This window comes from Arachis hypogaea, chromosome 14 (assembly GCF_003086295.3).
Source record: "Arachis hypogaea cultivar Tifrunner chromosome 14, arahy.Tifrunner.gnm2.J5K5, whole genome shotgun sequence".
Classification (NCBI taxonomy): Eukaryota; Viridiplantae; Streptophyta; class Magnoliopsida; order Fabales; family Fabaceae; genus Arachis; species Arachis hypogaea.
The window spans coordinates 1456156-1600334 of NC_092049.1; the positions used below are offsets into that span (position 1 = coordinate 1456156).

The 144179-nt window shown below is 33.4% G+C and overlaps 13 protein-coding genes and 1 pseudogene across 21 annotated transcripts in view; 10 read left to right on the top strand and 4 right to left on the bottom strand.

Moving 5' to 3' along the window:
* Window positions 1-1940, top strand: part of LOC112740868 (zinc transporter 5) — a 2956-nt gene extending 1016 nt beyond the window's left edge. Inside the window, exons 2-3 of the mRNA XM_025789551.3 lie at window positions 1-75; window positions 1516-1940. The exon at window positions 1-75 is cut by the window's left edge and continues 75 nt beyond it. Coding sequence (XP_025645336.1) covers window positions 1-75; window positions 1516-1821 — 381 coding nt within the window. The 3' untranslated portion in view covers window positions 1822-1940. The remainder of the gene's footprint in view (window positions 76-1515) is intronic.
* Window positions 1941-23488: 21548 nt separating this feature from the next.
* LOC112740869 (calcium permeable stress-gated cation channel 1) lies at window positions 23489-30999 on the top strand. Of its 4 annotated transcripts, none has more exons than XM_025789552.3 (12): window positions 23489-23658; window positions 24576-24923; window positions 25024-25173; window positions 25549-25684; window positions 26221-26322; window positions 27177-27293; window positions 27387-27467; window positions 28001-28341; window positions 28436-28681; window positions 29138-29462; window positions 29624-29857; window positions 30257-30999. In XM_025789552.3, exons 2-12 carry the CDS (start codon window positions 24610-24612, stop codon window positions 30533-30535), a joined length of 2325 nt encoding a protein of 774 aa, XP_025645337.1. In that variant the 5' UTR covers window positions 23489-23658; window positions 24576-24609; the 3' UTR covers window positions 30536-30999. The 4 variants fall into 4 exon arrangements, with proteins under 4 accessions (XP_025645337.1, XP_025645338.1, XP_025645339.1 ...); XM_025789553.2 differs by having other exon boundaries at window positions 23527-23778; XM_025789554.3 differs by lacking the exon at window positions 23489-23658 and adding an exon at window positions 23681-23930.
* Window positions 31000-36240: 5241 nt separating this feature from the next.
* LOC112740870 (probable serine/threonine-protein kinase WNK10) lies at window positions 36241-40223 on the bottom strand (annotated as a pseudogene).
* A 4765-nt stretch (window positions 40224-44988) lies between these two features.
* LOC112740871 (oligopeptide transporter 7) lies at window positions 44989-57672 on the top strand. Its single transcript, XM_025789558.3, has 7 exons — window positions 44989-45158; window positions 45239-45636; window positions 47619-47716; window positions 51933-52502; window positions 54263-54518; window positions 54895-55077; window positions 56889-57672. The coding sequence occupies exons 1-7, from the start codon at window positions 45122-45124 to the stop codon at window positions 57492-57494; spliced, it is 2148 nt and encodes a 715-aa protein (XP_025645343.1). The 5' UTR covers window positions 44989-45121; the 3' UTR covers window positions 57495-57672.
* An 8430-nt stretch (window positions 57673-66102) lies between these two features.
* On the top strand, window positions 66103-66987 carry LOC112740872 (uncharacterized). The gene has a single exon (XM_025789559.3). It carries the CDS (start codon window positions 66222-66224, stop codon window positions 66861-66863), a length of 642 nt encoding a protein of 213 aa, XP_025645344.1. The 5' UTR covers window positions 66103-66221; the 3' UTR covers window positions 66864-66987.
* A 660-nt stretch (window positions 66988-67647) lies between these two features.
* Window positions 67648-71066, top strand: LOC112740223 (methionine gamma-lyase-like). The gene is made up of 2 exons (XM_025789006.3): window positions 67648-68612; window positions 70255-71066. Exons 1-2 carry the CDS (start codon window positions 67910-67912, stop codon window positions 70830-70832), a joined length of 1281 nt encoding a protein of 426 aa, XP_025644791.1. The 5' UTR covers window positions 67648-67909; the 3' UTR covers window positions 70833-71066.
* A 3968-nt stretch (window positions 71067-75034) lies between these two features.
* On the bottom strand, window positions 75035-77975 carry LOC112740873 (uncharacterized). Of its 2 annotated transcripts, none has more exons than XM_072213543.1 (2): window positions 76580-77975; window positions 75035-75533 (listed from the first exon to the last, which is right to left on the bottom strand). In XM_072213543.1, the coding sequence occupies exons 1-2, from the start codon at window positions 77042-77044 to the stop codon at window positions 75204-75206; spliced, it is 795 nt and encodes a 264-aa protein (XP_072069644.1). In that variant the 5' UTR covers window positions 77045-77975; the 3' UTR covers window positions 75035-75203. The 2 variants fall into 2 exon arrangements, with proteins under 2 accessions (XP_072069644.1, XP_025645345.1); XM_025789560.3 differs by having other exon boundaries at window positions 75035-75578; window positions 76580-77115.
* Window positions 77976-83784: 5809 nt separating this feature from the next.
* On the top strand, window positions 83785-85631 carry LOC112740874 (protein CANDIDATE G-PROTEIN COUPLED RECEPTOR 7). The gene has a single exon (XM_025789561.3). It carries the CDS (start codon window positions 84011-84013, stop codon window positions 85334-85336), a length of 1326 nt encoding a protein of 441 aa, XP_025645346.1. The 5' UTR covers window positions 83785-84010; the 3' UTR covers window positions 85337-85631.
* A 3451-nt stretch (window positions 85632-89082) lies between these two features.
* On the top strand, window positions 89083-92882 carry LOC112740875 (choline-phosphate cytidylyltransferase 2). Its single transcript, XM_025789562.3, has 8 exons — window positions 89083-89347; window positions 89439-89552; window positions 89682-89777; window positions 89925-89967; window positions 90863-91018; window positions 91125-91193; window positions 92163-92273; window positions 92358-92882. Exons 1-8 carry the CDS (start codon window positions 89232-89234, stop codon window positions 92568-92570), a joined length of 918 nt encoding a protein of 305 aa, XP_025645347.1. The 5' UTR covers window positions 89083-89231; the 3' UTR covers window positions 92571-92882.
* Window positions 92883-95283: 2401 nt separating this feature from the next.
* LOC112740876 (membrane-associated progesterone-binding protein 4) lies at window positions 95284-103979 on the top strand. Its single transcript, XM_025789563.2, has 8 exons — window positions 95284-95801; window positions 95875-95951; window positions 96143-96214; window positions 96462-96499; window positions 98315-98358; window positions 100190-100236; window positions 102076-102250; window positions 103507-103979. The coding sequence occupies exons 1-8, from the start codon at window positions 95679-95681 to the stop codon at window positions 103672-103674; spliced, it is 744 nt and encodes a 247-aa protein (XP_025645348.1). The 5' UTR covers window positions 95284-95678; the 3' UTR covers window positions 103675-103979.
* A 2540-nt stretch (window positions 103980-106519) lies between these two features.
* On the top strand, window positions 106520-122339 carry LOC112740878 (uncharacterized). Its single transcript, XM_025789564.3, has 20 exons — window positions 106520-106775; window positions 107012-107096; window positions 107224-107380; window positions 108245-108317; window positions 108489-108532; window positions 115047-115089; window positions 115164-115382; window positions 115501-115617; window positions 115949-116020; window positions 117403-117447; window positions 117797-117876; window positions 117971-118035; window positions 118114-118180; window positions 118298-118411; window positions 119140-119213; window positions 120094-120191; window positions 120319-120378; window positions 120458-120526; window positions 120604-120657; window positions 122020-122339. The coding sequence occupies exons 3-20, from the start codon at window positions 107250-107252 to the stop codon at window positions 122083-122085; spliced, it is 1491 nt and encodes a 496-aa protein (XP_025645349.1). The 5' UTR covers window positions 106520-106775; window positions 107012-107096; window positions 107224-107249; the 3' UTR covers window positions 122086-122339.
* Window positions 122340-123477: 1138 nt separating this feature from the next.
* On the bottom strand, window positions 123478-129846 carry LOC112740879 (uncharacterized). 2 transcript variants are annotated; one of them, XM_025789566.3, is made up of 7 exons: window positions 129291-129846; window positions 128288-128477; window positions 127783-127872; window positions 126424-126673; window positions 126234-126330; window positions 124088-124153; window positions 123478-123861 (listed from the first exon to the last, which is right to left on the bottom strand). In XM_025789566.3, exons 2-7 carry the CDS (start codon window positions 128433-128435, stop codon window positions 123670-123672), a joined length of 843 nt encoding a protein of 280 aa, XP_025645351.1. In that variant the 5' UTR covers window positions 128436-128477; window positions 129291-129846; the 3' UTR covers window positions 123478-123669. The 2 variants fall into 2 exon arrangements, with proteins under 2 accessions (XP_025645351.1, XP_025645350.1); XM_025789565.3 differs by having other exon boundaries at window positions 126234-126333; window positions 129291-129815.
* A 3264-nt stretch (window positions 129847-133110) lies between these two features.
* LOC112740881 (OVARIAN TUMOR DOMAIN-containing deubiquitinating enzyme 11) lies at window positions 133111-137787 on the top strand. 4 transcript variants are annotated; one of them, XM_025789570.3, is made up of 10 exons: window positions 133111-133904; window positions 133984-134199; window positions 134358-134431; window positions 134719-134773; window positions 134875-134949; window positions 135509-135582; window positions 135688-135736; window positions 136671-136755; window positions 137365-137421; window positions 137502-137787. In XM_025789570.3, exons 2-10 carry the CDS (start codon window positions 134032-134034, stop codon window positions 137543-137545), a joined length of 681 nt encoding a protein of 226 aa, XP_025645355.1. In that variant the 5' UTR covers window positions 133111-133904; window positions 133984-134031; the 3' UTR covers window positions 137546-137787. The 4 variants fall into 4 exon arrangements, with proteins under 4 accessions (XP_025645355.1, XP_025645354.1, XP_029147756.1 ...); XM_025789569.3 differs by having other exon boundaries at window positions 133111-133513; XM_029291923.2 differs by having other exon boundaries at window positions 133111-133513; window positions 134358-134419.
* A 517-nt stretch (window positions 137788-138304) lies between these two features.
* Window positions 138305-144179, bottom strand: part of LOC112740880 (heat shock 70 kDa protein 17) — an 11001-nt gene continuing 5126 nt past the window's right edge. Inside the window, exons 5-14 of the mRNA XM_025789568.3 lie at window positions 143997-144133; window positions 143547-143880; window positions 143289-143444; window positions 142771-142845; window positions 142592-142692; window positions 142433-142502; window positions 139768-139824; window positions 139333-139394; window positions 139064-139136; window positions 138305-138973 (exon numbers count right to left, since the gene is read on the bottom strand). Coding sequence (XP_025645353.1) covers window positions 138743-138973; window positions 139064-139136; window positions 139333-139394; window positions 139768-139824; window positions 142433-142502; window positions 142592-142692; window positions 142771-142845; window positions 143289-143444; window positions 143547-143880; window positions 143997-144133 — 1296 coding nt within the window. The 3' untranslated portion in view covers window positions 138305-138742. The remainder of the gene's footprint in view (window positions 138974-139063; window positions 139137-139332; window positions 139395-139767; window positions 139825-142432; window positions 142503-142591; window positions 142693-142770; window positions 142846-143288; window positions 143445-143546; window positions 143881-143996; window positions 144134-144179) is intronic.

The following is a 144179-nucleotide window of genomic DNA, read 5'->3' on the forward strand; positions in this document are numbered from 1 at the left end:
ATAAGACCTCTTGTTGCTGCGTTGACTTTTCATCAGTTCTTTGAGGGCATGGGACTTGGAAGTTGCATCACTCAGGTACTATTCTAAAGATTTTATTATTATGAAAATATAATAAATTTTTAAAGAATGAAAATGTTCACTAAAATCTCATGCAATAAATATCAATATTATTAACTAGTTATAATTTAAATAGCATAATTTTTTTATATTCATTTATAAATCTCGAATTCGAGTCCTACTCCTAATTAAAAAAAAAAAAATGATATACGTGCTGAGTGACTTGAACGGCGCTACCTTAACAACTTTTAGGGTTAACTTATATATATATATATATATATATATATATATATTATATGTACATTGATTTAGGTTTACTAAAAAATTATTTTCAATAATAATTTATTTTGTCTTTAGCAAAAAAAATTGTCTTTTGAGATATTTATTAATAATGAGATATTAGTCGTCTTATTTTTTGTTTATTAAAATATTTTAATTACAATTATACCAATTATGATAAAGCCTTTTTTAATGATGGCCATAAAAATATTATAATTTGTCATGCATTTAAGTTAATATTAATTAATTTTTTGCTTTTTTACTAAAAATATTGATCTTTAATATTTTTCATTTATTATATGTGTCACATTCGAAAATAAGAAAAAATAGTTAGCCTAATTTGCATGTTATCCTTTTAAAATCTCAACCATTCTTCTAAAACATAATAAAATAAAGAGAGATAGATTATCTATTTAAAAAGAAGTATTTAAAGATGAGTTATATTTATCATTTTTATTCAAAACTATCCTTTTGATTTCAAATATTAAGGTAAAGGATATTCTATTATTTTTTATTTATTATTAATCTTTCGTAAATTTAAATTTTATTTAATAATTTATTGTTAGCTAATAGATTATTATATATACAAGATAGATTCGAATTCTAACACTTTTACTTAGGTGAACAAGTGTTCATCATTCACGATGGTTATTTTATTATTATAATATAAATGCTACAAATAATTAAGCATACAACATATATTAAATTTCGCCCAATAACTTAAATAGTATAGTCTCTCAATACTCATTTAAAGGTTACGGGTTTAAATTTCTCTATCTTTCATAAAAAAAAAAAAAAAACATTACTAAATTTCTTGCTAATTTAATTTAAAGAGTTATACATCAATAATAAATGCAATCTTTATTTCCTCTTTCATCTTTAATTTGATATAAGATTTTCTCTTTCATCTTTCAATTCATTTACTTTAGATTTAAAATATGTATTAAATCAATGAATTAGATTTGAAATTTAAGTAATTATAGAATATTTCCATTGCGAAAAAGAATGTCATAAATTATTTTTTAAAAAAATTGATTATAAAATTTTATACGTAAATTTTGTGGTTTATAACCATTAATTAGTCATTATTAGTATTTTTAATAAAAGTGTTGACCAAATTTTAATAATAATGTCACATGCTTTCTAACATTCGTACACTAACGACAAAAATTATTTCAGGCAAAATTTAGAAGGCTATCCGTTATAGTTATGGGATTATTCTTCTCTCTAACTACACCAGTGGGAATTGCAGTCGGCATAGGGATATCTAATGTTTATGATGATAACAGTCCAACTGCTCTTATTGTGGAAGGAATTTTTAACGCAGCTTCAGCTGGGATCCTAATCTATATGGCACTTGTAGATCTTCTTGCTGCTGATTTTATGAATCCAAAAATGCAGAAAAATAGTAAACTTCAAATAGGAGCAAATATTTCTCTTCTTTTAGGAGCTGGTTTTATGTCTCTTATTGCTAAGTGGGCATAAAACCAATTAAATTGCATTCTTTTCCATAAAAACTTTGTTTTAGGTTTTTCTTTTTTCCATTTACAAATTCTCGCATTTATACTGTTGGATTAATTAATTAATTTCTTTCTGTAGCACCATTTTTCGATTCATATAATGTGAGACTTATAAAAATGTTGGAAATCCTTTTTTTTTCTATTTTTTTAGAAAAATACCAGAAGACTAATAGAATTTATTAATTTTGACTAATAACTAGTTAATAATTGTTCATACCCTGACCCAATAATAAAGGTCCAGGATCCAAGCGAAAGGCCCGGCCCAAAGGGTTGGTCCTCACCCAGTACCAGCCTTCACCCCCAGAAGTCGGTACAGGGCACGACCTGCTCCAAGGAAGTCGGGAACGAGGGTTAGCTGGCAGATAAGCACTCACTTGAATGAGTAACTGTCCCTAGAATCTCTCTAACCCCTTCCACGAGCCATATCTTAACTTCCCTAAGATAAAGGGACGGTTAACACCCTAGAAAGGTGGCACTACTTCAGCGGTGGTTATTGGTTCACCACCATAAATACCCTGACATCCCTCAGGTATCACTAAGTCCAATACATTCTAAACTTGCTTACACCTTTGCTAACTTAGGCATCGGAGTGTCTTTGCAGGTACCACCCCCCATTCTTTTACACGTACAAGTCGGACGGAGGAACACCGAGTTTCAGGCAAACGCGATAGTCTCCTCCCTCACACGTTTGGGCCTACCAACGTCATCCGGCCCACCAATCTCTGGTTACCCACCGTAACATTGGCGCCGTTGCCGGGGAACCGAGAGATTAACCAGTGATGGCGGAAAGATCCCCTGAAGAAGGCCATGTGGAGACAGATTCTGATCAAGAGAATTTGAACATTGGAAACAATGAAGCAGATCAGAACCTCCACCAGGAAGCCAATGATCAAAATAAGGAAGGCACCTCCGGAATCAAAAATCCGAAGACGAACTCCTCGGAGGGGCGCGAATCAGAAAAGGAAGGACCCCCTCCCGCTAGCGAGCTTATGGGACTAATCCATAGCCGCCTCGAGCAGCTAGAACAGGAGCGGGAACGACAAAGGGAAGCGGAAAGGAGCCTAAAAGAGGAGATGGAGCGACGGAAAGAGTTAGAAAGAAAACTCTTGAAGTTAGAATCCTCCCTCAAAGGGCGGAATTCCCACGACGGTAGAGAAGATTCGCCCCTAGGAGAAAAAGATCCGTTTAGCGAGGACATAATGAGGGCAAAAGTTCCGAGAAACTTTAGAAGCCCCGATATGGACCTCTACGATGGAACCACCGATCCAAAGCATCATCTGAGCAACTTTAAAAGTCGGATGTATCTGACCGACGCATCTGACGCTACGCGATGCAAAGCTTTCCCGACAACCTTGTCAAAAGCTGCGATGAAGTGGTTCGACAGTCTCCCTCCGAGGTCAATTACCAGTTTTGAAGACCTCTCAAGAAAATTCCTGATGAGGTTCTCCATCCAGAAGGACAAAGTAAAACATGCACCAAGCCTCCTGGGAATAAAACAGGAGGTCGGGGAGTCCTTACGAGCCTATATGGAAAGATTCAACAAAGCATGTTTGGAGATTCAGGACCTGCCCACTGAGGCAGTCATCATGGGGCTAGTCAATGGCCTTCGAGAAGGACCTTTCTCACAGTCCATATCAAAAAGACACCCCGCCTCTTTAAATGATGTGCAGGAAAGAGCCGAAAAGTACATCAATATGGAAGAAAACGCTAGGCTAAGAGACCCGAGTTTGCGACTCGGGCACCATCCCTCAACAAAAGAGAGGGAGAGGGAAGCGAAGAAGAAGGAAGAACTCGGCCTTGATAGGCCAAGAAGATATCACTCTTATACTCCATTGAAAGTCCCTGTAGTGGATGTATACAGAGAAATTTGCAATACCGAAAGGCTGCCTCCCCCCAGACCCATTAAGAATAAAAAAGGGGGGAGCCGCGGGGATTACTGTGAGTACCATAAGATATATGGGCACTCTACAAACGACTGTTACGACCTTAAAAATGTGATAGAAAAGCTGGCCAGAGAAGGTCGGCTTGACAGATATCTCATAGAAAGGCCGGACAATCATGGAAAAAGAAAGCGAGATGATATGGACAAAAGAGACCCACCACCGCAAACTCCGGAAAGACATATCCATATGATCTCAGGAGGGTTTGCAGGAGGGGGACTCACGAAATCCTCTCGTAAGAGACACCTCAAGAGAGTGTACCAGGTTGAAGAGGGGTCCTCCGACCTCCCAACCATTTCATTCACAAAGGAAGATGGGCGAGGAATAATCCCTGGGCACGACGACCCAGTGGTAATCACCATGATCCTGGCAAATGCCCATCTACACAGAACACTAGTAGACCAAGGAAGCTCGGCGGACATCCTATTCAAGCCCGCCTTCGACAAGCTAGATTTAGATGAGAAAGAGTTGAGAGCCTACCCCGACACCTTGTACGGATTAGGTGACACGCCAATAAAGCCACTAGGATTCTTGCCCCTCCACACCACCTTTGGAAAGGGGGAGAAATCAAAGACTCTGAGTATAGACTTCATAGTCATCGACGTAGGGTCGGCCTATAACGCTTTAATCGGCAGGACTACCCTTAATCGACTCGGAGCGGTGGTATCGACACCCCACCTTTGCATGAAATTCCCGACCCCAGCAGGGATAGCAACGGTGAGGGGAGATCAGAAGCTGGCAAGAAAGTGCTACAATGAAAGCCTAAACCTGAGAGGAAAAGGCAAAGAAGTTCACACAATAGAGCTCGGTGGAGCAAGGATTAAAGAAGAACTGCGACCCCAGCCCGGAGGAAAAACCGAGGAGATTCAGGTCGGCGAAGAGGAAGGAAAAAATACTCACATAGGAGCCAACCTAAGGGAAACCCTAAGACAAGGGTTGACTAAGCTCCTAAGAGATAACTCCGATCTCTTCGCCTGGAAGGCCTCCGACATGCCTGGGATAGATCCCAAACTCATGTCTCACAAGCTCTCGGTCTACTCGGGGTCCCGACCTGTGCAACAAAGAAGACGCAAGCTCGGCCCAGAACGAGCCCTAGTAATAGAAGAGCAAGTGCAGGCGCTCCTAGAAGCCGGCTTCATCAGAGAAGTTAAATACCCAACATGGATAGCCAATGTAGTGCTAGTCAAAAAACAAAATGGAAAATGGAGAATGTGCGTCGACTATACCGACTTAAATAAGGCATGTCCCAAAGACCCTTATCCACTACCAAGCATTGATGCCCTAGTAGACTCTAGCTCGGGTTATCAATACTTGTCGTTTATGGACGCCTACTCGGGATATAACCAAATCCCGATGTATGAACCAGACCAGGAAAAAACATCATTCATCACGCCCAGAGCTAACTTTTGCTACGTGGTCATGCCATTTGGATTGAAAAATGCAGGGGCCACATATCAGAGGCTGATGAACAAGGTGTTTTCCCCTCACTTAGGAAACTTAATGGAAGTATACGTCGACGATATGTTGGTAAAAACCAAGAAGGAAGTCGACCTCTTGTCCGACCTCTCACAAGTCTTTGACACCATAAGATTGCACGGGATGAGACTAAATCCTGCAAAGTGCGCCTTCGCAGTGGAGGCAGGAAAATTTCTAGGATTCATGCTAACACAAAGAGGGATTGAAGCCAATCCCGACAAGTGTAGAGCTATCCTAGAGATGAAAAGCCCGACTTGTTTGAGAGAGGTCCAACAGCTGAATGGCCGACTAGCAGCCCTCTCCAGATTTTTGGCAGGATCAGCACTAAGATCCCTTCCGCTGTTCTCCCTACTGAGAAAGGGACATCAGTTTGAGTGGACTCCCGAATGCGAGGAGGCGTTCCAGGAGTTCAAGAAGTTTTTGAGCCAGCCTCCAATCTTGACCCGACCTATAGCCGGAAAAGACCTCATCCTATACCTCTCCGTGGCAGACAGGGCTGTCTCAGCAGCCTTGATAAGAGAAGAGGAGGTCAGGCAACACCCAATCTACTTCACCAGTAAAGTTCTACAGGGCCCTGAGCTAAGGTACCACAAATTAGAAAAGTTCGCCTACTCCTTAGTAATAGCCTCTCGAAGGCTACGACCTTACTTTCAGGCTCACACAATAAGAGTCCGCACGAACCAACCCATGAAGCAGATCCTCCAAAAAACAGATATTGCAGGAAGAATGGTACAATGGGCAATAGAGCTCTCCGAGTTCGACTTAAAGTATGAAACTCGGACGGCGATTAAAGCCCAGTGCCTCGCCGACTTCGTTGCTGAATATGCAGGGGATCAAGAGGACAAACCGACTACCTGGGAACTCTATGTGGATGGATCCTCCAATAAAGCAGGAAGCGGCGCAGGCATAATATTGGTAGACGAAAGGGGAACCCAGATAGAAGTTTCCCTCAAGTTCGAATTCCCAGCTTCAAATAATCAGGCCGAATACGAAGCCTTGATCGCAGGATTGAAGCTGGCTGAAGAAGTCGGTGCTACGAAAGTGATGGTATACAGCGACTCCCAAGTGGTGACCTCTCAAATAAGTGGGGAGTACCAGGCAAAAGACCCAACTATGAAAAGGTACTTGGAGAAAGCCTTGGAGCTCTTGGGGCGCTTTGCAGAAACCGAGGTGAAGCACATAACTCGGGATCTAAACAGCAGAGCAGACGCCCTATCCAAGCTAGCAAGTACCAAGCCAGGTAGAAATAACAAAAGCCTGATTCAAGAGACTCTCCAGGAACCTTCAGTGGTAAAAATGGAAGACACACTAGAAGTCCTTGAAGTGGTCGGATTGAACCTCGGATGGATGAACCCCTTAGTCGAATACCTAAAATTCGACATCCTCCCTAAGGAGGAAAAAGAAGCCCAAAAAATCCGAAGGGAAGCACAACACTATACCTTGGTGAAAAATGTTCTCTATAGAAGGGGGATATCAACACCATTGATAAAGTGTGTGCCGACCTCAAAAACCACCGAGGTGTTGGAAGAGGTACATAGTGGAATCTGCGGGAATCATCTCGGAGCCAGGTCATTGGCCAGGAAAGTGATCCGAGCAGGATTTTACTGGTCAACCTTACAGAAAGATGCCACAGAATTTGCGAAAAAGTGCCAGCCATGTCAAATGCATGCAAATTTCCACGTGGCTCCCCCAGAAGAGCTCATTAGTATCACTTCTCCATGGCCCTTTGCAAAATGGGGAATGGATTTGTTAGGTCCTTTTCCCCAGGCGCCAGGACAAGTCAAATACCTAATAATGGGAATAGATTACTTCACAAAGTGGATAGAAGCAGAACCACTGGCCACCATCACTGCACAAAGAAGTCGGAGGTTCCTCTACAAAAATATCATCACAAGGTATGGGATACCTTACTCCATCACTACAGATAATGGGACCCAGTTCACGGACTCCACCTTTAGAAGCCTGGTAGCCAGCATGAAAATAAAACACCAGTTCACCTCGGTGGAACACCCACAAGCCAATGGGCAAGCTGAAGCAGCCAACAAAGTCATACTGGCCGGACTGAAGAAAAGATTACAAGATGCGAAAGGAGCTTGGGCTGAAGAGCTCCAGCAAGTACTATGGGCTTACAGAACAACCCCCCAATCCGCCACTGGAGAAACACCCTTCCGACTAGTCTATGGCGTAGAAGCCATGATCCCAATAGAGGTCAATGAGCAAAGCCCGAGAGTGATTTTCCACGATGAGATCAGGAATATACAGGGGCACAAAGAAGAACTCGACTTGCTCCCTGAAGTCCGAGAAGAAGCTCAGATAAGAGAAGCAGCGTTGAAACAAAGGATGACTACAAGGTACAACAAAAAAGTCATTCGAAGGAGTTTCACCCCTGACAACTTAGTCTTAATCAGAAACGACATTGGAATCAACAAATCGGGGGAGGGAAAACTCGCTGCTAATTGGAAAGGACCATACAAAGTCAAGGAGGTCTTAGGAAAAGGCTATTATAAGGTGACCGACTTAGGCGGAACCGAGTTACCAAGGTCATGGCATGCTTGTAATATGAAAAGGTACTACAGCTAAAAGCGAACTCTACTCCCTGATGTACTCTTTTCCCAGCTTCATGATTTTTTCCCAGAATCAAAGGGTTTTTTCTGGAGAAGGGTTTTTAACGAGGCATCATAGTAGGGGCTAAGGGAAATAAATTATCAAAAGCCCTTAGTAGCAATAAGGTACCCCCTCAATTAATAAAGATCTTTTTCATTTTAAATATCTCTTTTAAATTCCCCTTTTATTTTCCTTCTACGAAACGCACCGATTTCGACAAAACGTGAAAGTCCCATGAACCGACCTAGATGGTCGTCAGGATAAAACGACGAGGTACAAGTCGGTGTAAAGAGGCTATAGAAGTCGATCATGATAAACTCGGAAGCAATCCGACTCATAAGTCGGAAAACGAAGCCGAGTAAAGTTAAAATGAATCGCAAAAGTAGCCTAAGTCACGAAAAACTCAATAAAACAAAATTGAGTACTAGGAATAACAAAAAGAGATAAGGAAAAACTACGAAAAAATAGTAAGGCTGCCTTGAGAATCAAGGAAATTCAGAAAAGCAGGCAAGCCCCTAAGAAAAGGTTTTTCCTAGAAAAGATCAAAGAGTCAAAAGAACCGCGAACAGAAAAAGCATGCGCACATAAGGTAACTCAAAACCCTTATCCAAAAAGGGTACTTATTTTTTAACCTACAAAACCCTTATTAAAGGGTATTATAAAGTGTTTCGTTTACGGCCCTAAAAGGCCAAAAAATTGTTCAAAACACCAAACAAATAAATAAAGAGTTTAAAAAAGAGGGGCCCACAGGCCGGGCCCCAATAGCCAAAATCACTTTTCAAAGAGGATCACCACCAACAGAGTCAGGGGGAACGCCAGGAGCAGGAGTTGAAGAGGAAGTCGGGAGGATGGTAGAGGAACTCGGAGCGTCCTTAGAGCGAGGAGGGGACTCTACGATCCTCTGCCCCCGAGTCTTTAAATCAGACTCAGACTCCACTATGGGGACAGGATGATCCACGATGGCACCATCAACAACAATCTTATCAGGGTCCAAAGGAGAAAGGTCCAAGTCAGGAGCAATAACTCCGACCTGTTCCTTGAAGATCCTCCAGGCCTCATCAGCACCATCCGCAATAGAGTCCTCCAACTCGGTGTAGGCCTTCCGAGCATTCAGCAAGTCGTTCTTTACAGACACAAGATCAGCAAACAAACTGTTGTAGCTGGCTTGCGCTGCCTTCCTCAAATCCATCTCCATGTTGCATCGGGCCTGCAATTCCTTCCCTTTCTCTCTGAGACTGTCACTTTCCTCCGTCAGTTTGGCGACTTTCCCCTCCAACTCCCTCTCATGCTCCTGATATATACGAAGCCTACCCTCCAGCTCCTCGACCCTCGAGGTCGTCCCTAAAGAGCTGATGGGAGTCTTCTCAAATATATCCAAGAGTTTGCCACAAACCCCTGCCGTCTTGAGACTCTCCTCAACCACAGTAGTGAGGTAATGCCGAACAGAAACATCATCCATACTCATGCGAGCATGAGGATAGATGTTCTTTCGGACGAACGCAAGAGCGTCCGCCTCACCAGAAGCGCCAGACTCTAAGGTCTTGCGCTTCTTTGGCTCTGGTTCAGGAGTAGGTCGGACGGGAGGGGCGGCAGAGAGGAAGCAGAGGAAGAAATTACAATAGGTTGAGAGGAAGTCCCGACGTTCCGAGGAGGAGGAGGGGGAGAGACAACCGTCCTAACACCTCCAGACCTGGCTCGAGACTTTGCCTTGGCTTCCTGAACCCTCTGGTAAGACTCTTGAGCATTTTTCTTTGCCATCTCTGCAAAAAACAAATAATAGCTAAAATCAGACAAAGTCGGTAAAGGAAATCGCAAGTCGGAAATAAGCAAGAAGTGCAAAAAGCTACCTAATTGTGGCTGGACAAAGGCCGGCGACCCCTGGAGAAATTTTTTAGTATCCAAGTATGGGGCCCTCCCCCACACTTCTCGGAGGAACCCCACAATGGCTGCCTCGACCTCATTTAGGTCATCTAGACCATATTTCTCGCAGGGGGAGGCCTCCAGCCAATATAAAGGAAATCGGGGAGAGGAATGTTCATCCAGGAAAAAGGGGTGGTGACCCTCTACAGCTTGCACTTTGAAAAAGTAGTTCTTGAAGTCGTGAAAGGATTCGTCAAAAAGGGTAAAAAGCCTCCGACCTTGAATGGCTCGAAAGGACACCCACTGTTGCTTATTATTTAGCCCACTGAAGGGTTTGGTCATATGGAAAAGGTAAAAGAAAATCCTTAGAGAAGTCGGAAACTCTAGAGCCTGGCTGATAAATTGATAAATTTTTAGAAAACCCCAAGAGTTGGGGTGAAGCTGGGTGGGAGCCACCCGGCAGTGACGCAATACAGACATTTCAAACTCTGAAAAAGGGAGGAAAACGCCCAAACGAGTGACCATACTCTCATACATAAAAAAGAAATGAGGGGCCGTCTCGTCAGCCCTCCCGAAACAAACCCGGTCTTCTGGACCCGGGACTACCAACTCGTACTTGGGCTCATCTTCTTCCGAAGTACAAATTCTATAGTGAGTACGAAGGTGGGTGATAAATTCAGTGTCAACGGAGGGCTCCTCCCCTAGAACCGTAACGTCTACCCACTGGGAGAGAGCATCTACGGAAGCCATTTTCTTTTCTTAAAAAAGGGGGTGACAAGAAACCTACAAAAGAAAAGAAAAATCAACACACGGTCTCTAAGGGAAGGGGCACGGAACTAAGGCCTACAAACCAAATCTACCTACAAGATAAAGGCACGCAAATAGAAGACACGTCACAGAAGGGAAAAACTAACCTTTGAGTCTGAAATCAAGACAGGAGGAAGTAAGAACCTTCGAAATGCAACAATACAGCACGAACAAATGCAAGGGAAATTTGAAAGATTGCAGAAACGAAACAACGAAAGAGAGGGAAAGTATTTATAAAGACGTTAGGGGCATAATGGTAAAACTGAGGTAACTTTTAGTAAAAGTGCACCGTTACCAAGGCCATTAAATCCCTACGCATACCCAACGGACACGACGATTGATTAGACGTAACCGTCAGAACCGAAAGGTCTAAGAAAAATCACGTCGGTTCTTAACCATCACGTCGGTCCTCTTACAAATCGGCTACGACCCCGAGTTGAATACTCGAACCCAAATCCTAAAAAGAAATTGGGCTCGAGTAGGGGCACTGTTCATACCCTGGCCCAATAATAAAGGTCCAGGATCCAAGCGAAAGGCCCGGCCCAAAGGGTTGGTCCTCACCCAGTACCAGCCTTCACCCCCAGAAGTCGGTACAGGGCACGACCTGCTCCAAGGAAGTCGGGAACGAGGGTTAGCTGGCAGATAAGCACTCACTTGAATGAGTAACTGTCCCTAGAATCTCTCTAACCCCTTCCACGAGCCATATCTTAACTTCCCTAAGATAAAGGGACGGTTAACACCCTAGAAAGGTGGCACTACTTCAGCGGTGGTTATTGGTTCACCACCATAAATACCCTGACATCCCTCAGGTATCACTAAGTCCAATACATTCTAAACTTGCTTACACCCTTGCTAACTTAGGCATCGGAGTGTCTTTGCAGGTACCACCCCCCATTCTTTTACACGTACAAGTCGGACGGAGGAACACCGAGTTTCAGGCAAACGCGATAGTCTCCTCCCTCACACGTTTGGGCCTACCAACGTCATCCGGCCCACCAATCTCTGGTTACCCACCGTAACAATAATATTTAAAAATATAGATTAAAATTATATTATTAAATTACTTAACTAAAAAAATTTGATTGATGACTAAAAATAATGACTAAAATAATAAATTTTGTTAATTTGTAAATTTTTTTCTTTGTTTTATTCATTAGAAAAAACATGAAATGTACAACTTTTTTGCTGGTTCAAGGTGGTATGTAGGAGAGAGAATAATTTCTTCCTCATATGATTTAGTTTGACCAACATGCAGGGCGGGATGTATTAGGAGTGAAAACAGGTTCGGTCAGGTTTTATTTTTAACAGGTCTGGCTTATTTATAAAAAATTTTAATCTTTTAAAGTATTTAAAATATACAAAAATATTTATAATAAAATATAATAAATTTAAAATATTTCATAATTTTGTTAATAATAAAAAATTATTTATATATTTAATTATATTTTAACAGATTTAGGCAGACCTGACAAGTAAATAAGACTAATTAGTGAATCTGGATTAACATATTAAGGCTTTTAAAAGAGCGTGAGCCTGTACCTCTTTTATAAGGTCAGGCCAAACACAAGTCAGACTATAAGTCCTTGACAGGTCGTCTGACCTTTTTCCACCTCTAGATATATTTGTTAGGTTATGGGGATAAGTGTCTAAACTTCAATTTAAATTTTTGAATAATAATAATAATAATAATTTATTCTCATTAAATTATTAAATTTGAGTCTATTAGAAATTTTTTTCTATTTTAATATATATAAGAATACATTTGATTATGTTGATACTTAAAAAATTATTTATTTTTTTTAAATATAAAACTCAGAATAATAAAATTTTAAAATATACGTTAATATTTAAATTATTAAAGTATAAAAGGTATTTTCGCAATTGAGACATTTTTTTGTAGGTCTGATATCTTTTAAGTTTGCATTTATGACTTTAGAAAAAATATATGTAATATTTAAAAAATATTTGAGCAATTATATTTTTTTTTATTATTAATCATCAAAATTTAATTTGTGATATATAGCCTACCAATTTACTCTCCTTGGGAGGTTGGTAAATGTTGACCAATTGTAGCTTGGAGAGGAAGAGGGAAATTAAAGAAGCTGCGTTGTTTGACTCTTGATTAACATCCTAGCTAGTTGCATATATAGGAGGCTATTTCCCAAATGAGGTACCAACCAACTCACATAAGCCAGGGAGTAGTTTGGAAATAACTTAGAATCATATTGATGAAGTCGAAAACACTGTACAAATTTTAAATTATAATTCGGCTAAATAGACAATTTTCGTGAATAATGAATTATATTTTTAATTTACAGAAGGTAAAAAAAAAAGTCAATTATAAATTACTTTTTTAAAATTATACTTTTATCTTTTACATTTTATTATTCACCTTCTAACATTTTTATCGTCGCATATCTATTTTCAAATCCTCACTGCACCGTCGGTCCCTCTTTCACCAGCCAATCTAAGTGTCGTGGAGCCTTTTCTCCATCAAGCCGTTGGTTTAAAATGAAAATAATCATTCACATACCTAGTAAAATGAGTATTCGTCAAATTTCATTGTATCTACTTAAATTCAATCTAAACTAAATAAATATCCACTTTAAAATGAAAAATAACCTCCACATACCTAATAAAATAAACATCCAACAAATTTCATTATACCTAATTAAATCCAATCCGAATTAAATAAACATTCACTTTAGAATGAAAAATAATCATCTGCATACCTAGTGAAATGAACAACAATTCAAAGAGAAAAGAGGACGTGAACAACAATTATCTATCACCGTGAATATCACCAGTGACAGATAGATTCAGAAATTTTGACAGTGGGAACAAAATATATATAAAATAATTATTATTATTTGAGTTTCGCTAACATGTGTTTTAAGGACACATGACAAGTTTACCATTAATTGAAAGTTTTAAAATTTTTCATTTAATAACTGCAAAATAAATATATTAAAAACTTAAATTTTTTGTATTTTCAATAAAAATATTCTCAATTTATAATTTTAATATGTGTCTTTAGGACACAAAATAGAAAAACTCTAATAATTTTTTGAATAAAAATATTATATATGCATAAAAATCAGCTATCAAATTATTCATTAATCATTATGTATTTATGTATAAATATATTTATTGTTTAATTCATTTTCAATGTGTATTTTGTATTTCAATATATATTCTATATGGATAATTACTTTTTATGTACATATAACATAATTATTGTTATAATTATATTTTGTTATTCTAAAATATGATTAGTCTTTAAAATATATAATTTATAAATTAAAACACTAAAATAGTAATTTAAATAATAATATATAATTTAAAATTTTATTTTTTAGGTTTTATATTTTTGAAAAAATTGAGTAATCTTTTTTTTAACAATACAATCAAAATGTCTCTCTTTCTATATATATATATCACTAAATAATTATTTAAAAATCAAAAGCCAACTCTCAGCGATATTTATAGTTAAAAAAATTCTTTCAATTAATGTAGATATTACAAAAAAACTAAAACTAATTTTAAAAAAAGATAGATAGTCTATTGAAAAAGATAAATAGGCTAACAAATTTGTTAGTTAAGTGTTGGCCAAATTTTAATAAAAATGCTAATCCCTAAATTTTAATAAATGGTTTATTGAAAAAAAGTCACATGTTGTTTTCTAACATTAGTGCACTAATGACAAAAATTATTTCAGGCAAAATTTAGAAGATTATCTATTATTGTTATGGGATTGTTCTTCTCTCTAACTACACCAGTGGAAATTGCAATCCGCATAAGGATCTCTAATGTTTATGATGATAATAGTCCAACTGCTCTTGTTGTGGAAGGAATTTTTAACGCAGCTTCAATTGGGATCCTAATCTATATAGCACTTGTAGATCTTCTTGTTGCTGATTTTATGAATCAAGAATGCAGAAAAATAGTAGACTTCAAATAGGGGCAAATGTTTCTCTTCTTTTAGGAGCTGGTTTTATGTCTCTTATTGCTAAGTGGGCATAAAGCACTATAAGAAAAAGCGTTTTTTTCGATGCCAAAAATTGACGGTTATTTCTGCCGTTGATATTTTTCGACACTTTACTGTCGATATTATTAAAAAAATAATTAAAATCAAATATTAAAATCGACAGCAAGTCATCGATTTTTTTTATCATACATTGACATTTCTCCTATTATCGTCACATTGTCGACGAACAAGTAGTTGAAAATACTTTTACTTTAAAATCGACGAACCTGGTGTCGATTTTGTTATTTAAAATTTCGACAACTGCTACCGTCGATAAATTTAAACAGTCTAGATCACTTACTCAAAGTAAATGAACGGTGTATATTTAAAATATAAAATAGACCCTTAAGGTGTTGCTTTTTTTAAAATTAAAATCGACAAATATGCCGTCGATTTTTAACACTAAAAACTTAAATACCTGCACCACTTTCCGCGTCCAAATTTCAGACACCCAATTTCTCCAAATTTCCCATTTCATCCCCATATTCCCCAATCACCAGAAACACAATTCCCCTAGTTCTACCCTAAATTCACGGTTGCGCCACCGTCATTCTCTGCTCCATTGTCACTCCGTCACGGTTGCGCCACCGTCGCGTTCTGTTCCTGCCATGCCTCTGTCGCTCCTCTTGCTCGCGCCGCCGTCGCTCCGCTGATGCCGTGCTGCCGTCGCTCCTTTTTTCTGTTGTCGCCGTTGCTCCTCCTACTTTGGTCCTTCTCTATTCTCTCCTACGCATCTTCTCTTTCTCAATCAAGCTCACAAAAATTAGGTATCTTTTTCTCTTAGTGTTAGTGAACTCAATGGAGCTCAATATAGCAGTGTTAATTGATCTATAATAGTTCCTAGTAAAAGATTAGGGGGATTAATTTCTAATGGAGGAGTTACTTTATATGTTCATACAGTTTTGAGAATCCACTTTGTTTTAATTTTATAAGAAAGGTCTGTATTATCATATGATTACCATTGTGTTCTTAATTTCTTATGGTGGAAAGTTAGAGCATTTGTTTTTGTGCAAATTTGATTCATTCTTTGAGCTATCAAGTGTTTTTTCTTTAGTCTGACAATTTAGCCAATTTACATATTGTGCTTAGGTACAAATTAAAGAAGAGTTTCAGTCATAAATTATATGGTGAAGTATGGTTAACTTTTCATTGAAATTGTAATGAAGGGATTAATGCTGCAGAAATAAGCATCAATGACAATAATAGAAATGATAGCTCAAACACCAATGATTGCCATGATGCTTCCACTAACTATACTCTGTACATTTTAAATGGTGGTAACTTTAAGCAAAAAGTCACTGGTTTTGATGGTTTGAATGCATTAAGATTTCTTTAATTGTCAATATACTCATAGGAAGCTGGTAGTGGTTGGTGGTCCTCAGTATTCCTATTTTATATAATTTATTATTTTCAAGTATTTTCCATGATCAGTACTTTTTCTTGAGTGATCAAATAAAGACAAATTAAGGTACCACTTCAATCCTTAATAGCCGAATCTAATAGAGTAATATTTTATATAATTTATTATTTTTAAGTATTTAATTGTTTACTATTTTTCAAATAAAAAAGTAATTAAAAAATAGAAATATTAAAATCGACGATAGCGTTGTCGCTTTTTAAATTTAAAATAGACAAAAAAAAAAAAAACAAAATACAGACAAAGAATTTGTCGATATCTAAATAATTAAATCGACGGCTTTTTTGTCGATTTTATTGAATCAAATATCGACAAAACTGTTGTCGATTTTATATAATAATATCGACGGTAAGATTGTCGATTTTATTAAGTAGGCAAAATTTTTTAACTCATATTATAGACGAAAAGACTGTCGATTTTAATAGATTATTATCGACAGCTTGGCAAGCCGTCGATTTTATTGAACTTTTGAAAAATTGACAAGTTTAATAACGACCATTTCTGCCGTCGATTTTCCGTCGATTTTTAATATTATCGACAACTTGGCCGTCGATATTAACGATGTTTCTTGTAGTGAAGCTAATTAAATTGCATTCTTCTCCATAAAAACTTTGGCTTTTTATGGTTTTAGGTTTTTCTTTCTTCCATTCATAAATTCTCGCATTTATAACGTTGGATTAATTAATTAATTAGTTTTTGTAGCACAACTTCTCGATTCATATAGTGTGAGAGACTTATAAAAATGTTGGAAATCCTTTTTTTTTATAGAAAAATATTAGAAGACCAATAAAATTTATTATTTTTGACTATTAATTAATTAATAATATTTAAAAATATAAACTAAAAATATATTATTAAATTATTTAACTAAAAAAGTTTGACTCCTGCAAACTTTTTTCTTTGTTAAAAAAACATGAAATGCACAACTTTTTTGTTGGTTCAAGGTGGTATGTAGGAGAGAGAATAATTTCTTTATCATGATTTAACCAACATGCAGGGAGGGATGTATTTGTTAGGTTATGGGGATAAGTGTCTAAATTTCAATTTAAATTTTTGAATAATAATAATAATAATTTAGAATCATATTGATGAAGTCGAAAACACTGTACAAATTTTAAATCACAACTCTATTAGGTAGACAACAGAAATCTGAATAACGTGAATCATAGCTACATTTTTTAGTTTTTACTCACAAAAAGTAAAAAACAGTCAATCATAAATTACTTTTTTAAAAATTCTACGTTTACTTTTTACACTTTAATATTGACCTTCTAATTTTTTTATTGCCGCATACCTATCTTCAAATTCTCATTGGCTGTTGGTCGCTCCTTCACCAGCCAGCCTCAGTGCCGCCGAATTTTTTCTCCATCAAGCCGTTAATTTAGAATGAAAAATAACTATCCACATATCTAATAAAATGAACATCCATAAAATTTTATTATATCTACTTAAATTCAATCCAAACTAAATAAATATCCACTTTAGAATGAATATTGGATTTTTAATCAATTCTTTGTTTTTTTACTAAATATATTGATCTTTAATATTTTCCATTTATTATATGTATCCCATTTGAAAATAAGAAAAAATAGTAGCCCAATTTGCATGTTATCCTTTTAAAATCTCAACCATTCTTCTAAAACATAATATAAAATGGAGAGATAAGTTATCTATTTAAAAAGAAGTATTTAAAGATGAGTTATATTTATCATGGTTATTCAAAACTTTCCTTTTGATTTCAAATATTAACGTAAAGGATATTCTGTTATTTGTTATTTATTAATCTTCTGCGAATTTAAACTTTATTTAATGATTTGTCGTTAACCAATAAAATAGCATATACAAAATAGATACAAATTTTAACACTTTTTACTTAAGCGTAAAAGTATTGATCACCCACGTTGGTTATTTTATTATTATAATATAAATGCTACAAATTATTAAGCGTACAACATATACTAAATCTCTGCTAATTTAATTTAAAGAGTTATACATCAATAATAAATGCAATCTTTATTTCCTCTTTTATCTTTAATTTGATATAAGATTTTCTCTTTTATCTTTCAATTCATTTACTTTAAATTTAAAATATGTATTAAATCAATGAATTAGAATATGTATTAAATCAATGAATTAGATTTGAAATTTAAGTAATTATAGAATATTTTCATTGCAAAAAAAAACCATAAATTATTTAAAAAAAATCTGATTACAGAATTTTGAACGTCTAAAGCGAAAAGTAAAAAGAAATAAATGCTTTATTGAAAAAGAGTCACATATTATTTTCTAAAATTCGTGCGCTAATAATAAAAATTATTTCAGACAAAATTTAAAAGGCTATTTATCATAATTATGAGATTGTTCTTCTCTCTGACTATACCAGTAAAAATTACAATCGGTAGAAAGATCTCTAATATTTATGATGATAACAATCTAATTGCCCTTACTCGTAGACCTTCTTGATTTTATGAATCCAAGAATACAGAAAAATAGTAGACTTTAAATTAGAATAATTATTTGATATTAATTTATAATTTGACAAATAAAAATTTTATTGGATTAATTTAGTCCTAAATTACTATTTTAATCCCATATTTTAATATAATAAATTAATTTAAAAATATGTATAAAAGTAATAATAACAAATTACAAATAAAATGGAGAAAAGAAATTGAAAGTGTATGTTGTTATTGTTAGCACTATAGGTTTAATAGAGAACGCAAATTTGAAGAAGGTAGAAATAGGAAGGAACGAAAATTTGCTGAATAAATGATCATTTGTATCCATAAAAGATGAAAACACTGATATATGTACCCATAAACTAAATTTGTACCTATGCAAGATGTTTTCCATGTGACAAAAGTACCCTACGTAGCACTCCAACATTCCAAAGATAAGATACTTTTGTCACACGGAAAACATCTTGTATGGTACAAATTTAGTTTCGTGAGTACATATGTCAGCATTTTTATCTTTCATGGGTACAAATGGTCATTTATTCAAAATTTGCTCCTCTCTGTCCGCGTCTGAATTGCAATGTCGTCATTAACTTTCTGGGCTTATCACTACTCTGTTCTTACTCCATTCGTCTCGAACTCGCAAGCATCTGTTCCATCACTCTCTCTGTTTCAGGGTTCTCTATTTCAAGGCTCTGTTCTCTGGGTGCTGCATCCATGCCGCATTCTATTATCCAATGTCAGTAGCTTTCTTAGCCTCTCGGCCTTGCACTGCCATCGTACCGAACCTCTATTGCACCAAATTTCCGTCGCACCCGTTCTTGACTTTTTTTCATGTGTTGTTCGTGTGGCTCCCTTCCGAACTCTAATATGCGTTTCTCATTCATAGAAAGCACAATTGCTTGCTTAGAAGAAACATTATATATATTAGTTGTTGCATTTCTTTTTTCGTTCTCATTAATGTCGTGTAGGTAACCATAATTTCCTTTCTCTCCTTTTCATTGACTTTGATCGCTGTTTTTTTATTCTAATTTCTATGTTCTATTTTCTTTCATTCACTTCCATGGCTAATTCTAAATAAGACATAGCGATTAGTTTCTATTTCGATTTACTTGTTCTATTTTTTATTTTCTGTTGTTCTTTCGTGGCTTTAGTGTGCTTCTCAAATTAATTACATTGGCTTAACTCTGAAACTTCCTTTACCATTTGACAATTATTGAGAATGAGGTTGAGGCTTTACTTGATTTGTACAAAAACCTAAGTAGTGCAGTTATTTATATATAATCCTTGTTTTATAAACCTAAATATTTCAACAGCTTCTATACCTAAACGCATCTGATTGTCCATATAAAAGTTCAGTTAACTTTCTTATCAATTTTTTTTTTATGAAACTTTGAATGGTATTTGAAATATGAATTTTAACACTAAAATCAATTTACCAAGTGTCATAATATATTTTAACAAAATTAAATTTAAAACATACTGAAAGAATAAGATCATAAATGTTAGTATCTTTCTTCTCAAGTCAAGCCTTAAACTTTGGACACTCTTTTTTTATGTGTCTTTTTTTTTTTTGCAAAAAAAATATCGTACACTTTCTTTCTTCATAAGATGGGATGTAATACCCTTTCTTTTCTTCTTATGAGCTTACTTCTTACCGCCCTCATTTTTTGTTAAGAGGGCACTTTCACCAAGTTTTTAAACTAGTCTTCTTTCTTCTTGCACACATATCACCAGTAATTCATTAATGGACCATTTTTTTTGTGTGTTATAAGAAATCTTAAATCGTTCGTATTGAATAGGAAGGGAATTTAAAATAAGATGCATCAGAAAATGAGTTAGAGATCTCAATCTCTAAAGCTTTCAATTATGCTACTATGTCTCTCAATTTCATAATGTGTTCACGCATATCCCTTACACCAATAAACTTCATAGATGACAATTATGCAATTAGGGTACTTGCAAGTGCCTTATTAAAAGACTCAATCTATACATCAATAGTCTTCATGTGATCCTTGACATTTTTGCAATTAGGAATCGAATCACAGATATTAATTGAAATACGAGAATTAATAAACATTATATTTAAACGGTTGGATTTCTTCCACTGTTCGTATAATACTATCTTGGCCCGAGTACTGGCATCAGTGGGTGTCGAATATTTCTATTTACAAAGTTTATAGTCAAGGTCTACACACCTTAAGTGAAAGAGAATCTTATCTTTTCATTTCTTATAGTTTTACACATGTATCTAATTACATAATTTATATTAACAAAATAGTCCAGCTACACATCCAAGTGTTTTTGGTAATCAAATCCAACCAAGTTGGCCCAAACTCAACAAAAACCACTTTTATCACACCAGCATGTATCACACGTGTGTTTTAATAACGCAACTTCTTCGTTCTTCGTCTTCTCCTTCTATTTCTCCATTTCTTTCTCCTCCTCCTCCTCCTTCTTTCAAATTCGTGCACGTAGGTTCTTCTTCTCTTTCGTTATCGTAATGACCAACAACACTAATATTTTGCTAACCAAAACTAACATTTTGACTTAAATTTGAATTTATATAATGGACAATTTCGGTTCATTTAGTATTATACAGTGGTTTTGCTTTGATAATATTTTCAGTTCGTTCTAGACGCAGGTGTTTCTGAATTCGAATTTATATAATGGACAAATGTTTGGTTCATTTGGTATTATACAATGGTTTCACTATGATAATATTTTCGGTTCATTCTAGACGTAGGTATTTCTGAATTCGAATTTATATAATGGACAAATGTTCGATTCATTTGGTATTATACAGTGGTTTCGCTTTAATAATATTTTCGATTCATTTGCAGTTTAGGTGTATTGTTGATGAATAATTTGTCCGAGTGGTTGGAATGGCTTTCAAGAAAAATTGAATTGAATGGAATGAAATCTAATACAATTGAATAAAGTGATAATAAATAATTTTATTTTTTTGTTAAAAAAAGACTCAATTATTAACAAAAACACATCGAATTCATTTCTAGATCCAAATGATTCTCAATTAAACTAAAAAATAAACCGAAATTATTTAAGGAATAAAAAATTTGGTCAACACTTATCACCAGCATCAAGTGAACCTCAGTTAACACACAAATGAACCAAAATAAATTTTTTTTGAAAGTAGAGCTTAACACATGAAGTGGAGCATAGTCAAAACTGAAAAATAAAGACCGAACCAAAATAAATTAAGAAATGAACTTAAATTATTTAATAATGGCAGCAAAGAAAATCAGAACTAATACAGATGTTTGCAAAATGTTTGTATTATTGGTGATGACGATAACGAAAAAAGAGGAAAAGAAGAAGAAGGAGGAGGAGAAGAAGAAGAACCTGCGCGAATTTGGAAGAAGAAAAAGAAGAAAGACAAAGAGGTGGATAAGGAGAAGGAGAAGGAAATGGAGAAAGAAACAGAGAAGGAAAAGGAGCCCGTGATTTGAAAAGTTATTATAACAACTTGATTAGACTTGGTTAAGTATTTTGCTTTAATATAGAGCTTTATTCTTAGCAAAAATAATTACTTTTTATATTGATTACGTGAATAGTTAGTCATTCAAAAAAATAGATATAATTAAATAATTATATAAAATATTTTACACTATCAATACATCAACATTAAATTATACGTTTCTATGTGTGTGTGTTTGTGTAAAACACAAAAAATAATCAATATTTTTGGTATTCATACATCTATTCGACTATTCCCATTAACATTTAGCCTCGAAACCATGGTTTATTCAAAATAAATATTTATTGGTGAAAATTCAAGTGCAGTCGACTTCACGTGAAGTTGATATCTGAGAACCGTTAGATAATTTGACTGATTTGACTAAATTTTCATCTAACAATTCTCGAGCATAAACTTCACGTGAAGTCGACTACACCTGAGTCATTTACATATCTACAGGCTTACAAGTTTTCTTATCCAAACTGCCAACCGTTCGTTCTTTGATTAAAAAATAAAAAAGAATAAAAAAAAAAGTGCGAGCGTCCTGCGCAGCCAACGCATTATCCACACGGATACGCGGTACGGGTTTACTTGCTCTACGTCTCGCCACCTCATCTTTTAATATTTTTCTATTTATTTATTTAATTAATTAATTCCACCGAATTCACCGTCGCATTACATCTGGTTTAAATGTTTTAATTTAATACTTACATTCTTTTGATATGTGGCTCCATGGTACTTGCCTTGTCTGATACCTCCAGATATTTTATTTAATTTTAGAAGGGGTTTGAATCTTTGAACAATATATAATATTGTAATTGAAATTTTGATTTTAAAATATTTTATTTAATTTTAATAATTATATTACATTAGATATATTTCTATAATGTTTTATCTAAATATACAATAATATCTTAAGTCAGTTGTAAAAAAACTTTTAGTTAAAAATTTTAATTTTTAACAAAAATTTTAATTTTAAAATTAATTTTTTATTTTTTATTTTATTAAATATATTAAGTTTTATGCAAATTTTTTCAAAAAATTTAGACAAATCAATTATTATTATTTAATAAAACATATAATAATCCTTAAAATTTTTAAAAAATTTTATATTAATTTTTTTATATCGACAAATATAATGATATGAAAATTATTTTATCTAACGAAATAAAATTTTAAAAAATCATTTAATAATTAAAATTTATTAAAAAATTAAAAACAAAAATTCAAGTACAATTAACTTCGTGAAGTTAATAATTAAAAGTTAATAGATAAAAATTTAATTAAATTAGTCAAATTATTTAACAGTTCTTAACTATTAACTGTACGTAAAATTAATTGCAGATGAATTTTTACTAAAATTAAAATATCTTACTAAAATTTTTTGTTAACTTAAAAGTATCCAACAGACGACAAGGATAATGTTAGAGAGACAAAAAAAAATAGTCAAAATTTATCTTATTTAATATTTATTAATTATCACAATAATTAATAAATATTAAATAAAATAAATTATGACTGTTTTTTATTGATTTTCTTTACTTACCAACGTTACCGATCCGACAGCAACGCTATCATATCAAAAACTCAATCTAAATTGACTTTATTTCCCAAAATAAAAAAAGACTATATCATGACTTTGAATAATTGAGAAAGGTCTACACACAAAAAACACCAACACCACTCGCTCACTCATTCTCTGTGCTCTTCAACTAACTGTAATCGCATTAGCACAAGGTAAGAACCAACAGCCGCAACTGCCTCTTCCAGAAACCACGAGGACCTTCTTCTTCTTCTCTCAATTAAATCTCTAGTTCTAGCCTCGTCATTTTTTGAACTCAGTAGTGGCGTGTGTGAGTAAGTTTCGCTGCAAAACAAATAAAAAATAATAATAATAAAAATAATTGTTGCTTTGTTTGGTTTTAAAGCCATCCGAACTCAAATCACATCCTTTCATTGTTCTCTGCATCTTAATTTCTCTGCTCTTCTCGGAACTGGCCGTTGTGTTTGTACTCCTTCATTCTTATTATTTTCTGGAATCTTCGAATTGAAACTCTTCGAATTGGTTTTTTCTTTTTTTGTAAATTTGTTAGTACTAGTACTATGAAATGCTTGAGTACGATTGAAACTCTATGTTTATTATTCGAGTGGAATGTTTGTGACCTAGATGGATTGAATTGATGAAGTTTCTTTGTTTTGCTTTTGGTATTATAATTGAATCCAGTCGTAATTGTTTGTTATGAATTGGTGCAAACTCTCAATCTATGTTGCAGTCCAAAAAGTTATGTCTGAAGGTTTTAGAATTATAAATTTGACCCTCAGAATTTGAGAAAAAGGCGACAGAATAGTTCTTCTGCACAAATTCTGTTCATGTACATATGAAGGAGGACTAATATGCCATTCTTTTTGATGAATTTTTCATTTTTAAATGCTTGCTCTTAAAGGTATTGTCAATGTGAAAAACTTTTATTCAAGTTTTACTTGATGTCATGGCGATGAATGCTTAAGTTTCGAAATTTTAACATTGTATATAATCTTATTGGATAGTGGAAGTCAGGACCTTCTGCTAGTTTACCATGAATTTGGACTAGATTTGTGTTTTGTATGAATCTAACCCTTCTTATCAAATATTCATTTTCTTACTTTCATCTCAGGAAGGCATGCATTCGTTCTGCTAAAAGAAATAAAATGACTACACTTGGAGATATTGGGGTTGCAGCTGCCATAAACATTGGCAGTGCATTTCTTTTCTTTTTGGCTTTTGCTATTTTGAGGCTTCAACCTTTCAATGACCGTGTATACTTCCCAAAATGGTATCTGAAGGGTTTGAGAACAGACCCTGTACATGGAGGGGTATTTGTGCGCAAGTTTGTCAACCTTGATTGGAGAGCATATCTTGGATTTTTGAATTGGATGCCAGAAGCACTTAGAATGCCAGAACCTGAGCTTATTGACCATGCTGGATTGGACTCCGTTGTTTACTTGCGAATATACCTGTTAGGGTAATGCACAATTCTGTATTTCTGTGAATATATATACTACTTCAGCAAAGCATATTATATTTATGATATTTTCTGTTTTTATGTTTTTTTTTTTTTTCAGGCTTAAGATATTTGTTCCCATAGCATTCCTGGCTTGGATTGTTCTGGTTCCTGTCAATTGGACAAGTACTGGTCTAGAAGGAGCTAAGAACATAACTTCCAGTGACATTGATAAACTCTCTGTTTCAAATGTCCACAGTCGATCCGAAAGGTTTCGTATCAACCATTCAGTATTATTACATTTCTGCTAGTCCTTCTTGATGTTGTTAAGTAAATTGTATTAAACCATCCCTGAGGTTTAATATTCAACTAGTGCAACCTTATGTTCAATGCATACCTCAATTTCTTTGAATCTCTTATGTGGAGATATCAAAATTACCCTTTCTTCCATCGTAATCCCTATATTTAATCCTGAGGTAGCATCACTTAGTCCTCGAATCTCCATTCAAATTATTGCTAATTCTGTTTTTTGTGCACAATCTTAATTGTTGAAGTTGCGGAGTAACTTTGTGCATACCTAAATTATAATCATTCCTGATATGATGCCATGTTTGGTGCTCTATTAAAATGTTGTACATTGACTCAGGTTTTGGGGACACATAGTAATGGCTTATGCGTTTACCTTTTGGGTCTGCTATATATTGCTAAAGGAATATGAGAAAGTTGCATCAATGAGGCTGGAATTCCTCGCAACAGAGAAACGTCGTCCTGATCAATTCACAGTAAATAAATTTTACTTTAATTTATGTATATTTTCTGAGCAATTGTTTTATGTGTTACTACTTGATCATCTTTGGATATGAAGCAATGGAATTCTGATTTTAGATTCCATGTGTTCTAGGTGGTACTATAATTGTTAGATCTCAACCCAAGAGACCAGATTTGGTTTTGCTGCATTTGGTGGTCTTAGGTTTTTTTTTGGTTTTGATTACTGGTGCAAGTTAATTATTTTCATCTATAATGTCAGTAGCTTAATGTTCAATTAATAAGCAAAGTCAATGGTGATCCTTTTCTCTTTTTTGGCCTTTATTGATGGGAAAGGAATACAAGAAAGAAGTAATTAAAAGGAGTAGAGAGCAATAAAAATAAATTGCTTAAAATACAACATGACAGGTACAAAACAAGGTTTTAATGAAACAGATTTCTGCAGCTCTTAGGCATGTTGATACTTAAAGTTCAAGAAATTACAGCTGTAGTCTAAATTGTCATACACGATCTTTCATGTGTATTTTGCTTACATAAAATATATTATTGTCAGGTTCTTGTTAGAAATATTCCACCAGATCCTGATGAATCTGTAAGTGAGCTTGTCGAGCACTTTTTTATGGTGAATCATCCGGGTCACTATCTTACACACCAGGTTGGTTTTCCAGGGTACTTCAAGAATGATAATTTTTATTGTTGTTTTAAATATGCTGTTAGCCCTTTGGCTACCGTTTCAATCTTCATGTTTTTACCAGTACCACTACTTATCGTCAACAATAACTTCCTATTTAGTGATGAGGTAACGAATAGAATTCCTCATCAACATTGCAATGTGTGTGTATCTTTAACTGCCACATTATCACTCAAAATAGTAAGTTAAGATCGTGTACCAAATGTGGAGCTGTTAAAAAAAATAATAATAAGGGACCAAATTTGAGTTTTCAAGGGATCAAAGCTAAAGGTTGCTATAATTTTTGGGACCAAAAGAATTTGATGATATTTGTTCATTTATCTCGTTCTTTTTTATAGATGTGCATTAGGCGGGTTTCTTTTGGTTGGAATTCAACCTTTACTACAATCAATGTCTGGACTTCCAACTGCCATAAGATGGCCTCTTACAGTGTTTGACAATTTGAATTGAATTGAATTTTCTTTTTTAAATTAACTGTGACTACATTATTAGGGAGCATCTCAGATACACCCATAAAATTCAAGGGTACAGATACTCTTTTTATTTGTGGTTCAGGATTTGCCATATGTCTAATAAACTCAAGTTACTAATATTTTAAGATATCTTAAACTTCTGAATTGATCTTAACCCGTGATTATAAAAGTGGTACCAAACTACCAATACCTTCATAAATAAGGGTACCCAAGTGTTGTTCTATCGGTGGATCAGATTTCTTATGGGATAGAAAAATCAGTTAAATGTTTAATTACATGACATCATTTCACTCAATTTATGATAGAAATGATATGAATGTGGCAATTTGTCTGTTATGTATTCAGGTTATATATGATGCAAACACACTTGCAAAGTTGGTCAAGAAGAAGAAGAAACTGCAGAACTGGCTTGTCTACTATCGAAATAAACTTGAAAGAACTTCTAAAAGACCTGAAATGAAGGTATTTGGTTGTAAATTGATATGCTCTAAACTTTGGATCAAAACTCTCTTGGGAATTTCTTATATTTAGCTTTCTCTTCTATCATTGTACCAGACTGGTTTCCTTGGTCTTTGGGGGAAGAAAGTGGATGCCATTGATTATCATACCACTGAAATTGACAAGTTGTCAGAAGAAGTATGTGTTTCTCTTTCTACTTTGTTTTACTTTTGTCGAAATTTAGTAACGTCAATAGTTTGTTGATATACAAATTCTTCATGCTTATAAAATGAGAATCTGATTTTAGTTTTTCCTAGTTCGTATAATAAGCTACAGCATATTCTGTACTAGTATAATGACAACATAAATTATTGTATGTTTTCCTTGTAATATATACATCTGCTTCATTCTGCTTTTAAGCTGTTTTGGTTGTAGCTTTTATTTGTGCAGCTTTTCTCTCTTTTGTATAGTTTGGTACCTTTCTGATTGTTAACTTGAATTTGCGCAAATTAACTCTGAAAGAATTGAACTAAGGACCTTGTGCAACTCAATTTCACTTGAACTTGTTAGAGGTATAACCATTCATGTTACCCCTTCTTATTAGGTATCATGACAAAACCGATATATAAAGAAATTATGGTCATTTCTAAATGTGATTTTATTGGTTAGTTTTTCTTTCTCAAAGTATTGAGTTTGTGGTTAGTGTAATTTTAGTTGATCACTCCTTGCAGATAGCTTCAGAGAGGAAAAAAGTCACAGATGATCCAAAGTCTGTCATGCCTGCGGCATTTGTTTCATTTAAAACACGATGGGGTGCCGCTGTATGTGCTCAAACTCAACAAACTAGAAACCCAACACTCTGGTTGACTGAATGGGCTCCAGAGCCACGAGATGTATATTGGCGAAACCTGCCAATTCCATACTTTTCCCTCTCTGTCAGGAGGTTAATCATGGCTGTTGCTTTCTTCTTCCTCACTTTCTTTTTCATGATCCCAATAGCATTTGTTCAAACACTTGCAAGTATTGAGGGAATCGAAAGGACCGCACCATGGTTGAATCCACTTGTTACTGTGTGAGTCTAATCTCATATTTGGACCTCTGAAAACATGATCTCTCACATCACTATTCTATGGAATTTACTTATACAAACTTACATTTTTGTGCAGCCCTTTCATTAAGTCATTCATTCAAGGTTTTCTACCTGGGATCGTGTTGAAGCTTTTCTTAATCTTTCTTCCCACAATACTGATGATCATGTCCAAATTTGAAGGCTTTGGATCTATATCATCTCTTGAAAGGAGATCAGCTTCTAGATATTATCTGTTCAATTTTGTGAATATATTTCTTGGGAACGTACTCACTGGATCCGCATTTCAACAGCTGAACTCTTTCGTTCACCAACCAGCCAATCAGTAAGACATTCATAATAAAAGTTTTTCTTTGCAAGTTAATTTTTATATTGCAAGTAAGATAAACATGTCTTTGGTCAATATATTAGATTACTTCTCATTATATGAAATAGGCGTTTCTTGCTTCTGTAAACACACCTGCTATTTGAGAATCGTTGTTTTGTGTTGTTTTGTTCACCATGAAATAATCTGTTAGAAATCAGGATATAACCATGTCATATCAAAGAGTCTCAAATATAAATAGATGCTAATATTCCTCTCATGTAAGATACATCACATAAGAGTAATATACTCTCCCTCATCAGCTAAGTTACTGTTTACTCTATTATTTCATGATTACTCGTGGATTTTAATAGTCTTGGTCAATAATTTCCCTTACCTAATTGTTAAAGCTCGTATACTTATATTGCATTAGCATATGTCGGTAACATTAAACACTTGCTGCATTTTTTCTGGCAGATATCCTATAACAATTGGCACTGCGATTCCTTTAAAAGCAACTTTCTTTATAACTTATATCATGGTTGATGGATGGGCTAGTATAGCTGCAGAGGTTTTGATGTTGAAGCCACTTATTTTTTATCACCTGAAGAACTTCTTCTTGGTTAAAACCGAGAAGGACAGGGAAGAGGCCATGGATCCTGGAAGTATCGGTTTCAACACGGGAGAGCCCCGAATACAATTGTACTTTCTGTTGGGGCTAGTATATGCTGCAGTTACACCTGCTGTACTTCCCTTCATAATCATTTTCTTTGGACTTGCCTATGTAGTTTTCCGTCATCAGGTATCGAATCGTTGATAACCGAAGTTTTATAGATCTGTTCATGATTTCTGTGATATTAATAGTTAATTAAGACTGCAAACAAATTAACATGAAATTTTATATTGTAATATATACACTATCTTTCTGATATATTAAGACAAAGATATCTCTTCCAATTGTAGATCATCAATGTTTATAATCAGGAGTATGAGAGTGGTGCACAATTCTGGCCTGATGTCCATGGCCGTATTGTGATCGCATTGACGGTGTCACAGATAGTTCTGATGGGACTCCTCACAACAAAAAAGGCTGCTTCGTCGACGCCTTTTCTCATTGTGCTTCCAATACTGACCATATGGTTTTATCGGTACTGCAAAGGCCGATTCGAACCTGCATTTGTTAAGTTTCCATTACAGGTAATGTTTATTTGTTCCTTTTACTTGTTAGTATTTGTTTCCAGTGTATCACTGATGGTGAAGTCATTGTTTCTATTATTGACTGATCATTTATTAGAACTCCATAAAATCATTGGGGCGTAATTGTTTTTAATATGTTGTGATCAATGTCTAAGCAATGATATAATGTAAAACAATTTTATATTGTCAACTAATAAAATTTGAGGAAAACTATATATCATGATAGATGGTTATATATCACCATAGATCAAACTTAATGACATCCAAACAAGTACTTAATGTAACTACAGAACTGATTCGAACTCATCAAATATTCTAGTTAGTGAATTGAGATCTACAAGTTTGCCATTTGATGAAATGCTGATTTTCCTTCTTGTGTGTGCAATAATTTTTCAATAGGAAGCAATGATGAAAGATACATTAGAAAAAGCAACAGAACCTCACCTGAACCTGAAAGGCTATCTACATAATGCTTACATACACCCAGTTTTTAAGGACAGCATGGACGACGAGGATGACGATGACGATACGTTTAGCAACAACTGGGACACTGAGAGTATGACAGTGCGCACAAAGCGGCACTCACAAAGGCACACGCCGTTGCCGAGTAGAATCAGCGGCACATCGTCTCCGCCTCAATCTCCGTTTGCCGGTGATGGCCTCCAAAATGAACCCTGAATCAGTGAATGGTCCAAGGAATCAGAAATGTCATCATCAATTGTACATTAGGCGTTTTGTTGAGTAAGATGGTAATCTCTTGTAGAAAAAGTAGGTCGAAATGTAATGTATTTCTAGTTTGGTGAAAATTCAGATAACTTCACATGAAGTTGATAACTGAGAGTTGTTAAATAATTTGATTGATTTAACTAAATTTTCATTTAACGGCTCTCAATTATCAACTTCACGTGAAGTTGACTGCACTTGAGTTTCCACTTTCAGGTTTTGTCGCGTAAATAACAAATTTGCTTGCTTTATAGAACAAAAAAGCACCGCAATTGTAGAAGTTGGAAAAACCTATATAGTATCCAAACTTCAGAATTTCTTGTCATTAAGTTGTTTAGCACTTTCTTAATACCTTTGTATTCTTTAGCGAATGTTAAATAATAATTAATAAAATTATTAATTATATTTGTACTTATTAATCATAGAAAGTACTGCAAAATTATCACAGTCTCTACTATCTGAATAAGTATTTGCAAAATATTCATTCTTCCAACCTTATCAAACTAAGAATTAAGAACGACTCGTATCACAACTGATCTAAAAATTTAGATCTTATTACCTCAAATACTCTTCAGAGGTATGAAGAATGTATAAAAATGAAGGAAATAAAAGATGTATAGAAATGAGAGAAATAAAGAACTTAAGAAAAATAATTAAAAGCAAATGAGCAGCAATTCGGTAAATTTGGTACAGAGATCATCCAACTAAAAAAAATATAAAGATCTAATTATACTAAAAAAAATATAAAGATCTAATTATAAATTTGATAAAATTATAGGATCTAATATAATAAAATTTTTATTTATTTAATTTATTCTTCTCTTTTCTTACTATTATGTATCTTCCTATTGTTCATCGTTGTTCATTTTTCCACTCTTATCTTATTATTATTATTATTATTATTATTATTATTATTATTATTATTATTATTATTTTCTAAAAAAATGATTTAAATAAAAAAATCCATTGAACAATAGTATTGACTTTTTTGGGTAAAAAAAAATTCAATAGTCAATACCAAAAATAAACATACAGAATATCTTCTTTGTATTTGTCCTTTTAATTATTAATGAGGTAATGACCAAATTAGTACCCGAAAGATTCAAACGCTGATATTTTGGTACCTGACTTTTGTTATTGACAAAATAGTCTCTAAAAAATTTTAAAATTTAACAAGCGTGTCTCCGAACTCGCCGGAACAAATCTCCGGCAAACACAATGCTGACATGGCCACCGTATTTTGGTGACATGGCAAACCACCGCCCAAACCCTAAGCTCTCCCTCCCCAACGCAAACTCCCCCTCCATCTCCCTCCCCATCGCAACCCTCCCCTACCCAACGTAGCCCCCCTCCCCTCCCCCTCCATCCCCATCCCCATCGCAGCCTCCCAACACACTCTTCCCTTCCCTTTCTCTCCCCATTGCAGCCCCCTTTCCTTTTCCTCTTCATCGCTGCTCCCTTTCCTCTCCCTCCCATCGCAGATCATATAAAGGCACAGATAGAAGCATGCACAACAGAACATAATATCACAATTCAAATTACAATCTACCAATACTATTTGTGTTTCTTTCCAAATGTATTACACTATTCCATCAATTACATTTAAAAAAAGAAGAAAAAGAAAAAATCCACCTACAAACCCCCAAATTTCTTACCAAGATGATCATGTAAAGCACTCTTATCAATCCCTTGGTGATGGTAACTCTTGCAAACAGTAAAAATACGTTCTGCACTAACAATCCCACCAAATTCACAATGACCAACACACCCACAATAACCGTGAAAAACTGCATAAACGAGTTCTGTGTATCAATTGCTATAATAAGCAAAACCAAGAAAATCATGAAGACAAAGTTACAGATGAACATCAAAAGCGTGACCCAGAGGTAAGTGATGAACAAACGCTTGAAGATTTTGGGGATTGCAGAGATGGTAGAGGAAAAGGAGACAGCTTTGTTAGTGTAGAGGAAAGTGACGGTAAAGATGGCGGCGACGGTGGAGAGGAGAGAGAAGGCGAAGAAGAAGAAAAGGTAACAGATTTATGAGATATTCAGGAATTGTAGCTTCTTCAGATTCTCGTTCTATTCTTCTCTGATCTAAGAGAGAGAATCGAAAATTTTGGTTTGTAGTTGCTTTGAAAGGATGGAATTTTGAGATATTAGATTGTTGTTCTTTTTTATTGCAGAAATGAGATGAGATGAGATGAGATGTATGAGAGGGAGGGAGAGGGAAGGGGGCTGCGATGGAGAGGGAAAGGGAAAGGGAAAGGGGGCTACGATGAGGGAGGGGGAGAGATTTGTTAGGATTTGGTTGAATTAGTCCCACATTGCTTAGGATAGCAAATGGAGTGGGTGGCCTAGGCTATAAATATGAGGCTAAGTTCTCCATTTGTTTTTGCACCAGTCAGAAACACTTTAAGCTTGTATCTGATTTTTCTTTTCCTCTGTACTCTTTGATTAGAGAGTGTTGTGAGGTGTAGTTAGATATTTGCTTTGAAAGAGTGTGGGTGTACTGGGGTGCCGGTGAGAGAAAGAAGTCTATGTGTTGTAACAATTTTCACATAGTGATATTCTCTGGTTGTCATTTGACAACGGCCGTGGTTTTTTCTCCGGTAATTGGAGTTTCCACGTTAAATTCTTGTGTTGTGATTGTGTCTATTTTATTTCTCTGTCAAAGGTGTTTTCTCAAGGGGGAATTGTGTCTTATTCCCAACAAGTGGTATCAGAGCTTCGGTTCGGTGGGATTTATTCTTAGTATGCTCTGTGGTTGCAGCCTAGTCTGATCTTCCACATCAAAAAAAGAATTTTGTCCTGTAGCTTGAGGTTGATCTTTGGTTGCTGTTGTTGTTGCTGGAAGGCAGTGTGACTCTGTGAGAGTGCAGTTTGGAAAAGGTTCTGGCTAAGGAAAGACTTGGTATTTAAGTGTGTCCATTGTGACCCACCTCTCTTTCCTGGGGACCCTTCCTAGTGCACGGTCTACAGTTGAGTTATACTATTCCAGTATACGGTTGCAACAATGTCAGGATATTCAAGTGCTGTGAAGCTTGAAATAGAGAAATTTGATGGAAGAATCAATTTTGGCTTGTGGCAAGTACAAGTCAAGGATGTGTTGATACAATCAGGTTTGCACAAGGCGTTGAAGGAGAAGATCTCTGGTTGCTCTCTCTATGAGAGAAGATGATGTTCTCTAGAAGACAAGAAGTATCCTCATGGTATTACCGCACTGCCATGGATAAGGATGAGTTGTGGCAATCAGGTCCACAATTGCACACGGGCATTGGTTGGCGTTGAGATGCAAGGTGTGTGGCGGAGTTAGGTCGATGGCTGAAGAACTTCCAGGAAAAGCCAATTTGGAAGTTGCACCATGAATTTTCAGCAAGGTTTCGATCTGTACCAAGGCGAAATTCTTGGAGTGGTCTAATTCCAAGTGAGTATACTTTCATGGTGGAGTATGATAGTTCTCTGAACTATGATTGTCGGTATAGACAATGGCAGCAAAGAATTGTCGGTGTTGACAATGGAAGCTGAAGATGTGTGACTATTTCAATCAAGGTGGAGATTGTTAGGATTTGGTTGAATTAGTCCCACATTGCTTAGGATAGCAAATGGAGTGGGTGGCCTAGGCTATAAATATGAGGCTAAGTTCTCCATTTGTTTTTGCACCAGTCAGAAACACTTTAAGCTTGTATCTGATTTTTCTTTTCCTCTGTACTCTTTGATTAGAGAGTGTTGTGAGGTGTAGTTAGATATTTGCTTTGAAAGAGTGTGGGTGTACTGGGGTGCCGGTGAGAGAAAGAAGTCTATGTGTTGTAACAATTTTCACATAGTGATATTCTCTGGTTGTCATTTGACAACGGCCGTGGTTTTTTCTCCGGTAATTGGAGTTTCCACGTTAAATTCTTGTGTTGTGATTGTGTCTATTTTATTTCTCTGTCAAAGGTGTTTTCTCAAGGGGGAATTGTGTCTTATTCCCAACAAGATTAGGGTTTGGAATAATATTTTTAATTATAAATTCCAACTCAAAATAAATTTCTCTTGTCAGCAAAAACCGGTGAACACCTAGGCATCTTACTCGCCGGAGCCATGGTCCGGTAAGCACCAGGACATGCTTGACAAATTTTTAAAACATTCAGGTACTATTTTGTCAATAACAATAGTTAGATACTAAAATGTCAGCGTTTGAATCTTTCGGCAACTAATTTGGTCATTACCTCATTATTAATTTTTTCAACTATAAGATTTGACAATAAATTTTTTTTTGAAGAGAAAAATGATACGTACTTTAAATATTTGTGATATGAAGAGTTCAAGTATTATTTGGTAGTTATTAGTTTATATTTTTAAATAATAAAATTTTTAATTTAATTTCATATATTTTGATTTTATTTATTTAGTTATTAGATTGAATTTTATGTTAATGGATTTAGATTTTTTTTATTTTAAACTAATAGAGATTATAAATACCTCTTAAACTATTATAGGCATCATAGAGTGATTACAGGTGTGAAAATTTTTCTTTTTAGTTTCGTGATGAAACTATAGTGTGGACAAATGAGGTTGAATGAGTTTCTCTCCTATTGCATTAGGGAATTGGGTAGAAGATTGAGTGATTCCTTCGATTCAATTCTCAAACTATGGTATGGATGAGTTAGGTTGAGTGAGTCCTTTTTTGCCGCATTAAGAAATTTGATAAAAAGTAAAAGAGGTAGATACCAAATCGGTACTCGAAAAATTCTGACGCCGATAAAATGGTACTTGACTTTTGTTTTTGACAAAATAGTCCTTAAATGATTTTAAAATTTGACAAGCGTGTTCTTAAGCTCGCTGGACCATATTTTAGACGAAAAGAATGTTGAGGTAACCATCGAAAAATTTAAGGTAGAATTTTTAATTAATTATCCAGTCCAAGCTGAAAAATCCAAAATCCTCCTTATAAACCCTAATCTCCTTCCCTTTCCCCTCCGAACCTCAATCCCCCTTCCCCAACGCACTCCTTCACACTCTCAATGTATTCTTCCCAAAACAACAGTGGAACTCAACCTTCTCAGTCTTACAGAGCCGCTGTCGCCAATACCGCACGGTTGCCATCTCGTCACCGAGTCTTCTGCGTCCGCTAGTTCCTTTGTCGTCTCCTCAGTGTCATCTCGTCGGTCTGTGCTTCGCAGTGGCTCGCTTTCCTCTTTGTGGTCAAGCATAAGAACAGATGCACATAGCAGCAACATCTCACTCATTGGCCTCGTCTCTGTCACCTTTGTTTGCTGCTCACCACCAGTCACCGCTCGTATCTGCTCGCTTCTCGCTGCCAGCAAAGTGACAATTAGATCCTCGATTATTTCAATCTTGGATTAATTAACCCTAGAAGAAAAAAAAATATCAAGTAGGTCTTACACGATGGTAAATAACAGACATATATATCCTTCTGTCAATGGATAGTACAAAACGAAACAAAATTATCCATGTATTTCATTATCTACGGTAGTGTGTGTCCCATTGCTGTCGCATGAACATAGAAACAATATAATTTTAGACAGCAATGTATTTATTATTTTTTAAATTTTCATATAACATTTATTAATTGTTCTCTATTTATTAAAAATCCTACCAAAACAGGTAAAATTTCGCTCCAAAAGTTATTATCTACATAACCACCTTTCATAAATAGACACATTAAAGTTGTTAACCATATATATAAGCACCACCATTAAATTTTACGTGATGAATTGATGGAAGAACATTACGTATCCACTGTTTGCTATCGTAAAAGACTAAATTGGTACTTTTTTTTATCAGAGACTAATTAGTTCGAAGTCGAAATCTTCAGGACCTAACTATCACTATACTTTTAAAAAATACAGGGTAAAAAAGAACTCGGGGAAAAAATCATCTTAGTGCATCATATAACTGATATTTTCTTCCTTGTAATCCACCTCCGTTTGGCGTTTTCTATGGCGTCCTCCCTCATCTTCACGAGCTCACGAAAACATTGGTGATACTGCGTTTCAATTGCATCAAGCTCCAGCTGTAGCTCGTTTGAATTATCTATGCCGGCTAGAGTAACAGAACATATGCTTGACACGTCAAAGTTTTCGAATGCACTGCATTGTGAATTGATAACGCCTGCTGATTTCTCTGATTGGTCAACTTCATTCTTTTGTTCATTATCATCTTGAGCACAGAACCCGGCATCTGAATTGGTATTGAAGCCATTGGAACATTTGCAGCATCCGTCCATACTAAAGCTATCATGCTCTTCACTCTTCGAATATAAAGCAAATGTAGTTCCATACTCTGATGAAATCTCTGACATAACAGATTCTTGTATATAATGATTTTCTCCATCATGATGTAAGCGAACAGAATCATCTTGGATTGCTTTTGTATCAAAAACACTTGATAGTGATGGCCACTGGCAACTTGATGTTCCACAGCTCCGAAGTTCTTCCAAAGGCTTGTACAAGTGATCTTTTTCAGATGACAAGTTGAGAGAGGAATGAGAGGAAGGTTTCCAGTTGGGCATGAGCTTCAGAATCATGTTTTGTATTAGCTCAGCAATCACAGTTACATCCTCCTTCGCAAGTTCCAGGTGCTCAACCATCTCCACAGCAATTGAGTTGGCCGTGTCAGAATGGGTATAAAACGGAAAATGGATATTCCTTGCTCGACCTACAAAAACACATAGTATAGGGCATGAATTCAGGGTTATGGTGATTTTCTTCATGATTAGATTAGCACAAGAAGTTCTCAATATCAGTTACCGCATGCATCCGCAATTCGCAGGGTAAGTGAAATTGTACTGTTGGCAGTTTTCTCCCCTCTTAACCGGAATTCGTTTTTCTGAGTCACCTGCAGAAGATCGAACACTGAAACTAAGGAAGTTTCTTCAATACTACTCACAGAGGAACCATGTGAAGTATGCCTGGAGCTTGAGTCTGTCTCCATAGGACAAGGCTCAGATATTGGCGGATTAGTCAGCTGCAGTAGTGTATCATGATTGATCTCCTTCGGGCTTTCAGCAACAAGGAATGGGTCTTTCAACAGTTCAGACGCCGGCAGTCGCATAGCTGCTGGAACTAGACACTTCTCAATAAATTCTCTCAATTTCAAATCATGTACTTTAGCCAGAGCGGCAGGCTTTATACCCTGAAAGTAATCAATGTGAGATAAATTTATAGAAAGATAAATCATTAGATACATATGTAACATTAAAACCATAAATGCAGACTTACAGAAGTAACTTTCTTATATATCTGTGCCGGATTTCTACATTCACTATATGGGTATTCACAGGTGACCATTTCCAACACACACATGCCAAAAGAATATATGTCAATAAGTTCATTATATTGTTCTTCATAAAGTTCCGGTGCCATAAATTCCGGCGTGCCTGCACAAAGTTAACAACTTGAGCCCGGTTTGGTAAAATTTTTTGGACAGGCTTTTGTGTTTGGTAAATTAAAAAGATCGTGTACTTGAGGTTTTAGATTTCAACAGCTAAAGGTGTTTTAGAAAAAAGTCTAATATAACCTTATATAATAATGAATATCTAGATCTATTCTTACTCTTTATCATATTTATGTCTATTAAATTGATTTTAAATGTTAAATTTTTGTAACTTGTAATTTTTGAAAGTAATTTTTATTTTGAAAAGTTAAAGTTTTACTTTTACCAAACCTGGTCTTTAGTCATCATCATGTTGATAGCTAATTCCGATTTAATCCAAGCAACCCCAACAAGGACAAACATTATTACCTATAACACTCTGAGCAAGAGGCTGCTGCATCACAACTGCCAATCCAAGATCTCCAATCTTAACACGTCCTGTATTACCGTTGACGAAGATGTTATCACATTTCAGATCCCTATGAATTATCGGCGGATTATGGCCATGCAGATAGCATAATCCTCGAAGAATCTGCCTCAACCAATTCTTCATGGCTTTCATATCAATGTTCTTGTGTTTCTTTCTGTATCTAAACATCAAGAAAGAGCATATCTTAAACAATTACGAAATCGAGTGCCGAAAAAAAGGATAACTGTAGATCAATAGGATCACTTAAAACTCACTGCCTCAAACTGCCAGAGGTAAACAACTCGGTGATGATGTTGATAGTCCGGGACTTTTCATTGACCCAAGAATTGTAGAATTTGATGATATTCTCGTGTTTCAATGACTTGAGGAAATGAACCTCAGAGTACAATCTTTCCAATTGTTGCGGTGATTGCAAAACATCCTCCACGTTGACTTGGTTCCACGCCACTTCTATTCCATCTACTTCATCAAACGCCTTATATCTACACAACAAGGCAAAACCAATATAACGGACAAATTCATCAAAAACATAAAATTTAAACTAAAATTAAAAAAAAAAAAAAAAAAAAAAGTAAAGTATCGTTTTTGTCCCCAACGTTTGTGGGTAAGTCTTATTTGTATCCCTAACGTTTAAATCGTCCTATTTGTATTTTTAACGTTTATAAAAGTGATTTAATGTTATTCTACTATCAATTATACTAACAAATCAAATTATATTTTTCAATTATTCTCACTTGGATGTATTCATTCTCAATTAGGTCTCACTTGGATGTGTTCGATTTTAATATTATACCCACTATTTGTGTTTAGATTCAATTATGTCCCTGAATTATGTAAATGTTATAGGAATTAGTTTCAACTTTTGATGAGCTATTTTTCAGAGTAGATCATCGATTCTATCCCAGACATTTGTATTCTAACTTTAAAAAAAATTTTAAAACTCAAACTAAAGCGCTTATGATATGTAACGACAGGTACAATTAAATCACTTTTACAAACGTTAGAGATACAAATAGGACGATTTAAACGTTAGGAACACAAATAGGATTTACCCCAAATGTTAGGGACAAAAACGATACTTTACTCCAAAAAAACAATTATTAGCATAACGAGAGAAAGTGAGAGGGGAATTCATACACAGTCTTGAACGCTCCTTTCCCCAACAATTCATCATACTGAAAGTGATTTAAACCAGTAAAAATGACAGATTGAATACAATATACCAAGAAATTAAGTCCAATAGAGCAAACAGAAAAAGACAGAAAACAATGAAGAAACGTACCCGTACATATCGCGCAGTTGGATCTTTCTCCACAACGCCAGCCTCGGAATCCATTTTGGAAAAGGAAAACGAAAAATAAAAACAGCAACAATTGATTTTCTGCTTTTTACGATTACTAATTTTCCGGTGCGGCGAACCCTAGGGCTAAAATTAAAGGGTCACAAGGCACAGAATTGGGATGAGAGGGAAGAAATCCGTTCAGAGAAAGCCTCGGAAGCGATGGAGTAGGAATCGAACTCCGATCGGAAGTGGAATGGGTAACGGAGGAGGGAGATGGCGATGGCATTTGGGAACGGGGATTGGGATCGAAATTGCATGGCAGAATGGCAGGAACTGGGGTTGTGATGAGTGGAGAGCGGCATGGTGGTGATCATACTGAACCGGAATTGAGCCATGGATGGACCTTCTGCATCTTCAGAACAAACCGCTGCAAACTCACACACGATAGTGGCAAACGCTATCTGGTTATTTTGACTTCAAACTGCGACCTGGTTTCCCGAAGACTGAAGCTGACTTCAATAACACTCTATGCTTATTTTTACTTTTAAACTTAAAAAGTTTCCAGCAAGGTTCTGTAAAGGGGTGACGATGCGGGGTATGGTCGGTTTTTGTCCTATTCAATTTTGTCTTATAGTAAAAATTTGTAGTTTACTATCCGCAAAAAACAAATAATACTGGGAGTAAAAATTTTTAACTCGTATTTGTGGGTATCTGATCCACTCTTATTCACTCTTATAAAAATTAAATAATATTTTAATTTTTATATATTTATATATAAATTAAAGCACAAATTTAAAATTTATAGATAAATTAAAATATAAACATAAAATTCATATAATATCAGTAATTTAAATAATTTGAAATTAAAAAAAAATTAGTGTTACATTACTATAAATTTAATACTATAATAAAAAAATTACAATAATAAATATAAAAGAGTCTTCAATCTTTATTTTTATCACTTTTTACGTTTTTATCATTAAAAATTTGTAAATCAAGATTTAAAATTAAAAATTAAAATAGATAATAATTAATAAATTAATTGGTACTATGTAAAAAATTAATATAAATGAAGATTAAATAATATATTATTTTTATTCTCTAAAAGTGACTACAATCAACTTCGGTCACACATCAAAATTTCAATTATGTCTTATTTAAACTTTTTGCGATGAGGAAAAATTACACGACTACTTGTATTAAAAGCAGATTCAGAAACAACAGTAGATACCGGAATAACATATATATCCTTAACTATTTTTGCAAGACTTTAAATTTCATCTGATTGTTCTTCCACAATTTCAAAATATTAAAGTTATGATCATTTGGAGGATGAATTTTCTCCTCAAAATAATGATCAAATTCAACATTCACGTATGAATCCCTTATCATTTTTTTTCTTTTAAGATACACCGTATAATCATCACCCCCAAATAGATTTATATTTCTACTTTAATCAACTTCTTTTGTACCAATACCAACACCTTCATGTGACATATTAGAACTCATTTTTTTGAGTGTATTTATTAGCCAACTCATTATACAACTGATAAATTTTATCAATTTCTTTAAAACATTCTGTTGGATCTAAATATATTTTCTCAAATTAAAACTCAACTCCAATTATCTTGTACTTATTAAGGTCTAAAACAGCAACAATACCCATAATATTATGAATTTTATTTCAATATTTTTTAAATTTTTTTTTCATGTTAGATGTAATATTAGCAATTAACTGATTAGTAATAATTTTTCATTCACCCAATAACTTTTATTTTATAAATTAGAGTAAAATAAAGATTAGTAGTCAAAAATTTAAATTTTAGAAATCCAGAAATTTAAAAAATTTTCATTCATCCAAGTGATCAAATCATTGTTTATGTTAGACCAATTGAAAAAAAAAAAAAGTATAAGATCAAATGCTTAAATCAGTCAACTTTAAACAATTTTATTTAATAATTATTAATTTTAAATTTTGTTAAGAGTTAAAATTTGAATAATTAGTAATAAAGGAATTTTGAATAATAAGAATTAGTAAAGTAACTGTCCCTAATCGTGTATATACCTCTTTTGTATCGCATCAATGTTCTCGTTCATGTAAACTTCTACGATCGCGTCCCAACTTTCCTCAAGCTATTGTCATTGTTTACCTCCACCCAAAAAAAATCCAAAAAATGAGGAAATAAACATTCACTTTTGAATAGAAAAGACAAATAATATAACTAAAAGAAACATCCAATCTCGAATAAAAGAAAAATCTAATCTCTAATAAAAGAAATATCTAATCTCATATGGAGCTTTATATCTAGTTTCAGAACCCGAAACAAGAAAGAAACATCCACAAAATAAAATAAATATCTATTAATTTTTGGAGGAGTTAAACCCCAAAGTAGTCTTTGAGATTCACGATTTACACCAATTTAGTCGCTGACTTACCAATTGCACCATTTATGTCCCTGACTTTGTAAAAATTGCACCAAGATCGTTCTTAGCCACATCTTCGGACAAATGAATGAACGCCGGCAGTGACTTGGCACTGAGAAGCCACGCCCGCCCGCCCAACCTTCTTTCTTTCTTCTCTTCTTCTCTGAAACCCAGCCCAGCCCGCAGACTTCCACACCAACCTTCCGTCCGTCCGTCCGTCCGTCCCTACCGCCGGCGACCACCGTCGCTAACCTCCCTCCTCCCTTCTTCCTTTTCTTTCTTTCCTATTTCTCCATTTCTTTTCTCCTGTACGCAACACTCCTGTTCGTGGCGCCATCTCTGTCTGCACCTTCCAGTTCTGGTGAAAACTACCAGCGGCGGCGAAACTCTCTGCCGCTACGACACTACCTCCGCTCCTTACGCTATCTTCTTTTTTCACTCCTCAACGCAGGTTCCATTCCATCCTCTGTGTCTGTTTCTTTTTTTTTTTCTAATTATTTTTTTATTTCAGTGCCTCTTGATTCTGCTTTTACTGATCTTGTTAGACTTAGGATAGTTGATTATTTGTGTTTCTGGACTGAATGTGTATTGGCTGGTTGAAATTTTTGGGTTGATTGATGCTTACATTAAACTGAAATTGCTGTTTATGAATTCTGCATACAACCTGTTCGATAAATTGACTGAAAGTTAAATCTTATGTCTGATCATCATAGGCTTCAAATTTTATTTTCATTAGGCATTGTAACTCATATTGTGCAGTTTTCTATAAGTTTTTATGATGATTGAGATTGAATTTTGGTTATGCACTTGGTGAATGTTCTTGCTTAACACCAAATTGAACTGAAATTTTAGAATTCATTTCTTGTTTGGTGTTATATGTTAAGTGCATACAGAGTTAGCAAGTGAATTGATGATATTGCGTATCCATGTAGTTGTTGAACATAAATGATCATATACACAATCACATGAAGGTGACGATGCCATGCTAGAAATTGGGATTAAAACTAGGTATAGGGACCACATTGGGTCAAACAGTTTCAATTGCCACCTCAGCTTGTCGTTATCTACGCCAGCGTGGCTTCTCAGTGCCAGGTCACTGCCGGCGTTCATTAATTTGCTCGTAGATGTGGCTAGGGACGACCTTGGTGCAATTTTTACGAAGTCGGGGACATAAATGGTACAATTGGTAAATCAGGGACTAAATTGGTGCAAACCGTGAATTTTAGGGATCACTTTGGGGTTTAACTCATCTTTGGAGTGGTGCAGTTTGAAGGCGCGACAAAATTGAAAAAGGAGGCACTAGGCAGTAGAGGTAAAGGGAACGGTGTTGACACGATGACAGGCGTGTTCAGGCACGACGATAAAGATAGACGACGAACGGCGCGACACAATAGCGACACTTGACAAGAAGAACATGGCACAACAGCAGTGACACGACAAGGAAAAAAAAAGGCGGTGACACTGAAGTGCGTTGATGACGATAAGGATGACGGTGTGATGGAAAATGAAGAGTAAAACGATTGTGGTAAAAGAAAGAAAAAATAAAAGGTGAAAAGTGAAATTAGAATTGTGATGGATAAATAAAGTGAAAATTTTTTTTTATTTTAGTGAGCCTGGAACCAAGAAAATATTAGACCATTTTAAGGGAGCTTAATAAACTTTCTTATTCAATCCAATAGAATTATAATCAATATGTGTCCACTTGGCCAACTTAGTCGGACCACGAATTTTATGACCTGCAATTGATCCGACCTGTGTGGCAAACAATGATTTGTCATCCCACTACTTCTAATATAAAGATATCTATAAACTTAATAACTACTTTTACGTAAGATAACTCTCTAAATATTAGGAGAATACCAATTCATTATTACAAGAAAAAAATTTTTACCATAATGATTAAATCATTACTTTTTATATAAATATTTCATTAACTTTAGGTATTTTTTAATCCTAATTTCCTTTTAATCGATTAAAATTCTTATTAATATAGACATCAAAATCCGTCATAAATATTTCTTATTATCCTTTGAAGTTGACACGAAACTACATTCAAGTCACCTTATTTTTTTAAAAGAACTACCTTGAATTTGGGGAGTTGTTCCTTATTACATCCTCAAGATATTTTAAGACAATTAACATATATATTCGGGAGTTTAAATTGAATTAGTTGGAAATTAAACGAACAAGTTGATTCCTATTTAGATTAGTGAAATTAAAGAAAATAATAAACAAAATATCTAAGCTTGATCACGTGTGCAAATAAACACCACAGTTTACTATATTTTTACAATAAATATAAAAAGGAAAAGTTTAGGGGACCAGCAACTTTATCAAATTTTAACTAGTATGTAACCAGTAAAAAAAGTGAACCATTGGATGAAATTTCACACCAATCTCATACCATTAAAATCATCATTAATAATTATTTAATGGCTATAAATCACAAAAATTACTAACTCCTTAACATTCTTCATATAAAAATATATTCCTATTTGGTGTGTTTCTCATTCCCTCCCCTATGCAACTAAATCACTGATAACTCTCTCATGACCCATCATGTAAAAAGTAATATATATATATATATATATATATATAAAGGCAAAACACCTCAATAAACTAAATGCACATTAATATTATTTAAATGTCGTAAATTAGAAAATATAATGTCAAAGTCTCAAAGCACATTTCTATATAAATTAAATTGATTAAATTCAATTTAATAAAATACGTAGTAAATCAAATGAAGTAGATTTGAACTAAGTGTATGATTAAAATCCTAATAAATTAATTTACTGCGTGTTTCATTAAATCGACTTTAATCAATTCAATTTATATAGAAATGTGCTTTGAGACTTTGACTTTACATTTTTTGATTTAGGACATTCAAGTAATATTAATATGCATTTGATTTATTGAGGTATTTTGCCCTCTATATAACTATTTCATTTCTCTCTTGTTCATAGTTTGTATGTAGTAGAACCCTCAAATTGAGCAGAAAATCGAGCTATTATTGCAGCGAACGCATGGAGCAACCCTCCAACGAGATCACATCCCCTCTCCGTAAGCATATGAAATATCATTGTCATTATATTCTCATTTTCCGAATTTAGATTAATTTGTTTGTCTTGTATGTGATATAGTGAGCGGGGAAGAAGAAGAGACTTTTCATGAAAAGTCAGCAATAGAACAAGTGGCGCTAACGGTGCCAACCAGCGACGACCCTTCCCTCCCGGTTCTCACGTTCCGAATGTGGGTCCTTGGAAGCCTCTCCTGCGTGCTGCTATCGTTCCTGAACCAATTCTTTTGGTACCGAACGGAACCCCTCAGCATCACGGCTATCTCGGCGCAGATAGCCGTGGTGCCGTTGGGGCAGCTCATGGCTTCCAAGATCACGAAGCGCGTCTTCTTTAAAGGGAAGCGCTGGGAATTCAGCTTCAACCCTGGGCCCTTCAACGTGAAGGAGCACGTTCTCATCACTATCTTTTACCGCAAGCACATGTCCTTCTTTGTTGCCTTCCTTGTCATCATTACCACCCAGGTAGGTCAATTATTTCAAAAAAAAAAGTCCAACTCTATCTAATTTTTGTTTCACAGTTTATACGTACACATAATTAAGCTCATAAATACATTATTAGGGGTGTGTTTGGATTTGCGTTGGAGAAGAGAGAAGCTTGTTTGAGTTTCTTAAACCCTTCATCTTTATGTTTGGCAATGTATTTATTTTGTAAACGTAGAAATGATTTTTGTCTCCCACCTATATTTATCAAAAGCTAAAAATTCTAACTTTTTCATTCAGTTTTTTACTTTAGATTAAACTTTATATTCTATGTACGAATTATGTCCTTTAATATTCATATGTTTATTGTTTTTTTATAATATTTTTTTAATATTTTTTTATGCATATTATTATTTTTTATAAAATTTTTATTTTTTATATGAATTATTTTATTGTTATTGTTATTTTTTTTATATGAAATATTTTTTTATTTTATATTATGATTATATTAATCTTATTAGAATATTAAAGAATATTAAAAATATTAAAAAAATATTAAAATTTATTTAAATATTTAAAATAAAATTATAAAATAAAATAAAATAATCATTTAAATTTATATTTTTTTCTGTAATTTTTTATTTAAAAGTAATTTTAAATAATATAATCTAAATAATATTTAATTTATTATAATTTATTTAAATAAAAATTATCAAATCAAAACACACACTAAGTTATTAATATTTCGAAAAATGTGTAGAATCAGTATTGTGCTTTAAAAATCATGGCCAACTCAACATCAGTCATCGGTTAATTACATCCACTTTCACATCATAATCTATATAAAATTATAAATGCACATAGCTTCATGACTTGTAGTTGGTTTCGAATTCGTCTCTTTTGTTGTGACTTGTAGCTGTAACACCTGCATCTCACTTATCACCTAACCTTTTAAAAATTCTTTTCGTCTGGAAAGACATAGCTCAAAAGTTTGTTGTTTATTATATAACTGCTGACCCAACTCTGACGACCGTATAGGTAAAATAATTCGAGATTAGTATCTGAAACCCAATTTAATCTTTTTAAATAAAAAATAGGTTTAGCTAACATATATTCTAAAAACATATGATAAGTTTATTATTAGTAAAAAATTTTAAATGTTCTTATTTAATAAAGGAAAAGTATAGAAGGATAATAAAAATGTTAAACAATGTAAACAATAAATATATCGAATGTTCATTTTACTAGGTGTGCAGATGGTTATTCTAATATTAAAATTTAGGTGATTAATTTAGAAGTGTAGTGTATTTTTATTTGATTGATAGTTGTTTATATTGTTCAAAAAAATCATTAGTTACCTAACATAACCCATAAATAAATACAAAACAAATGCATTGAAAACTTAATATACTTGGGTTCACCTTGAATCCTAAGCATAGCATGAATTTATCTATTGTAAATTTTTTTAAATAAGAGTTAATTATTAATTTAATATTCAAAAAATTCTGATGTTGACAAAATAAACCTTAAACCATATTGACAAAATTTTTTTTGAATAATTTAAAAAATGAACATGCATGTCCATCACTTCATCGAAGCTTATTTTTGATAAACATCATGTTGAGATGGTTACTAAAACTGGATTATCTAACTAATTCTAAAGGTAAATTATTGATCTAGTTATCTAAAATACCAGACCAGTAATTACTTTTAAAGTTAGTCAAATTTTTTAATTTTAGTGGCCACCGCCTTAGCATTATGTTTATTGGATATGAATTTCAGTAAATAATGGATATGTTTGTCCAACTTTAAATTATTCAAAAAAAAAATTTATCAATAATATCTTTTAAAATTGGTTTGTCTATGTCCCAATCTCTTAAATACTAAATTAGTAATTAATTATTTTTATAGGCATGGATATATAAAAATATTACAAAAGGCAATGAATGGGATAAGGGTCAAACTATGTGTAGAATTTATCGTGAGTACAAACCAGTATTAACGTAACTCTTAATGAACGGCAGGTATTAGGATTCGGATGGGCTGGCATATATAGGAGGTACCTTGTGGAGCCAGCAGCCATGTGGTGGCCAGCGAATTTAGTACAAGTTTCACTCTTCAGGTAATAACTACCATAACAGTAACATATACCAATTTATATTTTGTGGAACAGAAATGATAGAAAAACAAAAAGAACAATCGAAATTTATTTATTTAATATTATAATTAATATTTGACCCTTTTTTATTAATATTTTTTTGTTATTAAACATTTTCCTATCGAAAAAAAAAAAAACCGGAGGCCTACCTATTTTAATTCGATTACTAACTGTTCTAACTAAGTGACGTGCATATTGAGCATCTCTTGGATAATATATGGTAGGGAACGCATCAATTGATGGAAGCGTTTTGCCTCTTTTAGAGTTTGAAAGGCTACTCTTCTGTCATATGACCAGTTGATATCGAATGAGTTTAAGCTTTTGAGCTAGTCAAAATATGGGGAGCCTTTAATTTCTGTGTTCCAAATCTCAGTAATAAAAATTTGGACAGAATTCTCCTCACATCATCGAGTCTGAAATTTAAATCTTTTTTTTTGAACGTTCAGTTTGTGGATTAATGTAAAAAAGGAGAGGAGCGTGGTCTGAACCTGTCTCGGACAATCTAAGAACTGATGGATTAGGGAACAGTTGCAGCCATGTTTCTCCCACTAAAATTCTATCCAATCGTTCTTGAATCCATTTTTCTACTTTCTGCCTATTATTCTAAGTGAAAGGTCTACCAATCATTTTTAAGTCAAGTAAAGCATTATTACCAATAAAATAATTAAAATATGCTATAAAAGACTATGATTTAAGACTACCTCCACTTTTTTCACTTTGATCAACAATGGTATTAAAGTCTCCCAAAATACATGAGTTACCTTATTGCTGCTGTAAGATTGCTGACACCTCTTGAAATTGTGTTGAACGGATTTGTTCATGGCTGCTGAAATGAACACCAACGAGGTTTTATTCCATATTAACGGATGTGTCTTTCACCAAAGCCACAATAAAAAAAAAATCTGAACTATCAATTATTTGCATTACCACATTGTCCCTCCAAGCTAATGCCAAGCCTCTCGTGCTACCCATTGGATCAATAATCTTTCAATTTGTAAAACCACATGACCTCAACTTCATTTTCATTTGTCGAGATTGGTTTTTAGTTTCGCATAGAAAAACCATCTCGGGGGAGTGGGACTGTGAAATTCCTTTGAGATTGTGGATCGTCAGGGGTCTCTCCACATCCCGACAATTCCACGTAATGAGCTTCATATCTCTTCGGGTGCCATTGAACGGCTGGCACCATCTACCCTCGTTTCAGCAATCATATTATCAACCAAACAGATCTTCTTAGCCTCATTTTCATTTTCCTTCCCTGGATTTCTTCTTTTTATTCCTCCAAACAGCTTACTTGAATCAGTCCCTTGTCTAGCAAGTTGTTTCCACTTAGAACTCCTACTGGTCATTTCTTCATTAGGTAAGTTTTGTAGGGTAGATTTATTAGTGTTCATAGTACTAGTAATATTTTACAGGACTAATGCCTCACTAATCTTCTCAATTGACTGCCAAACCACTTTCGAAAAATTATCATCTTCCTTATTACCTCGAGATGTCTCCATAGAGTTATTTTTTGTCCCTTTGACATTCAAGCTAGCAAAATTATCTATCAACCAGTTTCGGGTTGGCTTTTTTCTCAATTGGGGAGTGCTTGAGTTTGAGTTATTGAAGCTGGAGTTATCACCGGTTCCTCCACATTCGATCCTCTTGCCTACTTGATCTGCTTAGACCCACTCGCCAATACGATCCTGTTTAATAGCGCCCACTGATGAATTTTCCATAATTTAGAACAGTGTTTGGAATCATGTTCTAAATGAGCACAATAAGTACAGAAAATTCCAATCCTCTCGTATCGCAATCCAATTTCCAGCACCTTACCATTCAATTCAGCCATACGAATGCTGTCTTTCATCCTTTTATCACCATCCAGCCAGACTTTGGTCTTGAGAATTCGAGATTCTCTTCCACGAACAGAAAAAAAATCAATGTCTATCACCTTTCCAATTTTCTCCCCAAGTCTTTTTTCAACCTGAATAGTTTTGAACTGCTCAAATAGACCCTAGAATTGGATCCAGATTGGAAAACAAGTAATGCTTTTCTGGTCTTGTTCATCCGATTCAACCCATCTTCTCACATGCAAGATATAATCCTTAAAGAGTCAAGGAGATCCTTTTTCAATTCTGAGAACATCAAGAGCATTCTCAAAGAAAATTTGGAATTGATTAGGACCTCTTTCAATCGATTGGAACTCCTCCGATTTATCCCATATCACCCTTAGGGCATTATCTATTGTGCCAATTGAAAACACCTTATCTGCAAAGAGTCTCCCAGAGAGACTCTTAATACAAGCTTCTAACTCCTGAGAATAATCTTCCATCTCCAATACTATAGTATCTTCCTCATCCTCCTCACTACCTGGATCAATTTTAGAGTTCCTCTCTTCACCGAAATTCATATTGGATTGAGAGTGCTAATTGAGGAGAAGTTGATTATAAGGTAACGAGATAGAATTAAGAGTACAAATTGTTGTGATCGAAGAAGAAGATAGAAATAGAAAAGGAGAAAAGAGGTGGAAAGATCAAAACTCTAAACAGAACACTGATAAAATTCTAGTAGAGCACTGGTAAAACTCTAGCAGAGCACTTTTTATTTTTCACAATTATTAGTTAAAAATTTACAATAATATACTATTTTTATTATATTAGTTAAAAATAATATATTTTGATATTATTTTTTAAGGTTACTAACATTAAATTTTGATAATTTGAACAAAAAAAATTAATATTTTATGTCTTAATTTTTTTAATTAAATAATAAAATTACTTAACATACACGTCAAGAAAAAACTATTATTTTTATACATCTAGATATTCAAAAGATACAAAAATAAATTCTCTTAATAACACTTTAACAACTCATAAAAATTAACAGAACGAATGTTTATAGATCAAAGTGATAGATAAGATATAAAATTGTTATAATGGTACTTGATGATAATTAAAGAGAAGGTGGGAGGAGAAAAAAATGAAAAAGAAAAACAAGACAATATAATAATTGCGGTGAGACAATGACAGACATCTGTATAGAAAATAATAGTAAAAGTAAATAATAGTGAATGATACAATAAAAAATATAATAAAAATATAAATTAATAATTTAAAAAAGTAATAAAATTATAGATAATTTAGTAAATTGATTATAAAATTTAAAGTTATGCATGAACTTTAAATATAATATTTTATCTTTGCTTCAAATTAAAGACTGTTGAAAAAATAAATGAATAAACTTATAACATATTTATAAATAACTACTTTATATGTTTATCTTAATTTTATTACACATAATAATATAATAAATTTTTTAATATCTTATTTAATTTAAATTTATAAATTTTATACCTTATAAAATTCAAATACCTTATAAAATTTTTATATTTATTTTTAAATATTTTTTATTCTTAATTTTTAAATTATTTTATGAAATTTATAATTTTAAAAATAAAAATATAAAAATTAATCTTTTAAAAATAATAGAAAAGTGGTTGAAAAGTGCCTGTAAAGCTGCTAGTAGATATAAGGTGAGAGAAATTGGTAGAAATTTTTTTAAACCTAAATAACTGAAGTTAAGTGGAGAAGTTAATTAAAAAAAGTAATATTGAAAAGAAATTTTGGACACTAAACTTATGTATTATCATTATATATTGTTATACATAGATGCCACTCTAATTTCAATCCAAAAAAACAAATAAATGTTACTCCCATTTTTAATATATATTTAATAGAGTTTAATTTTAATGCATTGTTAATGTAAAATAATTTTATATGTGTATTTAATTACATAATGTTACATTAATAAAATTAACTATATTTCACATTAATTATATGATAGTCATCCAAACTAATGAATGTAATTATAAGATTACGTAACCAACAAAGATTCTACAAATTTCTACCCACTCTTATTTACGGCGGTGTTTAATAAAAGTGTCTTTGTGGATGTGTCTAATAGAAATGTCTTTTTATAACTGTGTTTAATAGAAATATCTTTGTAGATATATCTCTTTATACATATTAATGCTAATTATAATTAAAATATAATAATTAATTATTGTTGACAATAAATTAACAGATAATATATTATTGTCGTATACTTTTCCATAAACTTAAACTTTATTTGCTAACCAATAAGTTTTGACTTCTGAGTTTTGACTCAACTATTTACTTTGATATCTTTCCCACAGGGCACTGCATGAGAAGGAGCAACGAACCAAGGGAGGGTTAACACGATCGCAATTCTTCATCATAGCTTTTCTTTGTAGCTTCTCCTACTATGTTTTCCCAGGCTACATATTCCAAATGTTAACCTCTCTCTCTTGGGTATGCTGGCTATTTCCCAACAACGTGTTGGCCCAACAGCTTGGGTCAGGCCTTTACGGGCTCGGCATTGGTGCCATTGGATTTGACTGGTCTACTATTTCGGCCTACTTGGGAAGCCCACTTGCAAGCCCATGGTTTGCCACTGCCAATGTTGCCGCGGGATTCGTGTTTGTGATGTACATTCTGACTCCATTGTGTTATTGGCTCAATGCCTATAATGCCAAGACGTACCCAATTTTCTCCGACGAACTGTTCACAGCAAATGGATCAATTTACAACATCACAGCCATAATTGATTCCAATTTTCACTTGGACATAGCTGCTTACGAGCGACAAGGACGACTCCACCTCAGCACTTTCTTTGCCATGACTTATGGTGTGGGCTTTGCTGCACTAACTGCTACCATTGTGCATGTTGCTCTCTTCCACGGAAGGTACAGTAAAAACTGCTTTGCGAAGCACGGACACTTTGTTGAGTTATCGTGTCCGCGTGTCGAACACATTTCGGACACGACACTCACTAACACTCGTTCGACACGCTGTGTGTCGCTGTGTGTCTGTGTCCAACCGTGTCTTAATAAAAAATGAAAAATTCTTCTTCGGACACGTCTGAACACACCTAAATACCATCACGTGTCCACGTATCCAGTCTTATTCTTAACATATATTCTTAAAATAAATTTAGATATAGTATATATTATTATTTATTAAAACAAAAACTATTTTAAATATTTGATATAATTAAAATAAGACATTAAAAATAATTAAAAATTTTAATTTATATTTTAATATCAATAAAATATCAAAATATCATTACAATTTATCTAAAAAATACTTTATATTTTATATATATACGCGTCCCTGTGTCTAAGATTTTAAAATTCGCGTGTCGGCGTGTCCCGTGTTGTGTCGTGTCCCGTGTCCGTGTCAGTGTCCGTGTATCATAAGGTGCAATTAATTTTAAGTTAATTTTATATGAAATTAATAATTAAGAGTTATTAAATAATAATTTAGTTAAATTTATTAAATTATTTAACAATTTTTTATTATTAATTTTATTTGAAGTTAACTCCAAGTAAATTTTATATTTTTCTATGCATCTATTATAGATTATGATATTCACTTGGTTTTAATTTTATTTTATTTTTTTTTTAATTTTATACCTAACATTTAAATAAATAATAGAATATTTTAAAAAATGATAACATTTCTATCCCAATTTTCTTTACTTTGTTGATTATTTTTAACATTTTTACTAATTGTATAATATGCACTACTAGATATACTTTTTCAACTATGAAATTTTTTTCTTTCTCTGCAATGGCATAGTTTACATATATATTATTGTAAATACTATTATTTAAAATACAATAAATAAATGTGGATAACTAAATATGATGCTATTAATGATCCAAAATGAAATCATATATATTCAAGAGTAAATTATGAAAAATGTCCTTAGACTATTAATTTGCTGACAAAAATTCCTTCAAAATATTTTAAAAAGCAAACTTTAAATATATATAAGTATGACTAGAAAAAAAACATCTTTTATCTTTAAAATTTAGTAATTTTACACTATATAATTTTTTTTTTACGATTTTTTTTAGTGGCCAAAAATATTTTTTAAAAAATAAAAAATTCTAGATATCAATTTTTTGTATGAACTTTTTAAATAGTTATAAAAAAATTATTACAAAAATTTTAAATTAAATACACAAATAATTTGTCAAATAAAATTCGTTTAATACTTATACAAAATAATCTTTTAAAACACTTTTATCATTAACAAATAGAATATTTTTAGGATATTTTAGTAGTTTAATTATATTAAAATCTTGGTTGACTTAATGCTGAAATTTTATTATCGTCAGTGCACCTCTAAAGTTAAATATTTTCTTCTCCATCATATTATTTCACCTGTACATGAAAAAATATTTGTATCGGTAAATAAGAGCTAAGTGGCGTTCAAGTACGCAATAAGTTATTGATAAAGTATACAGTAAAGAAAGATTTTTAAGTGTATCGATATACCGGTGTATCAGTAATTTTTAACCGTTGATCTTAATTATATATATTATATATATTTTTTATAATTAAGATCAACGGTTAAAAATCACTTAAACACCGGTACGACGACATACTTAAAAATTTTCCTATAGTAGATTTGAGATATATGGAATTGAAAATGCAGAGAACTTTGGGAACAAAGCAAATCAAGTTTTAAGGAAAAGAAAACGGACATACACACCAAGCTTATGCGGAGGTACAAGCAGGTTCCAGAGTGGTGGTTTGTGTCCATACTCATTGTGACAATTGCTGCCACCGTCTTTGCTTGCGAGTACTACAATGAACAGCTACAACTGCCTTGGTGGGGTGTTTTGCTCGCATGTGCCATTGCAATCTTTTTCACTCTTCCAATTGGGATTATTACAGCAATCACAAATCAGGTTATTTGGTTAAAAAAAAATGCTCTCTAGCCAGTAAATATTATTATTTTTGGCCAACACTTAACTAACAATAATTTAAACTTATATTTTTCAAAATTTTGCATACAAAATATAATTTATACTTATATTTATTGAATTTTTACGCACATAAATTAATATAATTTATAATTATATTTTTCAAAATTTTTATACATAAATTAATAAAATTTATTTGTTAAAAATAATTTAATATTTATTCTAGTTAAATAATAGCCAAAAATACTAAAAAAATTATTAGTCTCAAGAAATTTTCTTTTGTAATTACATTATATTTTAAATTTTAATCCTTTCATTCTTAGGTTGGTTCTCTCTAAGCTTTATTTGCTTATTATTACAGACGCCGGGGCTGAATATAATTACGGAGTACATCATAGGATATATCTACCCGGGATACCCAGTGGCTAACATGTGCTTCAAGGTTTATGGTTACATCAGCATGACACAAGCCATCACTTTCTTGCAAGACTTTAAGCTCGGTCACTACATGAAGATTCCTCCCAGAATCATGTTCATGGCACAGGTACATATTATTGGAAGAATTTTAAGTTTATTGGGAAGACGGGTGTTCTAGTTATTTTAATCGTTAATCTGAATTATAAAATATATATATAATATATATTAATTGAAATCAACGGTTAAAAAATAACTGAAATATCGGTGTTTTTTGATATACTTAAAATTTTTCCCATATTATTATGCCTTGATTTCTAGACATTTACATGGATATATGTAACTATTTAAATATTGCACCTTTCGTTAAAAGAACGAAATGTCAATAATTTATAAATTCAAACTAAATTTAGTTAAAATTAACGTCTACTTAAATTCATTGAAGGTTCATAAAGAGGTTAAATCAAGGAATTTTTTTTGGTGTTTAATAAAACTGATTGTGCAGTATAGAATAGAAAAGAAATAAAAATTGCAGAAATAAATGATATAGAAGAGTAACACCATGATACATCCTCCTCGTTCGATCACAAAATATAATATGATTTATGTCCTGCTTTCACCATAATAATAATAATAAAATTTTCACTATAATCAAGATTGTTTACAAACACTAATTTTAAGAGACTCATTCTTGTAACATACCTAAATTAATCCAGATTTAGTAATTTCTAACTGCTAACTCAATTTAGATAAAGGAAACTAAGTGTACTCTAATTTCAATACACATTTAAAATCAAACACTCAAATAAAAGAATAAATGTCTTTTGTGTGATCAACTCTCTTTGTATTTTATATCTCTCAATATAAACTTAATTTTAAATAATAAACAAAGTAAAACCACACTCAAAACAAGAAAACCTGGGTTGTGTATATAATCTGAATTTCGCTTAAATTGGTTGTCTTCTTTCTTAGATGAATCATCATATATAGAATTTGATATCTCTTTTTCAATGTTGGAAGTTTCTCTTTTTTTATCAAGCTAGCCGTTGCACCATTCATTGTTGTAGTGGTTGATATTGAAAAGAGAATCCTTTCTTCTTTAGTTTTTGATAGCAATATGCAGTAGCTACTGTTTTGCTTGAAGGAGACCACTTCGATAAAAATAATAAAAATGTTTTTTTTAAGACGTTTATGTGTCATGATATTATTGGACATTTTTATTAAACCGGTTAATCATTTATTTTTTAATAAATCAGAACAAAATCGGTTTATTATAGCAACAATAATAAATCCAATTGTCCGCATTATAATTATTATATCTGATTTGATTCGATCGATTTACACAATCTAAACCGAATCATGTTTAAATTTTTTGATAAAAAGATAAATATATCCCTAATTTTTGTTTTAAAAAAAATCACGATCCAATGTGTTATATAAATTAGTCGGTTCGATCGGATCTGATTTGTTATTGTTATAAAAAATCGGTTTTATTCTAGTTTGTTAAAAAATTCAAAAATAACCTATTCATTAATACGTCCAATAATAATGCGACACATAAGTATTTTTACAAAAAGAAATTTTCCGCATCTTTATTAAGTGTCCTCCTTACTTGAATTGTGGATTTCTAATTGTGATTTTTTTTTTTTCCACATTTAACTATAATGGTCATAGAGAAATAAGTTATAATAGAAAATTATCAACTATGTTTGTCATTTTAAGATAAATATTCAATTCTTGACTCAACAATCATGAATCTTGATGTGAATGCCCAATAGATAGAGCCGTGGAGAGGTTACATGTAAGCATTATATGTTAGGTATAGCTGTTATGATTCGGTAGTTTTATTGGATTTAGATCTTTAGGTCTAGAGTTTTTCAATATTCGAAAAATAAAGAGACACATGGTTACTAATGGCTTGAATGTGATGAATTTGATTAGGTGGTGGGAACGATAATCGCAGCTCTTGTGTATTTGACTACTGCATGGTGGTTAATGGAAACAATCCCAGACATATGTCAAGACACGTCCTCTGTTTGGACTTGTCCAAGCGACACAGTATTTTACGATGCTTCAGTGATTTGGGGTTTGATTGGTCCAAGAAGAATCTTTGGAGACGAAGGAATTTATTCTCAAATAAATTGGTTCTTTTTGGGTGGAGCCATTGCTCCTTTACTCGTATGGTTCGCTGTAAGGGCGTTCCCACAACAGGAGTGGATTAGCCTCATCAACATGCCTGTGTTGATAGGTGCCACGGGGATGATGCCGCCGGCAACGGCGGTGAACTACACAAGTTGGATCGTTGTTGGATTTTTCTCTGGATTTGTTGTGTACAGGTACAAGCCAGAATGGTGGCAACGCCACAATTATGTGCTCTCTGGAGCTTTGGATGCAGGCCTTGCATTTATGGGAGTGCTTTTGTATCTTTGCTTAGGATTAGAGGACATTAGTATTAATTGGTGGGGCAACCACCTTGACGGTTGTCCGTTAGCTGGCTGCCCCACTGCAAAAGGTGTTTACGTTCCTGGTTGTCCGATCCCTTTTTAAAGTCTGATCTCTTTTTAGAGAGAAATGAAAATTTATGTCGCAAATTAATTTTACGGTTCCGCTACGTTACCAACAGCATTTCTGCCAACTTCTGCCAACTCTTATGTATAATTGTGTTTAATGGAAGTGTCTTCATAGATGTGTCTAATAAAAATGTCTTTTTTATGGTTGTATTTAATAGAAGTGTCTTTATAGATATATTTTTTGGATGTGTCTCTTTATATATGTGTTTAAAATATAATAATTAATTATTATTGGCAATAAGTTGGCAGATAATATGTTGGTACCCTATACTTTTCCTTAATTTTATTATGGAGGCATCGTTAGTGTAGGACGTAGATATGTAGAGGAGGGGAGCTTTACTGGGTTGTGGTGTCAAGAACACAGTAACCGGACCCTGCAAGTTGTTGATGGGAACTCGGACTCTCCGATTTCCTGTACATTAAAAAAAATTCCTCTCAAGCAGAAATTGGACCCAGCGACTAGTATAACGAAATAAAAATAAAAAAAACCAACAAAGAAAACGGACCTTCCGTTTTGATGAAGACATATCGCACAGTCTGATTTCTCCCATGTAAATTTTGTATACAAGCAAAACGGACCCTCCGATTTGCTTACAAAATTTTTAAAACAAAAAATTCGGAAGGTCCGATTTCTTCCTTCCCACAATTCGGTATAGCACCCCCACATTTCATAACCCGGCACAACACCTGCCCCTCTTCTATAACAAAAAAAATTAGCCAATTTATGTGCAGTTAATTTTATTTAAAAATTATTAAATAATAATTTAATTAAATTTTTATCTGTTAATTTCACATAAAATTATTTACGGTTGAGTTTTTATTTAAAAAAAATTTGGACCAATACTTTTTAGTATTTTTTATTATTATTTAATTAATACTTATTAATTTATGCTTATTATATATATTAGGTGCGTGTTCCTAGATCAATAATCATTGAGATTAACTCTTATTGAAGCATAAGTGCATAACTCGTCTTGAGCTTGACCACTTCCTTTAAGACCAGGTATATATACTTTGTAAATATTGAAAATACAAATAAAGTGTAAATACCTACAAAAAAATGCTGACGTTCAAGTCAATATAAATAAAATTTTTAATAATTTTCTTATGTTATATGTGGACAATATATATATTAATTATAATCATAAATTATATTATTTTAAATTGAATAATTTATTTAAAGGTGTATTATTTATTGTTATAAATGTTAAATTGAATAAGTTATAATTATTTTTTATTTAAAATTAAATGAGAATAAAACCGAATATTATTTTTGTTCTTTAGATAATTAACTTTTAGATTTTAGATATATTATCTTTTGGATTTTAGATACTATTTTATTTGGACTTTAGGGTTTAATAGGTGTCATGCTCAAATATAAATAGTACCTTCAGTATTTCGATTCTCAATATACCAAAGCAACTCTTTCCCATTAGAGAAGTTGCAATTCAGCCGCCTAAGAATACAGAAGGCTTTGGTTGAGAAAGATCGAAAGAACCACAAAATTCAAACTCTTCCCATCATGATTCATGTTTATGAATTCAGATATGTTTCCGTATTCAAGTATTTTCTTTTTTAATAATTTAACATGGATAATTTTTGGGGTCAAAAAATTTTAAAAAAATTTCAACAAATGGTATTAGAGCCATCATAATTTAATCATAAAAAATATTAATTTTTTTAATTCTTTTGATCGATATATATGTGTATGTGCATGTCATATATGACTGATACTGATGCACGAACATAAGGATTAATTTTTTTTTTAATGCAAATGCCCTGGATTATAATTCTTTATACACATATGTATATTATGGGTGTGCTACTGTGCATATATGTATGACTTTATTATGGCTTTGGTATGGCATTAATATTATTGTGTGTATATATATATATTACTGTATCCAATTTTTTTAATTTGATATAATAATTGATTTATTCTTAAACATTAGTATATAGTATTACTATGATTGTTTTAGATTTAATTATATGTGCCATTAATTTGGTGTAAAATTAATTAATAATTTTTTTTGGAATATAAAGATTATTGTGTATGTAATTTATACGAATATTAATCGATTCAAGAGAAGATTTATATTTGGCCAAGTTATGTATACACATTAATAATATGTGAGTGATAGAATTATAATGATTGATTTTAATTTTAAGTGATCACAAATTTTCTGACACATGAATTTATTTCACAGTTATAATCATATTTTTTTTAAGGTCTGAAAAGATACCATTAAGATTTAATTCCTTGTGCGGTTTAAGGAATTTTTTTTATTGTTACATAAGAAAACTAGTAACAATTTAGATTATTATACCCACCCATTTTATAAAGATTTGGTTTTGGAATGAATTGATTGAATATTATGCTGCCAAAGTATCCTCTTTTGTGAAAATTGATTTATTTAAAACCTAAGGAATATGGTGATATATAATTCATGCAAATATTGGTTAGACCAAAGAAATGTCTATATTTGGCCGAATTATATACACATATTGATGGTAAATACATGTTTAGGTAACTAATTAAGAATAAAGTAATGCTTATTATTTATGCGGACAATAATTGGCCCAAAGAAAGTTTATTGTTTGGCCAAATAATAAGCATTGCACACTTTTTTTATTTTCTATTAATTATACGGTTAATAATCGGCCCAAAGGAAGGTTATTGTTTGGCCAATTAATAGAAAATATATGCGGTAATAAATAGGTTGCGAAGTTTGAGTTTCCATGTGCGCATTAAGTCGGTCCAAAGAAAGACTTAATGTGTGACAGGAATTTTGACAATATTTGATTACTGCAATGAGAGTATCACTTACAATTAATTTGCTGTCTAAAGATTGAAAATTAATGTTATTCTAAATATTTTAATATGACATTTTTTCCATTATTTAACTAGTGTTTAATGTATGTTCCTTTTGTTCTAATCCAGAAATTATGGCTTCAGCTACCAATTTTTCTGCACAAATTAGCAGTATTCCTATCATGAATGGTTCAAATGTTAAAGTTTGGAAGGATACCGTGGAGATTGTCCTCGGTTGTATGGATCTGGATATAACTCTTCGAGAGAAGAAACCCGCTTTCACTCCAGAAAATCTCAATGAGGTTAAAATAGAGAAGTGGGAGAGATCCAATCGAATGAGCATTATGATCATGAAACGCTCAATTTCTGAGGCATTTCGGGGCTCAATTACTGAGGATAAAGATGCCAAACAGTTCTTGAAAGATGTTGAAAAATTCTTTGCTAAAAATGAAAAGGCGGAGGCAAGTAGCCTTTTGAGCAAGCTTGTCTCCATGAGTTATAAAGGTAAAGGGAACATAAAGGAGTACATTATGGAAATGTCTCTTCTTACTTTAAAGTTGAAAGCACTAAAGTTAGAGTTGTCTAAAGATTTACTCGTGAATTTCATTTTGATCTCCCTTCCTGCACACTTTGGGCAATTCAAAGTGAGTTATAATACTTTGAAGGATACTTGGTCCTTAAATGAGCTTATATCTCATTGTGTGTAAGAAGAAGAGAGGCTACAGTAAGATAAGATTGAAAGTGCTCACATAGCTTTATCTTCTTAGTATGAAAGAAAGCGTAATACTACTACGGATGTGCCTTCTCAGTAGAAAAATGCTAAGAAATAGGATCAAGTTTCAACATGTTTTTTCTGCAAGAAGGTGGCACACATGAAGAAGGATTGTACTAAATATGTCACCTGGCGTGTAAAGAAAGGTATAATTCTTACTTTTGTTTGTTCTGAGGCTAGTTTAAATTATCCACCTGTTGATACTTGGTGGGTAGATTCTGCTGCTACTACTCATGTAAGTGCTACTATGCAGGGTTGCCTGTGGAGCCGACCGCCAAGTGATGCTGAAAGATACATCTATGTGGCAGACGGCAATATAGTTGCAGCAGAAGCTATAGGAACCTCTAGATTATGTTCCACGAGTGGATTTTACTTGGATTTATTAGAGACATTTTATGTACCATCATTTAGATGGAATTTAGTTTCTGTTTCTCGTTTGAATAAATAAGGTTATTTTTTGTTCGTTCAAAAATAATAAAGTCAGTCTCTTTTATAATTCGAATAATATTTGCTCTAGTCATTTGGTGGATAATCTATATAGGCTTGATTTGAATTCCTATAATAATGAAATACTGCAAACAGGTACAAAACGAAAACTAAATGAGAATTCGACATCATTATGGCACAAACGCCTAGGTCACATCTCTAAATAGAGAATTTAGAGGCGCGTGTCGGATGGAATTCATAAACCCCTAAATTTGGCAGACTTTGAAGTCTGCATTGGGTGCATAAAGAGGAAAAGGACAAACGAAAGGAAATTAGGTGCCGAGAGAGCTAAAGATATTTTAGAACTTATACATATCGATATATGTGGCACATTCCCTACTGTCTCTTGGAATGGACAACGGTACTTTATTATGTTCATAGATTATTACTCTTGTTACGGGTATCTATATTTAATTCATGAAAAGTCTCAAGTCTTGGATATTTTCAAGTCTTTCCAAGTTGAAGTTGAATTTCAACTTGAGAAGAAAATTAAATCTGTCAAATCTGATTGTGGTGGTGAATACTACGGAAGATATGACGGTTCAGGTGAGCAATATCCTGGGCCTTTTGCTCTTTTCCTAGAGGAGTGTGGTATTATTCCGCAATACACCATGCCAAGCAAACCTAGCATGAATGGTGTTGCAGAGCGAAGGAACCAAACTCTTAAAGACATGGTGAGAAGTATGATTAGTCATCCTTCCTTGCCTGAATCACTCTGGAGATAAGTCTTAAAGACCGCAGTGTACATCCTTAATAGGGTGCTAAGCAAAGCAGTTAATAAAACCCCTTATGAAATTTGGACTGGAAAAAGGCCGAATATAAAGCATTTGCATATTTTGGGAAGTTCATATAGGTCGCGTAAAAAAAAATTGGACTCAAGAATAATTAGTTGCTACTTTGTTGGTTACGCCGAGCATTCACGGGGGTACAAGTTTTACAATCCTGCATTAAGATTTATTTTTGAAACGGAAAATACGATATTTTTTGAGGATGTTGAGTTTGGGGGGAAGAAAATATTAGGAATGTTGCTTTTGATGAAAATTCTATAACTGATAATGATCTGGTCTTTGTACCTATTATTGTTCAAGACACAGTTATAGTACAAGAGTACAATGAAAATCCTACTGTAGATCCAGTTACAGTATAAGAGAACAATGAGAATATCGTTGTTGCTCAAGATACTACTACAACACAGGAAAATAATGAGAATCCTCCTCAATTCCAATCCATACAGCAAACTCAACAACCTCAAGAAGTGTCATGAAGGAGATCCAACAGAGAAAGAAGAAAATTCATCTATGGTCTCAAACAAGCTTCCCGTCAATGGTATCACAAGTTTAAACAAGTCATTACCTCATATAGTTTTGAGGTAAATATCATAGATAAATGTGTATACCACAAGTTTAGTGGGAGTAAATACATATTTTTTGTCTTATATGTTGATGACATTCTACTTGCCAGTAACGATATAGGATTGTCGCATGAAACTAAGAAATTTCTATCGAACAAATTCGAAATGAAAGATTTTGGTGATGCCTCTTTTGTATTAGGAATCGAGATACTAAGAGATCGTTCTCAATGTATTCTTGGATTATCACAAAAGAACTATATAAAAAAGATTTTAAGTAGATATGTCATAGAAAGTTGTAGACCAATAGACACACCCGTAGTTAAAGGAGACAAGTTTAGTCTCAAGCAATGCCCAAATGATCTTGAGAAGACAACAATGCATGATAAACCTTATGCATCAGCACTAGAAAATTTAATGTATGCTCAAGTCTGCACACATCTTGATATATCATTTATAGTGAGAATGTTGGGTAGATTCTTGAGCAATCCTGGCATATATCATTGGATAGCTGTTAAACGCGTAATGCGTTATTTAAAGAGAAAAAAAGATTACATGCTTACTTATCGGAAATCAGAAAAATTTGGAGATCATTGGGTACTCTAATTTCAATTTCATGGCATATGGTTGCGAAAATTTATCATTGAGCTTCGTATAGTAGATGACATTGAAAGGTCACTAAAGATATTTTGTGACAATAAGTCAGCAGTACTATACTCCAACAACAATAAGAGCTTGACAAAATCGAAGTATACAGACATCAAGTTCTTAGTTGTAAAGGAGAAAGTTTAAGAAAAACAGACTTCCATAGAACATATAGGAACAGAGTATATGCTAGCAGACCCATTACCAAGGGATTGATCCCTAAAGTCTTTCATGAGTACACTGCTCGAATGAGTGTCAATATTTGTGATGCCTTGGTTTAGTGGGAGTTTATTTTATGTTATATGTCCTATGACAGATATTGAATTGTTTTTCTGCAGAATTAAGTTGATGGTTTATTTCATATTATGTGAAATGTTCATTTTGTAATATTTGTTTTGTGTTTAATCTCCATAAAATTTTAAAGTTGGACCAGTTGGAAATAAACATACATGAGATCATTTGGCATGTAATTTCCATATTACTCATTCAAATTTGATCTATGTCGTTAAGTATATTAGGATGGTGATTGTCGTGGTTGAGTCACGATATTAATGTGATAAAAGTTGCGGTAGTTCCATATCTAATATATGAGACGGACCTGATTGTTAAAGTAATAAGGGAAATAGCATTCAGATGCATGCATAAAGTTTATAAGATGTGATTATCTCAAGAAAGAATATATGTATAGCCCAAGTAGGAGATTGTTAAGAAATTTTTTAATTTTCTAATTTATTTGTGGCAATACATATATTAATTATAATCACAAATTATACTATTTCAAATTAAATGACTTATATAAAGGAGATCTCATTTATTGCTATAAATGTTAAATTGAATAAGTCATAATTACTTTTGGTTTGGAATTAAATGAGAATAAAACCGGATATTATCTTTTGTTCTTTAGATAATTATCTTTTGGATTTTAGATATATTATCTTTTGGACTTTAGATACTATTTTATTTGGATTGTAGGGTTTAATGGGTGCCATACTCAAATATAAATAGTGCCTTGAGGGTTTCGGTTTCCAATATACCAAAGCTGTCTCAGCAACTCTTTTCTCATTAGAGAAGTTGCAATTTAGCCGCTTAGAAATACAGAAGACTTTGATTGAGAAAGATCGAAAGAATCACAAGATTCAAATTCTTTCGATTATGATTCATATTTATGAATTCAAAAATACGCTTTTGCATTCAAGTATTTTTTTTTTAGCGATTTAAAATGGATAATCTCATAAAAATTTCAACATCTTAATCTAAAAAACATAGCTCTACTAGTGTGAGTAGTTCTTTAGATAAGTAGAATATAATGTAAAACTATTGATCCTTAGTCGTCGGTCATGAGTAATTATTGATTCATAATAATGAGAATGATTACTAGATTTGTAACGAATCTATAATATTCAGAGAATCGTTTAGAATCCAAACTTAAAATGATATCCAAATTATAACAGATAAATTATAGTCCTCAATCTCGATCTAATGAATCATTTTCATAGTAAATGAGTTATATCTCAAATGACATAATCTCTTCATATTCAATTAAGAAGTTGCGAGTTCGAGTCTCCTATCTTTGGTAAAAAAAAAAACGAACCACTTTCATAGGATAAAATAATTTTTTAGGATATTAAGTAACTAAATAGATAATATAATATAAATAAACTACTAAAACGGTATTTAAAAGTTTAAATTATTGATAAAAATAATTTCAAAAAATATTAACGAGAAATAAATTTCAAAAATTTAAAAACACGATAAAAAGAGTTATATATTAAAAATATATTTTTTAAAAAATTAGAAATCATATTTTAATATAATTTTTTATAAACATCATTAAAAAAAAGACCTTTCATTTTTAAAATCTAGTAATTTTATGTCAAACAAATTTTTAAAAAAAATAAATGTAAATGATCAATTTTTTTTAAAATAAAAAAAGAATCAAAGACCAAATTTTGTTTTAATTTTGTTATATGTTTTAATTAATTATTCAAATATTATCAAAAAAATTATATTAAATAGATAAACTTTTAAAAAAAAATTTATCTACTACTAAATCTTTCATATATTAAATTAGTAGTTATCTCTAAATTATTAATTAATAATATGTTATCAAGTCTATAAAAAAATAATAATATATCACCAATTGAAAATTGAAAAATCCGTGTGCTTGGCGAGTTTCCACTTTGCTGGAAAACTGAGCAGAATCAACTCTTCCAGACAAAACAAACAAAACCATGGACTGACCCCCAAAGCCCTATGGGCGATGGGTCTTAAAAACATGGTGCTCATAGCCGACACCACAGTAAACCAACAACCAAACCCAAAAAGGCAAAAACAAATAGATATCAATCTCGCTACATTAACAACAGTATTTTTGTCAATTTCTACCAACTTTTATTTATAATTATATTTAATAAAAATATCTTTATAAATGTGTTTAATAAAAATATCTTTTTTATAATTGTATTTAATAAAAATATCTTTATAAATCTATTTTCTAAACATATCTCTTTATATATATATTTAAAATATAATAATTAATTATTATTTATATCGGTACCTTATTCTTTTCCAATATATAAACACCACCCCCGCCATCTCTTACTCTTCTAACTTCAAACTCATCCAGCAATCTTTCATCACTATGTGTAGGTCACCGGATTACCCACCAGTTTCAAAGGATCCGCAACATTCAGATCCATTCACAATCACAGCTTTCTATGTTCGCGTTCACCCTTCACTGTTCGAATTCCAAGACCATGAACCCGATTTCCTCACTCTCCTCCTCAATCCTCACCCCGCCTTTTCTCTCCGTAGGATACGGCTTCCCAATCACGAATTTGTATACGCAAGCAAGCAGAATGTGCGAGCCACGACCAACGTTATGAGGTTTCAACTCTTCGATGGGAAAACCAAGCTGTTGAAAGGGGCTATAAGGATAGGAGAGGACAAGTGCGAGGTGATCCCTTCAATTTTAGGGGCGGAGATTTGGGTTTCTTTGGACAATAAGGTTGCTATTGCAACAAAATCTGCTAAGACGGTTTGTAACAACAAAAATATGATCAAGAAGAAGTCAAAGTTAGAGGACATTCCAGAGGAGGCAGAGCTTCGTGCTGATGATGGAGCTAATCCAGAAATAGAAGAAGCCGCCATACACTTGGAAATGGATTTGGAAGTACTGAGGAAAGCCATGGACATGGGGATTTGGGCACTCTGCCTGGGTTTCGGTTTCATGGTTTCCAAAAGCTTCCATCACAGCTTCCGTGCCCGCCCAACATTCTTTTAATATATAATTGTCGCCATCTTCTTGGAAAATTTTTGGTTTCTTTTTTTTTTTTTTTTACATGTCTAATTTGAACAACTTGTGTATATTCGAAAGAAATATAAATGGTTAGTAGGTGTTGTGAAAATATTTTTTGTTTTTATTTTTAAAAAATGATCCGCCTGGTAAATTCTCTTCTCTAAATCCGCCGCAAACTTTTGACATTAAATTCGAGGGTAATTCAAAAACATTTTTTGTGATTTATGTTCTAAGAATAGTATACAAATTTATAAATCCGACACAATATGCGCGTCCTTCTTACATACTAGGCCTGTACGAACGACGGCATTAATCGGAAGAGTGAGAGTGTCGGCGCTAAATCCGACGCCGACCGGTAAACTTAATTTGATTTCATAACATGAATCATGATTTGATTCAATTTTTAAATTGAAAACTACTCAAAATTAATTAATTGTCTCTAATTTAATTAGGTAATTCTAATTTAATTCTATAATTGACGGGAGGAAGGTAATCCTAATTTAATTTCATAACAGGAATCATGATTTGATTTAAATTTTAAATTGAAAACTATTTAAAATTAATTAATTGTCTCTAATTTAATTAGATAATTCTAATTTAATTTTATAACCGACGAAAATCATGATTTGATTCAAATTTTAATTTAATTCAAATTTTAATTTAACCTTATTGTATACATTCTAATTTCAATTAAAACCCATCATATACATTATATAAAATATATACTGGTTTCTCATACTTTTCCATGTTCAAATAAACGGAAGATTTGGAGGATATAAATGTTCAGATTTCAAATACATTCCATGCATGGGACGAGACAAATATTACATCCATATTCACCCATTTCCTAACGAATTAACATCCCATATTTTTTAGGCAAATTAAACACCCCAAATTACGAATCAACAATTGAGATCTCCATAACGAACAAGACGAAGAAGAAGATAAATAGCGGTGGTTTGATCCTGTTTCCTCCCTCACCAATTTCTCTCTCGTTTCAATTTCCAGCTAAATATTTTTCTACCCTAAACATGGCTGACGCTGCAGCTCACACGTGCACAAAGAAAGCATCCATGTTCACCGACCCAGCCGCAGCATTGGCAAGCACGCGTCACGAATTCGGAGAACACGGCGGTGTAAACATGTCCATTGAGGCATCAGCGACATTTACGGTGATGGAGCCTGAGACAATGAAACGCATGTTCGCCGGCGAGCTAGGTCCCGACCGCGACTTCTTCATCTACAGCCGTCACTTCAACCCCACGGTGCTAAATCTAGGCCGTCAGATGGCCGCCCTAGAAGGCACGGAGGCCGCTTACTGCACATCCAGCGGGATGTCCGCCATATCGTCGGTGCTCCTCCAGCTGTGTGGGACCGGGGGACACGTGGTGGCCTCCACAGCACTCTATGGTGGGACCCATGCACTCCTTGCGAACTTCTTTCCCAAGGCGTGTAATATAACGTCCACGTTCGTAGACATCGATGATATGGAGGCTGTGGAGAGTGCCATCGTTGAAGGGAAAACGAAAGTGTTGTATTTTGAATCGGTTGCCAACCCTACCCTTAAGGTCGCTAACACCCCAGAACTAAGTGCATTGGGACATAGACACGGTTTGACTGTTGTGGTTGATAACACCTTCTCTCCCATGGTTCTCTCCCCCGCTCGTCTCGGAGCTGACGTCGTCGTTCACAGTATCACAAAGTTTATCAGCGGTGCTGCTGACATAATTGCAGGTTTGTTTATTGATAACCTTTTTTTTGTTATTTTTTGTGAGAAACTCTTGGGAATAATAATTTTTAGAGATAAAGGTGTCAAAAATGTTTTTTTTTTTTTAAAGATGTTTTTTAATAATTAAAATTTAATACATATAACCGATTAAATTATATTATTTTTATTAAAATTAAACAGAATAAATCAGTTTTGTTAAAAAATTAATAAATTAATTTTAAATCAGTATAAATTAATATTTTTTTATAAAAAATAACAACAATATCCCTATTATAAAAAATAAATAAAATATTTCTATTATATATATATAAATATAAATTTTAAAAACTCTAAATCTTAATCCACAGCAGAAAAAAAAGATTAGTTTAAGATTCTCAAAATTAATATATATATAATAGAAGTATTTTAGTTATTTTTTATAATAGGAGTATTGTAGTCATTTTTTATTAAAAAATAATATTAATTTAGTCTAATTTAAAATTTGATTTACCATTTTTTTGGTCAAATTAATGTGTTTGGTCTAATTTTGACAAAAATTAATACGATTTAATTGATTAAACGTATTAGATTTTAATTATTAAAAACATATTTAGAAAAAAAAAAAACGATTTTAAAATCTTCATCTGAGTGACTCCCTAATTTTTATTATTTTTTGTTATTGTTTATCTAATAAAAATACTAAATTATTTTTAATAAATATGTACATAAATTTTAAAATATAAGTGTGAATTATATTAATTTATGTATATAAATAAATATAAATTATTGTTAACTAAATATTTATACTTGAGTCAACACTTTTTTATAAAAATAAATTAATAAATACCTGTATAAATATTTTATTCTTCCAATATATATGTATATTATTTTATTTTATATTTTCTTCTAATTCAATGTTTGAAGTAAAAGAAAAATAAATACTTCATATGCAATAAAAAAATTTATCATGCTTTTGAAAATATTAAAATCAGAGGCATGTACAATTTTTTTAAATTCAAGCATTATACTATAATTTTACTGATAATCGACACCGTTTATCTGTTTGAGGTAAGTTCCTATCTCTATAGTTTTATTAAATTTCTGTTTTCAATGGGGTGGAAAGTAGAAAAATAATTGTCAATGGATAATAGCTCAAATGACATAATATCTCTATATTCAATTAAGAGGTTACGGGTTCGAGTCTCATATATTTGGTAAAAAAAAAAAAAAAGTAAAAAAATGATTAGAAATTTTCATTCATTTTCTTAATTATTTTTTATTTTTATCGTGTTGTCTTTATATATGCTCGCCAGAATTTAACAAAGTTGCTGGCCTCCTAAACTTTTCCTTTTTAATTAATTCATCTTACATCATCTTCCTCGTATTTTATGGTGAAAATTTTAAAACTACTCTATCTTATTGTTTACAATATTTTTAGGTAAAAATTCATATACAGTTTACTTTATGTAAAGTTGATAATTGAAAACTATTAAATAATTTGATTGATTTTAACTGCCATCAATTATAAACTTCATATGAAGTTAACTGTATCTGAATTTCTACTATATTCTTAATTTTTTTTATTAATAATTCCTTGAAGATAAAAAGCAAAGAAAACAATTTCATACCCTATCTTATCCAATTTTGATTCTGACTACGGAAATACAGGTGCTGTATGTGGATCCGAAAGCCTATTGAATAAAATGATGGATCTGCATGACGGGCCCCTAATGTTGCTAGGCCCAACCATGAATGCAAAGGTGGCCTTTGAAATCTCAGAGAGACTACCACACTTGAGCCTTAGGATGAAAGAACACTGCAATCGTGCATTGGTGTACGCCACAAGGCTCAAGAATCTTGGAATCAAGGTGATCTACCCTGGCCTTGAGGACCACCCTCACCACCAACTGTTGAAATCCATAGCCAACAAGGACTATGGTTTTGGTGGGCTTCTCTGCATAGACATGGAGACAGAGGATAGGGCCAACAAGTTAATGCACTACTTGCAGAATTCCGCTCAGTTTGGTCTCATGGCTGTTAGCTTGGGATATTATGAGACCCTCATGTCCTGCTCTGGCAGTAGCACAAGCAGTGAAATGGATGAGGAGGCGCGGCGACGCGCCGGCATCTCACCGGGTCTTATAAGGTTTTCTGTTGGTTTCGTTGGGACACTAGAGCAAAAGTGGACTCAGTTTGAGAAGGCACTCTCTAAATTTCACGAGTCTGAGTTACCAAACAAAAGTTGAAACAAAACTTAGAGAAGAATGATAGAGAACTATCAGAATTTAATTTTTTATCATTAGTTAGTTATCAATATTTAAAAGTATGGGATAAAGTATATTGTCAAATTATTAGACTAAAAAAATTAGACTAAACAAATTGAATTAATGATAGCCAAGTGATAGTTCTTTATGTTTTTAAAACTTGTATATGTAACTTCTTTAAACTTTAGCGTTATTTCTACGGTGATTCATTTGAATGATTAAGAGGCTTAGTTGAAACTTGAAAGCACTTCATTGTGCAATCAATCATTAAGATTTTCACCAAATACATACATGGTATTGTAAATCGAAAAATGCCATTGCTCCTATTACAATTTTTAGAAAGATAATATTATGAAAATGTTTTTTAAAATATACTAGTTATTATGGGATATACGTGGAGTAGGCTATGAGCTTATATTATATGCGGATTTTTGGCGAGACGAGATGGAATAGTACAAACTTCTCCGTTTGTCACTCCTACTTAAAGATCACATATGGACCGGTCTAATAAGAGAAAAGGGTGGCTAAGTAAGAACTAAGAAGTGACTTTTGACATGCTGGAGAAGGTTGTGCCATCTACAGAACTAACTATTTGTGACTATCATTATCGCATTTTGATCGGATGCAAAAACAAATAAAGTAACAAATGTCTTAGAGTGTAGATTATATGTCCTACAGAATTTAGGAACTTGAGAGGAGAACGTGGAATTCAGGAAGCAGATTAAAATGATAGAAGACATGGATGATTAATAATGGATGGTAAATGTTCCGGTTGGCTCTAGAAGGTATACAGTGTTTAGGTGTTGGATTATATATATTAGTTATTCTTTTACTTATTTTTTGGCCGATTTTGATAGGCGGTGTCGAAACGAGCTTGTATTAATTAAGATTTCAAGTATCGGAAAGCAGATACGACTCTTCAGAAAAATAGTGAATTTGATCTAAAAATTACTTAATTATGGTATCAAAGTAATTTATGTCGAAATTACTAGTGGCAGACTTATAAAAAAATATATATAAATAAATAAATAAATAAAATAATAAAATATAAAAATATTGATCAAAGCAAAATAACAATAAAATTCAAATAAAATAAAAAAAATAAATTAAATAAACAAAAGCAAGCAAATTAAAAGCTAACTTCTAATACTTACATACATTTACATTCTATTTTTTCGCTGCGTCACTGAAACTGAAAATTTTATGAATTTACGTGGTAATCTAGTTTTATTAGTTGAAATTTCAGATCATCATTTTATTTTGACTATAAAAAATTTTGACCCCCAATTTTAACATCTACATCTTTTTTGGACTTTCAATCCCACATTTTTTTAGCTTGTTCTTTAAATTTCACATCTATGTCCTCTAGTTAATTTTAATGGTCAATCAACAAATCTTTAATGTGCAAGAAAAGACACCAAATTACCTTTTGACTTCCACGTTTTTCTTTTGATTTTAGTTTGCCAGAATTTTCGCTTGTTGTTATAGTCAAAATTATTGGCAGTTAAAAAGTTCTTATATAAAAAAAATCCATTTTTTATACAAATAATTATATTTTGTTATAGGGTTGTGATGCTAATTAGGAAGGTATTTGTAGTGTTGGGCGGTCGCAGGTGGCAAAATAGAAGTAGACTACTTAAAAGAAGTGTAATGTTGAGAATATTTTGAGTGGATATGATGTAAATGCAAAAATATTTGGTAACTAAAGAAAATTAGTCAAAAATAGTCATAATAGTCATAATATTTAGCATTCATTAATTGACTATTTTTTTTTGTCTCTCTAACATTATTCATGTAAATGTATGAGTTTATAAACCCTGTAATTAACCATGTGAGTGCCTTATTTTGCTTTCTATAATTAATCAACAAAATATGTCCGTTATTTTGCTTTCGTAATTTTACCTTTAATAATCCTATAAAATAGAGTTGACAATGAGGATATTACAAATTGCTAGAAGTGTCAATATGGTTGGTCCTACAGGGTTTTGGCCCTATTTTATAGGGCCAGAAGAATAAAAAGCCCTATAGTTAATAGGGTCAAATTTTTAAAAAGTCCTTAGGGCCAAAAGTTCTCATAGGCTAAAAGTTCTAGGGCTAATCCACGGGCCACCTAATTTTTTTTTTTTTTACATTCTCTATTTCAACAACACACATAAAACTTATTAAAAATTATTTAGTTTGTTTTATCCTTTTGTTATTTTTATGTGTAAAAAATAAAAAAAATTAAAAAATAAATGTTAATAATGTACATTAATCATATTAAAAGAAACGAAAACTGTACAAGATAAACTATAATGGCTGGCAAATCTTTCTTTTATTACTTTTATCAAACTTATAATCCTCGTTCTAAATATATAGATCCATGATTTGAAAGAATGGAAACTGTACAACAATAATGTAGAGCACATTTTATATTATATTTTTAATATTTTTAATATTAGTCCATTATATATTATCGTTTTGCATAGATCCAGTGAAATGATTGCTTGGCTGCTTGCTATTCACATAAATGATATATAGCGACAAAAGAAAAATTGGTGATTCATTTTTTCATTGAACGCAATATATAGCGACAAACATTTAACATTAAGATATGTTTTCATCCAATATTATCATTTTGCAATATTAAAAGAAAGAAAAAAAACAAAAACTAAAGGAAAGTAATTAGTATAGCACGGAGTAATGTGGATTGTAGAGATAATTCTTTGAACAATTTGTATTAGGAACGAAGAATAGGCAAAATTAAAGTCGAATTTCCCATAATTTGGGGTTTTTAGGGCTTGTAGAGCCAGCCCTGTTTTAATTTTTATTGGGAGGACTTAAATAGGGCCAGGACTTACAAAATATGATTTTGTAATTTTGGAGCTGTAGACTAGAATTATTTTGGAGGGCTTAGGACCAGCCCTAAGATTTTGGGCTCAATTGACACTATTACAAATTGCATATATGTGCTCTAGTTGTGCTTATAAAATAGATTATTGAATAATTGAATCAATTGCACCTTGATCTGCTCATCGTTATCCTTTTCTTTTTACATTTATTCACTCGTTAGAACAACTTCAGAAAAAAAATGACCTTATCTTGTAAAAAGGTTTATACGAGACTATATATATTAATAAGTCCACTAAGTAGTTATTTATAGCAGGAGTCTGATCTTTGAGTCATGTGATATCCGAATCGGTGAGAAGAGAATTACTTATCATCATCTAGACATAAACTTATATTAAAAGAATATTATTATATGTCTAAGTTTTTTTTTAATAAGTCTAATAAAATTAAATAATAAATTTAGTATAATACTAATCATAATTAATTTTGTTATATTAAATTAATTTAATTAAAAAATTTTAAATATATAATATTATTCATATTAAAAAGGGTGTTATACCTTATTTCTTCACCAAATGAGATATACTTAAGTTTGTAAGAATACAAAAGCGCGTATACCTATAAAACATACTATTACTACTATAACTTTTTTTAATTGACTTTAACTTTTTTTTGATAAATTATATATAATGAATTAATGATATCTAGTTATAATAACTATTACAGTTATATAATTTTAGTAATATTTAAAAGATATTATTAAAATTAAAATAATATTTTTTATTATTTAATAATATCTTTTAAAATAAAATATTATTTTAATTTTTAACATATAAACTAAATTTTAATTTAGTCTCTCATATTTTAAATATTTTATTTTTGTCTTAAAAAGTTTTAAACGATTTTAATATTATTCTATTATTAAATTTACATAAATAATTAATAAAATAAACTATATAAATATTAATAATGTTATTATTATGTCATATATTTTTTTTATATTAGAGAAATAATACTTTAATTTTAGAAATAGATCTTCTCAAATATTTTTTAATTAAAAAAATAAAATATAATTTCTGATCTTTTAATATTTTTTTTATCTTACTTATAAAAATAATAATAAAAAAATTACATTTTATATTCTCAAGTAAAAGAAAAATTGAGCAGATTCATTTTTCTTCTTTTGCTCAATCTATTTCTCATAAATTTTTTTTAAATATTATTAATTAATCATCAGTTATGAAATTAAAAAAAAATACTTTTAAATTAATAATTATTAGTAAATTAATTTTATTTATGTATTGAAATTAAATATTATTGACTCTTGAATATATAATTGATTTTAAATTTAACAATGAGATAATGTTAAATTCATTTAAAAATTTGTAAGAATTGAAATAGTATGTTTAATACTTTTTATTTTAAGACTAAAATAAAACTACTGGAACTTTAGAAACTGCATTAGGAGCCGGGCATAGACACCATGAGCCTTCTAAGTCCTAACAATACTTTCAAGTTTCAATACTAGCTCCCGGAAGTTGAGCTCTTGAAGCTGTTAACGGAAGCTAGCGCGGCGTCTCTAAACAACGTGACATCCGTAGATCCACAAACCAAATGGTACCCACGCTTCTTGAGCTCAACACTACCCTCTTGCAGATTCCGATAGCTAGGAAACCCCGCTAGATGCGGGCCTTTCCCAGGCCCACGGGAAGCCTTCAACTCCAAAACGGCATCTTCCGCCGTCCTCAGCTTATCTGGGCTCAGACCCGGACCCAACGGGCCTAACATGACGCAGTCAACTCCATCAACTGCAGCTATATCTTTCACGCTCTCCAAACCAACCTCCGAATCAATCTGGCAGCAGAGGATCAATATGAATGTATGAGTATGATGCTGAATCTGCAATTCTAATGAACGATATTAAAAAATAAAGAATATTAAATCACTCTTACACTTTAACTTATGATAATAATAAAAACGTTTTACTGTTTATAAATTCAGTCTAACAGAATATATATAATGTATATTTTATTCAATTATGTATTCTGTTGGATTGAATTTGTAGGTCGCAAAATATCTTTATTGTTATCCTGGACCAGTGGTGGAGCTTAGTTCAGACAAGAGGGGGCCATGGCCCCCAAACTTTTTATAAAAAATTTAGTAGTACTTTTTCAAAAGATAAAAAATAGTTTAATTGACTTAAATACTTTACTATGACTTAAAGTATCTAATAAGTTCAATAAACAATATTCTCTTTATCTTTAAGTTCAAATATAAAAAGTTAGATATTTTTATTTATTTAATTTAATATTATTTTATATTTTACTATTTATTTAATTTAATTTTTTATATGGTAAAAAATAATAGAACATTCAATAAGTATTAATATTATTGTATTTGTATAAATTGATAAAAAAATTCAATAAATATTATAAATTTTAATATTTGTCCTTCTAACTTCTTCTTTACATATTTTACAGGATATATATTCAAATTTTTATATAAAATAATAATGAAAATCAAAGAATTGATACATTTTTTAAGAGGAAGGCTAATATTTAAGAAGGAGAACATATAACTTTTACAATATCAACACCTGTAGATAGTTCTTCTACTTTAATGAATCACGAAGAAAGTGAGATATAACCTTCAAAAGTTCAAAAAGTTACATCTGATGACTTTAACCTTAACTTTTTGGAACGAGATCTTGAAAAACGGTATTAAATTTAACAATATTACCCAAATCAGAGAGATGATATTAGATGAGCTTATCTTAAATGAGTTCCATATCAAAAATATTTTGACAATTATTTTCTATCTGCCCCCCTAAAATTTTGTTTCAAGTTCCGCCACTGTCCTGGACTAAGATGAAAAAATAGTTTAATAAAAAAAAAAAAAACCTGGCAGATGATTAACAAGTCATGCTCGCATTTCGAGAGGTAGTTTTGGTCCAAGCCATAGTTGGACGCTCTTACAGCGGGGTGAGCAGCTCCGCGGACCCCTTTCGGCGGGTATGCACAGTATGACACAGCATCGCGGGCCGACTTTGGGCTGTTTATGCCAGGAAAGATGAGGCCCGCTGGGCCTATATCGAGGGCCTTCTTGGCCCATACTGCGGAACTTTCTGGAAGCCTGATGAGGGATGGGGTGTGAGCTGCGGAGAGGGCGTGAAGACAGGGAAGGACGTTGGGGATGTCGCCGTAGCCGTACAGCATGTCGATGACCGCAAAGTCATAGCCGGAATGGGCAGCTATTTCCGCCATCGTTGGCGAGAAAGTGGCCAAGAAGAGACCGTACAGGGGTTCTTGCTCCCTGTTGCCGACACTGATTAGACATGCTTTTAGAGATTTCGATTCCGCGGCCATTGTTTCTCTTCTTCGCCTCCCACTTTGCTTATAAGGACAAGGATTCAAATAAAAAATAAAAATAAAAAACAGGATAAATAAATAAATAAATATATATATATCCTTCAATTATTAAGTTGTTGAATAAAAATATTCTTTAAATTTGTTAACTTAAAAAATATGCTCTAAATATTTTAAAAATACGACCAGCGTATCTATTTGTTAAATATATATTATAAAAAAAATTTAAAAATTAAATTTTAATGTAATTATTTACAAATATAATTTAAAAATATTTTTAAAATTTAACGATTTTAAATTAAAGTGATTTTTTTCCAATGAATAAATTTTTTCAAAAAGTTAAAAAAAAAATCGAATTTTAATCCAATCTTTAGTGTGAAGTTTTTAAATAATTATTTCTATTATTTATCATAATTTTTTAATTATTTTCCATATGTTCGTTATCATTCTAGTTCATTCACATTTTTCTCAACATTTTTAACCATTATAATTTCATCTCTTTATTTTTTTTTCCCATGTGATTCAGTCATATTTCAGCCTTTTTTGGTAAATAATTAAATTTTTAAAATTCTAATAATTATATATGTTCAATCTAAAATAATTATGGAAGTAATTTTATAAAGGAAATATTCAAAGAACTTAACAGTAGGGTGGATATCGCTGCTACCACCTCGAACTCCAGTGCGGCGGTAACATGGGATACCTGCTTGGGATAGGTGCAGCAGCGGAGAGTTAGAAGACAACAGGAGGCTTCTGGTTCCTTCTCTTCCAGCAGATAAACAAGTCAGCAACAATGCCATTGAAGTATTCAACTTGGAACAGAGTATTAGCATCCTCCGATGAAGCAAGTGCAGAGTTGTTATTTGTGTTGTGCTCTTATGTTTTAGTTATTTTTGGAGTGTGACTAAATTGGTGCTAAAGTGTTTGAATTGTTTATAAATATAAAGAATCTTTTTACTTATGAGTAAATACACCATAATCATCTAGACTATATTATAAACACTTGAAGTCAGGACGGATCCAAAAATATTATTGTGAAGGGCCAATAACATATATAATATTAAAAATTAATAAAAAAAATTATATAATATAAAATGTATTACAAAAATATATCGATAGAGAATATATTTTAAAGTATAAAAAACATGTATGTACTTTTTATTAACGAAGTGGCCGGTCGATTATTCGTATCATAAAGCTTATCGATAATAGAATCTGTATCAAATTTTTTAGCAATTTTTTTTCAATATAATTAAAAGATAATTAGCAAAAAATTAACCTTTTATTTTGTTTATGAGTTATTCTTCACAATATTTATCGCTGAAAAAGATCTCTCAGTAGTAATAGTTGAAACAGAGAGAATTAATACCTAGAGTCATTTATTAAAAAATAGAATGATCTAATTTTTCTAAATATACTTAAAAGAATTTCAAAATTTAATATCTAGAGTCATTTATTACTTTAGAATATATTTTTCATATTCTACCAATTTTGTCAAATTAATATGACTTTTTAAAACTTATTTGTCAATTTTAAATTTTTTCACTTTTTATTATTTTAGTCGACAGCTAATTCCTTTGGGTACATTTTTTTTACGAATTTACCCGGAAAAAAGTTAATTATCTGTTTTGTTGTCTAAAAACTAAAAAGTAAAAAGTGCCAACGAAATAAGGGTTAAAAAAAATCATTCTGTATGTCAAGTTGTCAACCATGATCCTTTTGGTTCTTGTAGAATAGTAGTAGCCGACGTTGTGCACGATAAGATTTATCAGCATTATTTATTGGCATTGGATGGAACTTTTGGCTTTTACTTTGCAGCCATGGGCCATGGCTTCGTGGCACCATTTGTCGTTTTTCTAAAGAATAAATTATTGTTTTTATTTTTATGATTTAAAATAAAAATTATTTTTAATATTTAAATTATTTTATTTAAATTTTTAATATTTTAAAATTATTTTTTAATATTATCTTATTATTAATGATATGTTAATAAAATTAAGAGTAAAATAATATTATGATAATTTTAAATATTAGAAACTTATAAATAAAAATATAACGATGCATTAATTTTAAACAATAATTAAATTAAGTAAAATAATAGTGAATTTTAATAGAATGCATTGCATTAAGAATTTAAGAATTTTACTTATGTTTAGGGGTATAAATGTGCTAGACTACTCAATGGAGACTCGTGACTTCGTTCGTTTTAGGTTAAGCTAATTTTATTAAATAGGCTAAGACTTTGATTTTTTATGAATATTAAAGAAATTTGATATATTAGAGAAAATATATAATTTATATTTTTATTGTATATATATCGTGTTCTTTTTTTATTCTATTTTAGACATTTATCTACTAATAATTTTACAAGCATTTTATGATGAGTAAAAAGTTTTTTATAAATAAACTTTAAAAAATTACATAAAATAAAAATAATGGGATTAAGAATAATTTATTTAGATGTGATTAAAAATAGTTGAATAATTTAAGAATAATTTACTTAGATGTAATTAAGAATAATTTACTCTTATTTTATTTGATTTCGTAATTCTTTAAAAAAAATATATCGTTTTTGTCTCTAACGCTTTTATTATATTTAAGTCCCTAACATTTTAAAAATTGTCTCAATGTTATCCTATCTTCACCTCTATTAATATATTACTAACAACATGATAACATTAAGATAATTTTAAAATATTAAATACTTAAATAAAAAAATAAATGTTAGAGATAACATTAGAAACAAATTTTTTTAAAATATACATAATATTCTCTTATTTTGTTAAGTTTTTAATTTTTTAAAGTGTTTTTATTGTTTTAATTTAAAAATATATTTTCGACTTGGTTTAATTTTTATTTCATTATCATGGCACATCAATCTCTTTTTACGAAAAAAAATAAATAGATTCCTAATTTTTTTAATTTAAAGACACATAAGTTTTTAATTAATTTAAAATACAAAATTATTCCTAACCTTTTAAAATATAAGACATTTAAGTTATTTCATTCGAAATATCTAAAGACAAATCGATTCTTCAGAGGGACTTAGATGTTTCGCATTTTAAAAAGTAATGGACGTTTTTATATTTTTAATTAGTCAATAACTTATTTATTTTCGAGATAAAAAATCAGGGATGTATTTATCATTTACTCTTAATTATTTATTTGAGTAAAGTAACAATTAGATCTTCGAAGATGTTGACTTTGGACTAATTAGACATTGAAAAAAAAAAGTACTAATTATATCCTCTAAGATAGTAAACGGTGGATATGTATGTCCTTCTATCAATGAATAGTCCTAAATAAAATAGAATTATCCATATATTTTATTATTTACAATGGTGCATGTCTCGTTCCTGTCACATGAATAGGAAAACGATGTAGTTTTGAATAGTGAAACATTTATTATCTTTTGAGTTTTTATATATCATTTATCAACTGTTCTTTATTTATCACAAATCCTATTAAAATAAGTGAAGTTTCACTCCAAATATTGTTATTTACATGATTATCTTTTTATAGATAGACACGTCAAAGTAATTAACGGTACATATAAGGATTACCGTTAAATTTTAGTTGATAAATTGATAGAAGGACATCATGTATCTACTGTTTATTATCTTAAAAGATCAAATTAATACTTTTTTTAAGAATTAATTAGTGCGAGTCAAAATATTCAAGAAGCTAATTGTCACTTTATTTTATTTATTTTGTTTGAGGTTTGATACGAATTGTTCCGGACATGTCCCTTGCCCCTTGGGTCCAATTCCGATGGTTGACCGGCCTGATCCAATATGATCACCTAATTCATGAAATGTAAAAGTGTATGACAAAAAAGATTGAATCATATCGACCAAAAAAAAAGATTGAATCATACTTGATTTATTTTTGTTTGAAACGAAAACTTAAAGAACATTTTAAGACTTTCGTCTTGTATTCAGTGGATGTTAACTTTTGGAAGATAGTTAATTTGAGCGTACGTATCCTTATGCATACGCATACGCATGACTATGGGTACGTAATTTATTTAAGTAAATATGTGGGTTACGATTTTAGGATTTTTTTAGGTCTAATTCAATTTATTTATGAAGTATTTGATGCAATTTTTAAGGAGGATCAAGAAAAGTAAAGAGAATAGTTTTACAATCATGTTTTAAGATAGAATTCTAGAGAGAAATTCTCTTTTTTCTCTAGAATTTAGGATAGTTTTAGGCTAAATTCTCTTAGATGTAGATTTTAATTCTTATTATTAAATAATTCTTTTTACATTTTCTTGTTTTATTGTTTCAATTTGCCTAGTTTTTCTTGTTAATTTTTTTATTTTGTTTATTTTAGTTTATAAATAATTGTTGAATTTCACTTCTATTTAATGCAAGTTTATGTTTTCATATCTTTTGATGTTTGCTTTAGTTACTATTATTGTTATCTTGTTTTGATAGTTTTAGATTTTATTATTCTTGTGAATTGTTATGTTTTATTTTTATACATCCTAAGTATTTGATGAAATGCTCTTTTTAGTTTTAGAGTTGATTTTTGTATTCTTGACTTGGGTCGGTAACCTGTGCGACCTTGAGTTACTAATATCCAATTTGATTAATAATTTGGAGATTTTAATTAGTCTTGTTTCTATTAATGCTAATCTTTTGCTAATTCAATTAGTAAGTTGATTAGGACTTATATATTAGGATTAAATTAAGCCCATTTAACTTTTTTTCGATGTTGGAGATGACGAAGTGGGATTACTCTTTGTAATTATCATGTTGTTGTTAGTAATAAGGATAATGATCCTTAACCATCAACCCTTGCCAAGATCTTTCTTAGTTAAATTCCTTAATTGTCTTAATTTCTTGTTATTTATATTTTCGTTTAGTTTAATCAAAATCCTCGATATCTCATAGCCAATAATTGAGCACTCGATTGCAATTCTTAAGGAGAACGACCATGAATTCTACTCTCGGTTATTTTGATTTGTATTGTGACAACCTTTTAAACTTTGATTAGGATCATTTGTTGGTTTGGAACTATACTACTGACGAAGCAATTCTTTTTGAGAAATTCTAAACCGATGTTTGACCCGCATCAGGTAGCAAATCCTCTCATTCTCGTCGGCAGTACCAGCTCATACTACTCCACCTCCCAACACGACCCTTTGATCCTGGATCCTTTGGAGGTCCCTCTTGCCCAACTGAGAGGGCGTACCCGACACATCGGACGTTACCCAATGGTAACGACTCGGCATACCCCTTGCCGGGAAGATAGGGCCCAGGTTCCCCTGAACTTCCATCTACCGCACCATACCTATATTTAAATAGGTGTACCATTGTCAGCCCACTACCCAGAAACATAAATAGAAAAAATTTCCTACATATGTCAAAAGCTACAAATCAAGCAACTATCAGATCATATATTCCTAAAGACTATACTAACACAATGACATCCACCTATCTCCCTACCACCTCTACGAAGCAAGTAAACAATGAAAATGCAAAAGCAAAATAAAACAAACAGTGCAGTGAAAAAATACCAACCTAATTCTCAAAGAGCGAGCGATAAAAAAGGAATTACAACGCACAGGAAGATGCAACAATATGAACCCACTAAGTGTGAAGCAAACCCAAACGAAGTACAGTGTCATGAAGATAAATACCCCCTCCCCCCAATTTCAAAAAGAAATCACAAAGGGGCGGAGGGAAAAAAGGAAAACAAAGAGTAAACTTCTCTCCTCTCACTAAGCATAATTATGACGCATTAGAAATCGCAACGGACGAAAATCCTTTTGAAGAAGCGCAGCGGCCAAACGGCTTGAACGCACATGGATCCCCGATCTTGGCCAAAATCACGAGACTTCATCTTCTCCCTTTCGATAACACGAGAAAACGAGCTCATCCAGCGACAAGACTAAGTAAGCATACCATCTCACTGCGGTGGCAATTGTTTTGGACCTAACAAGCGGGTCTCCAAAACGGTCGAGCGCTCGACCCGGCCTCCCGGGCCCAGGGCCCTTCCACGGCCTAGAATATTGGCCAGGGGACCACAAACTTCTAACTAACATTCAAATCCAAATACTCCTTATCTTAGCATATAAAGGGAATCAGGGACTCCCTCAAGTACGTTACACATTCCTAATTCTCATTTATACTTCTTAGATCCATTATGACTTGAGCGTCGGAATGTCTTTACAGGTACTATCCCGTCGCTCTAGAAATTCGATCCCGTCACCACCTTCGTCAGCGAGTCCTTAGTCCCCCTCACCAAAATTAGTGTCGGCCACCAGTATAAAATACATGTTGGAATATAAATATACATTAAAAATAATCAAACCATATATATATACACAAATACATTAGTGATTGATTTTAATGATTGATTTTGATATACGAATAATATTTTTGTTAAACATAAACTATATAATTCGGGACAAATTGTCAAACTATTTTTTTTTTAATTTAAAACTAATATGTCAAAATACGAACATTGCTGGGATTAATTTGGGATATTAATTCATTTTAATAAAATATTTATCATTAGTGCAAAAAATAAAGGTGGATACTACAATGAAGATGGCATAATTGTCTTCATATGAGTATATTTCTTTTTGACCTTTGGATGATGGATTGTATGGTTAGATTTTGATATTTATAAAAGTGTTGTTTTTGTTTAAAGTGTGGCTAAATAAATAAACCACACTTTTAACCAAAGCATCTTCATGAGAAGATATTTTTGCCATCTTCATTGTAGTATCCACCAAAAATAAATTGTGCTTCGTGTATTCTGGTATGCTGACAATTTCAAGTCGACTTGTTTGGTCTCTCCGTCTGTGTCCTATCGTGGGTACGGTAGCACACCAGTTCTTTCCCACATTACCAAAAAGTCACAAACAAAGCGTGTCGCAGATCTGATAAAGCTCCGAACCCAAACCCCCCAGCCTCCAACCACAACAACAACCTTCAGGCTTCATCGACGACGATGGGGTCTTATTCTTCTTCGCCTCTGTGGGCCCGTACCCTCGCCGTCTTCGTCCTCCTTCTCTTCTCAACCCCCTCCCTGGCCGAGATCCGCTCTTCGGAGATCCGAAACGACGAGCGCGCAATCATCCCCTTCGACCAGTTCGGCTTCACCCACACGGGCCGCCTCGAGCTCTCCGTCTCCAAGATCTCTCTCTCCAACTCCAACCTCGACCTCTCCATCGTTGGCTTCTTTCTATGCACCCTCGACTCCTGGCTCCACGTGTTCCAGCAGCTCGAGGACGGTGAGATCCGCTGCGCCCTCCAGTCCGATCTCGTCAAGACCGTTTACACCTTCAACTCCCTCAATGGCAAAGATTCTTTCACCACCGTCTACAACGAGACCGACTCCGACCAGTACAACCTCGTCTTCGCCAACTGTCACCCGCAGCAGCTCAAGGTCTCCATGAACGTCCGATCCGCCATGTACAACCTCGATGGCAAGACCGGCATCCGCGACTATCTCTCCGCCGGCCGCACCGTTCTCCCTAGGGTTTACTTTCTCTTCTCTCTTGTTTATTTCTCCATCGCTGTTGTATGGATCGTCGTCCTCTACCGGAAGCGATTAACCGCCTTCCGCATCCATTACTTCATGCTGGCGGTAGTGATCTTGAAAGGTCTGAACCTCCTTTGCGAGGCTGAGGATAAGTCGTACATCAAGCGCACTGGGAGCGCTCACGGCTGGGATGTGCTGTTTTACATCTTTAGCTTCTTGAAGGGGATTTCACTCTTCACTCTTATTGTCTTGATTGGCACTGGTTGGTCCTTCATCAAGCCTTATCTTCAGGACAAGGAGAAGAAGGTCTTGATGATTGTTATTCCCCTTCAGGTTATTGCCAATATTGCTCAGGTTGTTGTTGATGAGAGCGGGCCTTATGGACATGACTGGATCACATGGAAGCAGGTGTTCTTGCTGGTCGATGTTGTTTGCTGCTGCGCTGTTCTCTTCCCTATTGTGTGGTCTATCAAGAACCTCCGCGAGGCGGCCCGGACCGACGGCAAGGCTGCCGTCAATTTGATGAAATTGACCTTGTTCAGACATTACTATGTGGTTGTAATCTGTTACATTTACTTCACCAGGGTTGTGGTTTACGCGCTCGAGACCATCACCTCCTATCGGTATTCTTGGACCAGCGTCGTCGCCGCCGAGCTGGCCACACTTGGTTTCTATTTGTTTACTGGATACAAGTTCAAGCCGGAGGCTCACAATCCGTATTTCGTTATTGATGATGAAGAGGAGGAAGCGGCCGCGGAGGCACTCAAGCTTGAGGATGAATTTGAGTTGTAATTCCCTGAAAAGAAAGGAAATAGAACAGAGAAGAAACAAATAATGTTTTCCCGGGGTTAGGTGGTTGAAAGAAGTTGGTATGACTTTTGGAGGAAGTTCAGGTTTCACCTCAACCAGAAGTAGGAATATGTTACATTTTGTGAGGTATAGTCTTTATTGATAATCCTGTGTTTATATATATATATATATATATTTTTTGTTCTGGACTTGTGCTTAGCACTTTGAATTGGTGCCATGTAATTCCGTGAATCATATTTTACGTTTGAGTCTTCATATCCATACCTGTTGCTGCAAATACATTTTGTTTCTCAGTTGTAAACATGGGGTAGTATTTCTGTTTGTCATTCAGCTTTGTAGTTGTGAACATGTGATAGTTAAAATTTGTTAACTTGGTTATAGAATTCGGTCAATCATTAGCACTGAGTCTGGATTTCTGAATTAGTTGAAAACATTTATATCTGCCACTATTACAAGTTCTCAAACTACTAGCACCAGAATTCTAAATTTGGATAGTTAGATTTAGATTCGGAAAGGTCATCCTAGTAATTGTGCTGATCTGTTAATACAATTGTGTTAATCTAACTGTTACAATCTGTTAAACGATGCACACAAATTTGCCTTCAAGAAGAAAATGAAACAAATTTTACATGGCCTAGTGGTAATTGGATTTGTGGGACAAGCTTCAAGGACAGATGTGTTTTCTGAAATTAGGTGTAACCAATAATAATGATGTACAATCGTTTCTTGCTTCCTGTAATGTTTAAGTGATGTGTTCTGCAAGATTAGGCTCGTCCTGTTTATGATCCCGATTATTCTTATCACTGCCATAGTGCCATTGCAGTTCCCTTTTTGGTTGAGAAAATTGGTTCGTTGAAAGCAAATTTGTCTTGATAGAACGTATCAGTAAGACTGGCACAATTTTATTAAAGGATAAGCAGTTTCAACCACCGTTGCAACACTAGTTACTCACATCGCAAACCATTCAGCTTCTGCAAGTAATATGGCTCATATTGCCATTCATGATTCTCCCTTTGAGATTGAATATTATTCGTATTCTTTTATACTCTCAAATAGAATGACATGCAAGAGCATACAAAAGAAGACTAGGAATGTATGAAGAAGTAGGAAGATGAATATCTTCTAAAATGAGAAAACTAATAAAGTAGTAAGGTTAGAAATTAATTATTTTTAAATTAATATAGTGGAACATGCATTTTATGAAAATTACAAATTGAATAGTGATTAACTTTTTTATTTAATTATTTTATCAGCTTACTCACTTTAGAGAAACTAAATTCAGGAAACTAGGCGGGACAAGAGCCTCTTAATCGAAAGCCATTGGCCTGGCTTAAATCTTTTTCATGTTTAGCATGATTACTAACTCCGACGTTTAGTTTATTCCTGTGGTGAATCTTATTATATGTCATGTTTTTGTTCATTATCCGACTCAAAATGAATAAAGCCAATCAATGGATATTATTCAGACCAATACTCTACTCGATCTCATGGAAGTCGAACACGGCAACACTATCCTAGTCCTACTTGCACAAATCAGTAATTAATTCCAACTCATCCAAAAAAAAATCTCAATAACTCCCCTAACAAAAAGGAGTAACAAATCCACAAAAAAAAATCTCAATAACTCCCCTAACAAAAAGGAGTAACAAATCCACCGTCGAAGGTGAAACTATTTTATAAAGTGGTTATTGACTCTACATCTACACTTATAAATATCCTGATATCGTTAAGTATGATTTGAATTTCAATTTACTAAAAACCTACTTAAAACCCTTATTAACATAAATATTGGAGTCTCTTGTAAGTACCACATTCCACCTTTTTATGAAGAATTTGGATGGCTTTATCCCTGCATGAGAAGATGTCAGACCTTACACCCAAAGACATCTAAACCTCACGATTAGGCCTAAACCTCACGTTGGAACAGTTTTTATTTTATTGTTTCCCAGTTTTTATTTTATTGTTTCCCATGTAACGCCTTGTGCAATATGATTGAGTTTGAATGGCGTGGTTGAACTTGGGTGTGTGATTCCTGAGCATGTTTAGTTTTTTTTTTATTAATTCTTTGAATAAAGTTAATATTTTTTTTGTTATAATTGAAATTTTTATACTTTAATCAATATTTTTTGGAGTTGTTTTAAATTTTGGTATGTGAATGAAATTGTAAAAGATTTTAAGCAATAACAAAGGAGAAGAACAACTAAAAAAGTTCCTGATAGAATCAAAAAAGATGGCATGCAAAAGGAAGCAACCTCCAAGAAAATTAAGAAAGGAAACAACCTCCTAAGGAAGTGCAACTCATTCAAAAAAAATTTGTAAATGCTGTCATCTGACTTCTTTATATTCCAGCAAGCATAACTTGAGTTATAGAAGTCCAAATGAAGCAATTTTAGCAACGTTAGAAAGCTAACATCTATAACTTCAAAACGATATGTATATGTCTATAGTGGATGTTCAGTTTGGACCACGAATGACTCTCACCTTTAAGAGTTAATATCTTTTATTAATATTAACTATTTTTTTGAATTAATATTTTATTTTTATATTATTAAAATTTAAAAATGAAAATTTAATCTTTAATATTTATTAGAATGAGGTAAATATCAAATCGGTACTCGAAAGATTTTAGCGCTGACAAAATGGTATCTGACTTTTGTTATTGACAAAATAGTTCTCGAACAATTTTAAAATTTGACAAAATTACCCCTAACATAAAAAGATGATGTCACAGTGAACGAAAAATGCTAACGTGACCGTCTGAAGAGAGCTCCGGCGACGTTAAAACCACCACCAATCCCTCCTCCTCCTCCTTCTTCTTCCCACCACCAACCCATTCTTCTTCTTATTCTCCGGCGTCTTCTTCTTCTTCTCCGGCATTGGCGGGGGAGGCAGGACGCCTGCGACGGCGACGCAAGAGAGTACGACCCACTGTGCCGTAATAGAGGAGGGCGACACGTTTTCTTATGGCCACTGCTTCACTTTTGAATCTCTGTTCTCCTCTCGCATCAATTGCCGCGCGCCACCTCCACCACCACCAACTATATCTCCAAACCCTCTTCTTTCCCTCTCTTCCACAACAAAACCCGCCCTAAATCCACTGCCACCGCCACAACATGTGCCGCTAGCTCCCACAACCACAACTCTCCAATCCCCAAGCCACAACAGCACCAACACTTGTCTCTCTTCTCCTTTTCCGATGACGACGAAAAACCACGTGAAGAGTGCGGCGTTGCTAGAATCTACGGTAACCCCGAAACCTCCCGCCTCTACTACCTCGCACCCCGCACTCTCCAGCATCGCGGTTAAGAAGGTGCCGGCTCGACCAGCTCTCGCGTGCATCCTCCCTCGCCGGCACCGAAGAAGAAGAAGAATGGGTTGGTGGTGGGAAGGAGGAGGGGTTGGTGGTGCTTTTTAACATCGCCGGAGCTCTCTGTCACCGTCGGAGCTCTCTTCCGACAGGCACATTAGTATTTTCCGTTCATTGTGACGTCATCTTTTCATGTTAGGGGTGATTTTGTCAAATTTTAAAATTTTTTGGGAACTATTTTGTCAATAACTAAAGTCAAGTACCATTCTGTCAACGCCAAAATCTTTTGAATACCGATTTAATATTTACCTCTTATTAAAATTGATTAAATATTGATAAAAAAAGTGCATAATAATAATAATAATAATAATAATAATAATAATAATAATAATAATAATATCTAGGTTAGGCAGTTTGGAAAGAGAACTTTTAATACAAATAAAAAACAAAATAGGACACGAGAGTTACGCAGAGTCGCATATTTAGCATGTGATAGCTAAGGAAAAAAAAATACAAAAAGGAGAAAGAGAGAAATTAAAGGGGCAAACGAGTGAATGAAGGAGATCAAGTATGGCGTCTGCTACAGCTCCTCCTCCTGTGGATCGTCCTGTTCGTGTCTACGCAGATGGAATTTATGATCTCTTCCACTTCGGCCATGCCCGTTCTCTCGAGCAAGCTAAGAAATCGTTAAGTTTCTCATATAATATAATGTTCCTTCTTATATCCTTTGCAACCTAATCTTTCGTTACCTCATTATATTTCATTTTGGAGTTTCAGATTTCCGAACACGTACCTTCTAGTTGGATGCTGTAGCGATGCAGTGACACACAAGTACAAAGGAAAAACCGTTATGACCGAGGATGAACGTTATGAATCTCTTCGTCACTGCAAGTGCGACTTTTAATGTTCATAGAAAAATGATATTCGGACACTAAAATCAGCCACTAAAATCAGTTATTAATGTATTTTTATATAAATATATGTATGATTTAATTTATTTTTAAGGTGTATTTTAAGCAGATGGGTGGATGAAGTCATTCCAGATGCACCTTGGGTTATCAATCAAGAGTTTCTTGACAAGCACAGAATTGACTATGTCGCTCATGACTCTCTTCCGTAAGATTCTTATTAGAAATTAAATTCCATTCTTCAAATTGTGGTTTTGTACTTTTTTGGATTTGTGGTGTAAAATTGCTTTGCATCTTTGATTACATGTGCCTATAATGAATGTATAATATACATTCTTGTATATGTTCTATACAGATATGCAGATACAAGTGGTGCAGGAAATGATGTTTATGAATTTGTATGTATAAGGACATTTCCCTTCAATATTTAAGTTTTTTCGTGTTTTACAAAATAAGTAAGAATAATGCTACATGATCAGCAAATTTATTTGCACTCGTATTTATAAAAATTTTGCACACAAAAGATGAGTTGAAACCATTTTAGCCCATGAAATTTTCGATCCGCTTCAATTTCGACCCCTAAATTTATAGTTATCCAATTAACACCCCCAAATATTGGATCGTGTCCCATGTTTGTCCCTGTAGCTATCTCCGTTAACAGAGATATGATGTAGCACGTTAAATTGACAGAGTGTATATCTACGTGGCATCCAATTTACCAGAATAAATGTGTGACGAGTGAATGATGTGGCAAAAGTTGAACGAACTCAATTTATCCATCAAAGTCTCGAACGTATTGGAAAAAGAGGGCTGCAAATTGAGTTCATTCAACTTTTGCCTGATTCACTCATCATACATCTATTCTGGCAAGTTGGGTGCCACGTGAATACACACTCTATCAACTTAACGTGCCATATTAGATCTCCGTTAACGGAGATAACTACAGGGGCAAAGGTGGGGCACGATCCAATATTTGGGGGTGTTAATTGAATAACTATAAATTTTGGGGGTCGAAATTAAAGCAGCCGGTCGAAAATTTCAGGGACCAAAATAGGTTTTAACTCCACAAAAGATATATAATTTGTACTTATATTTATTAGAATTTACACACATAAATCAATATAGTTTGCACTCACATCTTTCAAAATTTATACATATAAATTGATAAAATTTATTTGTTAAAGACAATTTAGTGTTTATACAATTATACTAGTTAAAGGCAAACAATACTAAAAATTGTTGATCCTAAGAGTTTCTGAGTAAGTAAAAGTTATCAAATGATCTGTTATGTAGGTTAAGGCTGTTGGAAAATTTAAGGAAACGAAACGGACTGAAGGGATATCTACTTCAGATGTGATAATGAGGATAGTAAAAGATTATAACCAATATGTATTACGAAACTTGGATCGTGGCTACTCAAGGAAAGATCTTGGTGTAAGCTATGTTAAGGTAGGATTAAGTGATGATTGATTCATTTATTTTTATTAACATCAATTTGTCTACCTTTTTTGAAGGAGCTAATTTCTTATTGCTATGGTCGTATTGATATAAACAGGAAAAGCGATTGAGAGTGAATAGGAGGTTGAAAACCTTACAAGAGAAAGTAAAAGAACAACAAGAAAAGGTTAGTGAAATTCATTAGCTTATCTAACTTGTGCTATCTATAATGTTAGTATTAGATCTTACATAATGTGCACAGCCATAAAAATTACAATTTTTTGGATATGTATGTGAAAGAAAATGGCCTTAGGGAATAATAACAAGAATGCTATGTTGAAGGTGATTGTGGAGGTATAATTTTTCTTAGTATATAAGAATTTTAGGATTGTTGGACAAAACTATTGTAAGAGATATAATAAAACAGAATGAGCCTAAGTCATTGTTCTGGAAAGAAGTAATATTATTACTTTTGCAATTCACTATTTCGCACATTATATATAGTTACTTCAAATGAGCAAAGGTATTTCCATTGATGGGTTCTGTCCCAATTATGTCATAAAACTAACTATGAATGTTTACAAAAGTATTTTAGATTAAACAATTTTAGTGCTTAATCTCAATTATATGTTAATCTAAACAGATATGCAACTTCAATATGTAAAAGAGTAGAACCTTTGTATAGTGTATTTGATGAATGCAAGATTTAAGAGAAGAGCAATGTTAATTTGGATTCTTCTTCTTAGAAGTAAAATGCCAAAGCAAAAGGTTTTAACAAAAAGAGAAAAAGACAAATAGGTCTCTAATTTTTTAATTCAAAGACACATAAGTCATTGACTAATTGAAAATACAAAAACGTCTCTGACTTTTTAAAATACGAGACATTTAAGTTCCTCCGTCTAAAATATATAAGGACAAATCGGTCCCCCGGAGGAACTTAGATGTCTCGCGTTTTAAAAAGTAAAAAACATTGTTATATTTTTAATTAGTCGATAACTTATTTGTCTTCAGGAATCTATTTGTCGTTTACTCTAACATAAATTAAGAAGTTTTTTGTTGCCAATGGATTCATATTTATTTTTATAGCACACATTTTTAAATTTCTTGTAAGATATTGGAAGTATAATGGACATAAAAATTTTCGTTGTTCATCCAGATTCAAATTGTTGCAAAGAATGCTGGTATGCATCCTAATGAATGGGTGGAAAATGCTGATCGTTTGGTTGCTGGATTTTTAGAAATGTTTGAAGAAGGTTTTCATAAGATGGTAAGCTAATTTGTTAACAACATATATAACTAGTATAATTTTTTTTCCTTTTTTATTCTTTGATATTTCTTGTTAATATATCAGGGGACAGTGATCATAGATCAAATTCAAGAAAGGTTAAGAGGTCCACAATCAACTGCATTTCATTTAGAAAGTGGAGAGGGTGATAAAGATGATGATAAGGAAGAGTATTATGATGACGATGAAGATGATAGTGATGAAGAATATTTTGAAGAGTATTTTGGTGATGAAGATCTCAATCCCCATATTATTGAAAAGGATGAGAAGAAAACATAGTCACACATTAACAAATAAAGTTGTTTGTGGTTCTTGGCAGTATTTATGTGCATATCAAACTGCTTTTATTTTTTGTTTATAAAATTCTATAGTTTCTCTTGAATCATGGTAGGGTCATAGAAGTGGCCTGGCTACCCATTTCACAAGTTTGGTCAAACTTTTGAGCACGTACATGGTAATATACATGAAAATAGTGTATATGGTTGACTATAGAACTTAAACATCTTGTTTAATTTTTCATGTTTAGCTTCATGTAAAAGATTATGAGATGGGGTAAATATTCACGTCGTCCCCTGGCCTTTTTTCCCCTTATTTTCAATCTTCAAACCATTATTCTCTTTTTACTATCACATCCAAATCCATAAAAATGTCAAGGGCAAATACTCACATAAAAAGTGAACACACACACATATATATGATAAATTTTATGGTATAGTGTTTAAATTATTTAATTTATTTTAAAATAAAAATAAAATATTTAAAATTTATTAAATATTATTAATTTTTTTAAATAAGTTAGACACAATATTAAAGACAATATATATATATATATATATATATATATATATATATATATATATATATATATATATTTGGTAATAGAATTACATGTTAGTATATTTAGTAGTATAAGTATATTTTATTTAAAAAAAAAAACTAAAAAAGTGATAAAACCAGGGAGTGGATCCTCTCCAGTGAATAAAAAACTGGATGGTGTGCAGTGTTTAATCTAACCATTCACCACATTCTCTCTCTTATTTATTTTTTGTCCCACTATTAAAATCAAAGGTGAGAGATTGCATTATATTTTGTCAAGTGTTGAAAAAACTGGAGAGGATCCATTTCCGATAAAACCACATAACTGATTCTTTGGTTTTACTTTTCTTCTGTATTCTCTGCACAATTTCATTATATATAAGTATACATCAAGTTTCAATGTGACAATTTAGTAAGACAGTTTGTATTCTTTTTTAACATTTACTACAACATTTTTTATCAATGATCACGATTTAAAAATATGATCATAGATTTAAATTTGGATCTTCTAAATTTTAAATTTTTATTTTAGAGGATAAAATGTGTTCTCTCACCTTTGAATGATTTTTCTCTCATATTTTCTCTTGATCCTACCTATGAAATAAATGATGAGAAATCACACTTTATTTTTTAGAGTAAAATTTAAAATTTAGATGATCCAAATCCTCATAGATTATAGCTAATAAAAATCATGATCATAGATGATTACTGTTTTTTAATTTAGGTCATAATTTTCTACCCGTGACCTATTTTTTCGTGACTATAACTCTATGGTTATGATATTTTTTTTATTTATGATCACGATTATTATTATTGTTGAAACACCCTAATTACCATAAGCCTTACCTCTAACCGTAAAGCAAAGGTTAATCAGAGGTTACGACAATTCTAAGGTTTATACATAATTAAATAAAAAGAAATAATATATTCTAGAAGTCCGAAGAAGGATTTAACTCAAAAACAGAATTACAAAAGCGCGAAACGTTCACACAAAGCTAACGCACAAGACACAAGGTATAGATGCAAGAGAATAGAACATATATATAGATATAAGAGTATAATTAATCATAGGGAACTAGTCGCAGCCTGTGAAGTTTAAGCCGACTAGTTACAAACAAAAAAATACAGAGTTTTGGAGTTAAAACAGCTTATACAACTTATCTCTCAAGTAAGCCTCTAAGGCCATAAAGATAAATATACAAAGAGATGTGAGAGTAACTACAACAAGGTAAAATAGAGATAAACTAAGGAGAAACCATACTCCACTCTGTCACCATATTCGCAATCTCACCAAGGTGGATTTGTAACCTGCGTCTGAAAAACAACAACAACATATGGTATGAGAACTGGAGGTTCTCATTATGGTAATAGTGCCCAATATGTAAGATGTAAGGTTCCGAGACGCCAAAGACAATCCTAGAACTTCACATCAGACCGATAATCAAGCTTAGAACAAATATAATGAACGTAAACCTTAAACAATAAACAGGATTTTCTAAACTTAAAGGATTCTAACTAATACTAATCACACCGCTGTATCTCACAGCCTTCGCCAACCTAATCTCCGTACGATCCCATCGCCACCACCTATCTAACCTCCTCAGCACCAGACAAACACAAGATAAATGCAAGCAAGTAAAACACAGATAGTATTCATTTACAGCAAATTATTCAAGAAGCAAATAGACATATTATACAATTAGGCAAACTCAAGTAATCAAAACAAGCAACCATATAGAAGATGCACATGATAAATGTCTATCCTATTGACTCGTGATATCACTTGTTGGTCTATGAATGTCAACCCGACACATCCTTTTGGATGTCACCTTTTCTGCCACTTCCGAGGATATAATGCCTGACACGCTTTCGTTCCGAGGATATAGTGCCTGATACACTATCGTTTCGAGGATATAGTGCCTGACACACTTGCATGCTCAATCTGAAGATATAGTGCCTGGCACACTCTTGCGGCAGATAAGAAAATCAACAACAACGTATATTTCATCATAAATCATTCTAATGATATAGTGCCTGTCACACTATCATTCCAAGAATATAGTGCCTGGCACACTTTCCACATCCAACAAGTTCATTCACCTCAAATTATCACAATTTCTCATCTCAATTCAATTCCACTTTCAATTATAAATTCTCAACATTCGAAAGATATAGTGACACACTTTCATTCAACATCCAACTAGCTCGTAATAACCATCTTGAGTTTCTCATTTCATAGATCTTTCTCCCTTTTCACTCTACCAGACTCATCCTCAGTACACCCTAAACGACGTCGTCCCTTACATCCAGCATGGCAATAGCCGTGCCACTTCAGCATTCCAATTTGATGACTTATGTTGGAAATAGACTTGGAAGACTATTATACAGTTCAAATTTTAATCTGAAGATCCAAAATAGGGCAATTGAAACTTAGGAGTGGAATTAGTGGGATTTAGTCCCGAAATTAAGCTTTTGAAGGAGATATAATTAAAGATTATCCTCCAAAGCTTGTCTCTAGGTTGACCCAAACTTTGAGCTGTTTCTTTCGGTGCCACTATGTCTGAAAACTGAATGCACTACTTCTACAAGATGTCATTGAAGACTATAGTAACCTCTCCCCTTTCAGGGATCGCTCTTTTGGTTCTTCTCGCTGCTCTCCTTCTCACATTCTCCCCCAAATTCTACACTCCCCAGGTTTGGATTCTGGATTTCCGAGATTTCTATCCGTGCTTTGTTCAATTTTGACTCTTCATTTTTTGTCTGGTAGAGGTTGTTCAGTGCTGAAGAACTTGCTTTATTCAACGGAACTGACGAACGGTTGCCAATCCTTCTAGGAATTCTCGGGTATTACTCTCTGTTTTCTATCTCATAGTTCTAAAAAATTAGGGTTTCTTTGACTGGCGTTGTCACTCGTAATTTATTGAAGTAGTGAGCTACCTATATGTTTTGCACCGTGTTGAGTCTGCTCGTTAATTCGTGATTAGATTGCTTACTCTTATATTTATTATTATGTTTTTTTCTTTTGTTGGAAATAGATCTGTGTTTGATGTAACCAAAGGAAAATCTCATTATGGTGCAGGAGGGGGCTACAATCATTTTGCTGGAAGGCATGTTTCTTTGTTGATCTTAGAATTGTATGAAATATTTCATTTGAGGGTGTGTTTTTGTGAGACTTGGTTTGAATTTTGGAGAGAAAGAAAACGGTTTGAAGAGTCACATGGATTCACAACCACATTCTTTTAAACTCCTCTTTTCTCCCTTTCCCTCTTGCTCTAACTAGAGTCTCATAAACACATCCCCAATTTCTCGATTACTCATATTGACAGTGTTTTCTCTTCAACTTGATTAAAACAGGGATGCTTCTCGTGCATTTGTATCTGGAAACTTCACAGGTAGTAGAGTTATGTGGGTTGTTGTTTTCTAATGACTAAATAATGCATTGTCAAAATTGCATTGTTATTCCTTTTTTGTTTGTGGCAATGGCAAGGAATTCTTTACTTCTGGAGCTTTTTTATGCTTTTTTCCTCCTTCATTATGTTTTCTATTCTTTTAATCCTAATGTTTAGGCTAAGTGTCTCAGTTGTTGTGTCATAAGATTGGGTGCGTAAGTTTTAGACTGATTCACACACCATTTACTTATTGTTTTGTTCTGAGAAATTGAATAACTAGAAGTTGGTGACTATTAAAGATGGTGTATGTATTGATAAGGCTTTTATTGATCTGGTTTGTATGATTGTATTAGACATGTAGGTGGAATGTATTTTCAGACACCAATGATAACTTCGCAATTACATATTGAAAGACATTTAATCTTTCACTTTAAATAATCTTTTGCTTGGAAAGTCCACTCTGAGATATTGGTCATAATTATTTTGTCCATGCAAAGTCGTATGTGATCAAGTAGTATTACAATTTTTTTCCTTGTTGAAACATGTTAGAAAGATTTGAGTGGTATTAGAGTGGGGTTACCACTGTTTTCACCTCAAAGATTTTGCAAAATTACTATCTAATATTTACATATTGAACTAGAAAATTGTTTTTCCTGCAAGAAAGCTGGTGACATTGGCACAACCAAATATTATGTAAGCTGCATGTAGGGTGATAAAACTTATTTCAAATGTTAGGGGGTAAAATTGAATCAAATTAAACGTTCGGGTATTTTTGAAATTTTTAGAAAACTTTGCGACAAAAGATATGCTTTACCAAAAAATAAAATTTCCAAATTATCCAAACCGAAATAACTTTTCTTGATCAAACATTCTGTTTTAGTTTCTGTGTTATATTTAGTTGTGATTTTGCAATATTTGATATGGTCTTATTGGTTCAAAATGTTGATGATCTACTACTTTCCAACATATATATATATATATATATATATATATATATATATATATATATATATATATATATATATATATATATATATATATATATATATGGGAAGAGTCTTTCGAATATCTCTCATGTTCATATTGTCTTAAATTGCACTTATGTATTCTGATAATAAAATAAAAGATACTAGATAACTAAACAGAATCAGTTTTGTTCTTGAACACTTTGGTTTTCTTCTTTCTCTATTTTTAATCATCAGATTTTACATTTGTTTGCTTAACCATGGACTTTCTTTATACTTTCTTTTTAGGTAACTTTTGGTAAGTAAAATAATGTTCTTTTGCTTATGAGTTGTGATTGTATCTTATATTAATTTATATTTGAACAACCTTGAAGCTCATCTAATTCTTTTTTCAATAATAATGAGAATTTTATTAAAGAGAAACAATAAATAAGTGAGTAGAAGAAGGAAAGGAATGCTTGAAAATTGAAAGAGAATTAAATGAAGAGTGAACACTCAAACTACTCCTTCAAAGATATATATGCATCAGCTTATTCCTTGAAATATTTTGAGACATTACTTTGGTCCCTTAATATTTAAAAATGATTGATCAATTAAGTGCCTCTAAGGTGTAACTAGACATGAATTTGTCCTTAAATTGATGCCTTTTCTTTATCATGAAAGAGTGAAAGACTAAACTGATCTAAAAAATATTCTTTGAAGGATTACTATGGTTGTGTTGTACCAAATCTCTTCCTCCAGTGCTGCTCCTGAAAAAAAAAAAGAAAAGAAAAGAGAGAAGGGGGGGGGGGGGTTATTAGATAGTTTTTAAATGTCTTTTAATTCTTTATCTTCCTTTCTGTTGGTCATGCAGGAGATGGACTAACTGACTCATTGCGTGGTCTCTCAAGCACTGAGGTAGTTTCTTTTGTTCTTATTAACTTTATTCTCTTAGAGATTAAAAGAATTTTCCATGTGCATTTGATTTTAGAATATTTCTCTAGTTCCTAGTATATTTAACTTGAATCATAGAAAGAATTGCTGATATTTTAACTTCTACTTTTATTTCAATCTCAAATTTATATCTTTTGGCTTAATTAGAACACCTGGAGCTTACAACTCTCATCTAGAAAGTGTGCCTAGGAGATTGGAGAAATATAATAGGACAATAGTATGGTTCTAATATAATGGCAGGCGCAGATGTTTGTAACAACCGGTATCAAGTGAAGGTAAAATTATAGTAAAATAATTGCTGAAACTACAGGATATGAAGTACAACCAGAGTGGTTTTACCCTCCTTCATGTATTAGTACAAAATAAAGAGAAGAAAGAGTAATAGTGCCAGCGTTTTGAGAGGCCTGATTCTCTCTCCCAGTGTGAGTCTAATTCCCAGCAATTTTGATTATTCCCGTCCGCATTCTCCCACATCTTATATACCCCCACCCCAGCACCTCTAACAACTTATGAGTGTCACACACCCTCCCCTGCAACGTATACAATTCCCTCTGTCCCACATGCCACTCTTTTACCTTTTCTTTTTTTTTTTCCTTTTTTTTAAAAAAAAAAAAAGAAAAGAGGAATTTCATTAAGACGAGGAGAAACAATTCGGGATTTAACGACTATGGTCAATATGATTTGCTGCTTTTCTGTTCCCAATCTGTTTCTTGTACTAGAAGAATTCTCAGTTCCACAAAGATTTTGCTTGTTTACTACTTCGGTACCAAACAAACCTAGTTAGTGGGAACTGATCTAAGTTTGCAGGACACACCCAACATCCATTAGAGATACTAAACAAATTGTTCCATAAAATCACAGCCATAGGACAATGCAAAAATAGATGTGAAATTTGATTCTTATTTTCCCCACACATCAAGGGAGATAGTCCTATGTGGCCTTCGAACCCGCAACATGTAATTGGCATTAATTCTATTAAGCACAACTGTCCATATAAAAGATTTGATTTAGCGGGAGGGAGCTTTAGACTTCCAAGTTGGCTAGTCTACATGGAAACAGATTGTATTTAAGATTTTTGTGTTAGAAATTGAAAAAAGGATTTACAATTGAAACTTCCATGGGAGTCAAGAGACCATATCCTTTTGTAAGGGTTAGAAGAGAAAGGAAAATCATCAAGGAGACCTAAGTGTATCAAAAGGGCAGCAGATTCCCTGTCATTTAGATTATAATTTCCTTGCATATACAATGCATTGAGGTCTCACCTTACCTTGGGTAACTCCTATAGTACGATTTACATCAGCATTTACTTTAGTGTTACAAGGTGTAACATAGTTGAACTCCATAAATACACTTTGTGTTTTCATGAGCATGAGTTTTCTAATTTTCCAAGTTAAGAGGGTATATAGATTTGAATATGTATTATTTTTTACCTTAGCTTGCTTCTTAAAAATCCTGGACCTCCAACTTTTAACCTTCTTAGGCCTCAAGATTGAAACACCTCCAACTTTTAATCTTCTTAGGCCTCTCAAGATTGAAACATTTTCAGTTGGGCTGCTCATATGATGTATCATACTGTCAAGATTGCTGATGAAAATTAGTTTCAATAGAAATCTAGTGATTTAAATAGTTGATAAGTCTCTTGGTTACATACCGTATTCTAAGCATCTACATCAATCTTCTTGTTCTTTTCTTCATGTTTCATACTCTTGTCTAATTTAAAACTGTCCTGATTTATTTGAATTTGTCATATGCAAATGTAATATCAAGGACTCATGTATTAAACTGTGGATGGCAGGTAAAGAGCGTTGTTGAATGGAGGGATTTCTACTTCAAAACTTATAAGTGAGTTTTCATTCTACAAAACCTATAGTCTCTTAATCAGAAAGAAGTTACTCATAAAATAATACTGTATTATGTTAGGGACTTGGGTATTATGGGGTCTCAAAGTCCCACATCCGGGTAGTATGGGATGCTTGATTTTCTATTTAAGAAGAGTGGTTCTTCCCCCTTAACAGCTAGCTTTTAAGGTGTGGTTTCCCACTTTCCTTAGATACCTAACAATGGTATCAGAGCTTTGGTTGTCGGCACCATGGAAAGGGCTACCTGTAGGCTGGATTAATGTGAATATCGAATATTGGTAGCCGATAGCAAAGTGGCTACCGCTGGGTCAGTGTTGATAGAGTGAAGTCGCCATGGATGTCAGCTCTCCAAGGTTGGTGTATTGTTATGGACTTGGGTATTATGGGGTTCCCAAAGTCTTACATCGGATAGTGTGGGATGCTTGACGTTGTATTTAAGGAGAGTGGTTCTTCCCACTTAACAACTAGCTTTTAAGGTGTGGTTTTCCACTTTCCTTAGATACTTAACATATTACAAGTTATACTTTGTGTAATATAGACTGGGATTTAACCTTCGAATTTCTTAATTCACATCCATCCTTTTATTTTATTTTATTTGTGGAAACCTGTTTTTTATGCATGTGAATGGTCAATCTTAGTCTATAGGTATTAGGCTTCTTCATTTTTGGCAGTCCCCTTTTGGTTTTATTTGATTCTACTAAGTTCTCTGCCAATGCAACAAAGAAAATTTAAATCTTGAAAACTTAAGAGTTGATTTTCTGTAAGTCCTTTGATTTCCAAATCTCGTAAATCATCTGAAGTTCCTGCTCTCTCTCTCTCTCTCTCTCTCTCTCTCTCAAGATGCCACTCAAGCCACATCTTTAGTTTGTCTATTAAGGCACAGTGGATTAATATCAGATGATTTGTTTCATACAATTTCATAGTCCTAGCAATGTGCTGTTGCTGCAGGCTTGCCTGTATGGCCTCTGTTATGGTAATCAGTGTTTCATGGGCCATTCTATAAGCATGGAGATGAAGCAGCTTTTCTGCTGCTCTTTTGCTTTTTATTTCTTAATATAATAGCTTCTAGAAAATAGCTGTACTATTTCATGTGCATGGGTAAGGAAAGTATTTTATAATTTTAGGCCATTTTGGTAACGTGCTTCAGGGGGAAAAACAAAAGCAATTAAGTTGGTACCACCTGAAACCTTTTTTTGTTTATCAAAATGTCATTGTTATGTTACAGTTTCAGTGATGAATTTATTAATGAGATCTTAAATTTGGACTATAATTCTGATAAAGGACCATCAATTGGAAATAATTTTTCTTCTGTTAGAGTTGTTGTAATTTTTCCAGAATCTTTTTTTGTTTAATTGAAATGCAATGTTATTACCGTAGAAGAGAAAAGTACTAAAGATGATAAAGCATCCTCATAAAATGCAGAAATCAAATAGACCACGTAGCAATGCATGGCAATCCCTTTTTATGTCGGATAAAAGAACACCACTAAAATAAACCATGAGCTGAGCACTAGCGGGATGTCAAAGACACCCTAAAAGCTTGCATATATACCTGTTGTAATAATCTTTTTATGCCTTCATTAATATAAGGTGTTCTGGCATTGTCTAGTGGAACAAGGCCTAGTTTTTATATTAATATCTTCGTTGCGTGAATTTAATATCATTCATTTATTTATTTATTAGTTATTTGTGGCTATCCCTATCATCCATTTTGCAGCTTATGTCTTGGCATAAGGAAATATATGTTTTATGCTACTGTTGCTTCTCTATCTCACAGCATATTGCCAGAATGTTTACTTGACTCTTCATTCATGCTTCTATAGGTATGTTGGCAAGCTAGTAGGTCGATACTATGATGGCCAAGGGAATCCAACCAAATATATGAAAGGGGTTGAAGCAAAGGCTGCCAGAGGTGCACAGCTTCTAGACAAGCAGAAGATTGAAGAAGCTAAATTACCTTCGTGCAATTCAAGATGGAGCCAAGATGAGGGTGGCGAGGTATCAAGTGCTGTCATTATTTTAGATGAATAACTGAGTTACTTTTATTAATTGACATTTCGTCTCCCAAAACCAATTGCATTCATATAGGGGGTGAGCCATGGTTACTTGATTTCTTTTTTATTTGTTCAGTTTTTCGACCAAACACCATTCTTCAGCAAATCAAAATAGTTTATTGCTGCTCCAAAAGGAAAAATAAATGAGAGAATCTACTCAATCTAGTGAAAATTGCAAGGTGAATTCTATAGTGCCTATAACTTGATGTCTAACTTTTGCCTAACTTACTTTTTATGGCAAATTTTGAATATTTAATAATTATTTACTTCTATACTTTTAAAATTAAATATTGATTTTTAACCTTTTTTGATAAGTTAGACAAACACTTTTAGGCACCATAGCAATCACCAAATTGCAATAATCTTAATTAAGTAGGTTGAAAAAATTGTGTATAAATGACATGTATTCTTCTATCAAATAGACAAGTGTTGAGAGGTAGAATTAAACCTAAACAGAGCACACATGAGGCGGTCAAGAGAGATTAAGTGTGAATGGTGTCTTTACAGACCTGATACATGATAGGGTTCAATATTTTATGGTTTTATAAATAACTCTTGATGTAGTCCTACACCAATAGGAAATTCTTCTACCACACTATCTTGAGTCTTCTCATTAGTTGTAAGTTGTAACCCCATTTTCCATGTCTTTAATTGCATCACTGTACTAGAGTGCAGTTGATTGTTATATTATCCTTCTTTTATTATCATAATAAATAAACAAGGCTTTGTGAAGGTGAAAAAAAAAAAGGCTATTTTGTTCTTGTTTGACTCAACTGCAGTGTGCACTTCTTTGTTACGAATTGAAGCTTTCAATATACAACTTATCATGTACCAGTGACTATGAAAAGGAAGCACTTACCACCTGCTCTTTGGTTGTATGAAATATTTCGTACAACTTACACTAAACTTTTTTCTGTGTCAACTTTTTTTTTCTGGTGGAAACATCTAATTATGACATGGCTCTTGATATCATAATTGAATGGTATGACACAGCAGGTTTTTATGTATGTTTGAAAAAGGATAGCTGTTCTAACTGGGATTAAGCTTCTATAAATTTGTTTTGCTTCACAATGGGTTGGGACAAAAATAGATTTGTTGCTAGTGAAATCATCGACATATTTTATTATTTTTCGAGTTAAACTATCCATTGCTAACATAGATTGTTTAGAAGTTATGACACAAATTTCCTCTTTTGGTCAGGTATGGTGTGACGTTGGCCACCCTAGGATGGTCCAGAGGCCACTAGAAATCGCTTTGACAGGAAAGATGAGTAAGCGCTGTGCTTGCTTTGAAGAATCTCAGTTGAACCAACCGGGTTTGGAGGTATATGAAGGATGTGATTACCATGCCAATAGGTGCAAAGTTTAAAGAAGAATCTATCGCCAATAGACGAATACTTTGGACATATTTGTGCTTGAATATCATCGATAAAATCTTAATATATTGAAGTGTTGATTGATAGTCAAGTTTAGAAGAGTACAATTTAATCCAACAGGTATAGAACATATGCATCACACAGTATATATTTTGTCTTTTAAGTTTTCAAAAAATTCTAAACATACCTCTATAATGTTTAGTTTATTGTAATCTTATCCTTAAAATATTTCATTAGTTCTAATTTTATCCCTACCATCAAAATCAATTAAATGGTTAACAATCCAATTTATTTTCAACTTTTTCATTCTCCTCTTTTTTTTCTTAGTTATAGGAAAATAGTATGTGAAATTGTTGTTGATTGTAGAAATCAAATTGACAAGAATGCAAATTGATAAGTTTACTATGATCATGTTTTGCAACGTGCAATTATTAAACTGCAAATAAAAACACCACCTGATTGAAGATTAAATTATAATAACGAATATGCAAGTTTCATTTCCATAATGATAATAATGTCATAGTAGCACTTGTTACATTCACCAACATTGATATCTATTGTATATCATCATTACACAAAACACTGAAACCCTTTAAAATAGAACTACCTAATCAAATCCAAACTTAAACACTTTAAACAGATTCACTAGAATGTACCCTAAATGTGACTTATATATAAATCTATTCCAAACATAGTCATCAAAATGAACTTTAGTTCAACACAAGTAAGTATTACAAAACATAAAGCACCTCAATTCTTTTTCCTTGGAGATATGAATTTCGGGATGGGAACAAACTTCATGAGCTCTGCCAATTTTATTGTTGTCCCAGACCTTGTTCTTTGCATTGGGTGTATATTTGCAGAGTTTGGGAGTTGAGTTGCTCTTCTTTTAGGAGGCAATTTCTTTGACCGGGTAGGTTAGAGTGAAACAGATGGAGGAACTTGCAAAATATTTTGTTAGTTCTGCTAGAAAATGTAAAAGCAAGATTATTTATTGCTTTGAAAATGAGTTGGGAACTCTTATATCTTCATTAATCACTTGGTTGTGAATAATTAGGTTGAGTGAGTTCAACCTCTGAAGCTGCAATATCGTCTCTAGTACTGTTTGTAGCATCATTTCTAGGGGCATTAGCAGCATCATTTCCAGTATTGTTAGCAGTAGCATTATTATTTTCATCAGGGGCAGTATTAGCAATATCACCAGTATTTGTAATGGGTTTATTAATTAAAAATGCAGAACAGAGCACATTGGTTGCAAGGGTTCCATGATTAACCTCTGTGTGAACAATAATGTTCTGTGCATGTGGTTTCTTCAATCTTGCCAAATCTCACAAGTTAGCAGGAATTTCCAAAACGACTGTAAGGAGCTCCTTTTAGTTTCACAGTAACACATTACAGAGAATGAAGAAGACGAAGTGTCAAGGTTTTCTTGGTGTTTTGAAACTTATGAACGCCATAGTGAAAAGAACGGGAGTTTTAACCCCCAAGCAAACTGAAACAACGTCGTTTTCATTGGGTTTGGACGCGAAACCAACCCAACGACATCTTAGCTATGTCCAGCGTGTTAGGTAAATATGTTAGATAAGCATTTTGGTGACGGAGATCATTGTAGGGCCAATCGGAATCCACTAATGCTAATTTGAGGGTTCTAATTAGGGCCAATAAAATTGTAAAAGTCAAATTGAGTATCGGACCAAATTTCAGGGTGAAATTAAGATTTAACTCTATTTTTGTCGATAATATAATTTAAAAGTATTTTTATGAATGAAAAAATACTTTTGGTGCATTTTTGGTAGGGGTGGCAATATGCACCATACCTGTGGGTACCCAACCCGACCGACCCGCACCTTATATAAGTATATGTTATATACTTATATAAAAATGTGTTTAAAGTGTATGTTAAATCAAAGACTTCTCACTAAATACAAAAAATGCTTAGTCACTAAACGAAGATTATTATTTGATAAGCTAATATTTTTTTTACATAAAGGTCAGTTCTATTTTAAATTAGAGTAAAGTATCGTTTTTGTCTTCAACGTTTGGCATAAGTCTCAAAGTTGTCCCTAATGTTTCAATCGTCCTATTTTAGTCCTAACGTTTCAGAATTGACTCAATGTTGTCTTGCCGTTAGGGATCCGTTAACAGAATTAACGGCGGGACAAAATTGAGACGATTTTGAAACATTAGGGACTTAAATAGAACCAAAACATTGGGGACAAAAACGATACATAGAAATAAATTTTAATTTTATCCTTTAATAATATCAATTTTTTTACTGTACATAGTATTCAATTATTTTTTAATCATCTGTAAGTAAATTACGCTTAATCACATTACTATTTTCATTCTAATAAATTTTTTTATATTTTTATATTAACTTATTAGAATGAAAGTAGTAATGTGATTAAGCTTAATTTACTTACAGATGATTAAAAAATAATTGAATACTATGTACAGTAAAAAAATTGATAGTATTGAAGGATAAAACTAAAATTTATTTCTATGTATCGTTTTTGTCCCAAACGTTTTCGTCCTAGTCCCTAACATTTCAAAATCATCTCAATTTTGTCCCGCTATCAATTAGGACAACATTCAGTTAATTTTAAAACGTTAGGTACTTAAATAGAACGATTGAGACGTCAGAATAATTTTGGAACTTACCCTAAACGTTGGGAACAAAAATAATACTTTACTCTTTAAATTATCAAGTTATAGAATAATGTTACATTTTTTTTAACTCGCACTTAGGATCGGATATTCACGGTTAAAAACAAATAAGGTTAGAATTGGAATATTCTCAACTGCAAATTAAGTAGAGTTGAGTTTAATAAAAATCTCAACCGCAGGTATCAAGGTTAGGATTGCCTCAAAATCCTAACCTTTGTATCCATCGTAACACCCCTAATTTTTGGTGATTTATTTTTTTTATAATAAAAAAATCCTCCCGTTTTGGTTGTGGAAGTACAAGGAAAAGTAAAAAACAATAACCCTAAGCCACTAATTCGCCATTCATCCACAAATCGCAATTCCTATCTGCTGCTCTGGTGGCGCTGGTGCCGCCGCCGGTGCCCTCTGTTCCGCTCGCTCCGATCAGGTCTGCTCAGTCTTCTCTTTATTGGAAAAAAAAAAAAAATCCTTTTTGTGCTACTTAGCCTTTAAATTTTATTGTTGAACCTTGAACAATGCTGATGCTGTTTGATCAATATGTTGCTTCTGCTGCTTCTAATGACTGTTATTGTCATTACTTCCCTAACCTCTCTTCTTGCTTTCTTCATTTCATTCTCATTTTTCTTCTTCTACGCGTCTTTTTCCCTCTTTTTCTATATGCAGTACACTTAAGACCGCCGCTGATTCCTGAACTTGCGCTGGAGAGGAAAGAAACACTTTAGTGGAGGGCTCGCTGGTGTTTATGAAGGTAGTTAGGGTTCAATTCCATCACCAAATTAGACCATTGATTTCAATTCCATAGTTTTTAGTAGAATTGAATTCTCATGTGCTTTCCAAACGCCCTGTTAGCATAACCTGGCTTCCTTGCTTTGTAGTACTCTAGAAGTGGAAAGCCGAAACTATGGAAAAAGAAGAAGGGGGAGTGAAGCAAAGAATGGTTATGTCTGATGAAGAGGAGAAAAGTCGTCGTTTGAAGCTTGAAGAAGCTCTTGAAATCCAGTCCCTTAGGCGCATCATTAGTGCATACCTCAAGTATGACCTATTATTATTATTGTTCTTGTTGTTCTTGTTCTTGCTCTTGCTCTTATTGTTATTGTTATTGTTATTGTTATTGCTATTGTTATTCTTGTTGTGACTGTTACCTTTAAATATGATTTCTTTCCTCTCCAATACATTGATGCTGTCGAAGTGTAAACCCCTATTTGGCACTCTAAAGATTCTACTTTTGTGTGGGGGAGGTGAAGTTTATCTAGCTTTTATGATCTTTGGGGGCGACATGAGTGCTTTTCTTTTATTCATGGACTATTTTGTTGGAACTTGAATTGTTTACGTGTCAAAATGGCTGTTTACCCTTCTTAGAATGTCTCAAAAGGAAATAAAGGTCTCTTTCGATGGCTGTTTTATTTTTGTTTTCGCTTGTTGTGGTGAAATATAACTCTCCCTAAAACATGATTGTAGTGACATAATTTTATTAAGATATAATATTTAATCGATTGAAATGATTAGTATTAACTGCTTATATTCAAGACGGATCACTTTTGCTGTTTCCAGTTTGGGCAAGGTTTCTTTGTTCGAATGATTCTTTTTATTTTTTTTTACTTGTATTCTATTACTTCTGTTGTACTTGGTGATTTTTTTCCTTTTTATTTTTGAACATCAGCATAAATTTTCAGTTTATAATTTGAAAATGTGCAAATGCACCTATATTCATAAGTATGAAATGCCTTTGAAATTCTGTTGCTTTCATTTGTTCATATTATTGTTATACTTGTTGTAATTTATTTATTTACTGTATGTTTATTAGCTTTAAAATTAATTGTGTCTCTAACACTATCATCTAACTCGTTGAAAGAACACTCAAGGTATCTACATTTCTTTCATTGACTTTGCGTGCAGCTATCCTGATGCTGCAGAGGAGGATGTTAGTCGATATGAGAGATCTTTCAGAAAGCTTCCGCCTGCCCATAAGGTATTAGTTTCTCGGTTCCCATTCCCTAGCACACATGCTATGAACACTGGCACAATTCTAATGCCTTGTAATAGTTCCTTTGCTGTTCATTTGTTGCTGTATGATTTTCCTGAAAGTGTCTGTTCATTCTTGTAACCCCTTGCTTTCTACCACCTCTTCTTGTGTCTGTAGGCTTTGTTATCTCATTATCCTCAAAAGTTTCAAAGATTGCGACGGTACATTTTGTTTACTCTCTGCTTTTTTACTCTCTCTCCTCTCTCTCTCTCTAGGAGTAATAGCAGCTGGATGGAATGATTAGAGCCTTTGAACTTTTTTCTACATACTTCTTTGTTATGTGATTTTCTTTCTTTTCACTCTCAGAAATAAATTCTGTACAATTTGATCATTTTAGCTTTTGAAAACAAAATAAAAGTTCTGTTTTAAGCATTTAGCTTATCTTGGTCAGCTTATGCCAAAGCATGTTTGGTTTAAATTAATAAAATAAAGTATATACAGATGCACACATACCTTAAAATCCTTCCATAACTGTCAAACCTTGAATCAGTTGACCAAATTTTGAATCATGAATTGTGGTATATGGGTGCTTTTGTATGGTAAGATTCAAAAGCATCATAAAATGCCTAAATAAAAAAGAATTACATAGCTTTCTATAAAAAAAAAAGATGCTTTAACAAAAAGAAAATGCTTAAAAGGTGCAAAAAGTAATTAAGTTTTAGTATATGATTGATGAAATAGTAAAGTACTAAATTGATGCATACGCTAATACCCAAATACTATCATAAGCCACTTCCATGTTGTAAACTCATAAAAGGTCATATTTAATTTTAAATGGTCATATCCAATTCAAAAATGAGAAAAATGCTGGCAAGCAGAGTCAGGGTTTAAGGAATAGAAGAGATTATGCAGCAGCAGGGCAGGGAACAAAAGAGGCAAGTAGGAGAACATGAAGAATTGTCTGTTTTTATTGGAGAATTAGAAATTTTACCGGCATACTTTATAGTGGAGGGAGAAACCTAGAGAGAACTTTATTGTAAGAATTGAGAATTTGATTTTGATAGAAAAAATATATTTCAGTAGAATAAAAGAGAATAACAAAGGAGGATAAACAATCCTTGCACAAAAAGCTTAGCTCTGAAACATGCAACAATGCATGTCAATCCCTTTGAATATCAGCTGAAGATACCCAATTAAACAAACCATGTGTTGAGGATCAAAGGGACGTAAAAAAGGAAATCGTTGAAAAGGAATCTTTGGAATTCCTGGAATTACTTTACATCGATATGCACTAGAGCCTTACAAAAACTCCGGACTTCCATAGAATCTTTGCACTTTTATGTTAGCCAACGCCTTTGAACTTAATGAGAAGAACTTGCTGTAATTTCATAGGGCAAAGCCATGATTCCTTTAAGATACCAAAAAAGCCAATTCACATAGAGGTGCAGATCTTGCCACAGGATGATGCATAATAATTTCTATTATCCTCCTCCTCATCTTGATGGAATGCCCCCTGAAGGCAACCCCTGTTAGGATTGAGAACTTCTATTCTGTTGTCTACAGTGGAACTTTGGGTTTTGAGTGATAGAATGGAGACTAAGACTAGGGACTTGCGTTTTAGAGAACCAATATGGTTTCTGGAAGTTTAATAAAGGAACCAATTTGATTTTAGCTGAATATAGATCTTATGGAAAAGTAGGGAATAAACAGCAAAACTAGAGATGTCAAAGAAGGACTGGAATCCCAAAATTTCCCCTTAAACAAAAGTAAAATAGGTATATGGAAGTTTGGCAACAGGTATGCTAGCACTGCCGTGGATGTTATAATTGAATATCATAATACTGCTAGTTAGTCGACAGTTATTTCATACAAAATAATGAAGAGATAGCGGGAGATGTTAACCATAGCATTTGTGCTTGGTGGATAAAATGGAGGTATGAAAGGTTCCTTTAAAGGTTAATGTAACCTTTTATTGTGCAATAATTAAGACTAGTGATACTTTACGGAACTAAATACTAAATGAAGTGCCAACATTAAAAAGTTTTGCAGAAAAGGAAATGTTGTCTTCAAGGAGTGGTCATACATGAAATGATAAGATTAAATGTATGAATTCAGAGGAAGTAAGAGCGGCACTTACTAAAGGAAAAAATGGTAGACTTGTGTCTATGATGGTTTGAACTTGTTAATTGAAGGCAACAGAAGCCTCAAGGATATTGACTAGGTGAAGGACAATCCAACAATAAGGATTTTAAAATGACAAATAAAGACTCTTAATAGTCTCAAGACCCATTTCAATGGTTCTGTAGTTAACTAGTGCCTTTGAAGAAGTTAATTTGGCAAAAGATAATAACATCATTTGATCTCCACAGCTGGTCTCATTTAATGACAAAAGTTAATTGGCACCTTTGAAGATGTGAACTTTGCCAAACAATAAAATCATTTGATCCGCTGATCTAACCAAATGGGTGATAGAGTTTGAGAAAGAAAGGGAGGAGGGGGGAGAAGAGTGAGACAAGAGAAGAAAGAGTTGATATTACTGAGTTCAAGCACAGTTCTGTTCTTATATAGATGGCAGAATAGCTTATTCAGTAAGTTAGTTCAAAGGAGTAGAAGAGACCTGTCATCCTTAAGTTAGTTGTAAGATCTATCCTAGCTGGCACCTTTAACTGTCTAACAAATCCACTTAATTGTTTTTGCCACTTCTAGACTCTTACTTGGTCACTCTTCAACTCACATTGTTATGCCCCTTGAAATTGGGCTCGTTGCAGGCTTGGAATACTGTTACAGCTAGCTTAGGTCTAATCTCTAAGAACCTTGCTTTAGACACTGCTTTAGTGGGTATATCTGTTGGTTGCTCGAGTTTATGTGTGCCATCAACAACTTTTCTTCTCGGACTCTTTCTCTTAGAAAAAGATTCAACTCCATATGTTTGGTCCTCGAGTGCAAGACTGGAGTGTGAACAAGCATAATCTCACTCAAGTTATCATAGTATACTACTGGTCTTGCACCAGCAGTGGGAACCTTTAGTTCAATGCATAAGGACTGAACCCAAATTAGTTCAGCTGTGAGATCCACAATGCTCCTATATTTTGCTTTCACACAAGACATGTGATCATCAACATCCGCTGTGCAGTTTACATCAGAGTGTCCCTTGAGGTTGAGGAACTTTGGTGTTGCTGCCTGCCTAAGTGTGATCCCAAGTTCCAAGGTTCCAGCCAAACAACGAAAAATCCTCTTAACAACCTTCTAGTGGCACTCCTTAGGTGTAAGCATGAATTGACGTGCTTTGTTGACATTGAATGAAATTTCTGGACATGTAATAGTGGCATACTACAGTGCTCCTACCACGGACTTGTACGGGATGGATCAGAAATTGAATCATAATCATTGTTTTTGTGGGACAGTTTGAGGCCAAAAGCCATGGCTAGTGTTTGAGTCTGGTGTAGGTACATCTTGTGACTGAGGGTGATGTTGTAGTGGATTGTGACTTAAGAAAGATGTTTGGGGTTGGGAGGAGACCACGAGTCATAGACCTAGTGATGGGTCTATCTCCTGGAGTTGTAAGTGAGTGAAGGAGGGCTATATGGGTTATGTACATGTAGTTGAGGCTGTAGAAGATAGTGGAGAGTGTGTTGCAGGGATTTTGTGTGTGTAGGGGTGGGTAACAGTGGAGGCTGCTGAATAGGTGAATCAGGTGGAGTAATAGTGATGTTTTTTGAGGATAAAGATGCACGAGTGTGCTATGGAGAATGCTGTGCAGTGTGAGGAGAATTATGATGCAGATTTGAGTGTGCAAATGCCACTCGAGATGATTTTAGTGACATGTGGAGGTTGATACAATGAAGCATGAGGGAGAGTATTAGATGATGCATGATGTTGAGGGGTGGTCACTGCAGTGATTGCATTTTGGGAAGGTAATGAAGTGAGTAGCTATATATGGAGTGTGTGGCAGGGTGTTTGAGGGAGAAGCCACTAGATGCTCCTTATAAGGAAACCTGGTCTCATGAAACTTGTCATCCTTATAATTGAAGAGCTTGCCTTGGTTGTCTTAACACCTAAACCCTTTGTGTGATTGACTATAACCCAAAATGATGCATTCAAATGAGTGAAATACGAACTTATTTTTATTGTTATTGTAGGGTCCTAAGAATGGAAGACATGCAAAGCCAAACACTCTAAATTGTACCACCTCGCAAATGGTTAGAATATGTACAGTGATGAAGGTGGAATTCTGTTTATAGTGTCTGTGACAGTGACCACTGCCTCTTCCCAAAACGAGAGAGGCATGGATGCATTTTCTAAGAGTGTTAAAGCTGTTTCTACCAAGTGTCCCTGTTTTATTTCAACAACACCATTTTTATTGTGGGTGTGAGGACATTAGCCTATGATTTATTCCTTCTTATTGAAAGTATTTGGAAAATGCTCTATATTCAAACCCCCCTCCCTAAATTAGACTGTACAACTTTTATTTAGTTTCTAAGAATAGTTGTGCCAAAGCTTTAAATTGCAAAAAGGCTGCGAATGCTTCTAATTTAGTTTTAAGAAAATAGGTCCAACTGAATCTTGAGTACGCATCAATAAAAGCAATATAATACTTGTATCCATTATTAGAAGTGATAAGGGATGGTCCCGAAAGATTAGTAAACACCAATTCTAAAGAGGGGAGGCAATGTGCCTTGCCAAGACAACACGTAGAGCAGTGTTCAGTTGCATTTTTATTCATGAATGGAATCTTACAAGTCTTTAATACATGTGAAACCACTTTGTTGGGTCTTGGGTGCATCCACCAGTCTATGGTGCCATATGCTAAATGTGTTGCAATCTAAACTAGAATAGAAAGCATGTTTTTGGAATTTTTGATTTGTTGAAAGATTATCTTGTTGCTGATGATGTTGCAACTGGGAACTCCTGAATCTGTATAAGCCATCTCTGCCTGCTACCCATTGGAGAAGAGAGCTCTAGTGGCATGAGATTTAACTAAACAGTCGTAAGGCCAGACCTAAAAAACAATTATTGTCTAACACAAATTTGCTAACACTTAATAAGTTCTTTGTAATTTCTGGAACGAACAAAAGATTGTTTAGTTTGAGTGGCTGTTTAAAGGATGTTATGATAGATCTACCAGTGTTAAGATAGACAAACCTTGTTCATTACGCACACAGAGTTAGTCAGATCCATTATAGGGTGATGCTTGCATGAGGTTTGAGAATTCAGGAGCGACATGTGAGGTCCCTCCATAATCTGGATACCAGGTTGAGTCTATCACTGATTTAGGTGTTGCGGCAGAGGCAGAGAAGTGTGAAATCGATGGTGCAGGAGTCCTGGTAGGGGCAACTAAGGCATTTGGAGGGAGCTGTGATGAGTGAAATGTAGGTGCAGGTGTATATGCATGAGGTGCAGAGTTGTGAGACATAGCAGAATAAGGAGAATGAGAAATACTTGAGTGGTTAGCAACGTAGTTGGGAGATTTAGAAGATAGTTGGCATACAGTGATGGAGGTAGAGGTGTACACTGAAACACCTGATCAAACCTATGTTAGCAGTTGAAACTCGTATGACTTGGCTTGTTGCATGGCTGACAGATTGTGGAAGATAGTTGGCATACGGTGGTGGAGGTAGAGGTGTACGCTGAAACACCTGATCGAACCTATGTTAGCAGTTGAAACTCGTATGACTTGGCTTGTTGCATGGCTGACAGATTGTGGAACTGCGACCTGAACGACCACTTTGTCCCGGGCCACCATGGCCAACAGATCTCTACCAACACGGTGACCACCACATCCGCCTCTGAAACCTGTGTTGGTCTGAGACGCAAAACATGCCCAAAGCACTCGTGCAAAGAACTTCATTTTCAATTTAGGTCGAGCTTCGTGAGTCATCAGATGCACCTCCACTTGAAGCACAGAGTATGGCTTAGGCCTGGTGTTTATGGAGGTGACCAATGCATTGTATTCACTTCCTTGCCTAGCGAGGATGATAGCAATGTGTTCCACTCCCGATAGAGGCCAAGGTGTTCACGATGGCTTAAGTGCGGAGGAGATATTCATTCAGAGGTTGCGAAGTGTTTGCTATTGTGCTCAACTCTACCTTCAGTTGTTGCACCCGAGCTTGTGTGCAGCAAGTTTCAACTGCACTTGCCACGACCCACAAGCACTCACATCACAGTCAACAAGTGTGAACACCAATTCGGTCATTGTCGACATCAACCATGTGAGGAGCGTCTGGTCTTTCTCCTCCCAGAGCTCATACTCGTTGGAGACAGTTGTTGAGAGCATCCTCCGGCGACATAAATTTCAGAGGATGGACTGATGGAGAGCGCACCGATCAATGAGACTGAAGAGCCGATAGGACTTGATGATGCCATGAGTAGAAAGTTCTGATCATCGAGTCAGAGAGAGATACTTGGGAGAGGACGCGGAAGAGGAGGAGGAGGAGGCTGTCTTTGGATCCTCCTCCAATGCTGGGGGGCGACAAATTTCTCAGCGGAGGCGTTGGAGGAGGATCCATGCTATGCAATCTGAGGCTTTAGTTGTTTTGTTATTAAATGGTCGTTTGCTGTTGCTCATAAGTGATTTTACTTGCCATATAATAATTTTACTTGCAAAGAAAATTAGTGGTCATGGATGTGATTATATTGACCACTAGTTGTCCATATGTTATTTAATACTGTAGAGGCCAAGTTTTAAACTCTAAAGTTACTGAAGTATTATATTTTCTATGCCGTCTAATGGTGCAGGTGTATTGCAGTAAATTCTCATTTCATATTCGGCATGCTTCAGGTCATAACTCACTCCTGTAGATTGTATTTTTCTGTTATTATAATGTTTGATATTGGTAAAATGAACTCTTTCAGGCCTTTGAACCCCCTCTTGATATGAGCGGGGACATAGACTTAAGCAGAGATGCACATCCTGAGCATGGTCAAAGGGATCATTTTGTCTCTGAAGGGATTAATGCTTGTCCATGTGAGTCTGCTCCATTGAGAATAACATGTTCTGTATCTGGTCAACATGCTTGTGCAGAAGGTATCAATGATACACGTAGATCATCGGCACCGGTGCATGCCAATGAGGTTCTGCAGCATTTGACTCCATGACCCCTTTTGATTCAGTAGATAAGAATTGTGATTTTTCCTTGGTTCCTATCATTGTTTTTTTCATTTAGAAATTTGACTCTGTAGATAACAACAGGAAGTGGACATTGAGAGTCACCATAATTCAAATACTGGGACCAATCTTCCAAGCTTGATACATAATGGAGAGATCCGTGAATATGGTGGAGCAGCCATCACCGATTCCAATAACAATGTCAGTCCTCTTTCCTGTTTTACATTTGCAGTTCCCCAATCCTCTTTTTTTAAGAATTTCTGGGTTGGTTTTATGCTGTGCCAAGCTCATTGATGGCAACAAAAAGCTTTTTGATATTTTTCATAGTAATTGTCAAGTGAAAACTTCAATTTATTTCTGGCAATATCTTCCTGCACTTTGCTTTTATTCTCCTGATAATTGGTGCTGACCAGCAACATCTTTTTTTTTTTAATTTTAAAAAAAGTACTATTAATATTTTGTATTGACCAGTGAATGTATATGTTGTGCTATACTTGAATTTTCTCATCCTTTTATTTCTGCTTTATGTCAGATCTCTTCTTCATGTCAACAATGGTTAGAGCCATCTTTGCAACTGAATGTTCCTTTAGTTGATGTTGATAAGGTACATTTATTTTTCAGCTCTTTTTTGTTCTTGTTATCTGTTTAATGCTAGGAATTAGGATAGTGCTAAGTTTTGGATTTTAGTTGGTTGAAGTATGTCTTTTTCTTTTCTTTTTTGTGATTTTACTGGCCTGACAATGGAGATGGACAATGCATTGTTGAATTTGTCAATATTAGAAGTCCAATGTTGTTTGAGAATACAACCATGATAGTCTTTATAAATGCTTGGCGATCCGCATCCCTTTATATAGCTTTTGTAGTTGATTTAGGGACATCTAATTCTAATATAGTATTAGACCTTTTGCTGTTTGTTAGTTCGGCCACCGATCTGCAAATGTCAATCCTGTAAACTTCACTTTTCAAATGTCTAGTTGAAGGCATAACGGGTGATTATAAGTTCCACAATGCTTAGGTGAGTTAGGGCCGCTCAATTCTGATAGTCATTTAAAAATTTGTTGTTGGCATGCTGTTGTATCACTCCACACGTGGCCTTGGCCAATCTTTTCTGTTTCTCTTTCCATGTTTTCTATCTTAGACCATCTTTGTCTCCCCCTTCTTGGCTGCTGCAATGGAGACTTCCAACACCTTGTTCTAATATGACACAGGAAATGGATCTGTTTTGCCTTCATTTTCTCTATCCTTTCTACAGAATTTGATCCACAGATTTGTCATCAACTGAGTGCTGGTACCCCAAAGTTCATTATAGAAGTGAATCACTATCCATAGGCAGAAGTTGAGTAATTTTGAAACCACTGCTTCTCAAACAGTGAGAATGACAAAATGAGTTTTGATGTTATGCAGCTTAACATTTTCCTGTTGCTTCCATCGACAATTTGTTCTGGACTCGAGGGAATCTGTAATTGTATGAAACAATGAACCAATAATTATCAAATAAAATGATGCTATTCTCTAAGATCATTGAAAAATAAAAAAGATAAGTGCATGGTCAATGTACTCTTAACTTTGAATTCTTCACACTAGTTAAGTTTGAGAACTGAAATGCCTGCTATCAGACTAATATCCTGAATGATAATTGTTACCAAATTTGGATGAAAATGAAATTATGTGTGCACTTTGTAATGTCACTTTTCAGAAGTTCTTTTACATTTTCTTCATTGTGACTATAAAATGATGCTTGTCAGCCTGTCTCCTCATCATTTAATATGGAACATACATTCTCGAAAGAAATAAATGGGGTTTGTCTCTAAATCACTACACGACCTGGAAAACTTCGGTGCTTTAATTTTCATGATCAGTCTATATCCTGCTGCATACCATATTGTATGATTTTTACATTTCTCCTTCTGGATGCTTTTTATTTTGCAACTTTTTAGCATGGCAATATTGATGATTCTAATTTTGGGTTTACTGCTTTTTCCTCAGGTGCGATGTATAATTAGGAACATAGTTAGGGACTGGGCTGCTGAGGTACTTCTTGTTTAGTTCTGACTTCTCCTTGCTTTTTAGATATTCTATTTTTGCTATCGTATGAAAAGTTTGATTTGCTAGTTTAAACAGTGCAATCTGAAACATTGTGTTATTTCCACCACTGCTGAGTGGTGTCATATCAATAACTGAAGGATGCATGCATGATACTGTGTGAACTTAATTAGAAACAATGAAATGAGCACATTCTCTAAGCTTCACTCGTCATTTCCCTCATGCTATTTTGGTTGTTGATTCCCCACGTCCATTACCTTTTTGCCCGCCGTGAACCCATTACTTGGCAGTTTGCTAAGAGCTACTCACTTATGTTTTCTGATATGTATCTTATTAGGGTAAGAAAGAACGTGATCAGTGTTACAAGCCAATTCTTGAAGAACTTAATCGCCTGTTCCCTAATCGCTGTAAAGAGAGGTAGAGATTAACACTGTTAACACTAGCAGAAAGTCCTTATTTGGGTGTAGTATTGCTCAATTTGTGTACTAAAAGCATTCAATTTCTCAAACAGTCCACCTGCTTGCTTAGTTCCTGGTGCTGGACTCGGTCGGCTGGCTCTGGAGATTTCATGTTTAGGTTTGTGTATTGTCAGGGTTACATAGAAATATGTTTTAGATATCATCATTATAATAGATATTTCGTATTATGTTGCAGGATTTGTCAGCCAGGGAAATGAATTTTCATACTACATGATGATATGCTCAAGTTTCATTCTTAATCAGTAAGGACAATGAATTGTCTCTTTGTTGTCAGTCTTACTAATGATAAAACTAATCACCTGTTTTTGAGTCAAAGTAATGACTGGTGTTCTGATTTTGAGTTTCCTCTTTTTCTTAAGTTCTCAAACTGTTGATGAGTGGACAATATACCCTTGGATTCACAGTAATTGCAATTCAGTGTCAGATAACGACCAACTTCGTCCTGTTTCCTTACCTGATATTCATCCAGCCAGGTATGTACTTGTATAAGAGAAAAAAGCCAAAAATAACTACAAATATTCGAAACTTACAAATCCATGAATTATATTATATGTACAATTTCCAACACCACATGCTGGAGCACATTACATAATCCAAGCTTGCAAAAGATATGCAATGTTGTTAGGAATCAGATTTAAGGCTCTGTTTGGGTTCACTCCCACCCATACTCGTAGTATTGCAAAAATAGCAATACTAACTACACTGATTTCACATATACAAGGTTCCCTTGATCATTTGAATTAACAGATTCAGTAATAACTTCATTGGAAAAACCTTTATCTTACGCAGTGCACAGTATCGATCAATATGAATATTTTTGTGTTCTCATGAAAATAGGTTACTCAAATACCTACTTGATTATCACAATATAGCTTCATTTTCTGAGTATCTGCAAACCACTCATGAATTTCGTTAGGCGAAGTAAACCTCCTAGTAGTTGTAACCATTTTTCAGTATCATGTGCTGAATTTCTCCAAACTTTTAATAAACTTTTCAGTGTCTAGGGAAAGGTGGCATCTAAAAAGTGTAATGTTATGTAAGTAGCCTAATTTGATAAAAGCATTAGTGCTGATACCATGGCTTGATCCCATGGCCTTGACGTCAAAGACTTTTTTCCCCTCTTGTTCATGTATGTATGTATGTATGTATGTATGTATGTATGTGTGTCTCCTAACATTGTTGGTTGCAACTATGGAAGCAGTGCAGGAATTACTGAAGGCTTTTCCATGTGTGGAGGTGACTTTGTTGAAGTTTATAGTGATTCAAGCCAAGTAGGTAGGAGAGATTATCTTTAGCTATATATATTTTCTATCTAAAATCACATATCTATGGCTCTAGCAGGGTAAAATTCATTTTTCTGCTCAATCCTAAATGTAAACTTTATTGTTCAACATTTTGTCAAATTAGGTGTTATGGCAGGATTTGGATAAATGATTCCTGACTTCTTACCAACTTAACTTGAGTAGAGAACGAGCTGCTATAGATGCTTGAGAGTCTGAACTGATGGCTTCTAATCTTACTACAAATGAAAATATGGTCTTGGCACAAGTTTTTCAGTGTACATGTCCATATCAATCTGAGTAATGTCCTCAACAAGAGCCTTGCTTACTATCTGGAGCAATATCCCTCTTAGAACAATAGAACATCTCAAATTCTCAAATCAAACTACTAACCTTCCTTACCGTGGTCGCCATATTTAATAACTATGAATTTACATCATCATCCTCATGCAATTTAACTTAGGGTATGTTTAGTTGGGGGCTAAAAGTGGGGGTCAATTTTACCTAACTGAACTACATGTGTAATTTTATATTTTTGGATAATGTTAAACTTTATGTTACTGATTTTTAACTCTAATATATTTCCCCATCTAAATAGAATAACGTAGAGAACTATTTATAGTTGCCCGTAATAACTTGGAAATTTTTATCAAATAATAACAATAATAATTACTACCGAGTTACTATGTCAATTTTTAGACACAAACAACAAAATGGAAAGGAAATTATTCAATGATATGTGTAACATGTATTTTTATCTTGATAAAATGAACATTATAATTCTTTCGTATCTAATTATCTGTACTGAATGACATTCAACATCATAACACTCTTTGCTTTTTGCAATTTCTAATGAGACTTACATGGCCAAACAGGTGCATGGGATGCAGTTGTCACTTGTTTCTTTATTGACACTGCTCACAATATAGTGGAGTACATCGAAATAATTTCACAAATTTTGAAAGACGGAGGAGTAAGTTCCTTTATCCAAAATTCCTTGCATCTCTCTTCTTTCTTATCCTTCAATTGATAAACTTGTTGCATTTCACATGTTGTATTGTCCATCATGCTATTGCTGGCTGACATCGACACAATGACAGGTTTGGATAAATTTTGGCCCTCTACTTTATCACTTCGCTGATATGTATGGGCAAGAAGATGTAAGGTTCTTTTTCTTTCGGCACACAGCATTGTATCTTATTATCTGGTGTTTTGTCTTACACTGAAATTTGTCTGTAGGAGATGTCCATTGAATTGAGTTTAGAAGATGTTAAAAGGGTTGCATTGCATTATGGATTTGAATTTGAGGTAATATAATCTGATTTGGATAATGATCGCTTATGTTTATTGTTGTAACTAATCATATTTGCTTTTTCTAAATACAGAAAGAAACAACCATAGAGACAACCTACACCACAAATCCTAGATCAATGATGCAAGTAAGCTTCAAATCTTCTCTACTCCAAGCCATATGTTTTCTTTCTTTCTTTCCATAATCTTGTGCTATGGGGATGATCTTGTTAAATACCTTTATGCATTTCTCATTAGTTCATGGCTGTTTATAATAGGATTTGTGTCAAGTTGGAAATTCTGAGACGCTTAATAGAGGTTTAGATGTTCATATTTATTTTTTATAATATGGATAGTAAATTCGCAACGTTTCAGGTAATAATATACTTCGATCATCCATAAATTTGGTACTAAAATAGACAAAACTAATGGGGCTTGTTTGACAAATTAATGAATAACTAGGGTGAGACCCGCCCGATGCGCGGAGAGGTAAATTAATTATATTATATAGTGTATTATAATAAGTGTTATATTATTTAGAGATTGATTAGATAATATGTAAACTAATCTTAAATTTAAATTTTTATATTAAAAATATTTTGTAGAATATTTATTTGATTTGTATAATTTTATATAATTATTCAACTAAAATATATAAATTAAAATATAGTTTATATTTTAAAAATTTAAATTCATTTATTTTTAAAAAAGGCATAGACCTTTTATATTAGAGTTGTACAAAATCATATCTTCATTTGTTGCTTCCATTTTTACATTTGCTTTAGTTGTCATATTTTGTCTTCTCATATAGTGTTATTTGGATTGCAAATAGTTAAAAAAAAAAAATTTAAAAATGAATGAGAATCAGAAACATAAAAAATATAAATGAGTTTTATAATAATGATATATTTGAATATATTTAGTAAGGAGATGGGTCGAATTTGAACTTACTTGGGTTTAGAAAAATGAATGAGAATGAAAAATACAAAAAATGTAAATATAAAATTGTGAATTAAATTTATAATCATTATAAATTTGAATGTATTTAGTAAGAAAATGTGACAAATTTAAACTTGCTTGAAGGAGTTTTCGCTAATTGGTATGAGATTAAGAAATAAAGAATTTTTATAATTATTGTTATTATGACACTTTTAATGTATATTTATTGTATTTAATTAGTACTTTATGTTTTAATTGAATAATAATAGATAAGAATTTTTTCTATTATATTTTTTTAAATCTTTTACTAATAGATGATTGGTTGATTTTCAAGTTTTGCCAACTGTCAAGTAAGCAAAATTGCTGACATGGCATCGTTACAAGGGGAAATATGGCTTAAAAACACAATATAGAGAATTTAGATATCAATTTTTATATAATAAGAATAGATGTATATGGATGTTATTCAATGACATCAAACAAAAAATTTATGCATTTTTTTTTAATAAACCATTGGATATAGCAAATATCTTTTGTTAGAATTTGCTGAGTTTTATAATCCTGTTTTGCAGAACCGTTACTTCGCTGCATTTTGGACGATGAGAAAAAAATCTGGAGCGCATCAGCAAGTGCCTTGATAATTGGAGCATAATTTATGCAGTATAATTAAGTTAAACAGTTTGTTAGGCTGCTCTTTTTTGATGGAGTGGAGAGTATTCTTGTATTGATGGAACCTTAGCAACTAATTTGCCATCATTGAAAGCTTATACGCATTTACTAGAAGTAAAAGTTGCACATACCCATAATGTGTGTTTTTGACAATAAGATGCGTGTAGAATAATATATCCATTGATACCATACAATATAATAAAAACACTTACTTTGGTTTCAATTGTACTTCCCTTCAGTTCCACCAGCTTAAGAATTCACAGAACATGCGTTACTGCTTTCATCGTGAGCCGTGTATGGTTTTTGACATGTCGGCCGATATCTATCATGGAACTGCTGTTCCATGTGACCAGTGGTCAATTTATTCAGTTTGATCGAGTTTGACCAATTTAATAGTCTGAATAGTATGTAATCTTGACCCGACTGGTAAGGGACTAATTTACCAGTTTTTAACCAAACCGGCCAGTCCAGTCTGGATTTAATAACAATGCTTTTACCTGTATCTTTGCTTCTCCCCTATTCCTCATTGTTCGTGTCTTCTTCCCCTTCCTCTTCTGATTTATCACTTGACAATAAGAAGCCGTTCTCCTCTTCCACCTCCATCGGGTTCTTCACATGATGCACAAGGTGTACCCTCTCTTCCGTGCTTGCCAGGAGCTATAGTTCATTGTGAACCGTGTATGATTTTTGACATGTAGGCTGATATTATGGATCTGCTGATCCATGTGACCAGCGTTTAATTGATCAGATTTTATCGAATTTGACCGGTTTAGTAGTCTAAATGGTATGTAATTTTAATCAGACCGGTAAGAGATCCAATACACCAATTTTTTGACCAAACCAGCCAGTCCAGTCCGAGTTTAATAACAATGCTTTCACCTATATCTGCTTCTCCCATATTCCTTATTGTCCATATCTTCTTTCCCCTCCTCTTCCAATTCATCACTTGACAATGAGAAGCCGTTCTCTCTTCCACCTCCATCGGGTTTCTTCTTCCTCACAGCTTCACTGAAAGACTTCTTAGGGGACTCCATCTGCTTGAGTTCGTCCAACTGTCATATCAACCAATCCTCTTCTCTAGGAATAATAGGAAAGGAGGGCATGGGAAGTTCTTTGGAGTTGATCTTGCTCCTGCCTAGAAGTTTGATGTGGTTCATGTTGTCTTGAGTGGCCGCTGTGGCTGAAACCACCCTTCATGTGGCAGATAATGGGTGGAGACTTCATGATAACTTGGAGAAAACAAAAAGAAAAAACTTTGGGCGCTCGTTATTTAGTAAAACAACTGAACAAAGTAGTGGTATTTTTCTGGATTCTAACAGTTGTTTAATCAACTCATTCTACATTGTGTGAAGCATGATAAGTGTATCCAAATTGATACATGGGCCTATATTTCAGAAATTATATAAAGAAGCAACCTATTGTTCACATTTCACTTGTAAAAAGCTCATCATCAGTGTGTTTAAGCTTAGTATGACTTCCTTTTTTACAAAGGAAATCTATGCAGCCAAGAATATTTCAAAAAAGACTATGCTCTTCATACTTAACATTGTTTTTCAATCTGAGATTTTACAAACTGTATATATTTTCTTGCCAATCTTACACTCAATTCCTTTGAATTTACAGCTAAAAATAGATTTGTTTGGAGATTTCGCAACGCAGTTCTTTGATACCTCGTTTACAGTATTCTTTAGGGAATGGCTTATGTCACCCAATGCCCATGCTAATGATATGTGAGGCCGTGGATCCTGTAGACAGTAGGTCTAGTTGTAATATTAGAGGGAAAAAGATAAAAATAAAATAAAATTAAACATGAATTATTGATATAGATCCTGTAGAAAGAAGGTCTAGTTTGTCAGAGAAAAATCAAGAAATTGCATTGAGAGAGAGAGAGAGAGAGAGAGAGAGAGAGAGAGAGAGAGAGAGAGAGAGAGAGAGAGAGAGAGAGAGAGAGAGAGAGAGAGAAGATTATACCTTGTAAAATTCAGGAAGGCTATGAAGCTTATAAATTGCATTGATCAATTCAATTTGCTTTGTTATCTGAAAATCATTGAAACGGAAACACGTTTTGTATACATCACAACTAAATAGGATGAAGTAACTAGATCAAAAGAGGACAAATTAGGACAACAAGCACAATGAATGGAAGAATGTGCATAAAACTATCATGCTAGAGAATAGTAAGAAAAATGTCTTCTGATTTATGTTGCAAGTTACAACATGTTACTACTAGTATTTGATCTGATAACTAGTACAAATAGGGTATTAGTCTATTGTATGGTACAACATTATCCATCGGAAACCTATTCAGATCTGAGTACTGTTCACCGGTTTCGGAGGCAGAGCACCCACTGTTAGATGCTATGTTTTCCAGTAGAGATCAGGTTTCCAGTGCCGGCTGATTCAGTTAAGACTCCAGCAAAATTTTGGTTTGATATCCTCCTCCTCTGAATGTTCTAACTTCTAACATCTAACATCACCTTCGAGCAGGTGAGGCGGACAACAGTTTCAATTTTGTTATCAGTGAGATTTCCAGTAAATTCAGATTCAGTTTGGTTCTTCTGTCTTTGATGTTTGTGATAGAAACAGGTTTGGCTTGGTTTATAGGAGGAAAGGTAAGGAGTTGATGGGCTGATTTTTCACTGCTTTCCCTGCTTAATTCATAATTGTTGCTAGATGGCTGTTTGTTGGCTCTTTTAAGCTAGTTTAGAAGGTTTAGGAGCAGTAGTGCTAGGCCTAGCTGCTGCCTATAAATACTAGGGGTGGGTTAGTTTTTAGTTAGTTAGAAAATTCTGTTCAGTTTGTTAGTTCAGGAGAGGAAAATTCTCTCCAGAGTTGGTTAGATCCAACAGTGTACTTCAATAAGGGATTGTGATTTACAATCCCTAGTTCATCAATAAAATCCCCTAATTCTGCTAGTACCTTGATCCTATCATTTTGGTTTTGGCTTCCTGCTGTTAGCATCTTGACAATGTTTAATTTTAGCTTGATTTTAACCCGAAGGATCATATTGGAAGGTTTGTGGCACAATCTATGTGGAAAAAGGAAATTTTATCAAGAGAGAAAAGAATGTACAGAAGAGGATGATACATTTCCACAATATACAGAATATACGGCTCACAAAACTGACAAGACAATATGATGAAAGCATGCCAAGGAAGATTATTAAACAAAGTACTATGTCCTCAGCACTGAAGGGAACCTCAGAATGAAGTATACGGTATACCTCGGAAGAAACAAAATCAATAGTCAAGAAGGAAGTATACTTCAGAGTGCCTTTCCAACCAAATATATCAATGCACAGCAAGAACTGTGTTGTAGGATCCAAAACCTCTCATTTTGTTCATGAAAGCTTACGCAAGTCAATAGAGCAAACCCATGATTCTCTAAAGATACGGAAACATCTAATACAAAGAGATCTCACCATTGGATAATGCCAAAAAAAAAAAATAAGCTCATCATCTGAAATCTAGACAACAACACTATAGATATATTAGAAGACAAAGCAGGGAGAGGCCTGTGATTTTGGAGCATATCATATGGTAAATCCTATTAAAAGCTGCAGTTCTATGCTTTCACCTTGCATTTTCATTTCCTGTTTTAATTTTCATCAAGTTAGCTAATATCGTTATAATATATGTTTAACTCTATTTTCTAGATACTTTATCTACATGTATACAGATATTCTGTTGTTCAATATAATATAGCATTCTATCAACTATTCATTTGCATGATACTCTCATATGCTCCAGTAACTTCTTGAGCTGTGCCATTTTCCTTGCAAGTTGCAAGACTAAGAGAAAAAAAGATATCCTCATTGTGTGAAAAACATATTTAAAAGGTTTATTGTACAAGGTATTGGCAGTTTTACATTTCATCCTTGATGTATTTTAGTTTCGTCATGTCACCATTACCCATTATTAGCCTGAGTTTTATGGCCCTCAAGCTTTACCAATATTCTACCCAGCAGATTTATATAGAAAACAAATGAAATATAAATACCAAGCCATTAATGTCACCAGCAATGCAATATTTAAATCCAACTGATGACTTGGTGCAAAAATAGAACTCAAGAAATATAGGGCCATTGAAAAAGGAAAGAAAGGGCTGCAAAGCAAACCTCTACTAAACCTCCTTGAACAACTTCTAAGGAGAGAAAGGTGCGTGTATGATCATCATTTACGAATACCTCCCACTGGTTGAAGTCAATCCAATAACTACTTCAAAACAAGATAAGTTAAAATAAGAAGGTCAGTTGGATAGATACATGTTTCATTTTCATAATAGAATAACAATAAAAAATAACTGACTGGTGTCGTGTTTGAAGTTTCTGTCGAAGCATTGAGACCACTGAGTCAATTTGATGAACCCCTATTGGAACAGTTCGTCCCAAACTTATGTGAAACTCCCTTCCCAAGGCAACCTGTTCAAGCTTCTCATCACTTTTGCAGAGGACTTTAAGTGGGAGATCAATGTCAACAACATGAAGATTAGGTTCCTGAGAGGTGACTTTCTTCAAGAAAGTGGCTATTTCTTTTTTTGATGAAGATGAAATATGAACTGCAAAGAACAATAGCAATCTGAGTCCAACATAACTGAATATTATATAGAATAACTCAAAACTTTTGAGAACATTGTGAAGGCTATTGAAGTCATAAGAAGAATCATCCAAGTTTAAAATGGGCTTGGCTCAGGGATTGCCCAGAAAAATATGCAGAGACTAAATCACTTTTCGTCCACTTATATTCACATTCTAATCAAACAAATGCCCAATAAATAACAAGGAGATGATTACAAAATTTAGAGGAACATTATTATGTTAACTAGCATTCAAGCATTGAACCGAACAATTACGACTATTGACCACACATTTTATCACACTTGTCGTCTTATATCTTCTTCAAATTCAATTATTTTGATAGCTATCTTTGCCTAAAGGATTAAACTCTTGAATGGAAGAAAATAATGGAAGAAAATAACTAGTTCATATAGGGATCATATAATATCTAGTATCTTGAGAAGAACCATTTCACCAAAAGCAATAAATGGTTTTTGATCTTAACATTACCCATGATAAAATTAAGGAAACCAAAACTTGAATAAGACATGCTAACATTCTTAACATAGGCAACAGTATAGCAAGATCTAATCCATAAACTAGCAATACTTTCCATGAACAAGTACTACAGAACAATTTCAACATCATATCCATAAGGATTCCATAATGTCTAAGTCTAGTTCTTTCTGTTCAAATCCTAACAGAATGTTCTCCCAATGATTTTTCTACTTTTCTCTGGCTAATCAATAAGTTTCTACTTGGTAATTCCTAGGTGGAACTCTAAAATAATATCAAGTCCACCAGATGATTATTCCTTTTGAAATTTGATCCTGCACATGCAAACCAATTTTGGAGTTCCTTTTCGTTTATGCTTTCTTCTAAAATCACTACAGTACATCATAATATTTCTCCTACCCCTTCTTCAATTAATTACAAAATTTAGAGGAAAAGAAATCCATCAGACCCTCGCTATAACAATATTTCTAAGGCTCCTTCCAATACAACTCACCACCAGAGGCCAACAAAGGGGAAAAAAGATGAAAAATGAAATATAGCGGATAAGACTGTGCTTGTTAATGGAAATCAGACAAGGAGACCATAATCCACTTACTTGGTATGTATACATGTAGGACATAGTTACCATCAACATGAGGGAAACTCCTAACTCTAGTTGTCTGTCCTATTTCCAGATCTTGAGAACCTTCAGCAACAAAACAGTGAATTTGTCATCCAAATCATCATACATGCACATGTAAAAAATAAAGTAAAAGTTTGTTCAACTGCAAAATTTAATAAAATTTGAAACATATTCTAAGGTTAGTGCAATTAATGAATGTTACAAATTTCTTCGTGGATCATCAACCCTCAACCTATCCAAGTAAGACCATATTCCATTCTCTGTTGTACTTTTGTTATACAACAACAATGCCTACGACCAACCAAAAACGAAAAACAAAAACAAAAACAATATCTTATGAATAAATAGTGACTTGTCACATATCACATATCACGTGTTTAACACATTCATACTTAAATCTCTTTTGTTATGGGATGAATAGAAATCTGATGCCCTTTTGTTACAAGCTGAAAGAAAATAAACTTAAAACCAACCATACCAAGCAAACTTAGAGGGTCAAGGAGTGAGATAGGAGGTGGTGGCAACAGTGTGAATTCTTCAGAGCGAGCTTTAGTTGTACATGAAGGGGCAGCTTCAGAATCCGAATCAGAAGATCCATCCCCATAACAAGCCTTCAGTGCATCCATTGGCTTAATACTCACAGTATAGCAAGGGCGCGAGTGTGAAACCTGAAATTAATATCACAAGAAACCAAAGTAACAAAAGGGCTTCCATTGGCATATTTTCCTGGCAAATTCAATTCAATCCGATAAAAAAAACATATTGGAACTAAAGAAAAGGATCAGACTCGTATTCTAAGACAACATGCACAAGCCAACAGTGACGAAGACACAGAGAAAGACGACTGGGGACGGTGACTGGCAGAAAAGAAGATGCCACTCAAAGACAAAGATGACACAATGACTAGAAGAACAAAGCAAGCAGAACACCAGCAGAATTGATGCCAGCCAGCCACAATGAGACCCAAGCTACGAAATGTCCGCTATATCGGTGTCATAGATCTATTGAGTAGAGGAAATTTAGCAAGACGCGATGAGCCGTGATCCACTATTGATACCTTGATCTCCTCTCAAAGTTGTCCAATATCCGACGAGTGGGTTATTGATAAAATTAAAAAATCATCTACCAGAACTAAAATTCCATGTAACTAATCTCAAGTACCAAACCCAAAAACAAAGAACAAAGCTAACATTAGGCCTAAGAACCTTAGATGAAAATTGAAAACCTAACGTAATTTGATCAAACAATATGATCAGCAAATTTATCAACAATTCAATCAGAAACTTGCTCAATAATCAGCAATAACAAATTGATAGCAGAATTTCCCTTATAGCAGCAGCAACATTACCAACAATTCAATCAGAAACTTGCTAAACAATCAGCCATAATACATTGATAGCAGAATTTCCTATATAGCAGCAGCAACATTATCACGTAATCAACAATAACACATTGAACAACAAAGATTAAAACATAAGTACCAAGAAAAAATGGCAGAGGTAGAGAGGTAGAGCAGACGGGCTGAGAGGAGGAGGCGGTGGAGCAAAGCTTCACAGAGGAGTAGGAGGAGACGGAGAAGAAACACCAACAGAGAGAGGACGTGGCGGCGAAAAAGAGGCGAAGGCGGTGAAAAAGTAGCACAAGCTCCCAGCCGACGAAGTAGAGCACACAGAAGTCGGAAAGGAGAGGCGCCGTGCAACGGCGGTGAGCTTTGAGTGTGTCCGTCGGAGAAGTGAATAGCAGAAGTGCACAACAGAAATGAGAAGAGAGGGGGGGGGGGGGGGGTTTATCTAAATAAAAAAAATTAATTATTTACTCCTTTAAATGGGATTCCAATATTTGCAGAATCTCCAAGATGGTCCTCCAAATTCTCACAATTATCTAAAATGATCTTCGAGATCTAAATTTTGTTAGGGTGGTTCTTCATATAGAACTTCGTTGTTTTACTATGATGGACAATTTTAATAGTTAGGTAAGGTGGATTCATTTTAATTTGGATCCAATTTAGTTCTTTTCTCGATGTATAATCTTAATCTTATTGTGCAGAATATTTCTCCTATTTTCTTTTTTATTATCTTTTTTGTCGTATCAATTTGTCTAAAAAATTTATAAAGCTAATAGAATAGGAACATTTATACGTACATATACATAAGATAAATATTTTTTAAAATATCCACCTTACTTAAATTTGTTTATGCAATAAAAATAGAATAACATTTTTTTTTTGTAACATATAAGAGAAAGAAAACAAATTGATCTAAAAGTCAATCTAAAATAAGGTAAAATAATAGTATTTAGAGTCCATTTGGATAGGTCTATAAGTGACTTTTTTTAATTTTTAACTTACAAAAATGTGTAGTATTAATGTCTCGTACAATTTTCAAAATAAAATTGTAACTTTTTAAAAAAGTTATTTTGGTGTTTAAGGAGAAGTTAAAAAAAAATGACTTCTCTCATAATAAAAAACTTTTTATCACATTTCTCTTAAAATAAGTACTTTTAGAACTAAAAAACCAAATACAAAATAACTTATTTATAAGCTACTTTTAATATAACTATTTATTATTTAAAATATTTCTTCAAAAGTAACTTAATTAAGTTATTTACCCAAATTGGATCTTAGTTCAAAGTTTAAATTTGTGACCTGTTCCCTTTGTTGAAGACGTTGCAACCAAGAAAGCATCCATTCTTAAAAATTTTTGTTGACCATACCAAGTATAATGGTTTCCACCATATATTACTACATATTAAAAATAGCAAGACATGACGAGTCAATTTTGTGCAAAATATAAGATTGGACTCGATAATATAATCGTCATCTAAAGCAATATGAATCGGACAAGATAACTGATCTTATTTCTTGTAGTAGCGTTCAGAAAAATTTGCTAGCACACTTGAAGAGCAATTAGAAAAGTATAGTTTGTTGGCTTTAAAGGATCATCAAAACTATCAAAATTAAGAAAGAAAAATAAATGACAAAGATGACGAAGAGGAACCAGAAGAAACGCTCAATACAATGGGATTAGGGTTACAAATTAGGGGAGGGACCAAATTGGGTCCAAATTATAATGAATTCACGTCACCTAACTAGAATTGTCCAATATAACAAAAGATAGCCACATCAGCGTTCCGACAGCTGATTCTGCACCGAAAATAACACAGGAACCACTATAGTGCCGGAGTTCTTTCTAAGGGACCACTATAAATTTGAAACTTCGGATTAATTTAAATTCACATAATGGGCCGCTGACTGCTCATCAGCAAATTTTTTCTTGTCGACCTTTAAAGTATGGGTATACTTAAAGATTTTCGTCATTGTCGCCTCACGGTCCAACGACTTAGACTATAAATTAATATATCAACAAAAAAAATAAATGAACAAATTAAACAACTAATTCAAGTAACTACTAAAATATTAAACAATGATAAAAAAACCTACCAGTCTGCTCTTCGTCTTCATGAAGGTCGTCGTCCCACTCATATACTTCGACGACCTGGGCGAATCCCTGTTAGCGACGTTTTCAAACGGCGACACTTGAACCTGTCATTAGCAAAATAGGCCTCCAATTCTTTCTTGATGGTTGGACAGATCCACAATGTTAAGTGATCGCGCCCCTGACGAATGTCACTCATCATTTCTGTAGTCGTTTGGCTGCTTGGTGGTCGTATATCTTTTGGATAATGAGATTATGCTCCGCATTCCATACGAATTTCAACTGCACAAAGTAATTCACCATTACAAAAGTTAGTCGGAATAAGATATAGTTAAAATACAGTTAATTAATTCAACATTATTGGGTTTTTACGGTCCACTTCTGAAACCATCGATCTCTGATCTCAGCCGAGATCTGCGTGTAGGTCAGCCACGGGTAGTTGTACATCGACTTAATGACGTCGGTGATCTCCTGTGTGCAAGCATTGGGGTTTGGTGCAAACCTAACAGAAAAAAAAAACATAACATTCACAAACACATAGAAACGCATACTAAACTTAAGATTAACAAACACATAGAGATGCATAATAAACACATAGAAACACATAATAAACTTAAAATTTTGTATATACTCGCGACTACATGCCATTGGGCCAAATCCTCAGCAGAATGACAGGCGATGGTGGAGGAGCATCCTACTGGAGGCATTGGAAGTATCACCGATCGTGGGGTCTGTCATCGCTGAATCTGTAAGGAGCGTAGCAAAAGGAGGCACGTAATTTGAGTTTGGGATCATGATGAATTGCTGGACCTGCTTGTGATGTCACAGGGATCAACGGGGTAGAGAGCGATGACTGGGCGACGTGATCGACTCGACCTACCTCCTCTACCTGTCGTCATGTCTACACAGCAAATATATTACTAACAGTAATCGACATATATTATTATTAACATAAATCCAACCAATCTCAATCCATAGCATCAGTCGACACACAATTAAACAATATCTATCAACCCTTTTCAATCATACCCCAACATAATCCACAGAAGAAAGAATGAGAGTCCTTTACTAAGACAATAAACAGAGACCCACACAAGTAAATACTTTCAAGTTCCAAATGATTATCTGTTATCACCAAACAAGTCTAAAACAAGTAAGTAAGCAACACATGTATCAAGCCACAAAAAAGCATAATAGTGGATTCATGGTATGAGAACTCTACTCACAATAATAAACTAACAAACTAAGATGCACTAATTCCAAAAATTCTAAGACATCTTAGGTATACACTCTTCTTTCAAATCAACACACCTTCACAACAATCTAAATCACAGTCCCCTCAAAAGGAGTATTCTTCCATATATCTAAAGCTAATTACATTGATCGAATTATAAAGTATACACTACAATATGTATCACTTAATATAATGTAATACATTCACATTAATATTACATACACAATATTCTTTTTAAAAGAGTTAAAAGACTATTTCAAATAAGTAGTTATATGTATTTTTTACTATGTATTATTCTTAGTATGCCTTAAAATTTTCTCTAAATAAATATTTTAAAATAAACAATAGTATAATATTATTTGCTTAACCTACTTACTCAATAATAGAAATACATTATGAAAATTTATATTCTATTAATTAATAATAATAATATTTCATACTTTATTATGATTGGACATTTATATTTCAATTTCATACTCCATTTTGATATTCCATTATATATGATAATATTATGGACATCTACTATAATAATCATTTTATAACGTTAATGAATTATAATTCAAATGACATAGTCTTTTTATCTTTGCTTAAAAAAAATCATTTTATAACAAACAAGATATATATTGTTGATTTGTTGCGGTCGTATTAGACTTTACTACTCCGTTGAAGACTTCCAGATAGGCGACTGCATACTTTCGTCACACACATGATGTCCTCCCCTGTGCCCGGGACATGCTTTTACACAATCACGAAGAAAGAATTTCATGCATCTGTAGCCCTCCGTTTCGGACGAGAAAACATCCAAGGGTGGATATACGCGGTTGAGGAAGAAAGAAACTCTGCTCTTCAGACTTTAACAAGCGAAGCGTGTTGCCTTTGCCATTCTAACATTTTACCCAAACCCAAACTATTTCCCTTCATTTCTTCTCTTCTAAGTTCCTTTCATCTCCCTTCAATTCAATTACTTTCTTCTTACCCTCCTTATTCCACCCTTATTTCTTGCGTTCTATTCTATCTCTTTCTTTGGAACACAGAGGTAATTATTGTTTGTTTATTATTAACAAATAATCTAACAGCTCATTGAGAAGCACATGATTCCCAAAGAAGCACGTGATTCAAACGATTTGAGCTCATAAATTAAGTTGTGCAGTTGTGCAGTTGTGCTCCTCTCAAGCTCTTAGTTTTATTGTAACTTTTTTTTTATGTATTTTGCGGGGATGAAGTTTTTGAGAGAGACAGAAATTAAAGGGACAGGTGCGGTCAACTTTAAGTAAAGTTGATAGATATTAGATGAGAATTTAATCAAATCAGTTAAATTCTAACCGCTCTCAGCTATCAGCTATCAGCTCTCAGCTATCAGCTATCAGCTCTCAGCTGTTAACTTCACGTGAAGTCGACTTTATCCGAGTTTCTACCAGAAATTAATTGTTAGTTAGACAAGTGTAATCTGTGCTTCATTATCAAATTGTGTCTCTGCTTATTTATTTTCTTTCAACAATTTTGTAGCTTACTTTTTGAGGTGATTCTACTTCTACTACTACTACGACGAAAATTATGAGTGAAAACCTGAGATCTGCAAGTGGCAGCTCGAGCTCAAGTTTGAACAGCAGCTTTCAGGATACAGAGGATGATCAAACCATTGCTCGTATCTTGGCAGAAGACGAGAATTTCAGGGATGGAAACAAGCTTGGGAAGCGACTTTCTCATTTAGATTCCATTCCGGTATGAAAATCTTTGCCCTATTATGTAAATTACGCCTCCTAATTGCAAAACTAATTAGACCTTGTCAATTTTACTTTCACCAAACCTCATTTATTTTCCTGCTAGTTTTATACTGTTACCTGCAATGGAATAAGAATACTAATTCACTATCTTGGCAGCACACACCTCGTGTTAATGGAGAGATTCCTGATGTAAATGACGCAACACTAGACCATGAGAGGTTGTCTGAAAGGTTGCATACACTAGTTTTTCTTTACAGTTACACTTTATTATTTTTTATGTGGTTCTCTTGTATCACATATTAGTTCAATTTAATTTTTCAGTTTAGGAAAGGAAACACAGGATAAAAATATAATCTTGATTGAGAATTCTTCACACTGGAGAACTGCAATTATGTCCATGATGATAGTTTAGACATGTATGAGGAACAGACAGAGTTTAGTTGATATAAACCAAAATATGTTTTATGCACAAGGTATTTTGTTTTATTTAATAATTACACTTGTACATCTTCTGTAGGTTAGTTACATATGGTTTGGCCGAACTGCAGATGGAGGGTGATGGGAATTGCCAGGTTTATCCTGTTTCATTTTGTTTTATCAGATTTAGAGTTTCGATAAAATCTCCTATTCATTTCATATCTTGTCTAATGAATGCAAATATGTTATCTGGCAGTTTCGAGCTTTAGCAGATCAGTTGTTCCGTAATCCCGAGTACCACAAGCATGTAAGGAGGCAGGTTATCAAGCAGGTGTGACTATTAAATCTCTCCCTGTGCATTTATATCTGTGTGACGGTGTCTACTTTAAATATTTCAGTGAATTAAAATCATTACATGGTAGTATTACATGCATAATCTTGCAAGGTTTTCTTTTTCCCTTTTGTATTTTGGTTTTGTTGCTCATTCTTCTTTTTCTTTTCTTTTTCCTTTTTTCCCCCCACCTGTTGAGGATTTGAAGGAAAAGTTAGAGTTCTATCAATCCTCACATAGATATACATGTAGACACACACACACACATATACATGTACATATATAATTTTTGCTATTTCTAAGACTCGAATCTAAGACCTCCTAGTTAAAATAGGAAATACTTACCATCTTCACTGATCTTACATTCGTTATTATTACACAAAACAAACCTTTAGTAAATAAAAATGTAGTGCCTATTAATCCACTAGTTGTAATATAGAGTAACAAATAGTATTAAATAGCATTCAATTCTGACTCCTTAATTTTGGCTGTTGTTTTTAATCCAATGGCTATGATTGCTTATTGTTTTTTCTTTCTTTTTTTTTTCTGTATTTAACAGCTAAAGCATCACAAAAAGTTGTATGAAGGTTATGTACCAATGAAGTACAAAAGCTACCTGAAGATGATGAAAAAGTTAGATATCACTGCTGATCACTTTTTGCTTTTCTTCCCACAAAATTGAGAGCATATAGCTCTGAGATTACACTAATTCAATATTTGCATGTTGTCTGCCAATAGATCAGGAGAATGGGGAGATCATATTACTCTACAAGCAGCTGCAGACCGGGTAAATTATCTAACTTCTTTACTTAACTGTCAAATCTTGACAAGTTTCATCCCTTTTATGTATGAATGACATTTTGACATAATATGCCTCTCAAATATTTAAGCTCTTACGTAGAGCCCACATAAATGGCCTTATATCGTATGCAAGGAGCCTTTGAACTTGCATTGTGAGCAATCCATAGCCCACTTTACATTGATCTGAAATATAACTTGTTTATTTAGATGAGTAAAGGGAAACAATAATCAAGTAGTAGCCTACCTCATCAAAAAATATCTATGATGCAGTGTTATGAAGCATCTCTCCTAAATATTATAATGTTGGACAAAAATATACATAGGTGCCTTTATATGTTCTTGTTTATGTTGATAAACTGTTATATATTTCAATAAAATAATGGTCATACACAGCACTGAATCAAAAAGTTGATATATGTGGATTAATCTTTGATACACTATGTGTCTATGTGTTTGCCTTTTGTTACTGTAAAAGCTGGTACCAGTGGAAATGACAATAACAATAGAAAAGTAACAGAAAATGAAGAAATGGAGTGAATGAATGATAAAATCTTTGAAAGATTTAAAGGATGTGTCTTCAAAAGATTCAAAGATTTAAAATAAGTTAACTGTAATTGGGTTATATAATTGAGCATTATTGAGCATGGTAAAGTCTATAGTCTATTGTCTGCAACATGCTTGGATTTTCAGAGTGTATAAATTTGGTTTTTTGTTTCAAAGGATGTGTTGTGATTCAAACTTTTTCCCTCTGATAAAATCTCATAAGAATAATAATAAAGTAAGGGTGCTAATTTTAACTTCTTTTGATATTCTTATGATTGTAATATCTAGATTTGTGATATAACTTTTCCATAATTCTGTTCTTTCAATTGTTAAAATTGATTTCTGACTACTCATGGATGTGTTTTATTTGTTTTCAGTTCAATGCCAAAATCTGTTTAGTCACCTCGTTCAGAGACACTTGCTATGTCGAGATCCTTCCTACGGACAAAAACTATACTATAGGCAAGTATTTTAAATCAATTCTATATTTCTATTATGTCTGCTGACTACTATGATACCTGACTTGAATTGCATTTGGCTTGAATATTGTTTGCGTCATGGTGGTTGTTGCCATGTTTCCCGTGAGCGACAAGTTTCACTTCTGGTGAAAATGATTAAGCATGAATTGTCTGAAAATGATTAAACATGAATTGTCATGTCCAAGAAATGGTTAAGAGAAAAATTTAAAAGGGAAAAGAATGGTAGTAAGTAATTGTATCTAGCTTTGAATTAAAATTGTTCAACATTCTCCTGTAAGTTTAAGTTTATACTTAGGCAAATTATTGATAGATAAGGCGTTCCTACTTTTTTCTACTCTTGCAATAATTAAGTTAGTAGTGACCCAAAGCTCAAGTGGTTTTTTGGTGCAAGGTCAAAGAGTAAGTTATTAAATCAAACTATATATGCAAAACTATTTAAGGAAGATTTAGATTTCAATAAGTAGTAAATTATGGTGTGTTACCAAATACCACTCGGATGAACAAGACTTATTCGTTGTTGATAAACTTTTAATTGTTTCATATAAAGTCACAACACAAAATTGAAAGGGCCTTTTGATTCTTTTAATTATAGAGCTATGGCTAAGCTTCTGGAGTGAAGTGCACTACAATTCACTGTACGCAAGTGGAGGTAATGTTGATAACTATCAAAGTAATTCTTCTTATAACCTAATCTTTTATGTTTTTATTTATTTCTCAAATTATTTACAGATGTTCCTGCTAGAGCACCTAGGAAGAAATATTGGCTCTTCTAGATTGATGCCAGGTGCTGACATCATGCATCAACTAACTTTATAATAAGTAATAAAAGGTTTCCAACTTTTGTATTTTATACGACATTTTAATATATGAATTGCGTACAGAAAATCATCAATTTAAATCCCCTTTCAGGGATAAACAACAGTCAATGCATGATGCTAAGCTTGGCTTCCCTCTGTAAATTTATTGAAACTTCATTGTACAGTTTTATTTTCTACTTTGTATAGGTTTATATTCATATCTCTTTTCACTGTTTTATACCAGTAGCATTATTCGGCTAAACTCAGTGAAGTTATCAAACTTTCTTACATTGTTTTTTCTTACGCAGCTGTGATATTCTGCCAAGTTGAATGGTAAACCTATTTATGAAACTTTTTTCTTTTTGACAAAAATTTTTCTTCTGCCAGTTTTTAAGATAATTTCTTATTTCCAAAATAAAGATAGGAAACATGACAAAACGATGAAACCTGGATGACATGAAAGAAACGTGGAAGACGCATCTTTCTCATTTCATTGTTTATAACATTTACCATTTAAATTCGGTTTTATAATTATAATTAATAATATAACAGGCAAACATGTAATAGCTAATCTGATTAATGTATCTATTATTTTTCGCCTTTCCTCATTGCCGTTAACTGGAATATTAGAGAAAGGGAAATAACACTGTTTTTGGGTGAAAAAACTTGTTCAGTCTTTCAGAGTTAGTTTTAAGTTTTAACAAAATTAAACCAGCTACTTGGTGTAAATAGGAGTGAAAAAGAAAAAGCTGTTTAAAAAATTCTATAAATGCCCTCTCGAGCGACTTTGAGTCTTAGTATTCATTTACTCCCCTATAATCTTTCAGCAGATAATATAACCCTTCATATTGTAAACTACAAATTTAAAAAACCTAATCCCTCCCCCCCCCCCCCAACACAAAAAAAAAAAAAAAACAAAAACACAAGGAAAAAAAAAAACCCACAACACCGGCTCCTCTGTTCTTCTGTTAAGTTGCAAGAGGAAAATAATTAGAAACCATATTTTCTAACCTTAAAACTAACCATTCATCCATAAATACTTCCTCAGATAAATTCTCCTGATCGCCGAAAATTGACAATGCATCCTCTCCCCTATCCACTAGAAATTAGTCTACTAACTAAAAGTTCTGCAGGTAGCTGATTAAAACTGGGCCTACATGCTTTCCTGCTCGGTCATAACTCATCATGAACTTCTGTTTGCTCATCATTCTTTTCAACACTTGGACCTTCTTGATTGTCAGCGAATTCATCACTTGTGCCTTCTGAACTGTCACCGGATTGATCACCGGTAGTTGAGGTGGAGTTAGAATTACCCGAATCCTCCTGCACTTTGCTCTCAGTTTCATTCTTCACAGGTTTCTGAATTTTAGGCTTAGGCTTGGGAATTTTATTAACACTGGCAACCTGAAAATGAGTATAGAAAACTTAAATAAGGCAATGACCCCATCTTGGACCTGTAAACTGTCTTGATCAAGAAAAATAGAGAGACAGTACCTTGTTTTGAAGATCAAACACCTTCAAAAGTACTTCTTCAGAAGTAAAAGCTGGTGTACTGAATCCAGAAATACTGCAGAAAAAGTACACAACACCACATCAACTTCCATGACCAATTACAACAAGCCCACCATGCAGTAATCACAATGCAATTTCCTCAATGGCCAAACACTAGCGACTAGTCAGGAAGATCAAAATAAATGCTAACCGACACCAATAGAATACTGAAATAACCAAAGGTAACACAAATTAAAACTGCATGAACTCACTTCTGTTGTTCAGTCTCTTTTTCATCCAACCACTTCTTTAACTTTTCAGCATCATCTAGAATCTAGAAAATAATTGACCCAAAAACCAAGAATGAGTTTCCAAATAATAATAATAATAATAATAATAAGAGAAAAAGACAAATAAATCCTTGACTTTTAATTCGAAAACACACAAATCTCTCACTAATTGAAAATATAAAAGCGTCCCTCACATTTTAAAATGTGAGACATTTAAACCCTTCCGTCCAAAATATATACGGACAAATAGGTCCTCTGAAAGGACTTAGATGTCTCACGTTTTAGAAAGTGAGGAACGCTTTTGTATTTTCAATTAGTCAAGGACTTATTTGTCTTCGAAATAAAAGGTTAGGGACTTATTTGTCGTTTTCTCTAATAATAATATGTAGAATATTGAAATCAGGTTAAACCAGGTACCGCATCTACTCGTTCTTTTGGAAGCCAAGACTTGTTTACCTTCCACTCTTGAACAATCTGCAGATGTCAGAAAAAGATTAATATATAAATGCTTCCAGTTCGATACCCAAATACCTAATTGATACTGTACACGAACTATGTAAACCAGACACTACTTCGGATATATACCAGACAGACCAGCGTATATCCAAGTGCTTGCACATGTTCCGTTTGTTCAACATCAAACTGGTTTTCTAAAGAAAATTACGGCATTTTATAATCTACTAAAGCTCAATAAAGGCAACTGCAGTCATTTTAAGATATTCATGGAGTTTGATAGTTTCATAACAAAAAGTTATACACATCTAGAATCCCAAATGCAACAGACAGTTGAACATTGCTCAAACAAAATCTAATAATAATGGCATCACAAGGGCTGACATAATAAAAAAATAGATAAAGAACAGATAAGCATCTTTATCAATATTTCCATTTATACAATAGTCATTTTCCACTTGGTTGACTAGATGGATCAAATGATGCCATCATGACCGTTTATAGATGGACTATTTCAAGCTAAATGTTTCTTGATGGTTTCACCTATAACCTTTCTTGGTCCACCTTCTACATCTAATAGTTGAACTACCCTCCAAAGTCCACCCATCCAACTTCCACATAGACAAACCACCTACTGCATGATTCAAAAGTTCCACAATAGTACCACTAAGTCCTAACTTAATCATGCATTAACTTTTCAACAAAATCTCATCTAGTGTAGTAGTGTCAGCTCATTCAACATAGCATTCACATCTCCACAACATATTATTCTTATTCTCACACTCAGAAGTCTCCTTTGTGGTAACTTTTTTTCTTAAGTGTGATATTTTTCTATTGAAAATTGCACCAGATGCACTTCTCCATTCGTTATTTTGAACCTTTCAAAATTTTCTATATTGCAAAATTCCTTCAAATTGGGAAGAGTAACATCCCAAATCAATCCCCAAAAGAAATTTAGTTGAACACTGTAATCCTCGAAAAATTTTAATCACCAAATTAGTCCCTAATTTTTTATTTTATTAGACACATCAATCGTCATGCCAACTTTTGGTAAAAAGTTAAGCAAAAACAATCCCTAAGAATTTTTTAAATTCTCATCCCTACATATAGACGAACAATCTAACGTGGGGGCTGATTTGTCTAACAAAATAAAAAAATTTAGCAAATGCTTTGGTGATTAAAATTTGTTGAAAACTGAAGTGTTCGACGAAAATTTTTTATTGATTTGAGATATTGCTCAATTTCAAAAGTCAATTTAAAATAATAGAAATAAAACAAGCACAATCCTCTAAATCTATCCTATCAAATAAAACAAGCACATGGTTACCATAATCTCTGTAAAAGTTCATAACTACTTGAGCTTTAAAAGGATCATGTGGCACATACAGAGAGAAAGAGAAGACAAGAAATATGCGGGAAGGAGAGGGGTGGGTGGATGATGTTAGAATATCTATGATTAAATGGATTAGGAATTATAGGATCTATTGTGAAACGGTAGTTAATCGGGTACATATTCCCTTTTCAAGCTATAAAAACCAGTCTTCGGTGTGTAGCTAAAAACACAGAATTCTTATGTCTTTCTCTCCTTCGGTCACAGTTAACATGGTACCAAAGCCTAGTGAGAAAAAAAAACTGATAGAATGGCATCTAGTAACAGGTTTGGGCTATTCTACAAGAGAAGAGGTAAGTAGCTCTACTCTAGTAGCTGATAGTGAGCAGTTTTAGCTTGGTCTAGCTGGCTGTTGGTTAGTTAGCTTTACTCCTAACTACCTATAAATAGCTGTGTTGTAGTTATGTTTTTCATACTTTTGCTGTTTGTTAATTCTTTAGAGTTGGAGAGAAACTCTCTCTCTGAGTTGGTAGTTCGAACTGTGTAAAATCCTAACCTTCTGCTAGCTCCTAGTTCTATCAAAATCTTTCCAGATACCATATGTCTTTCTGCTTGTCAAAAGACTCCACAAATCCCTTTAATAGTCTTAAGCAATCCCCTTGAGTCTGGTTTGGTAGATAATCCTCTGTTGTTCAACAATTTGGCATGAAAAGGAGAAACCACTCTGTGTTATACCACCACACTCCTCAAGGATGCACATATTTGATTGTTTGTATATGTTGATGATACTGTCATTACTAGCAGTGGTGATGATGGCATAACTCGCATTAAACAACATCCATGTCAGCACTTTCATATCAAACACCTTGATAGAATTGTTACTTCTTAGGCATTGAACATGCACAGCTTATGGACATCTTAGACGAAGCTGGCTTGCTTGGAGCCAAACCTATTGATTCTCCTATTGATCCCATTATCAAACTTCTACTACATAAAAGGGAAATCCTTATCTAAGCTAGGAAGGTATAGAAAATTAGTTGAGAAACTAAATTATCTATTTATCTCACTCCCACGTGTTCAAAAATCTTCTTTGCAATAAGTGTGGCTAGTCAATTTTTGAACTCATCGTATGAAGGTCATTTGAATGCTCTGATCAACATTCTAAAGTACGTCAAAGGTGTTCCCGCTAAAGGTCTTCTCTATGAAGACAAGGGTCACATTTTCTGTTTTAAAACAATTGAAAATGAATGGAAGAAAAATCTACAAGACACATTACATCTTAAGCTTTTAATTTGGTACCTGCTTCAGCTCATCGAGATATTTCTGGGCATGTTCAATAGCAGCTGGTCGAGCTGTAAGCTCTTTTAACCTGAAACAGATGTTAACCAATTCATAAAACACCATGCTATAAAGGCACAATAAAGTTACTGGTGCTACTCTACAACTCAAAATACAAACCTAAAGAAAACTGGATCACCAACAGCTTTCAACATATCTAGACGTTCTTGAAACTCAGTAGCATTGGCATCTTCACCATCTGTGTACAACCAATCTTGCACCTAACAAAATGAAAGAAGATTGGGTCAGAATTCTCACAAGATAACATTTTTTGCATGTCACCAAAGGAAAAGGTTAACCTCATCAAGCTTCTCAACAAAGGACTGGCGTTCCTCACTTGTAGAAACTTTTTCAAACTCTTCAACAGTATCAATCTGGTAATAAAAAGAACGCAGCAATAAGAAAAGTTGAAAAATAGCATACAGCACTAACAAGTGGATAATAAATAGTTCAATTGGTTTATTTTGATATTTGAGGACAGATAAAGACTGAAGGACTGAAGCTTGTTAGTTAATTTGGCTATAGACAGTTTTTGACAGAATAAAAGAAATGCAGAAATGCTTATTAAAACTTTCATTCTTTAGTTGAATTTTGATGGAGAATATATTTTTGCCTCTCTCAAATTGATAATGTCACTCCCTTTTCTTTTTTCTTTTTTTTTTTCCCTTTTTTGGGCCAAGATGTGGGATGGAGCCATGGAGGAGTTCAAATACCCCAAAGAAAATGGAAAACTGAAAGGATAAAGCTTTACAAGTTATATAAATGATGAAGGCCTTCTATACTAAAGGAAACAATAAGCATATTTCTCTCTACCAACCTTTTCCTTAGTGGTATATATATAACCTTCTAAATTATTTTTTAACTCGGCCGTTCTTTTTCTTTCAGCATCTTTTTTGTCTAGTGCTTCCAATTTTCCTTTGGCTTCGGCAAGAAAATCTTTAGACAGAGACATTCCAGGATCTTTCTCAACAATCTGCCACAAGTTAAAGTAAATACTGTATATTAGCTCACATTTCAAATTTTCCCCTTGAGACAATTTCAAGAGCATAAACTAGGTGCAAGTAATTATCTTCACCTTTAATGGTACCCTAAAGGTCTTCTTTTTAAGCTTTTTCTCCATGACAGGTTCAGCAGCTACTATCTCCTCCGCATTACTATCGGTTGTATTACCCCCACTATCAGTTTCCATTTTTTCACTGCTTTCTGTGGAATTGTTGTTAGCACCAGCTTCAGTTGATAGGTTCGATGAAATAGTCGAGTTCTCTACGGTCAGGGTCTTTTTGGGAACTTCCACCCATTCTGTTATTTCGATAACAGCATCAGCCCGATCAAGAGAGAGAATTCCACTTCTGCTTAGAGAGAAATGTATAATTGCCTTGATAGGGGACGACAGGTTTCGAGATGAGTATCTGGAAAATATTAGAGAAACACAGAGAGGGGGCACTAGAGTTTCTAAGTATTTTGTATGCAAACAATTCCTTAAGGGTCTCAAATCATAACTAGTTCCAAAGTTTTTTATCCTTACTTCTCACTTGCATCTGTCAAACCAGAAATCTGGTATTTTGCAATTTCAGGAGAAGTGACACCCGGTGGTAAATGATTTTCACTTTCATAAGCTAGCAACACTTCAAAATCCTTGTTGTGACTAACGGATCTGAACATCTGGCAAGTATGCAATACAATAAATCATTAGTATAATCAATTGGTT

Bases quoted from the DNA above. Each gene is read 5' to 3' on its own strand.
- LOC112740876 (XM_025789563.2), top strand. From the start codon at position 95,679: ATGCACTACTTCTACAAGATGTCATTGAAGACTATAGTAACCTCTCCC. The intron at 98,359-100,189 runs GTAGTTTCTTTT...TGTGGATGGCAG, and splicing joins GTGGTCTCTCAAGCACTGAG to GTAAAGAGCGTTGTTGAATG. The intron at 100,237-102,075 runs GTGAGTTTTCAT...ATGCTTCTATAG, and splicing joins TTCTACTTCAAAACTTATAA to GTATGTTGGCAAGCTAGTAG.
- LOC112740871 (XM_025789558.3), top strand. From the start codon at position 45,122: ATGGAGCAACCCTCCAACGAGATCACATCCCCTCTCC. The intron at 45,637-47,618 runs GTAGGTCAATTA...AATGAACGGCAG, and splicing joins TTGTCATCATTACCACCCAG to GTATTAGGATTCGGATGGGC. The intron at 52,503-54,262 runs GTACAGTAAAAA...TTGAAAATGCAG, and splicing joins GTTGCTCTCTTCCACGGAAG to AGAACTTTGGGAACAAAGCA.
- LOC112740872 (XM_025789559.3), top strand. From the start codon at position 66,222: ATGTGTAGGTCACCGGATTACCCACCAGTTTCAAAGGATCCGCAACAT.
- LOC112740223 (XM_025789006.3), top strand. From the start codon at position 67,910: ATGGCTGACGCTGCAGCTCACACGTGCACAAAGAAAGCATCCATGTTC. The intron at 68,613-70,254 runs GTTTGTTTATTG...ACGGAAATACAG, and splicing joins TGCTGCTGACATAATTGCAG to GTGCTGTATGTGGATCCGAA.
- LOC112740875 (XM_025789562.3), top strand. From the start codon at position 89,232: ATGGCGTCTGCTACAGCTCCTCCTCCTGTGGATCGTCCTGTTCGTGTC. The intron at 89,348-89,438 runs GTTAAGTTTCTC...TTGGAGTTTCAG, and splicing joins CTCGAGCAAGCTAAGAAATC to ATTTCCGAACACGTACCTTC. The intron at 89,968-90,862 runs GTATGTATAAGG...TCTGTTATGTAG, and splicing joins GAAATGATGTTTATGAATTT to GTTAAGGCTGTTGGAAAATT.
- LOC112740869 (XM_025789552.3), top strand. From the start codon at position 24,610: ATGACTACACTTGGAGATATTGGGGTTGCAGCTGCCATAAACATTGGC. The intron at 24,924-25,023 runs GTAATGCACAAT...TTTTTTTTTCAG, and splicing joins TTGCGAATATACCTGTTAGG to GCTTAAGATATTTGTTCCCA. The intron at 28,682-29,137 runs GTAAGACATTCA...TTTTTCTGGCAG, and splicing joins GTTCACCAACCAGCCAATCA to ATATCCTATAACAATTGGCA.
- LOC112740881 (XM_025789570.3), top strand. From the start codon at position 134,032: ATGAGTGAAAACCTGAGATCTGCAAGTGGCAGCTCGAGCTCAAGTTTG. The intron at 134,432-134,718 runs GTTGCATACACT...CATCTTCTGTAG, and splicing joins CATGAGAGGTTGTCTGAAAG to GTTAGTTACATATGGTTTGG. The intron at 134,950-135,508 runs GTGTGACTATTA...TGTATTTAACAG, and splicing joins GGAGGCAGGTTATCAAGCAG to CTAAAGCATCACAAAAAGTT.
- LOC112740878 (XM_025789564.3), top strand. From the start codon at position 107,250: ATGGAAAAAGAAGAAGGGGGAGTGAAGCAAAGAATGGTTATGTCTGAT. The intron at 107,381-108,244 runs GTATGACCTATT...CTTTGCGTGCAG, and splicing joins ATCATTAGTGCATACCTCAA to CTATCCTGATGCTGCAGAGG. The intron at 117,877-117,970 runs GTAGAGATTAAC...TTTCTCAAACAG, and splicing joins CCTAATCGCTGTAAAGAGAG to TCCACCTGCTTGCTTAGTTC.
- LOC112740873 (XM_025789560.3), bottom strand. From the start codon at position 77,044: ATGGCCGCGGAATCGAAATCTCTAAAAGCATGTCTAATCAGTGTCGGC. The intron at 75,579-76,579 runs GTTTTTTTTTTT...TTAGAATTGCAG, and splicing joins ACTTGTTAATCATCTGCCAG to ATTCAGCATCATACTCATAC.
- LOC112740874 (XM_025789561.3), top strand. From the start codon at position 84,011: ATGGGGTCTTATTCTTCTTCGCCTCTGTGGGCCCGTACCCTCGCCGTC.
- LOC112740879 (XM_025789565.3), bottom strand. From the start codon at position 128,435: ATGGATGCACTGAAGGCTTGTTATGGGGATGGATCTTCTGATTCGGAT. The intron at 127,873-128,287 runs GTATGGTTGGTT...TTGTTGCTGAAG, and splicing joins TGACCCTCTAAGTTTGCTTG to GTTCTCAAGATCTGGAAATA. The intron at 124,154-126,233 runs GTTTGCTTTGCA...AATGATTTTCAG, and splicing joins TTCAAGGAGGTTTAGTAGAG to ATAACAAAGCAAATTGAATT.